At 37.6% G+C, this 112,641-nt stretch overlaps 2 protein-coding genes, 1 long non-coding RNA gene and 1 pseudogene across 5 annotated transcripts; 1 reads left to right on the forward strand and 3 right to left on the reverse strand.

Moving 5' to 3' along the window:
* Nucleotides 1-21,797: 21,797 nt before the first annotated feature.
* On the reverse strand, nucleotides 21,798-26,055 carry LOC135318716 (uncharacterized). The gene is made up of 3 exons (XR_010377028.1): nucleotides 25,863-26,055; nucleotides 24,936-25,188; nucleotides 21,798-22,856 (listed from the first exon to the last, which is right to left on the reverse strand). It is a non-coding gene; the product is annotated as an uncharacterized LOC135318716 (long non-coding RNA).
* Nucleotides 26,056-26,122: 67 nt separating this feature from the next.
* NTAQ1 (N-terminal glutamine amidase 1) lies at nucleotides 26,123-41,227 on the reverse strand. The gene is made up of 6 exons (XM_010988762.3): nucleotides 40,901-41,227; nucleotides 38,228-38,327; nucleotides 37,259-37,309; nucleotides 34,030-34,178; nucleotides 33,281-33,405; nucleotides 26,123-26,975 (listed from the first exon to the last, which is right to left on the reverse strand). Exons 1-6 carry the CDS (start codon nucleotides 40,990-40,992, stop codon nucleotides 26,866-26,868), a joined length of 627 nt encoding a protein of 208 aa, XP_010987064.1. The 5' UTR covers nucleotides 40,993-41,227; the 3' UTR covers nucleotides 26,123-26,865.
* Nucleotides 41,228-49,914: 8,687 nt separating this feature from the next.
* ATAD2 (ATPase family AAA domain containing 2) lies at nucleotides 49,915-108,258 on the forward strand. Of its 3 annotated transcripts, none has more exons than XM_031439581.2 (28): nucleotides 49,915-50,118; nucleotides 58,859-59,007; nucleotides 63,837-63,886; nucleotides 65,237-65,402; nucleotides 65,704-65,806; nucleotides 66,056-66,143; nucleotides 66,917-67,105; nucleotides 67,723-67,840; nucleotides 74,335-74,442; nucleotides 77,680-77,788; nucleotides 78,092-78,207; nucleotides 82,053-82,227; nucleotides 83,104-83,192; nucleotides 86,784-86,943; nucleotides 87,966-88,056; nucleotides 88,758-89,072; nucleotides 89,432-89,564; nucleotides 89,926-90,112; nucleotides 90,788-90,973; nucleotides 97,007-97,142; nucleotides 98,152-98,348; nucleotides 98,893-99,052; nucleotides 101,022-101,144; nucleotides 101,273-101,416; nucleotides 103,086-103,478; nucleotides 105,014-105,147; nucleotides 106,032-106,160; nucleotides 106,914-108,258. In XM_031439581.2, exons 1-28 carry the CDS (start codon nucleotides 49,951-49,953, stop codon nucleotides 106,956-106,958), a joined length of 4,161 nt encoding a protein of 1,386 aa, XP_031295441.1. In that variant the 5' UTR covers nucleotides 49,915-49,950; the 3' UTR covers nucleotides 106,959-108,258. The 3 variants fall into 3 exon arrangements, with proteins under 3 accessions (XP_031295441.1, XP_064332937.1, XP_064332936.1); XM_064476867.1 differs by lacking the exon at nucleotides 49,915-50,118 and adding an exon at nucleotides 50,474-50,547; XM_064476866.1 differs by lacking the exon at nucleotides 49,915-50,118 and adding an exon at nucleotides 50,679-50,786.
* LOC116148873 (histone H3.3C-like) lies at nucleotides 73,154-74,310 on the reverse strand (annotated as a pseudogene).
* Nucleotides 108,259-112,641: the final 4,383 nt, after the last annotated feature.

Genomic DNA, 112,641 nt, shown 5'->3' on the forward strand with positions numbered 1-112,641 from the left:
GGCACCTATTACAATTTATAATGATTTTATTTGCTTGAATTTTTTTAATGTATTCTCTACTAGATTGTAAATCCATGAGCACAAGGATTATGTCTTACATAATACTGTATACCTACTGCCTCTGAGTCCAACCAAGCAGACCCTTAATGTAATATTTGTTGTGTGTGCTACATGGCCATTTCATAGACTCTAAGGAGAAATGGTTAATAAAGCCAAAATTGCAGACTTAGTTGCTATCTAGGCCAGTTTCCTTTACTTGTTTGCAAACTCTCTAAAGGGACCAGCTGTTGCCATCACTGTATCTCCAGCCCCATTTAATGCTGCAGGGAATGAACACATTAAATACAAATCCTCACCAGTACCATTCAATTCAATTCGGTAGCTACCTAGGAGCTGTGTATCTCACAAGGAGTGGGGTGGGGTGAGTATCATCCTCTACTTAGTAACAGAGAACAGCATTATTTCACTTATGAACATGTAAATAATAGCAGGAGTTAACTGCGATGCTTATTACTGTTGCCAGGGATTAGGTTCTTGTCTTGTCGCAGAAAGAACTCAGAGATGAGATGTAGAGGTTAAGAAAGTAAAGCGGGGATTTATTAAGGGATAGATAGTGCACTCTCACGGGGAGAGTGGGGAGGCTCAGGTGAGCGGCTGCCGTGAGCATCTTTGACAAGCTGATTACATAGAGTGTAAAAATTAATGGACAAAATATTCATTGGGGAGGGAAGGGTTTGGGGTCGTATTTCCTGATTTTCATCCCAACTCCACCTTCCCAAAGGGAGGAGGAATGCTTGTCCTTGTTTAGTCTGGATGGGAAGTTGTCATAGTGTCAGAGCATGATGGGTACTTCTAATCTGCAAGGCTAATTTTACTGAAATGAGGGCATAATGGGCAAAAGGTTACATTTGGACACTGGAGATTCCTGCCTTTTCCCACCTTTCTTTGTCAGCCTCCAGGGCACTTGTCACCCCAAAATGTGTGCTTTCTTATCAGCCCAGAGGTTCCTGCTTTTCTTAGTCTGCCCAGGGACCCCAGGAGTTTACATGATGTATGGTTTCCTGCATTTGGCCCGTTTGCCTCCTTTTTTGCCAATTCCTGCATTTGGCTCGTTTCCCCCTTTCTCTGCTCATATCTAGCTATCTGCCTGCTCTAAAACTATGGGCCAGAAGCCATGATAAATTTGGTATATACATCATCTTACCTAATCTTCACAACAGCCCTACAACAGTACAGCATATCAAGTAAGAACATAGGGTCTAGAATCACATTGATTTGGAGTCAAATGCCGGTTCTGCTACCCTTGCAAAGTTCCTTAACATCTCTGTGCTTCCATTTCTTCATGGGTAAAATGAGGGTAACACAACTTAGGAGGGTGGTTGAGCGGATTAAATGAGATCATGTATGTGATGTGCTTAGCTCAGTGCCAGGCACACAGAAAGTATTCCATAAATGCCAGCTGTTTCTTCTTTACTTGTTCTTCTGGGCAGGGTGTGTCACTGTATGTCCTACAGCATCAAACGATGTTTCCAGCACAGAGGGAGAATGAGTTAGTCAGGCTGAGTTCCTGTCCTCTAGAAGTACACCGTCAGAGCCAGCTGCGAGCACATGCTCAGAATTCAGAAGAAGAAAGCAAACATGTTCCTCCAAATGGCTGCGTTCGTTTTATGGGCTGAGCTCAGTAAACTCATGTTCTCATTTCCTTTTCCACCAAAATAGCTATCTCTGCTCCCTGAAGAGGCCCTGGATTATTATAGTTCCTTAAATGCCCTAAAATTCTCAGGAGAGAAGGAATGTTTTTTTTTCTTTTTTTTTAAAGCAGGCACAGCTTGGAGCTAGAAGACAAAAGGTTAAATTCTCCTAAGCTACAACAATGTAACTCATTTCCTGTTTTTCTCAACTGTCTAGACACAGATCTCATAAGCATTAGCCATGAATCCCACCATCAGGTTAAAAATAGAAGGTTTAAATATGAAATGCCCTGGTGGAGGAAAGATTGCAGGTTTCTACCTTCTTCCACAAAATGACTACTTTGAAACTGGATATTTTGTCTTTGTTGCTAGCTTTTCCGTAAGTTCTGCTGAGCTGTACTTCATTGGCCGGAGTACAGACACCTTTTTTCTAAAGAATATATTTGCCCCTCGATGAAGTAAATGTAATTTTACACCTAGGTTTTAAAAGCCATTTGAAGGCATGCCTTACAGCAGCCCCTCTTAATAAGGAATGTGATCATAACCTACTTTTAAAATTTCAGACCAATGTAAATGTTGGTCTGAAAATTTTAAATTTTGTTCAGACCAACATTTAGACCCAAATAAATTTATACAATATAAATTGCATATGAATTTGACATGTTTACTTTTTCTTCTTCTTTTACATCTTCTGCTCCCATAAAATTGTCTGAAAAATATTTTGTTTATAATGTATAATTTTTCAGGGAAATACTTATTTTTTTAAGCTGCTTTAATAATCCCTGGACAGTATTACACAAGTGTGAAGGATCTACCATGACAAGTTTCCCGAATTTTTTGGACCATAGAGCCCTTTTATCATGATAAGCCTATTACAACCTCCCAAACAGTATTCCATGGAAAACCAGTTTAGGAAACATGAATTGGATATTCTGATTTCAGAATTATATGAGGTCACGTCTCTTCTCTAAAACCTCAGCTATCTGAATCATAACATAAAATCGAACATAAACAAGTACTTTGACTCTGCAATATTGTAATGGACCTGTTCTCTTTATCTGGGGGAGACAAATAGAAGCCTGCCTTGCACATACATTTCCTTTAAAATGAATGTATTCACTATGGCTTTTAATATTTATACAGACTCATATTAAAATAAACATAGATGAGTGTATTAGTACACATACACATACTTTTTAGTTCTTTCCATGGAGAGGACACCCCAGTAGCAATGAGCACACCTACCACCAAGATCATGGTTTCTAAATACATTCTCCAATAAATGGAATTAGCGCTTTTTAGGGGAAAAAAAGTTTGATTCCAGGCTTCGGGGCAAGGAAAATGCAAGATACTCCTAAAAAAAGAAGGAAGTACCATAAGGTAAGAAGGCACTAAAAAATGATGAAGCATGTTGAGAGGATACAGAAGCCAACCTGATTAAGCTCCCAGTGGCCAAAGCTGGAACAACTTGAACAACAAAATAAATAATGACAGCATTAGATTATAACCCACAAAATAAAATAAATATGTATAAGCTCATTATAATATAAATAAATGGGAGAGAAGGAACAACTCTTCTTTATAGAATTCTAATTAATAAATGTAGGCATGAAGGAAATAGAAAGTCCTCAATAAGCAAACATCACATTAATCATTGTTGCTGGCAAGAATCATCCACAGATGCTAAAAACAGTATGCAAAAGTACAAGAAACTGAATATTTTCATAGTCTCAAAGTATCTCCCCAAGATATTTGTTAGCTACAAAAGGAAAAACAGTAATTACGATGGAGAAACCTGAAAGACACCATTTTAACCAAGAAGTCAAGGTTAGCAACACCAGTTACAAAGTATGTTGACATTGTGTACCTCCTGATATGGTATATGGAGAAAGATACAACACTGCTTCTCAGGTATCCTTGTCGAAATTGCATTACCTCAATTTCATCAAAGAAAACACAGACAAACCCAAATTCAAAGGACATTCCACAAAGTAACTGATGAGTTCTCTTCAAAAGTGTCAGGATCATAAAACAAAATTATAAAACTAAGTTAGAGAAGACTAAGTTAGTCTCCTTCTCATAACAAGTTCACTAGATTGCACTAGGATATTGGAAAGTTAATACGAAAACAAACAATTTCACATTAAGATCTGTAGTTTATTTAATAGTATTGTGCCAGTGTTCACTTCCTGTTTTTGATCATCATACTGTGGTTAAGATGTTAACGTTAGGGGAAGCTAGTAAAACATATATGGGAATTCTCTGTAGTATTTTTGTAACTTTAAGTCTAAAATTATTTCAAAATTTTTTAAAAGCTAAAGAGTGTTAATTGACCAAGCATTTATAATTCGGTGCCTGTGTACACCAATGACATTAATAATATTAATAGTAATAATAACATGATAAATTTTGTAAAAAGACATTCACTTCCTGACCACCTTTAATGTTACCAGGAGCTGTAGTAGGAGTTTATGTGTACTTTCCTTTGTGTGTGTGTGTGTGTGTGTGTGTGTGTGTGTGTATTTTCTTTCCTTTCATCTTCACAACCTAAGATCATGAGGTTAAGTAACATGACCAAGGTAATACTGCCGGTAAGGAGTAAGAGCTATGACATCTACTTTTGCTGTAACTTAGCAGTGAGGATGAAAGTAAATTACTTACTGCTTGAAAGAGGCTAAACAGTCAACTAAAATTATGGGCAATGCTGTGTATCTGTGCTGACAGTACTTCTGTTTCTTGTTCACATGTCTAAGACTTGAAGACATGTCACTAATGCAGAAATTCAAGAATATAAATTAATTAATACCCTAGATGAGTAATGTCCCCTTTACACTGAAAATTTATCTATAAAAATTCCTCAGGATCGCATGCATGCCTTGGAAGATTTTACCAAGCATTTTCGCACACATTGATTTATTGAGTACTCACAACCACCAAATAAGATAGGCTGCATTTTCGCCATTTTACAGACAAAAAGAAAACTAAATCTGAAAGAGACTGAGAGATTTTTCCCTACGTATCTTCCCATCCCTCCACCCAACAGCTAACAATCCCAGTCATTTTTGTCCATTGAAATTAAGATCAACTAACCTCCAAGGTGTCCTTGAAGGAGAATAGAAGTAATGAAAGCACAGGGGTGGTAGCTGGCAAGGGGGCAGACAAATGGAAAGAAGGAAGATGTTCTGGCTAATTAATGGTTAAGAATATGCTTCTATACTCAGCTCGACCACTTTCTAGCTGTGATCCAGGCAAACTACTCTTTCTGCCTCTTTCTTCTTAACTGAAAAAAGAGATTTTAGTAAGTGGAGCAGGTTGACTAATCTTCCCCCCCAAATTCATGTCCACCCACAACTTCAGAGTGTCACCTCTGTTGGAAAGAGGGTCTTTGCAGATGTAAACAAGTTATGATAAGGTCACATACTATATAAGGACGGGCCCTAAATCCGATGACTGGTGTCCTTAGAAGAAGAAAAGACATAGGGAGAAACAGAGAGGCCATGTGAAAATGGAGACAGAAATTGTAGACACCCAACTGTAAGCCAAGGAACACCAAGGCTCTCCACCAGAAGCTGGAGGAGGTAGGGAAGGATTCTCCCCTTTAGCCTTCAGAGGGAGTGTGGCCTGCTGATGCCTTAATGTCAGACTTCTAGACTCTGGAGCTATGAGAGAATAAATTTCTGTTGTTTTAAGCCACCTAGTTTGTGATCCTTTGTTTTGGCAGCCCTGGGAAACTAACGGCATAAGCAATGCAGGAGGCAATATATGGAAAGTGACCAGCAGAGGGCAATTAATCATCTTTTCGTCATCTCACTGCCCTGCCAGGGGAGGGCAGGGTTGATTACACAGTTTCTTAGCTTTGGATATTTTTTAGCACTAGTTGGCACATTCCCTGCCTCTCCCGCCACCCCCTTGCCTGCCCACAAATTCTCTGAGTCACTGTCCAGTTACCAGGAATTCTAAAATTCTAGAAAACAGCCTGTGCTATCCATTCAGGGATGGGAGTGGGATAAGACCCCAATCAAACAATAACACAGTAAATACAGATTTGACATGATCCTTCTATTCCATCAGCTAACAAAACTGTTCTCTAGGCATGATGGTTATGGAATTGTGGTCCCAAAAAAGATATGCTGGGTCCTAACCTCCAGTACCTTAGTACCTATTTATTAGGAAATAGAGTCACTGAAGATGCAAATAGTTAATTTAAGATGAGGTCAAAAAGACACATGTACCCCAGTGTTCACAGCAGCACTATTTACAATAGCCAAGACATGGAAACAATTTAAATGTCCATCAACAGATGACTGGATAAAGAAGATACACACACACACACACACACACACACACACACACACACACACACACACACACACACACACAATGGAATATTACTCAGCCATAAAAAAGAATGAAATAATGCCACTTGCAGCAACATGAATGGACTTAGAGATTATCATATTGAGTAAAGTAAGTCAGACAAAAGGCAAATATCATATGATATCAATTATATGTGGAATCTTAAAAAAAAAAGATACAAATTCTATTTACAAGTCAAAAACAGACTCACAGACATAGAAAAAAAACTATGGTTACCAAAGGGGAAAGGGCAGGGAGGAATAAATTAGGGGTTGGGAATTAACAGACACGTATTACTATATATAAAATAAGCAACCAGGACCTACTGTACAGCACAGGGAACTGTATTCAGTTTCTTGTAATAACATAAGACGGAAAAGAGTCTGAAAAGAAAAAATACATTATGTATGTTTATGAATAACTGAATCACTTTACACCTGAAACTAATATTGTAAGTCAACTACACTTCAATAATAAATTTAAAAAAACAAAGATGAGGTCATACTGCAGTAGGATGGGCCCTTAACCCAATGTGACTAGTGTCCTGATAAGAAGAGGAAGCAGAAGTACACAGGGAGAGGACAACAATGTGACTCTAGAGACAGTCATCTGTAAAACAGGAAGAGAGTCCTCAATAAGGCCCCAGAACTGTGAGAAATAAGTATCTGTACTTTCTTTTTAACATTTATTTTTTAGTTTTTTTACTTATTATTGTATTATTTAATTATCTTATTTGTGTGGGAGATGATTAGCTTTATTTATTTTTAGAGGAGATACTGGGAATTGAACCCAGGCCCTCATGCATGCTAAGCATGCGCTCCACCACTTGAGCTATACCCTTCCCGTAGTATCTGTTCTTTAAGCCACCCCGTCTGTGGTATTTTTTACAGAAGCTCAAGCCAAGACACTGCCCTACCTGGGTAAATAGTCCCTTCATGAAAAACTCTTCAAAATCCCACCTTAGATTTTCCTTCCAAGACCCTGACTAACAGAATGGCCAGGCTGTAAAACCAAACATATAAAACTGGTCAAGGCTGGACTCTGTCAGGGTGATTCACACCTGCAGCTGCCCCTTCTGGACGCTGGAATTTTAAAATTACTATATGAGCTGCAAGGGTGCATTCGGGTCCACCCAACCCAGAAAACTAACTTTAATAATAACTGGAGAATTGCTTTTTAACTCTGGGCTCTAGGAAGACCACAGAATAATGCATTCTAAGTGACTGGACCCAATACTCTACAAAATACATGCCCAATTCTCCTCCACACTGTCAAGGTCATGAAAAGCAAAGAAAGACTGAGAAACTCTCATAGACCAGAGGAGACTTAAGAGACCTGGCGACTAAATGCAAAGTGGTGGTATCCTAAACTGAATTATAGAACAGAAAAGGGACATTACTGGAAAAAACTAGTGAAATCCAAATAAAGTCTGAAGTTCAGTTAATGGTAACATACCAGTGTTGGTTTCTCGGTTGTGACAAAAATATCAAGATAATGTGCTAATATCAGAGGAAATTGGAACTGGGTAAAGGACATATGGGAACTCCACAACTTTTCTGTAAGTCCAAGGTATTTCAAAGTAAAATGTTTATTTAAAAAAAAAGTGATTGGACCTGCATTATGGAGTGAGAACGATATACAGGTTAAGGCACTGTTAACTTAAGCATAAATAATTTGTTTACAACAGCGACTATTACAAACTGAGTTCCTTAGATAAATTTGATACTCCTCTCTAATGATACTGAAAACCCTTCATCATACAGAGCTGAGAGAAGCTGTACCCAGAGAACAGTCAATGCAAAAGAGACTCCAATTCACACATGTGTACCCACTCCTTTTGGAAGAAATAAAACACCTGGCCAAATAACTGCAAAACACAGCTTTATGTTAACTGGTACAAAATTGCCATTGTTCATCCCCAATGAGGGCGCTATTGAATGTCTGTCTGTTAGCCTGTGGCTTGCAAAATCAGTATCTCTTTTACCCTATTTTCTGTGTTTCTTGAATGGAGGACTTAAGTAATTGAAACAACAGAACTTTTGGTTTCAACCAGAGTGGGACATGTCTGGGGAGATCCTGAGAAATAGCCCTATGCAGAGCAGCTTTAGATGGAATACAGACTCCTTCAGACATCTGGCCCTCATCCCTTTCATTCTCCAAGCTACAAGAGTCCATCACACCAGGTACTAACCCTTAGCAAAGAGCAGTGGGCATGAAGGGGATCTGGGGTCATGGTAAGAATAAGCTCACATGGTTCCCTGAGAGCATGGACAGTATCTGACAGTCTCATGCTTCTCCAAATTCCTAGCAGAGGGTGGGCAAGCACACACATTTTTATTGATGCTGCTAACAGAGAATGAGACGCCACACAGAAGCACACAGCAGGGACTTGTCTCTTACACACACCTGTATTCCCTTGGCCTGGTTCGTGCCATATAGGAGGCACTCAATAATCACTTATTTGGTAAATTAATTAGTTTGTCAATGAACTGTTGCCCCTTGGCATTGACATCTTAAGAAAACATGTTACTAGGCCCCCATCCAATGGTCTCAAAGTTTTATTCACATTTTTGTATTTTTTATTTAGAGCTCTCCACCTCATTCAAAAAGTCATTACGCATGTGCTGTAATTGTGCTGTACACATTGGACATTGTGCTGTACACCAGAAATTGAGACATTGTAACTGACTGTACTTTAACTTAAAAAAAAAAGTCATTATATGCTCCCAAATCTGCTTTACAAAATAATTCTGTGCCCTTGTTACTACTTTTCCATCAATTTAAAAATAATAACGTGATGATTTTGACAAGGTTGCTAACATTAAAGGAGAAAGAATAGTCTCTTCAACAAATGGTGTTGAGAAAACTAGATATCCGCAGGGGAAAAAAAGAACTTAGACCTTTATCTTACACCATGCACAAAAATTAACTCAAAATGGATTAAAGACCTAAATATAAGATCTAAAACTATAAAACTCCTAGAAGAAAACAGGGGGAAAGCTTTACAACGTTGGACCTGGTAATGATTTCTTGGAAATGACACCAAAAGCACAGGCAATAAAAGCAAAAGTATTTGTCTACTATATCAAACTTTAAAAATTTTGTGCATGAAAAGATACAATCAACAGAGTGAAAAGGCAACCTATGGAATGAGAGAAAATGTTTGCAAATCATGTATCTGATAAGGAGTTAATATCCAGAATATATAAAGAACTCATACAACTCAACAACAAAAAAATCAAATAACCTGATTTTAAAATGAACAAAGGACTTAAATAGACGTTTCTCCAAAGATGATATACAAGCAGCTGATACATGTACAAAAAGATACTTAACATCACTAATCTTCAGGGAAATCCAAGTCAAAACCACGCTGAGATGTCATCTCACATTCATTAGAATAAAAAAAAAAACCAGAAAATAACAAGTGTTGGTGAGAACGTGGAGAAACTGGAACACTTGTGTGCTGTTGGTGGGATTGTAAAATTGTGCAACCACCATAGAAAACAGTATGGAGGGTTCTCAAAAAATTAAAAATAGAACTACCGTGTCATCCAACAACCCTTTTTTAGTAATTAACTTACTAAATCAGACACTTAGCAATATTCTATATTCAAGATATTAATGTCAAGTTTAAAGAGACTAATAAAACACCTAATGCAAAAACTTGTCCTGTTATAAAAGCACTTTAAAAATTATTCCAAGCATGAAATAGCATTTAAACTCCATTATATTAACAATCTTATGATGACTTTCCAGTACTGTACAAATGTTCATACAACATGTGGTGGGAGTGTAAATTGGTACAAACCTTTAAAAAAGCAAGTTGGCAATATGTTTTGAGAATCATAAAAATATCCATGCCCTTTGACCTATTAACCCCATTTCTAGGACTTGGCTCCAAGGAAATTACACTACAAAAGAAAAAAAAAGGTTTATGTATAGAAGATGTTTATTTCCAAGTTATTTATCCTGGTGGATATAATCAAAACACACTGTTTTTCTCCCACCATCCCTTTAAATGAATTCTTTCTTGGTAGGGAGTGGGAGGAGCAGGGAAGGGAACAGGACGGGGAGGGAAAGGAGCTTGTCCCTCAGGGCCCTGCCTGCTCTGGTCACTTCCAAGTAATGGCAGTCTCATGGTCACATCGATTCACAAACATGGTCTTAATAGAGTAATCCACTGCATTAGTTCATTATATTAATCAACAATTCAGTTTTCATTCCACAGCTTTCCTCCCCTTCTCAGCTAGAGCCAGCAGTTCAGTGAGAGGTGGGGGGAAAAAAATCTCTCTTTCACTACCCTCTCCCATTTCCTCCCCGACTCACTAGCTGCTGTTTTGGGTTCTGTGTCAAAATGGACAGAAGGCGTAGAGGTAAATGGGTATGTCTGGAAATACTTTAATTGGCTTGTGACTGGCACTGTCGTAAGCTGACTTTGTGCTCACTGGGCTTTGAAGCTATTAAAAACTGCCTCTTGCTTATGTACTTTTCATGGGATCTCTAGACGTCCCCATCTCTGGGGACCTCTCCAGTTTTAATTCTCATCAGGGCAAGGAAGAAGCATTCCATCCCAGCTTCCCCCTCGGCCCCTGGTTCCCTTGGCAATCTTCTTTATTCAGACTTCATCATTTGATTTCCTCTCACCCTCCTAGGAAGTCCTCTGTGCAGGCCTTAAGTGACTCCCACCAGGAATGGATAAACTGTGTGTAGGTATATGATTGAATACTACTAAGATATTTTTTAAAAATGAACTACTGATACACAGAACAACATGGCTGGAACTCAAGGATATTATTTCTGCTGAGTAAAAAAAAAAAAAACCAATCTCAAAAGCTTACATCCCGCATGATTCCACTATATAGCACCCGAAATGATGAAATTATAGAAATGGAGACTAGATCACTGCTTGCCAGGGAAGGGGTTTGCTAGCCAGTCTGACTACAAAGGTACATGCAGCGTGAGGCAGTTTCTTGTAGTAATGGAGCAACTAAGTATCCTGATAGTGGCCCAGGCCACAAATCCACAAATCTACACATGCGATAAAATTTCATAGTAACACACACACAAGTACATGTAAAAACTGATGAAAATCAAGAGAAGTCTATAGTTCCACCCATAGCATTTTACCAACATCAATGTCAATTCCCTAGTTTTGAAAATACACTATGATTATATGAGATATTACCGTTGGGAAAAGCTGGGTAAAGAGCACGTGGAACTCTGTTTTATTTTTGCAACTACTTGTGAGTCTTAAACGATTTCCAAAAAAAAGAAAGTTTTTTTTAAAAATAGCTCTAGCCTAGTTCTCCCTCTCCCAAGTGACTCACATTTGAGCCCCAGGAAACATTCTCTCATCTTTTGCCCCAACAAACCCTGGGAGGGGAGAATCAAACCCCACCCTGTGTCCCGCTGCCACAGGCTGCTCTAGTCAGTTCTCTCTGCCCCCGACTGTAGAAAATATATTTCAAGCTCAATATGTGGCCCTGCGGAAGCCCCCATCATACACTTTCAGAGAAGAAGGTAGCGTCCCGGCCTTTCCCCTGAGGAGGGAGGGAGGAGTCCCAGCATGCAATGCTCTCTCCAGTAGCATCTCTTCACACTCCTCTACTCTCCACAATGCCCACTTGGGTGTTCAGTTGGGCTGTGGAGGTCCAAGACTTAGACAACAGGTTCATGAGAATTCCCCTGGTGTAGCAGATGCCATGGTCTCTGCCCAGATCTCCCCACAGAACTGAGGCCCTCATTGCTACCCTGAGTCTCTCTGAAAATTGCTCTAAGCTAGCTACCTCACCCAAGGTCATATTTTCTTCTTAGGGGCAATCTGCATCCAATGACTGGTCCATGTAGAGGTAAAAAGCCCTAGTCTCCTTGCCCCAGTAGGGGATAACTCTGCACGACCATCTCAGCTCCAGGGCTAGTGAAGGGTCAGCTGAAGTCTTTATAGCCGCTGCATCGAAGTTCAACTACTCCCTCTGCCCAGTCCTACTGCTTTTATTCCTCCTCGGGTGTTGATAGCCAAACTCTCTCCAATAAACCTCTCGTACAAAAATCTTCACCAGAATCTTTGCCAAGGAAGCTGATCTGTGACACTGGGTGAATTCCATATATGACTGTCCCGTCTCACTCTCACTTTGGAATCTTGTATCTATTGAATTGGCGCCTGAGCCAAAATTGAGAAAGGAAAAAGTCCCACGTAACACCATGTTATTCTTATAACAGGAATAACCGAAGAGAAATTTATTAATAAATCACAGCAAAACAGCTTCATGAAATAGTATGAAGCCAATAAAAATTATGAACATTTTGCACCAAAATATTTCAGAAAATGACCATTATCTAACATTAGGAGAATACAAAATTGATTTGGATCAAAAAAAAAAGAGAGAGAGAAAAGAAAGAAAAAGAAAGGACTTCTTGGGAATATTTGGAGAAATCTGAATATAGACAATGTATTAGGTAATATGGTGTCATCAATATTAATTTCTTGGGCACAATAATACTAATATTGTGATTAAGCAGAAAAATGTCTTTGTTCTTAGGAAATCCTATTGAGAGAGAGAAACATTTTCCTGCAAAGAGCAAGCACTCACTCCCTGTAGTAATCTTATTCCCATTTCTGTGCTAAATGCTCCCCCTTGTGTACCAAGAGAGCAGAACGCACTTATCAAAATGCATTTTAAAACTCCCCTGCACAGTGGGAAAGCAAAAGTCCAAGACTTCTAGAGAAGGCGATCAAAGTGTGGCACATTGTTACGCACCCTCTCCCAACTCCCAACAAACCGTGTAGTTCCCGTCCCCCAGTTCACTCTCTATGATGTCAAAAGCTGAGTTTCAGTTCTGGTGGAGGGAGAGGATGGTTGGCTAAGGGATGGGAAGGAAGTTACCTACAGCCTTGCCTACAAAGGTCATGGGCTCCAGAGTCAAACAGCCCAGGGTCTAAACCCCACTTGTGCTACTTACTAGCTCAGTGACCTCTTTGAACATCAGCTTCCTCATCTGTGAGGTGGGGATGACAATAGTATCTATCAAATGGTAACTGGGAGGACGCAGATGATGCAGACCAAGACATAGCCTAGGGCTTGGCCCATGGTCTAATTAAAGTTCAGTAAGTATTAACCAATTATTATGATCTGTTAACCTCTCCTTGAAGAGGCTTCTAAGAGTTCCTTAGAAGTCCTACTGCCTTGCAGAGCATAGTTTGAAACATACTGCCCTGGAGTATCTGATTTGCAAAGAATTTAATCTTAGTTAAGAATCCAACCAATGTTTTTTCTACAAAGCTAAGATAACTAATCTCATATTAAAAACTAAAAACAAATAAGAAAAAACAAACTTCCCTTACACACACTGAAAAAGACTATTTCATTATGTTTATCTTTCCTCGTAAGTGATTTCGCAGTAGATGGACTTTTGAGTTCTCCACCAATTCTTCGGCTCACCATTGTGCCTCCCCTGGGTCTTCTGCTTTTGACACTCTAATCACGGTCTCCTTCAAAGCAGGTCACTCTCAGGCCCCAAGTCAAGATGCCTGAGAATCTCTCATCCATGCTCCAATATCATACCCCCAACTGCCTGCCCCTCCCCGTTCCACCTGCATCCTCCTGCTCTCTTTCTTCCTTTCAACACATCCTCACTGAGCATCCATCTCTGAAAGACAGTTCTTGTTGGTCTTGGGTACCAAATTACCAAGACCATAATTCCTGCCTTTTGAGTTTATATTAGAGTCTAATAGGCCAGACTCTGGTAGGAAAGCCAGGCATGTAAAAAGACCCAGGGAGTAGTTAGAGTAGATACAAAACATGGTCAAGGAGAGAATAACATGAGGAGAACACTGGATTTCGGAGACTTGGATTAACATCCTGGATTCACTACAGCTTGGATCTGTGAGCTCGAACAAGTGGAATAACCTCTCTGACAGTGTCTGCTGTCAGCTGCCTTATGTTGGGTTCCCCCAAAGCAGACCTGGAGATAGGGGCTGGGGTACAAATGTTTATCTGAGAAGGGCTCCTAGAAAGCACGAGCAAGGAGAAGGGGAGTGAGTTAGGAGAGGCAAGGAAGCAGGTTACTGAGAAGGTGGTAAGCAGGTATGCCGTTGCAGGCATCTGGGGCTTGACCCTGCTGGGGATTCCTGGGAGATGGGGCAGCACCTCACTCAGAGTTGCACCCTTCGAGGAGAAAGAAAGCAGAAGCATTTATCCACCAGTTCCTGCACATTCGTGGCTGAAGGCTGCTGCAGGGCATGTTAACTTCTCCACTGGCCTGCCTGGGCCAGGGCCAAGTGTGTTAGGTCCAAGGAAAGCCCTTTGTGGGTGCACAAGGGCTCCACTTAGGTGAGGAAGAGTAAGGAGAGCCGAGCACTACTGGGGAGGGAGGGACTGACAACATCTGCTACACCTTCTAGAAGACCTGTTTTGGTGGACAAATGAGAGGCTCTGGAAGCCCTGAGCAGAGGACATGGCAGAAGCATTAAAGGTTCCTAAGTGGAAACATAGGATGAAGCGGTGCCTTCACCCACCCCCGGACGACAGAGCACCTTCAACACGTTCTCATCTCCTTGCTTCCTTTTCGACCTTCAGCTGGGATGGGCCCTACAAAATCCTCAAAACCAGATCTCCCAGACCCTTCCTCCCATTTCCATAGCATCCTCCCTAGTCGTGACCCCCACCTGTTCGCCTGCAGAGGCCTCTTCCCTCTGGTCTCTCCTCCACCAGCCCCAACCTGCCAATCACAGCCCAAGGACACACAACAAAATGCTAGTCTTCCCACATCCTTCCCCTCTTTAAGGCTTGCCATAGTAACTCCTTTTTTCCTACAAGATTAAACCCTCAATCTCAATCTCATCTTGTGATTCAAGGCCACCCCCGTACTCCTCTAGGTTGTTACTTCGATAATCCACTCTGCTCCTCAGTCCTGAGACCAGCATGAGAAGCAATGCCTTAATGTTGCCTGTGGACTTATCCCAGTGTGACTGGATCTTCATTTTATGAAGTAGGAATTCTGGAGTCAGATCCAGGTTTAGATCATGTTCATCTGCGTGTCAACTGTGATCCTTGGGGAACACTGCCAACATCTGTTTCCTCACATGAAAAACAGGGACAATCATCATCCTGCCTTCAGAGGGTTGTTGTAAGGATTAATCTTATTCACAATCAGTAGCTTTGACCAGTGCCTGGTACAAAATGAGTGCCTGATAAATGTTAGCTATCAGTACCAGCTCCCACAAGATGTTATTTTAAGATTCTTAAAAGAAATCAAGAGATGTCTACTAGAAGGTTTTCTCTCTCTGCATGAGCTCATGAGCATCCTGAGCCTTTCTGCACCCTGACTGCAGCTCAAAGCCATATAAGGCACCCAAACACACCTCCGAGCAACGCACAAACAGCTCGTCAGCTGTTTAAAGGTCTCACCGTTACTCACAGCAGCCAAATCAAAGGTTAGAACTGCTGAGTGAAAGGTTAAGAGCAGTATAACCGAAAAACAACTGGGGGCGTTTTCCCTCGTTCCTCAGTCTCTCGTCACGTGAACAATACCTACAAGTTCGCTATGTGTACGTCACTCATCCTGGCTTTCTCTGCTTTTGGTCAGTGCAGCTTTCACTGCAGAGGGCGTCTGAGACTGCAGCTGTTAAAAGCTATGTTTGCTTAAACTTATGGTTACCCAAGGGGAAAGGGGGGTGGTGGACAGATACACACTACTACATATAAAACAGATAAGCAACAAGGGTTTACTGTACAAGAACAGGGGATGATACTCAATATCTTATAATAACCTATAATGGACAATTAACTGAAAAAATTATATATATATATATACATATATATAAAACTGAATCACTTTGCTGAGTACCTGAAACTAACACAATATTGTGAATCAACTATACTTCAACTAAAAAAAAAGCTATGTTTAAAAAAAAAGTCATGCAGGTAAATATATAAGTGAGGGAAGGTGTGGTTTATTTCATTTTTTTAATGTTTAATTTTATCTTTAATAAGTAATAGATCCACAGGGGTCACAACTCTTAAAAACATGAAAGGATATACAATGAAAGTCTCCCTGCCTCTTCTGACCCCAGCCACTCAGTTCTCTCTGGAGGCCACTAATATTATCAGTTTCTTCTAGATATTGAATATTCTTCTAGAGAGTCTGTACAAATACAAGCAAATAAATAATTTTTTCTCTTTTAACACACACTTTTTCACTAGCTTTTTAAGCTTTATTTTGCTAAATATTTAATACCTGCAAAAGAATATAACATAAGCCTAAGATAAAAGAATAAAAATACCACCACTCAGTGTAAGAAACATTACCTTCCTCATTTTCATAGCTACATAATATTTTCTTCTACATCTATATTATAATTAATTTCATCAGCCCCCAGTGGATGAGTCTGTAGGTGGTTTCCAATGTTTTGTTGTTACACTGAATAACCTTGTTTCTCCAACATCTTACATATGGGCAGTGTATCTGTAAGATACATTCCTGGATGGGGAATTACTAAGCCAAAGGTATGTTCATAGGTCATTTTCACAGATAAATATCTGGAATGCCTTCCACAGAGTCTAAAACAAACTGAATTTTTTATTTTTCAAAGTTTCCAAGATGCCTACAAGTTTAATAGGTGGCAGCGTCATTTCAGTGACAGAGCAAAGAGGATGGCAAAGTGAAAGGATCACTTAAAAAGGACATTTTCTAAAAAAAGACAGACTAAGTATCTTTTTTGTTTTACCCTCATATAAAACAACTCCTGGCTTCTCCTTCAATACTTGGTAAAGAGTTCAAGTACATACTTTACTCTGGTTTAATTCCTGTGAGGATTGATATCATTTAGAACTGACCAAAATAATTATTTCCTGTAATGAGGTAATTATATAATCAAGTTGAACAACACTTCTCTGTAATTTTGTTTCCTTAAAAATGCCTCCTGCCTTAGGTATTTAAGATGTGCATGTTGGGTTCCAAGTTTTGAAATAAAAATCTCCGCAATAGTTAAGTTCTCTCGACACTCAACAGCAACAGGAACAAGCAGGGTGACTATTAACTAAAGTGTTTACCTGGAAACATAACCACTATCAGATTACGGGAAACTATGAAATGGAACGTCACTGCCTCTGGAACTTGGCATTGGAGGTTCACGTAAGTACACTGAGTTAAAGTGACTTACTCAAAGCCAACATTACTTCCGATCACAAATCTGCTTGCAGCAAAAGAAGTACATCAATGAACTGGTGCCCCCAGGATCCTCTGGTTTTACCATGCTCCCCATAACTCAGAAGGAGCTGCTCTACTGGGTAGTAGAATTCAGATGGTCTATTGACTGCTGAGGCACAGAACCAGCTGGGAAACGCCACCTGGCGACACAGTGAGCCAGGACAGTGCTGCCAGAATTCACAGGTCCAGGCACCAAGGGATGGAAGCAAAGCACCTCTGGCTGCTACACCCAATGACCGCCTCTCCAAACACCTGCTTCCCTTCTCTGTGACTCTGAATCAAATTCTTTTCCGCTTCAAGTAGCAAGAGTGACTTCTGTTATCTGCAGCTGAAGGCTGACTGGTACGCTTCCTAATCTGTGTCTCTGAGGGAGGAGTCTGAGCACGTTGCTGCTGTTGTTCTTTTTAACAAACTCTCCAATAAATCTTAAGCTCAAAAAGTTTGAAATTAGCTGATAAACTTTCTTTGCAGTAACTACAAGATAGGTTAATCTGGGTGGAGAGCTGTGAAAGACACCTCGTCCAGGCCATGGGGAAGCCCCTCTTCCCTTCCCACCCCTCCCCCGACTCCCCCCCACCCCCAGCAACTCCTGCCCACAACAGAAAACACTTCTCGAGTGACTAGAATTTGCTTACGAGATGCGGGGGTGAACTGGCAACTGGGTAAAGTGGACAGCAGCCTGGCCCTAGAGTGGGATTATCTGAATTCAAATCCTGTCTCTGCCACTCACTAGCTACATGGCTTTGGGTAAACTACTTTATTCCCCATTTGTAACACAGGGTGAATAACAGAATCTACCTTACATTGTTGTTTAGAGGATTAAATGGGTTAATACACATACAGGGTTTAGAAGGGCTATCTAGCACATATGAGGCACAGAGTTAGCTATTCAAAACACTTTTACCTTTCAGAGTATGAAAAAGTCCCCCCCCCACACACACACACAATCTCATGTGAGCCTCAAGATAACTTTCTTAAGTGAAGCAACAAAGGCCCAGAGAGGTTAAGTGACTTCCCCAAGGTCACACAGCAAGTGACTAACAAAAGCACAGCTGTAATGGAAACTAAGGACTCAAACCTGATTCTTCCTGTATTGAGTGCAGGGACTAGGTCTCCTCTGCACCTGGCCCCAAGGAGGTCACACACAGCTCTGCACCCTGTGGGCCTTCAGTGGTAAGTGACTTATCCAAATCCCATGGTTCTAGAAATGGGGTGTGCCAGAACAGTGTGACTGTATTAACATGCTGCCCCTCAATTTCTTTCCAATGTTCTTCCCAGAAATTGCTCTAAAACTCCAGGTCCCCATGGCAACCTCAGGAAAGACTGCCTATTGACTGCAAGTGAAATTCTGCTACGACTGCTCCCTTGATAACAAACAGATGGTATTAAAAGCCTGGCCCAAAGAGACACCTGCTGTAGCTCATGGCCAAAGCCACATTCTCCTTAAACTGAGAGGGTGAAAGAGATGGTTAATTCTCTGATGCCAGCCAATGTGGTCAGCTTGGAGGAAAGAAGGAAAATGTAATGTGATCGCCACCCACATCACAATCAGACACACAGGACAAGGTGCTTTCAATATATGTTTACGACAGGAAATTAGAGTGAGGTGCCCACCAAGAGTGTGAGTGTGACACCAGTTAAATTAACTGGTGATAATCTGCTGTCTATGGAAGTCACTTGTAACGTGCCTTCTAGACCCAACGGTGAAATAACAAGGCCGGGAGTGGAGGCTTGAGAGGTTGCAAAAGAAAAAGGACAGTACAATCTAAACAAGAATCATATACCTTTCTAAACAGTACTGTCTGCAAAGGGACAGAATAAACTAAAAAAGGAACAGAATCCAGTGAACAGGAAGAATCCAAAGAGCCAGAATTGAGCAGCATTTTTCCAGCATTATCCAGACATCCAGTGGAGAGGGGGACCTGATCTTCCAGACCCCTACGGTGACAGGACTTGTTCCTTCATTAAATATTTGAGGAATATTTGCTGAGTGCCTCCACTGTCAGACACTGTACTGGGCAAGGCAGAGAGAGTTCACAGTCTAGGGAAGGGTGATAGAAAACAGACTTCTAGACGAGTAACTGCACATGATGATAACTTCAGTTAGTGACAACTGCTATGAAGGGAAAAGAGTGGTGAAGTAGCCTGACGCTGACTGGGGCAGTCAGCTTCCGAGGAGCAATCAGGGAAGGATTTGGTGACCTGTCAGGGTGCTGACAGCCAAGAGAAGATGGACAAAATGTGGGGGAGAGGGTCAAATCGGGGCAACTGGAATGTGGGGTCTGTCTGTGCAGGGACAGAAACTTCACAGGGGAGGAAGGACAGAGCACGGATGGTGGAGCTGGCATCACAGAGGCAGCCGACCCAGACCATACAGGGCCTCGTGGGCCAAAGTGAGAACGAGGCATTTTATCTTAAGTGCACATTGAAGCCAGTGTGTAGTGGTGCTGGTGGTGGTTGTGGTTCTAAAGCAGGAAAGTGAGATGATCTGGTTTCTGTCTTTAAAAGATTACTCTGGCTGCTCTGTGGAGAAGACACTGAAAGGTGGGAAGCGGACAAGAAAATAAGCAGAGAGTCTATTAGGGGTGGTTCCTAAGGCTTCTCCGTGACCTGGATGCAATAGACAGCCCTCTATCCATAGGTTCTGCATCTGTGGATTTCAATCTGGAGTTTTCCATCCACGATTGGTTGAGTCTGCTGATGTGGAACCCTCAGATACTGAGGGCTGATTACATTTTGCCATTTTATGTAAGGGAACTTGAGCATCCATGGAGTCTGGTGTCCACAAGGGGTCCTGGAACCAATCCCCCACGGGTACTGGGGGATGACTATCCCTCTGGGGTATACAGCTTTCTTCCCTCCATGTGGATGCTGAGGAAGGCTGTATGAACCAAGGGATGGATCTAGTCAAGAACAAGGCAGTGTTTGCTATGCGTGAGGCCAGGGGGCCTGGAGGACAGATCTTTGATGTCCCTAGAGGGCTCTTTGGAAGTCTAGAAATGGTCAACCTGCTCATCATAAAGGAAGAGCTGGATGACGGCCAAGCTCAGAGCAGTCTCCCTTGACCCACATCCCCCCTCCACCAAGCTGTCTCACTTCTCTGCTCCCTGAACCACACCACTCTGCCTCTTCCTCCTTTTCTATCCTGAACCCATTTCAAACAGGCTTTCATCCCCCTCCACTGAAATTGCCCTGAAGACCTCTGAAGACATCGCCAAAGCCAATGGTCATCTCAGTCCTCAGCTTACTCAACTGAGGAGTGACACCTGACGTGTCGGATCCCTCCCTCCCTCTTGAATCACTTCCATCCCTGAGCTTTCCTTGTTTTTCCCTCCACCCTCGCTGAGCAACCCCCTGCCCCACTTCTGGGGCCTCTTCACCTCCTGACGTCTAAACCTAAAAGCTCCCAGGGCTCGGTCTCCAATCTCTTCCCTATCTACATTCTCTCAATGATCTCACTGAGTCCTGTGCCTTTAGATACCACCTATTAACGGACATCTCCCCACCTTCTATTCCCAGCATGAACATCTCCCCTGACTCCCAGTCTCCTTTATCCAATTCCTACTTGACATCGCCTCTTAGACATCTAACTGGCATCTGAAACTTAACATATCCAAAATAAAACTCCTGATCTTTCTTCCCAAAGCTGCTCCACCTGCAATCCTTCTCAACTCAGTAAATAGCAACCATTCTTCCACACGTAGCATGTGTCCATTGTCTGCCTTCTCCACCAGGATGTGAGCTCTGTAAGTGCAGGGGCTTGTTTTCTTCATTGCTACACCACCAGGGCAGGAACAGTGCTTGGCACACAGTACAAGCTATGTGTTGAATGGATGAAACACTTCCTAAAGGAAACCTCCCAACCTCCTTTCACCAGCTAATTCCCCCATCATGTGTTCTCACAGAGCTGTCACCTCTCCTTGATAACTCTCCCAGTAACAAGTGCACAGTCACTTGTGTGATTCTGTCATGGATGTTAGTCTCCACCATCAGCCTGTGAGCTATGAGGGCAGAAACTATTCTGGTGTAGGTTACCAGCATCTAACCTGGAAGCTGGCATCGAGAAGGCCCTCAACAGGCAAAAACAATAATAACATCAATAAATCTTGTTACAGGAATAAACAGGTAATACAAGCTATGGGTCCTCTCTCCAGAAAAAGGGACTTATGTACACATTCAGTGGGTGTTAACGACCTCAGGTTAGGAACTCTTTCTTAGTCTGTTCAGATGGCTATGATAAAACACCAGAGACTGGGTGGCTTATAAGCAACAGAAATGCATTGCTCACATGTCTGGAGGCGGCAAGTCCAATAAAGGTGCCGGCATGGTCAGATGAGGCTGCAGGTCAAAGGCTTCTCATTGTATCCTCACAGAGGTGGCCAGGGAGCTTTACAGGATCTCTTTTATAAAACCACCAATCCCATTTATGAGAGCTCCACCCTCATAATCCAATCATCTCCCAAAGCCCCCACTCCAACACCATCAACTTTGGAGGTTAGGATTATACCATGTGAATCTTGGGGATGGGTGAGGGGTGGGTGGATATAAATATTCAGACTTTAGCACCCTTGCTCTATGACCACGGGCTAAATTTCCTCCAGGGTTCACCAGGGAGAAATACGCTGTTCCTTCCTTCTGTGCTCCTCAGCCACACACAGGGAAGGAGATACCCTGATAAGATGTACCTGTTAGTTGGGGTACTTCTGAATACTCTTCTCAGAAACGGCATAGTACAGTAACATCTAAGGAGGGTTGGGAGGGAGCACATTGGAACGAAAAGCAAAAGAAGAGGCCAAGAGAGAAGCCCTCCCACAGAGCATTCCTGTCATTTCTCTACCAAGAGAAAAAAAACGGCGATCACAGTTGTTTGTCTCACAGCCGAGTTCAACCTAACCTCTTGGCTGCGGCTGTTTTATGTGCACAATCACACACCATCTCACTGACTTCATAACTGACAGCGCTAATGGAAACACACTTAGAGAACCTCATAAATTTAGATTCATTCATTCAGCAAACGTTTACTGGGCATCTACCGTGTGTTGTCCATGGAGAGAGAATGCAGTGCCTCTGGCCCACTCCGAGCATCAGAAGCTGGCCTGTGATAGTTAGAGCACTCGGCCAGGACACCTCACGGCAGTCATTACTAGAGAGCTTCATCCACTCAGTGTTCTAGGATGGCGACAAAGGATCTTGTTTGGAGAAACTGTCACTAGCCTCCAGAGTGAGTCTAAGACTTGACTACACACTGTCCACCCACTGCCGCCACCATGCAGAAGAGGCAGCGGTGCTCACAGGAGTGTCCAGCTCCTGCTCCTGGAAGAGCCGGGGGTAACCGCTGTGCAGGGGAACTCAGAGAGTAATTCTGGGTCAGGCTGGACTTTCCGGCCCTGGGGATCCTCAAGTATTTCCACATTTTCTGGTTCTTTATCTTCTGTACGGGAAAGAACAATCACTTCTTCCCTGGAGGCCCTTCTATGTGATAACAGAGAAGTTCTTCATTTTTGCTTACGTATTTGAAGTGTAATCTTTAAGTGCCAAGTCTTTAGTAAAGATTTTTATACAACAGGCTCCTCGAAGGCTGGCCCTCTGCTTTACATGCTAATGAGAGTAATTAATGAGATAATAAAAGACACATCAATAAAGGACAGAAGTTCTGCCCCTTGAACCTGAGCACTCTGTGTATTCTTGTCTTAGGACAGTTCTGTCTTACTCATCGGGGCCTAACTCTGCAAATGTTAGGCACCTCCATTCCAAGAGGACAGGGCTTTCAAGAGAGTGAGAGAGAACGAATACATGTATGTATATGCATGACCAGGACATGGTGCTGTACACCAGAAATTGACACATTGTAACTGTCTGTACTTCAATTAAAAAAAAAGAGAGAGCGCCACCGTGAGCCCTCTAATTGCCAGGCCCCGTTGCCCCCTGGTCTGGTCCACTAGCCAGATGTCTCCTTCACTCAAGTGTTTTCTCTCAGGAACCTGTTTCCCTCCTCTAGCTCAGGCTGCTCTGAAGACCCAGGTCCATGAGACAGGCCTGCACACGTCTGAACCGTAAATGGGGACAGGGTTCATTGGTTTTCTTTCCCACAAGGCTCCTGAACCTCATGCAGAACAAGAGTTTTATGGATGGACATCTGTCTTCAGCATTCCTGAACATCCTGGGACGGGTGACAATTCCACAAACACTGTAGGACACTTAAGGGGCTGCCTGCGCAAACACACAGAGGCTCCAGTTCCACGTGGAACAGCACAAAGTCTTATTTCCAACTCAGTGGAAATACGCTATGACAAGTGCTTGAAAGGGCACTGCTTTACTCAGGGAGGGGTAAACTGCAGAATCAAGACTCACCAATAACTCTGTGACTTAAAAAAACACACACGCATGTCTCTAACAGAACAGTTCCACAACACACTTTTCAGGCAGGCCTGCAGGCCTGGAAATGACACACACCCTTCCCCTTATATGCCGATGATGAGAACCTGGTCACGTGGCCACACCTGGCTCCAAAGGGCACTGGGAAATGCAGTCCCGGCCAGAGCAGCCACAGGCCGGCTTCAACTCTATGATTCTAGAACCAGCAACGACAGACTATAGACCAAGGGTGAAATCCTCGAGCCTCCAGATTTTATAAACAAAGTTTTTCTGGAGCACAGCCACCCACCTGTTCATTTACATACTGTCTATGGTTGCTTTCCTGCTACAAGGGCCGAGTTAAGACGTTTCAGCAGAGACCTTCTGGGCTGCAAAGCCTAAAATATTTACTATTTGGCCCTTTAGAGAGAACATTTGTAACCCCTTCTCTAGAAGGATGGATTCAGTCTACATTTTCAAAATTTACCCCAGAAATTATTATAAAGACACATGGCCAAAAATATTCCTTGAATCAACTTTTTTTTTTTTTTTTGTCATACTCAGACTAAAACAACTTTGGGAGTACAAAATTATGGACCATGCATACCATAGAATACAATGTAATCTTTAAAAAGAATGAGGAAGTTTGACTCGTACTGACTGGAAAATATCCAAATACGCTAACTTTAAAAAGCAAAATGCAGAACAATAATTTCAGAATGTTACCACTTGTGGGAAGAAAAAAATAGAATTTAATACATAATATCTATATGCTTGCATGGACATAAAAAAATTGTTTCTGGGTAGGAAAATCAGAAAATTGAAGGACAGAGTGGGGGTAAGATTACTTTTCACCATATACCCTTTTATAGCTTTTGAATTTGTACAAAGTGAAGGTAGCATCTATTATTTATTTAATTAAAAATTAAATGAGAAAAACCACATATACAAAAAGGTTTGTCTTTACTTCCACTGTTAACAAACCTTTCTTTTCAAAGACACAATAGTTCATCAAAGCCACAGTAATACCTTCAATAAGGTCCAGTGAGTTCTCCCGACCTGAGGAGCCATCTTATGTCACTGTACCTGCTTCCCCATCAGATTCTCAAAAATATGCTCCTTCTCTTATTTTCAGTACAAATTCTATTTTAGTCCCCTGCTTTTCTTGAAAGTTCCTCTTTCCAGGCAGCATTTATCAGTATTTACTCAGTTCTCTCACACATGTGAGAAGCAAATCTGACCTCAAAGATAAATTAAGCACAGAGACAAAAGTAACAGTTCCTGACAAACAATTTCGAAGAAAAATCTTGCAAAGGAACCTACCTTTCAGTTAAAAGTGACAGCATTCCAACTCACACAAGCTGAGGAGATAAAGAAATCCACTGGGTTGTAGCACTGGGAAGTTGGAAAGGCGGGGCTGGCTTGAAGCACAGAAAGATCCAGGCACCCAGAGACGCCCTTGGGGCTCTGGCTCTGCTCTCAGCCACACTAGGCTGCACTCTGCAGTCAGGCCCTTCTGTGTCAGTCAAGGAGCTCACCGGCAGCCCCGAACTCCCAGGCCCCTAGCTCAGCAGTCCTGATGGAGAGAAAATTTTTCTCCCTGAATGTCATATGGAAATTCTAGAGAACACTAGGACAGGTCATTCTTAGACTTGTCCAGGGGTGGGATCCAAGCCTGGCACAGCTTAGGCTACATGCCTCTACCTCTGGGCCACCAGGACTATATGAAATATGCAAAGAAGAGTTCCCCAAAGGGCACTGTAGGAGTCGTAGGCAGAGAAAAACAAACGTCCTCTATTGCTTCTAACAGTCATGACAACAGCCACTGGGTATTTTAACAGGCTTAAAACTATGAACCTTGCTCACCACGCTGGTTAGAAGTAGGGTGTTTTCAATTTCAAGGCAACGTGACTGGTAAGTTCCAAGTTAGACACACACATTGTCTGACTGGTCTGCACTACACGTAATTTTGAATACCAGATTGGAAACAAGATTGCAAAAAATAACCAAAAAACAAAAAAACCTCCAAAGATGCAATTTGTAAATCAGATCACAATCCTTTGGTCCCTCTGAAATTTTTTACTCAGGACAAAGTATTTCCATGGTACAACCTGCCAAAATTTATCTCCTTCATTGTAGTCACAAACTTTTTGAATGACCACCTGAAACTCAACCAAGTTATCTAAGTACAGGGTCTATACTTGACTCTAAATTATAAAATAACTTGGGTTGCATTTGTATTCCTCTTACCAAAGCTGATTCACTTTCTCCAAGAATCTTCCAGGTCAGCTGAACCAAATGGACACGTGGCATTTCCTGAGATTGACTGATCCTTGAGGAAATCACTGCAGTCGCCCCTTCAGAGCACAAGGCAGAGGATTTGAATGGAAGTTTCTTAACAAGCAGAAAGCTCATCTAAGATCAAAAGCTTGGACAGCCCTGTTACAAGAAATTTGCTCATTTTTACAACAGAGCCTCGAAGACACGAATGAGAACTCATGCAATACTCATTTAATGCCAAACATCTTTTATTTGGAATCATATGATGAAAGCCAAATTTCCGAAACACCTTCAAGAAGGAAGATTGATCAGTGTATTTTAAAGCAATGGTTTCTATCTACAATTGAGACATTCTTGGGTATCCCAGAACATCAAGAGGGACACATAATCTTCAAAACAAAATTACTTTTACGTCAACTTTACTTAAAAACATATATAAATAGGCCAAATAACACTTAAGCCTGAGAGGACTGCAATCTTTTCTAAGAACATAATGGTCCCAAAAGACTAATACTTATTGCTGATTCAGCTCACAATGTCAGCCCTCTTTAAGCAGAAGCACAAATACTGGCAAACATTTTATGGGCACCTTTTATGGGCATTAAAGATTCACAGAGTAATGGGCCAAAGCCCTGTCCTCAAGGAGCTTACAGTATAGCTGGACATCCAAAACAGACACAAAGTCCACATGTCTATCATAACACAAGCAATTACTGGCATAAGTCTTCACGTGTTTTAACAAATGAGCTGTAGGAATATCTGAGCAAACATACACTACATCAAATTTCAACCTGACATATCCAAAAAAAAAACTGTCTCTATTTATTTCTTTGTTCACTTGTTTCAACTCAATTGAATTTAAAAAAAGAACATAATTCTAAGCCAAATGTACCATAACATTTGCTGTCCCAGATGAAGAGGTGGACTGTTCATGTCTTAGAACTCTCCCTGTGTCTCCATCCAGACGTAAGGTTCAGTAGTTCTGACTGCCAAACCGATGTACAAATTCAGACAGCGAGTAGACAGCTCCCCAGCCTACCTCAGGATCCATACTGATAAAATCATTCAGGTTCATTTTGGAATCTAAAAAAAATACACGAAAGAAATGTCCACTGAGAAGCACAATTCTGGTTTAACAGCAGTAAAACAGCCCAGAAGACCAAAAGTAGGGAAAAGTATTCAAATGTTTTATAAGGGGTCAGTACCACTCCTGTGGGATCCTTATCTCGAACGCACAACCTCAACCTAATCATGACAAAACACCACACAAAACCAAACTGAGGGACACTCTACAAAGTCACAGACTAGTGACCTTTGAAAGTGTTAAAGTTGTAAAAGAAAAAAAAAAAAGTAAGTGTCACAGGTTGAAGGAGAATAAAGAAACATGAACTAAATGTAGTATCCTGGGTTAGATTCTGGACCAGAAAAAAAGAAATTAGTAAGAAAAGTTACAAAATTTAAATAAGGTCTGTAAGTTAACAGTACTGTGCCAGTATTATTGTATCCGTTGCGTTATTTTCTTGGTTTGGATAATTATACTACAATTTTCTCAGATTCCCCAGAGATCTGAGTAAAAGGTATACAGGAACTCTGTACCAATTCTCTAGCAGTTTAAAGTTAAAGGTAAATGAAAAAAATGCATAAATAAGCAATCTACTTTTCTGGATTTAACTGCCAATTTACAGGAAATTCAGAGGAAGCAAAAGAGATACAATCAGCAAAATCTAGACCATTTCTCCCAGACTCAAGTTTCTTCAACAAATAAATGACAATGAAAAAAAAAAAAGTTGGACTAGGATCTCTATATATTAAAAAAGACTCTAAAGAGACATACCAGCCAAGCATAATGTGGGGATTTTATTTGGAACTTGATTCAAATAAACAACATTTTAAAAAATCATGACTTTATGAGATAACTAAATCTGAACACTGACTAGAGAGATAGATGATGATTTTAAAGAATTATTGTTAATTTTTTTAGATGGAATAATGGTATTGTGGTCACATTTTTTAAAAGTAAATCCTATACTTCATAGAGACTCATACTGAAATATTTAGAGTTGAAAGGACATAACGTCTGGGATTTTTTTCAACATAAGAAGACGGAAAGTGGACGAGATATAAATGAATGAGTTAGCTGTGAGCTAGTAACAGTTGAAAGTCTGACATACTATTCCATTTAGTTCTGTATATGATTTAAAGTATCCACACTACAAGTTTTTTTCCAGTGTGTGCAGATTTCTGCTTCTGTCCATCAAAGAACTGTTACAGAAACTGCGCTTCTACCATAACTCTCAGAAAAACACACAAAATATATTTAGCAACTGTTTTTGGACACCAGACAATGAGCAGCCCAGGACTGGCTCCTGAGAAGGCAGAAACAAGCAAGGGAGCTGTAGAACTAGTTTCCAGGCCACAGCACAGAGAGAGGAACACAGAGAGCATCAGAGTTTCCCTGAGGTGGGAAGACAGAGACCTGCATTCGGAGCGCCCAGGCAGCCAGATCTGGAGAGTAGAGTGTGGGAGAGGAAGGAACTCTGCAGAGAGTTCCAGAGATCTGCTGAGGGGACTCACTCCTCAACTTTCAAGTCTTTGGCTGAGGAATGAGCTCAGGAGGCTAGGAAAGAAGCACCAGAGAACAGTCAGTCCAACCATTCCCAGAATATCCACCGTCCCCCACCAGCCAGGGTGGAGAGAACTCGTAACATACAGACATCTGCTGGAATCTTCAGAAGGGTCACACCAGAGTAGTGGGGCTAAATTGGCACTGGGTGAAAGGCTGCTCCAAACCTGCACTAAAAAAGCCTACGAGCAAGCCTTAAAAAAACCCAGCTGACCCTCAGTGATGTAACTGCATGCCGGCATCAAATCCAACACTGAGGTTAAAAAAGTACCTCAAAGATCTAGCAATTGACAATGTGAAATTCACAGTCCGACACCCCACCAAATAATATGAATCACACAAAGAAACAGGAAAATATAACCCAAGATCAGGAGAAAAAAATCAATCAACACAAATAGACTGAAATGACAGAGATAATGGAATTTGCAGATAAGGACCAACTATTATAAATATGTTCCCTATATTCAAAAGGCAGAGAAAAACATAAGCATGAAGAGAGAAATGGGAGATACTAAATCAGGCCCAAATGGGATTTCTAAAGATGACAAAATAAAATATGTGAAATGAAAAGAAATGCAATGTTGGGGATTAACAAACAAAGTCGCTAACGCAGAAGAAAAGATCAATGAATTTACAGACAAAAGATTTGAAAATGAAGCACATACGGGAAAAGTCTGGAAACAGTGAACTGGACATCACTGACCTGAGAGAATAATAACCAGCCATCTAACATACATGTAGCTGAAGGACAAGAATTAAAAAGGTGGGGAAGGGAGGTCAGAAAAAATATTTGAAGAAATAATGGCCAAATGTTTCCAAATTTGATGAAAACTATAAATCCACCAATCTAAGAATCTTAATAAACCTCAAGTGGAGGAATAAGCCTAAAGAAAACTACATTACAGTCCATCATAATCAATTTGCTGAAAACAAGTAATAAAGAGAAAAACCTTAAAAAGCAGCCAGAGGGGAGAAAAAAAGGTGCACTACATTCAGAGACAAATACAAGAGCAATGGCATGCTCCTTGATCAGAAACTAAGCAAGCAGAAAATCAAACAGAGACATCTTCAAAAAACTGAAAGAAAAAAATGTAAAACTAGCATACATTGCCCAACAAATGTATCTTTCAAAAATGAAAGTGAGCACTTAAGACACAGAAAACTAAAAATAGAGTCGCTCCTATCTTTAAAATAAATAAGCTAATCAGCAAAACCAAGACTTTTGCTGAAGTCATCAAGAGAGCTACGGATGCAGGATGACTGAGTACCCGAAAAAAAGGAAGGACAGGCACCTCCCAGGAGAGACGGGGTGGAAGTTCTTGCTCACGTAGAGTGGATGCCAGACTCCATCTAAGTCAGCTGAAATTTTTAATAAATTGCTAAAGGAAACCTCAACTTCTGAAATACAATGGTATTCATTTTCTAGGACTTCTAATGTAATTAAAAACAATTACTGTCTGCAGGCATTCATTACTTGTCAATGTACAAAAAGAAAATAAAATTTTTTTTCATTTTAAAGATCAATGTATAGCAAATCAGCATTTGTCTATAATCTCTCCAACAGGTACTATAACATTTCTATTTACATAGCTGGTCTTCCATCTCGGCTCAAATTAGCCAGTGTCACCATAACACATCTGAGAGCAAGAAGATGAGATGTATATGCAGACAAGAGGCAGCAAAGGGCTCAGAAAGAGGAGGAAACATTTGGTGTGCTCTATAATTCAGCCCAAGACTTGGGAAAGGTCCTTAAAAACTGAGCCATTGGTGGCTGGGGCTGGAACTGAGCCTGCAGGGCAAGGCTGTTAAGACTGTGAATCTCCTAATTACCAGAGAAAAGAAAATCAAAACTACAATGAGGTATCATCTCACACCAGTCAGAATGGATATCATTAAAAAGTCCACAAACAATAAATGCTGGAGAGGGTACAGAGGAAAGGGAACCCTCCTACGCTGTTGGTGGGAATGTAGTTTGGTGCAGCCACTATGGAAAACAGTATGGAGATTCCTAAAAAAACTAAAAATAGACTAACCATATGATCCAGCAATCCCACCCCTGGGCATATATCTAGAAGGAACTCTAATTTGAAAAGATACATGCACCCCAAGGTTCATAGCAGCACTATTTACAATAGCCAAGACATGGAAGCAACCTAAATGTCCATCGACTGATGACTGGATAAAGAAATTGTGGTATATTTACACAATGGAATACTACTCAGCCATAAAAAATAATAAAATAATGCCACTTGGCGCAACAGGAATGGACTTAGAGATCATCATACTAAGTGAAGTAAGCCAGAAAGAGAAAGAAAAATACCATATGATACCACTTTTATGTGGAATCTAAAAAAAAAGACACAGATGAACTTACAAAACAGAAACATACTCACAGACATTAGAAAACAAACACAGTTACCAGGTGGAAAGAGGGTAGGAAGGGATAAACTGGGAGTTCGAGATTTGCAGATACTAACTACTATGTACAAAATAGATGAACAACAAGTTTATACTGTAAAGCACAGGGAACAATATTCAAAATCTTGTAGTAACCTATAATGAAAAAGAATACTAAAAGGAATAAATGTATGTACATGTATGCCTGAAACATTACGCTGTACACCAGAAATTCACACATTGTAAACACACTATACTTCAAGTTAAAAATTAATTAATTAATTAATTAATTTTTTTAAAGACGACTCTCAGTTTCCTTTTTAATGCGGTAGTGGGGAGGGAGTTCCTTTATTTAAAATACTGTAAATGCTGACTCGAAAATAGTGGGCCTGCAGTCACATGGCCACCGAAATTATTCAAGGTAAAAGCTTAATCATAATGTGTAACATATCAAATGTATTAAATTTTAAGTTCTATGAGTCAATTCAATAACTAAATGCAGGAGACTGAGTATAGCTGCTATGAAAGTATCTAAAACATGAGTTAATTTAAAGCTTGACATTTTCTTGAACCATTATTTTGCTTTTTCAACTTTTTTTTTTAATAAAACACTACTAATTAGCTAAAAGTAATTCCCCCTCATCCTAACTTCAAATGCATTCCTTTGATAAATACAGGGCTTGAATTTACCATAGGAGAGAACATGTGGTTAAATTACTACATGAAAAACCAGTATGTTTACCCCACAGCTCAGTGCAAATTCCTTTGAGTTTCAAGCTCCAATTCAGGAGGGCCCTGATAAGCCAGCTACACAGGAGGCAAAAAAAGACACCACTGTCCCTGCTCCCCAGGCACAGGGTGCTAAGGGACCCTGCCACCTTCCAGCATGCGCCTGCAGCAGAGGGCTTAACTGCGTGTACTTCAGTCCACGTGTCTACCAAGTGAGGAAAACAAAGCTTGCCTCGTTGTGGTGAAGGTTACATTAAAATGAGATATGAACAGAAAAACTACAAGGTCCTACCGTATAGCACACAGAACTATACTTAGTACCTTGTAACAGTCTATAATGAAAAGGAATATGAAAAGGAATATGTGTATATATATATATATAACTGAATTACTATGCTGTACACCAGAAAATAACACATTGTAAACCGACCATACGTCAATAAAAAATAAATTAAAAGTTTAAAAATAGAAAAATAAAATGAGATGTGAAGGTGTCTGGCACAAAGCCTGGCACAAAACGGCACCTACTGTGTAGCTGTCATCAAAACCCAAAGGAGTGATTCAGGGAGGGCCAGGGCTGACAAGGTGGTGTTCACTGAATGCCTACCACGTGTCAAGCTCTGTGTTAGTGCCCATGTGTGAAAAAAAAAAAAAGAGAGAAACAAGCTGCAGCAGCACTGTCCATACCACACACCATGCAGCAGGGTGTATGGACTGAAAACAAGACCCATGAAGCCTCTCCTGACCTGAGCTACCCAATTCTAATGCTGAGGCTCAGAACCAGGTTGGTGGATCAAAAGCAACTCCAAGATAAATCTTGAAAATCGTGAGACGTTTTCATAGAGTCTCAAAAATCAGGGTTTGAATCTTCTTTCAGTGTTCACTCCCTTCAAATACACCAAACACGTTTGACTTTCTTCCCTGCTGAACTCCGAACACTACTGTCCTATTTTTCTGGCATCCTGCACGGCTTTCAGAGCACTGTGATTCAGACAGTGTCACCCACGTGAGGAGATGATTTCACCAGTAAACAGCAACGTTGTGAATTACTTCCCATCATAAATAATGTTTCCAACTCAGGTGAATGCCAAGCAATAGTAATAGGGTGAAGAACCCTTAATCTACTTAAATCTCAAGAAATTATTAATTGGACTGACTCCTGAAAGTACATAAATGAGATGAGTGGGACAATAAAATCTGTTAGCTCTTAAGGCAGATTTTATTACAGAGCCAGTGAAATGACATTTCACCCACTGCATGGATGCACCAGGGAATGCCTCTACCATAACATGAAAGCCTACCATGGCAAGGTGCTGGCAGTTCCACTGTTAAATGACACAAACATGCTGATCTGCCGCAGTCCAGTGCGCCAGCAGCAGGTACAGCCAATACTCCAGCAAGTGTCGTGATTTGACTCCCTGACACCTTTCCTCTCCTGTAAGTTCCTGTGCCCTCCAGTCCTGCTCTCTGTGCCTCAATTTCTGAATCTGATCAATACACAGAACTAAACTCCCTCTTAACCTCCTTACCACCCTGGGAGTCTTACCCAAAGAAGAACGTGCTTCTTGTCCTTGGTTAAGGGAAAATGCACATCTAAAGAGTGATGGGAAACTCCTCTGGGAGGGCGTCCTTGGCTTACCTCCAGTCTCAATGCAGGGATATGACGGAGGAGGTTCTCTCCAGTTCCCACTGGAATCTTTCATGTGAGATCGGTCTGAAGCAAAGTTCTTCAAATAGGAGTCTGCACGGATCACTCTAAACTTCCTGCACATAAATCCACATTCATTTATGTCACAGTTGAAATTTTAACTCAATTCTCACAGACTCATGTTCTACGACACGCACAAAACTATGCAGGCATTTTTGTACTATGAGTGATACACAAATATATATGCAGCTACATGCAGTCTTACTACCTATTAGAGACACCATGAGAAATGATCAGCTGAAATCCCAAACTGTAAAGGCATGGAAATATATCCAGCTGCCTTTACTTATTCAATTGTATATTAGGGGCAAAGGGCATAGTTTTTAGGTAATGCCATCACAGCCCTCTCAATTTTGGCATCATAAGGCACCCAGCTCCCCCTCTCCACCCCACCCAAAACCAAAAGTATGAAAGGAATCCCCAAAATGACTTTTAGAAAATGTTTTTGGATCTCATCACACAGATCTATAAAAGACTGCCAACCTTTTATACAGTGGACAGCCTTTAAAACTTTAAAACATCTCGAATCTTCTGAGCAGCACATCACTCTCAAATACCAAGTCAATGGTGAAGCCAAGACAAGGGATCTTCGCAAAAACAAATGTACAAACAAAATAGCTCTGTACAGCTGTCAAGGTCTAACTTCAGAAAGTAGGTAAATCCATCTTGAATTTCCTCACCTTCTGAACTGTGGATGGATGTCCTCGTCAGACTTAAAGGCATCCTCCACGTAAGTATCAAAGGGGCAGGGAAATGGCAGGACAGTGTCGAGATCATAGATGAAGCTCTGTCCTCCACTTGAAACATGAAGCAAGACAACATGGTAATCCTAGAAGTAAAAGTTGCTGAAGTTAACCAGGTTACTTTATGATGGTATGTTCCAAGGTTATAGTAATAATACAGATACATCAACAAAAATGGATACAAGACTATTACAGCAATCCTCATAACAGCAAAACAAAGCAAACACAAAACCCTGAAAACAGCCCAAATGTCCAGTGACAGGGAACAGTTATCTTAAATAAGTACTGGAAATGTTCCTGTACATTGAACATATACCCTTGGAAATAACAAGTTCATATGGTATAGCACAGGACACTATATTCAATATCCTGTAGTAACTTATGGTGAAAAAGGATATGAAAACGAATATATGTATGTTCATGTATGACTGAAGCATTGTGCTGTACACCAGAAACTGACACAACATTGTAAACTGACTATGCTTCAATAAAAAAAATACATATATAAATGTATACCCTCTGACTCAGCAATTTTACCCCTAGGAATCCATTCTGTAGAAAAACGGCTATCTGCATGTAAATGTATATATACAAAGAAAAATCTCTGCAGCACTGTTTATAACAGTGAAAACTCAAAAACAACTGAAAGTCCACAAAGAGGAGAATGATGAACAAACCACAATACAGCCATAGATGGGGTACTACACAGCTGCAAAAAAAAAATCAAGTAAATGTCTGTGGAAATTGGATTAAGTCCATGTAATACAGTTGGACGGAAAAAACAAACTGCAGAATATGCATTATATATTATTTTTGAAGCCATTTGTGTATAAAGACAGACGTGTGCATTCAGAAGGACACATGCATGCTCATGAGCAGAGAGGGAGACGTCAGCAAGGATCTCTTCCACACCATTAACAAAGGGGATGGCCTGAGGTGAGCCTGGAGAGAAGGACTTCACTGTTTCTCAGTCAGCCGAGCCCTAATCTGCAGCCATTAAGGGAAGATACAGAGAGCTTCTCCCGCACAGCTGGGTCCCTGTGTGCAGGTGAATTCTCACGCTCACTCCCAGGTGCCAGGCACTGCGCAAGCCAGCCAAGGGCTGGAAGGGATGTCAGGGAGGTTATCAAGGGCGGTCTGGTGTTCATCATTCCTCCGGAGAAAAACGCTCTCACAAAGAACAGCATTGCAAGATAAAAAGTTCATCACATTAGCAATACCATCTTACGTTTCTAGTACTTCAGAGCTTACAAAGCAGTTCCTCATTGTTTCATTTGCCCCTGTGAGGCGGGGAAGGTGATTAATTGAGACTAGAGATATGGTACCAACAGAGCCTAAAGTGCTTCCTTTGGCTCAAATTCTGTCTTAGTAAAGCAGAAATGGCATCAGGAATGAATGCTTACTCGCTGTAGTCCCCTTAGTGCACCCGCCCCTTCAGATAAATGAACTAAGAGCTGCTCCCCTGCACCGGAGCAAGATTTCCTTCCCCCAGGGTTGTTCACGTTATTCCGCTCCACCTGCACAACCTCCTCCGCCGCTCTGCCGTCTCCCTCACTCAAGCTCCAGCTCAAATGCTTCTTCCCCAGTGAGCCCTTTTTTTTTTCTCCCACTCCGGCCAAAAGAAGCCTCTGCCTTACCCAAGATCTGTTTCTCTCCTGACATCTTCTACCTTGTGTTATAGTTTTTTTAAAGTACATACTCCCTATTGTTTGTGAGAAACTGTGCTGCTGAAATACAAATACCAAGATGAGAAAGACAAGTCCTTACCCTCCAGGGGTTCCTGGAGAAGGGAGCGGGGAAGGCAAGTCCACTGTTGCAGAAGTGAGATGATGAGGTAAGATGGGTGCGGGGGGGGGGGGGGGGGGGAGGAATGCAGGGAAGGGCGCCTGAAGTCAGATCACCGGGTTCAACCTCAGCCCCTCCACTAACTAGCCTGTTTCCTCTTCTATAAAATAGAGATAACTGTCGTGTTTACCTCATGGTATGACTGAGCGAATTAATGAGATTATGCATGTAAATACTCGGCCTTTTTCAAAGCCAACCAGCAAGGGGGTGGGGGAAAAGGGGCCCAAGTGCCAAGTAGAGTTTCACTGAGGAAGGGCTGCCATCACGGCATCCTGCCTGAAGGGGCGGGCTCTCCAGAAACAAGACACCTTGTGGAAAGGCATAAACAAGGAATATCTTCTGGTTAGCTCAGGTCCAGATGCCTACGCACCATGTGATTGATGCGCTCTAGGGGAAGCAGTCCTCAACCCGGAATCACCCTCATGGCAGAGATGGGGAGCCAAAGACTCCCCTCCAATGGGAGGACGGGAGCCTAACCCAGGTCTGCCTGACTCCGAGCCTGCACTCCTGACCCAGCACTGCAAGATGCTGGCTTTCATGTTAGAGCAGCGGATCCCCTGCTGGCGAAGGAAGCAAGAGCATCTGCTCCGTGAGACCAGGGATTATAGTCTACTGCGCACTCAATAAATACACGTTAAATAAATGAATGAAGCCAATTCAAATGATATCTTATCTTAAATAAGTATCAGAAACTTGAGGTTTACTACATTATCACGAATAGAGTTTTTCTTTTACCTTATCTTCATGTTTATTAGCATAAGCAATTCCATTCTTCAAGGGGTCAGGTTAGGGTGACGTACAGATGTGAGCTGGAAAGGACCCAGTCCTGCCACTAACCAGCTAGATGACCCTGAGACTCACTTTGCCTTTCTGGGCTTATTTCTTTGCCTGAAAAATGAACACGTTGCAGCAGATCCATGTTTTTCACATGCCAGTCATGTTCACTCCGGAGTTTGCCAAGAACACTAATTCCTGAACCGAATCTAATTTCTGATCAACTAGATAAGAAACCTATACTTTTAACACAATCTCTGGATAATTCTGCTGTGCAGCTGGACTAGACACTGCTAAAGTCCCTTCCGGTGCTAAACAGACAAGAGTCTAGATCAGAAATATATCAGCCACATCAGCCATTTTAAATTATTCCTACAATAACTTCAAAATTAAAAGAAAACGTGCCCGTAAGTACTTCTACCTTAGGCCAAATAACATCTATTCTCAAAAGATCAAATTATTAGTAATTATCATAATCGTTCTCTTCTGCCCAATCTCTTTGGTAAAACAGAGATGCATTAGGAGCTGTCCGTGCTGACCATCTTACCCAGATCACAGGTCCATCTCCAGGTCTTGCCTGTTGTTTCCAGATAGGTATCTACAAAATACAATAAATTTCATAAGCCACAACTTCAGTTACACCACTACTAAATTCTTCAACGCAATGAAATGACAAGAAAAAATAAAATATTTCTAAGCAACCAACAGTCAAGGTGAAAGAATGAATGGATAAGAAGAAATCCAAATCCTTCCAAGTGTCCTTAACAATGAAGGAGCAATAATTAATTATACGATGTTCTCTGGAGAGTAGCAAGAGGCCTGAACTAGGAATCAGGAGGTTCCAGTCTTGCTTTCCCATTTAATTATTCATGGGTTCTCCCTGAGTCTCTATTTCCTCATCTATAAAATGGAGACAGCTCTCTGAATTTTGTCTACTTCACAGGGTTTCCACTGGGATCAAACAAGATGATGCCTCCAAAGGTCCTTTACAAAATACAAAGAAGGACTTACTTTTAATACTTCATATAAGTTTCCTGTAGTTCCATTAAAACTCCAGAAACAAATCTTTACTTCAAACCTGAGACTATGTGCCTCTAATCTAAGCAATTTAAAAAGCTCTAATCTAATACCTAATAATAAAGAAAGGGGATTTAATTTTCATAAACATACCATCACATATTTCCTTACCTACAAGTAAGGGACTAAACTACTAACTCAACCATGTCCTGGTAAGAAAAAAAATCTCATCCAAAAACAAACTTTAGTGGGAGGGTACAGCTCAGTGGTAGAGTGCATGCTTAGCATGCATGAGGTCCTGGGTTCAATCTCTAGTACCTTTTTTAAAAAAATAAAAAGTTAAAATTAAAAAGTAAAAATTTTTAAAAAGCTTTAAAATGTTGCTGCATTTTACAAAGCACACTTTAGAACAGTGCTAAACCCAAAACTCACTCTCTATTTAGCTTCTAATGTCATCCTAAATTTCTTGTTTTCTTTCTGCAATCACTCACCAACTTACCATCTTCCTCTCATTAGATATGAAAACAGCATAACACTCTTCTAAAGGATACTGGTCATGGTTTTTGATGTATTCACAGAGCTTCCAAATATTTTCTTCACTGAAATAAAATAATTGTTTAATCAATATAATTAAGCAAGAACAAACACTGTGTCTTTCAAATTTGAACAAAAGATTGACAATGACAGAAAAAGGTTGGAAGAGACCTTAAACACCATCTCATCCAACAACTAACAGCAGAATGTCCTCTAAAACATCCCCAGCAAGCTGTTACCAACCTATACTGTGAGTTTGGACCCCTCTGTAGACATACAGCTCATTACCTCCCTCAAGAGTGCTGGCACGTGGAGGCATTTTATAACTGATCAAATGAATCAATATTCTACAAGTTTTGTATAGCACAGGGAAATATATACAAGATCTTGTGGTAGCTCACAGCGAAAAAAATGTGACAATGAATATATGTATGTTCATGTATAACTGAAAAAATGTGCTCTACACTGGAATTTGACACAACATTGTAAAATGACTATAACTCAATAAAAAAAAGTTATAAAAAAAAACTAAAATGCAAAAGAAAAATTGTATAAGCTTTGAGTCCAGGGACTTGATACAGCTGGAATTCCAACTCAGCCATTTACAAAGTAAGACGTTTTAGACTCTTGACTTCTCTGTGTATCTGCTTTTGTCCTCTGTAAAATAGGCATATTCTTAGCACAAACACTGAATAAATCTTAGTTAACATTGGTTTCCTGCCTCCCTTAGGAACCAGGCAGGATGGGTGTCTGGGGTAGGAGGGCTCCTGCCTGGAAAGGATTGTGACAGTGACATGATATGTCCAGGAATTCTTTTGGACAGAGCCCCTTATGAGTGGGATTCCCTGAGCCCCTCTGGTATGAAGGGGGTCCTGACTTTTAGAAAGCTCTTTCTCACGTGGAACTGAAATCTATCTTCCTTATAGCCCCACCCCTCTCTTCCATAGAGAGACCTTAGCTATTTGAAGCAGTGGTCAGAACTGCCCAAGTTAAAGCAATGCCCAGTGCATCAAACCAAGCCACGCTGGTAGCCACAGTCACACTCCAGCACAGGCAAGCAATCACCCCTGTAGTATTCACAGCTCACCTCTGGGTTCCTGTCTGTTTTCTAACCAGCCACACAGCACCTTTGCTCAAAATAAGCTACACCAACACTCTGATCCCACAAGTAACTCTATTTGTCAAAACGTAATTTCCAGCCATTTACAACATGCTACCTGAAAATGAGACAAGGCACAAACGTCACCAAGGGCTACCACCGTTTTGTGGAAAGACACTTTCAATTCTGTCTCGCTTTGGTCTCAACGCTGCGCACAACTAGGTTTAAAGTACCAAAGTTGAGCATCTGTATTCTTCTCCTGTGATTCTGTTTTTCCCTAAAATATCTAAGAAACCTTATGGAAGAAAATGGTAGAGGTAACAACAGGAGATTGCTACTAATTCCACAGGATGTGTAGCATGGAGGAACAAAATTATACTGCTTCAATATGACATGTAACAGGTAGTAGCTAAAATTTTTCTACTCTAGATGTTCTAAGACCAAGTTTTGAGAAGACATTTTGTCTGTCCAGCCTGTAGACGTTTTGGAGAGTTGACCATAAACAAGAGCCTAAGATGTATAAAGCACTGTGCTAAGTACTTGGAGGACATCATGATAAATCACAGCTCACAGATCGTGAGAGGAGCCATACAGATCCATAAATAAGTGAGCATCATAGAAAGCCATAAAAGATGCACAGAGAAAGCACAGCCGAGGGAGTCATTAATTTTGAGGGATACAGGAAGATGGAGGAGGTATAGGTCAGTGGGTGCTCCTTATCTGTTCCCCTTCCCCCATCCCAAGGGTGGGCATAGAATTAATGTTAAAAGTTTGTGAATCCCTATGTACCACAAGAACTACTGGTAGGCTGAATACACATGTGGTTTGGACATACTTTGCCTATTATTTTTCCAATACTGTGAATGTTACACAGAGGAAAAAGCTATGTGGCCTCAGGCAAATTGCACCCTGTGTTTCAATGTGCTCACCTTTAAAATGGGGATAACAACAGTACCGCCCTCCTAGTGTAATTGTGGGGCTCAAATGAATTCGTTTACATAAACGTCTCAGAAAAATGCTTGGCATATAACAAGTGATATGTGTAAATGTTAACTGCTATTACAGTGACTACAAGGTGGTTAAGATCCTGGTTTTTGGTACAACAGGGCCTGAATTAGACTCCAGGCTACTATTAGCTGGATGACCTTGGGAATGTTACTGCAAAATCTCTGTTCCTCCCTTCTCCGCCAAAATTAAAATGACCTTCATATCAGTGTGAAACCACACAGGATGCAACAGAATAATTTCCAAAGGGTCTCTGCGCTCCAACTCCCTTTTCTGGCCCTCCAGCACTGAGATCTGCTGAGATATGTCCAGGCGAAAAGCGTCACGCATAAGTAATGCACCACTGACCCTACCACTCCTGACGAATTCTTCCTTCAACCCGTAGCCAAATGCCCACCTCAAGAAATGAGGGCTGCCGTTCCCGCTCCCTCCTCCCCCCACAGCGGAAAACCCGCCAGTCGAGGCCCAGAGCTCTCCCCGGGAGGGGCCGGGAAGAGGCGGGGAGATGCCGGGGGCTGCCCCGCGCCCCCTCACCAGTAGCAGCTGTTGTAGACACAGGCGTCCCGCGGGGGGCTGGCCGGCTGGTAGTGGGCGGTTGCGGCGGCGGCAGGGACATCCCCTTCCATGGCGGGCCTGGTCACGGGCCTGATGCCGAGAGACTGGACCTGCCCAGCGGGCGGGCGGGCTCCGGGGGAGGGGCCGGCACACCACGAGAGGCTCGGGTTCTAGAGTCGCAGCCCTAGGTGGCCGCAGGCGTTCCCAGGTGATGGGCCCTGGGACGCGGTAGGCGGAGCCTGAGCAAGCGAGCGGCGCGGCAACCCTGAGAGCGGAACTTGAGGCGCCCGTGGCCGAAGCTGGGAGGGTGGAGCCAGGGGTTCAGCGGGCTGGCGCGGACGGCTCTGGGTTGGTCGTGCACGTTATGGTGGGCGGAGCCTGGGCGAGGCGAGCGGCGCGACGTCCCTGCGTGCAAAGCGTGGGGCGGGGTGGGCGGAGCTCGAGGCTCGCTGTGCGGGTGCCGAGAAGGTGGAGCCAGGGCTACATGGGCGGAGCCAGCTTTGTAAGAGCGGCGTGTTCACAGTGGGCGGAGCCCGGGGAGAGGAGGACTGCGTGGTTCCTGCTGGGCGGAGCCTGGGCAGGTGGGTGGGACCAGGCGGGCGGTGCAGGATGCTCGCGTTCCTAGTTGCGGGGCGGAGCCGGGCGTGCTGGAGGCTTCGCTAACAGCGGGGTTCCCGTCAGCTTGGGAAGGAAAGAGGTCAGCGGAGGGCCGCTCCGGAGAGGAGTTGGGGAAGGGTTGGAGTTGGTAAACAGTGCTTCGTGAGTCTCTCAAAGGAGTCTGAGACCCTGTAACCAATTGTGGCAAATGAGACTCGGAGGACTCCACGTGTGCAAGTAAAATAAGAAGGCCTTGTGTGTGAAAAACAAGGGTTTAGCACTTTGAGCCTGGAGGGCAGGGGAGGGGCGGAGGGCGGATGTGCCCAGAGAAGATGGTGGATGGTGGGGTGATTTTTTTCACTTTTTAGTCATGCCTTTAATACTATTATCATGTTAAGTAACTCAGCCTGTCTCTACCTCTGTCACGAGCAGCTCCGTGACATAGATCTTGTCTTGAGAGGTAGGACAAATTAATAATAGTCAAACTCTGGCTCAAATCTTCTCTCAGCTACTTACTATCCTGTACGACCTTGGACAAGTCACCAACTTTTTTGTGTGTCAATTTCTTTGTAAAATGAGAATAATGAAAGTAGAGCATGTACGTAATGGTGCTGTAGCAAGCACCAAATAAACTAATCTCTGCAGAATACTTAGCATAGTGCCTGGCGCCATAGAAGTACCCTATGTAGTAAACAACTACAGAATTTTGCAGTTATGATTATTATCCTTGTATACCTCTGTAAACAGTATAAGCACTGTGACTGGCATAAATCTTTGTTGAATTAATCGCTTTGTTTTATTAGAACACAGGTGAGTTTACTATCACACACACACACACAAAACCCGAAATGTAGTGGCTTAAATAAGATACAAAAACATTTTTTATTTAACAGCCTGAAGGTTGACATTCCAGAGCTGATAACACTGTCTCCACAGTGTCTGTTACCCAGGCTCCTAAGATTTTGCTGGAGGGCCATATCTAGAGTGTTGCTCTGGCCCACATAGTTGAAGAATGCTCACCACCATATCTACTGTGATTGCATTCTGGCCAGCAAAATCAGGGAAAAGGAGTAGTAGTGGAAGTAGTGGAAGGTTTAAGAATAAAACCCACAAGTTGTACACATCACTTCTGCTCACATTCCACTGACAAAGATAATCACAAGGTCGCACCCAGGAGTAAGGGAGATTAGGAAATGTAGGGTTTATTCTGGGCAGCCCAGCTAACCTTCGAGTGTCTCAAGCAGGAGAGAATGAATATTAAGAGAGCCAGCAGTCTCTGCCATAATGTGCTTTCTTTATGCTTCTAAACTTTGTCTTATAAGCAGAAATTATTTTTAAATAGATCATATTTTAAAAATACATAGGATTGCACGGTAAAGATTAAAAAAGGATATGGTTTCAGAGGAGTAGGAAGTACATAGAATCAGATTCTGGCATACAAACGCCAGTGATCTGGATGTGGAAGAAATAAGACATGCACTCAGAGAAGCCAATACCCAATGAAATCAGGATGTTAAAGGGCAGGGGGTTTGGAGGAGGAACACATAACAAAGGAAAATATAAAAAAGGGCCACAGACGTGAAAGGGGAGATTCAGGAAGTCTACGGCACATGATACACTAAGGTTTAATAACAAAAGGGGCTTTTGTTTTGGGGGGGAGGGGGTATTTTAATGCGCAATATTAAGAGCTAGAAGAAAAAGCATGAGATAATCCCTTGAGACCACATGATATGATGGGATCAGACAACTGAAAGAAAACAGAAATACCTAATGTCTATTCTCTATCAAAGAAAATGATCTTCAAGCTGTAAAGAATAAAGAAAATAGCAGTAAGAGGAAATTAAAGCCAAGATAGGTGCAGTGGGAAAAAGCACCCAGTTGCCTTAAATGGGTTAAAAATCTTTAGATTACAGATGAATTATATTCCAGCATACTGAAAGAGCTTTACATTGTGACCCCAGGGGAGGGTATAGCTCAGCGGTAGAGCACGTGCTTAGCATGACGAGGTTCTGGGTTCAGTCCCCAATGTCTCCATTAAAAACAACATTGTGACCCCAAAGCCTTTCTTATGGATCTTTTAGAAAATATGTTGAGGGAGATGACATAAGACTAAATATGAATAGTTGCTGTTTTTGGTTTCATAAAAAGAAAAAAAAAAGATACATATATATTCCAGACACTATACCCTGGTGAACTTGATGTCTATTCCTAGTATGACTTGTGACCATGAAAAAAAGGTGATTATTTGGAGGCCCTTCCTGGTTTGCCAAGCCTACTTCATGCCAAGTGGACCTCATTTCATATTATTGGAAGAATTAATTGATTGTTAAAATACGGTTATAGCACAAACAATATAATTTGCTTCTAACAAAGCATGTGGTAGTCATGACTTGCTAAGTTAAAAGTCAAGGCAGAAAGGCTGTTTATGAGCCTGTCGAACAGGAAGGACACTGAAAAGGCTATCACCGTCAAAGGATGAGCTACAGAAACCAGGGTCTCAAGGGACCAGAAGCAGAATTCACTTCCCCAGGCTTTCTTGCTCACTATCTCTGCCTGCTTCTCAGTGCTTGGCTTCATTCTGAGGTGACTTCACTTCTTGCTGTGAGAGGATGGCCACTGGCAGCCCCATATTCATATTTTCTAGGCTTGGCAACCCTAGTGGAAAGAAAACTTCTTTTTCCTCATAGCACTCACACAGAGTGACTTGTACCTTTATTTTTTACATTTCTGTACTGCTTGAATTTTTCACATGTGTTATTTTCTAAGAACAAATCTTTTCATAAAAAATTTCTAAAAAAATCAAATTAATCAACATTAATATAAAAAGCTACATGGACAGACTATTGCTCACTTAACTTTTCCCTTACTGTTGTACATTTAGTTTGTTTTTAGATCCTACTATTATAAATAAAGCTGCAATCAATATCTTTGTCCATATATCTTCATCCATACCTCTGATTATTTATGTTTGGAGGGAGTCCTAGAAGTGGAATTCCCTGGCCAAAGGTTTTAAATATTTTCCAGGTCTCTTGATACACGTTGCAATATTGCTTTTAAGAAATGGGCTGATACCTCAATATCACATTGAGTATCATTATTAAAAAACAAAAATATGCAAAAAAAAAAAAAAAACCTGGCATTCCTGTTGTTACTTTATTTTGCATTTATCTGATTACTACTTTTCTATGTTGAAGGGTTAATTTCAACATAAAGCAGTAAATGCTAAGGCAGCAATGTGCTATGTATGAGCTCTGGAGGGGAGCACCTCATCACTGAGGATGGGGAGTTGGGCTGGGGTGCAGTATAGTATTATTATTACTAATCTTTCTTAGAATGACGTGGGAGGGAGGCAGTAGTCCCAGGGCCCTCTGCATGGGCCAGCCCATGCCTGTGGAATTAGACTCAAGGCTGTGGACCAAACCTTACATGGGAAAATGAGAAGCTGAAGTATATTCAGGGGTGGCCAACAAAGAGGGAAAGGCTGAAAACCACATCATAAAATTATGACATGTATTCCTGGCTCACTTCCTATGCCCACATCATACCCTCTCTCCCAGCCCTCAATCATCCGAATCTGATAAGGGAGTCTGTCTCACAGTGTCCACTCTAGGAAACCACTTGTAAAATTCCTCTTTCTGACCTGAAGCCTCTACGCCAGGCAGAGTCCTTGACTGCAAACTACAGAAACCATCTCTGGCTAACTTAAACAGGAAGTCAAATTTACAGAAAGAATGGGGAGGAGAGAGGGTGGGGTGGGGACTTGGAGGGGAGGAAGCCCAGCCAGGTCATGCTGATATAATGCTCCAAGAATCCCAGAATCAGCAGGTTAGGAGGCCACCATGAAATGTCCCTGCCTCTGGACCCACTGCTGCTGCCACCATGAATAATCTCTAACTCTGCATCTTTGGGTCACTTCTTCAAGATATAATGCATTTTAGGTGGGAGCAGCCTGCTGACTGAGGTGAGGTCATGTGCCTGAGCCCTAGTTGCCAGGTTAACAGGGAAATGAAGTATCTGTCCCCATAGGATTTCCACTGAAGGTGGTGGGCCCTGCCTAACCCAAACCCACTCAAAGAGGAAATCTCTGATAGAGGTGTCTGTTTAAATTCAGAGTAGCTAAAAAATGGTAAATGTCAACAATGAACCCCCACCCCCAACCTCCATGTGATTAATGGTTTTCTCCTCTTTTGGACAAAGTCAATGAGATTAACTACCAAATTTAAGTAAGGTCAGATTTACAACATTCTTGAAAGACATCCCTGTCCTAAGTGATGTTCACTTTCTAATTTTGTTACCAAAGAACAGAAAGGGGCCCACCTATGACCTCATCTCAAATGAGGTAATGGAAGTATGATTAGCTCTTACCTCAGCCCTCTTTTTTGTCACACTTGACCCTCTTTAAGAAGTCAGGGAGTGTGGGAAAGAACCTCCATTTCTACTGCCCCTCTTTTCCTAAATCAAGTCATTCCTATCAACAATAGCTAAGACTTCAGCAAAAGAAAGAAGTATGACTTGCCAAAGACCCATTCCAGACCAACTCTAAGTTTCCTAACCCTGCTGTAACAAATTACTACAAAATAGCTGGCTTTAAACCTAGAACTGTATTTTCTCATGGTTCGGGAGGCCAGAAATGTGAAACCAAGGTGTCAGCAGGGTTGTTTCCTTCTGGAGGCTCTGAGGGGGCATTTTCCGTACTTCTCTCCCAGCTTCTGGTGTTGCTGACAATCCTTGGTGTTCCTTGGCTTGTCAGTGCCTCACTCCAATCTCTGCCTCTATCCTCACATCTCATTCTTTTCTGTGTGTCTCTGTGTGTTGAATCTTCCTCTCCTTTCTCTTATGACACCAGTCATTGGATTTAGGGGCCACCATAAATCCAGGATGATCTCATTTCAAGATCCTTAATTACATCTGCAAAGATGCTTTTTCCAAATAAGATCACATTTACAGGTGCCAGAATTTAGGACTTCGATGTATCCTTTTGGGTCACATAAATCAACCCACTACATCAAATAAAGGCTAAAGCAAGTGTGGTAATTCTTAATATTGTTGGACAGAGAATAAAGGAACAGAGAAAACTGTTTGGCTCTGCCTCTTGATGTTCTAAAATTTCTATTTCTTTGCTTATTAAAAAAAATCTAAAAACTAAAATGATAGCTATAACTTCTGTAGAGGTCAATTTGGTAATATCTAACAAAAATCACAAATGCATATGACTTTGGGGTGGCAGTTCTCTTTATAAATGTTTATTGAGGTATAAAATGCATAAAGAAAAGTGAAAATATCATAAGAGTAGATTATGTTAGTTTAAATATTCTTTCCACTTCCATTTATATTGGGTAAACAATCATCCTAAAGCTTTTCTTTTTCTCTATTATTAAATAATACATATTTATTTATTGAAAAAAAAACAGAAAAGTTGAGAAAAGTATAACAAAACTACACAACAACATAATATTACCATCCACAAATTAACCATTAACATTTTGTTGTAGTTTCTTTGGGACTTTTTCCAATGCATGTATATACTTTTTTTAAAAAACAAAGATGGAACTGTTTGATACTTCCTTGTACTTTCTCAACAAGTTACAATGCATTGTGCACAACTTTTCATATAATTAAATTAACACAGAATTGCATCATAATTTTTAATGACTGTGTAACCCAGTATTGTCATCACTGGTGTCCATCTGATATCTGTAATAGTGTTGGTAACTGCTTAACTGTATAATGGTTTAAAGGGTTTTTCTCATGCTCTTGCTGGCCAGGGTTGGGCTGGAGAGGAGGGACGCTTGGATGATCTGCCCAAATTCTTCGTGGTGCTGTGTGCAGGGATTATGCTCAGTGCCCTGCTGTTGTCCCCAGTGCCCTTCTCTTGACCCCTTGTGGTTTCCTTGTATCCTGTTGTTTGAGCTGCAGTCTTCAGCCTGCAGCAGGAGATCCCAGGTCTAAGTCTGCTTAAAAGGTTAAAAGCATTTATCAACCTGACCTTAAACTGCACAGGTTTTTCTCTTTTCCTCAGAGCCTCTTCCTATGCATCCTTTGTTCTAGGTACAAGAATATTAGAAGAGACCCAAAGCTGGAAGTGAACTTCATACACAGCAAAGGGAAGGGACTGCACATCTACAAAAACAAGAACAACTTTGCAACAATTTGTTACCCTGAATGTAGTCTCTATGGAAACTAGCCCTGCCCCTTGAACTCTTAAACTTTTACTATAAACCTCCCTGCCTTCTCTCCCCAGCAGGCTCACGGTCTCAAAGGTATTAACCCACTGTGACCCCCTTTGCTCGGCAAAGAAATAAGGTTGCCTTTTCTACTTCATCCAAAACTCTTTCTTTGAGTCTCAATTTGGTAAGCAGGGTACAGAGGCCATGTTTTGGCAGCAGTTGTATAGCATTCTTCTTAAGGTCCCACTGAGGGACATTCAAGTTGTTTTCAGCTTTTTGACATCATAAGTAATGCTGTGGTAAATATCATGGTGCATACATTTTTCAGAACTTCTAAAAGGCCAAATTTTAAGTGTTGAATAAACAATAACTTCTGTATCTTAAATGTGCATGGAAAGGGATTCCTGATATTCCATCCAAACTTGCTTTAGCCAGAGCCTTCTCCATCTAAAGCACAACTTCATCTTGCCATTAGCTCAAGAAAAAACCAAACAAACAAACAAAAAAAAATTGGAGTTATCCTTGACTCCTCTCTTTCTCTCATGACTTAATCCAATTAATTAGCAAATTCAGGTGGCTCTTTCTTCCATATATTCCCAGAATTTAACAATTTCTCCTTACCTCTACTGCTCTCATGCTGGTCTACGTCACCGTCATCTCTTGCCTGGATAATTGTGGTGGCCTCCTAACTAGGATTGCCAGTTAGCAAATAAAAATGTAGGACACCCAGTTAAAACTGAATCTCAGACTAACAACAAATATTTTCAGCATAAATATGTCCCCAATACTGCATTCTCCATGCAGCAGTCAGAGGGATTCTTTCAAAAAGTCAGAATAAGTCATTCCTCTGTTCAATATCCTGTGATGTCTTTTCATCCCACTTATAATAAAAAGGAAAAAACAAAAACAAAAAAAAACCTTAAAGCTGAGGCCTTGGAGGGTCTGCTCCAGGCAGCTTTGTTCCTCTTTGATGTCACTGGCCTGGTGTCCTCCCCTTCCCTCTGCCTGCATGTCTCTTCTCCCAGATATACCTAACCTCCTTTAGGTCTTTGCTTATACTTCGGGAGACATTCCCTAATGATTCTGTTTAAAGTTGCAGGTTTCCCTTCACCTTCCCTACTTTACATATCTCTGTAACACTAAACTACCTTTTAACAAACGTATTTATTTAATTATTTTTCTCCTTTTACAGAACTTAAGTTCATGAGGGCATTTTTGCTTTTTGTTCACAGTGCTTAGAATACTATCTGACACTTAATAGATGCTCAGTAAACATTTAACAAATGTCGAATTAAGGAAATGTAGTTATACAAATCAACAAGTAGCTTTCGTTTTTCTTTTACTAGGATTCCTCTCACATTCTGATCATTCAGCATGTTGTTATCTATTTCAAAGGAGTCAAGTAACTGCTTTAATTTTGGAGAAGCCATTTTCTGTATTTCTGTAATAGTAGCAAATATTTATATGTGCAGACACGGTTTTAGGTATAATAATATCTTAGAACCTTAGGTATTATAATTAATTTACAGGTTAGGAAATTAAGGCCCAGAAAGGTGAATCATTTGCTCAAGATCACATATGTGGGATCGACAGCACTTGGTACGTAACTGCGTCCTTAACTGCAATACTCTGCCAGCTAGCTTTTAGTTCCCTTTCCGTTAACTTGTTCTGGTTAAACTATCAGTAAAAAGTTTTTGAGAATCAAAGTCAACATCTGTCAAAAGCCAAGTGCTTACCCGCCTGCAGTCAAGGACTGGGCATTTTGCATTTGAATCCAGCGTGGCGGGAAGCGGAGGGCAGGTGTCGGAAGGGGCGGGGAGGAGCCCCAGGCCCCACCAGCCAATCAGAGCGGGCGGGAGCCTCCCTTCCCCCGCCGGCGTCCACGCGCCAAAATTCCAAAAGGGATCTCGCGCCACTACTCACCGTCTCCCTCCGCCGAGCTCAGCGAGCCGGAACTATCTAAGTAAAAGGAGTCAGTAGTCTCCCGTCGCTTTCCGCTCGGGCCCTCGACACTGTCCGTGCGGGCTCTCCTCAAATTCGGCCCTAAGACCTTCGCTGTACAGATGGAAGGAAAGTTTCGAGCCCGCTGTCGTAGGGTGGTGGCGTGGGCGGGACTGGCGGCGGAGGGATTCCAGACGCGCGCTCTGCGGCCGTCGGCGCGGAGCTTGTGGCGCCAGAATTCGGAGCGCGGAAGAGCCTGAGCGGCTGTTGCCCGGCCTCGGGTGCGTCTCCCGCCGCGGCCGCCGGGGCGAGGAGGCAGAGAAGATGGTGGTCCTTCGCAGCAGCCTGGAGCTGCACAGCCACCCCGCCGCCTCGGCCACGGACTCCCTGGACCTGTCCAACGAGTTCCTCAGCCTGGAGCAGATCGGCCGGAGGCGGCTCCGCTCGGCCGGCGCCGCTGAGCAGTCCGCCGTCACCGCGGCCGCCGCAGGCGTGAGTACCGGCCTGGGGCGGACCCCTCGGGCCGGGCCTGGGGGACTGTCCGCGGCCCGCTGCCCGAGTGGGGCCTCGGGGGATGGGCGGGCGGTCCGGGTGACAGTTGGCGCGGAGGAGGGGGCGGGTTGGCCGGAGTGTGGTGGAGGACAAGTAAAATGGAAGGCTTCTCGAGATCGGAGCCCGAAGGGGGGTGTGGGTCGGGTGCGAGATGGGGCTGACTGGAGGAGGGCTGAGCAGTGCGTTACTGCCTACTTTTACGCGAGAGGAAACCGAAGCCCTACGCAGACGAAGTGCAGTTGGAGGCCGAACCTTGGCTTGGGGGCTGCCCCATCCCCCATCTCACACCCTTCCCTAACCAGTCGCCCAGGCTCCCGCCCTAGGTTCGCAGCGATCGAGAGCCAGAGGCATTTACTGACCGCTTACTGTGTGCGTAATAAGTGTTTTAGGGGCCGCGGGGGATAGAAAGATTGTAACAGGTTCCCTGACCTTCATTTACGATCCAGAGAGGTTCGGTAATCAGCGCAGTGACTACTACCAGGTTGCGTAATGTGAAGGGATGGAGAGCAACGTTTCACGTACATCCTCTTCACTTGGGCATCATAACGGCTCCATGGGAATGGAGAGTTATGATATTTATCTTACAGATGAAAAGCGGACTCAAGAAGGTAATCAGTAAGTGGTGGATCTAAAATTAAATTGAAACTTGGATTCTCTGCCTCCACCACCTTTCCCTTCCTTTTACGTCATGCTTCAGTTATGAAGAAGGTCTGTAGGTTTCCAAGCTGGTGGAGCAGTATAGTCTTCTTAAAAGAAGTGCTTCTCCTTCTGGGTCTGAAGTACCGTTAGGATGTTTGGCGGACTTAACGCCGAGGGAGAGTCCCTCCACCTCCCCACCCCAGCTGCTAAAAGAGAGGTGGAGGAGACAGCGTTAACAAAAGGCTGGAGAAATTGAGGAAGCAACGCTAGTGAAAGTTAAGGCAGCAGGAAGGAGCCTAGTTCTGTTGTAGGCGTGGGGGTGGGAAAATAAGACCAGAGAGAGGTTTAGGAACTGGAAGGTCACAGTGAGAGGCCAAGGAGAGGTATGTGTGGTGGGAGAGAGTGACAAAATGTAGATAGGGGAGTGGTCACTATATGAAATGAGTTGTCAGTGCTAAGGGGAATGAGAGAGCCTAGTCTCTGAAATTGTGATTCAGAATTGTAAAACAAATAATTTCCTGCCTTTCAGGATCTGTTTCTCAATCATAGGCAGAAGTTGTTAGAACTCTGGGGAGGCTGGACACTTCTCCAGTGAACTCAGTCCCTTGAATTATTAACCTATGTTCAGAAAAGCTAATTATTTCAGTAAATATTGTTTATTATCTTCAGAATAATGTTAGATCCTGTGACTGTAATGTTGTATTGAATACTGGTTAAGTACCATAAAGAACTGTTAGCTTTGAACCTTAGGGTTCCAATAATGTGCAGTTTTCTATACTTGTTGAAAGGGGTGATAACCCACCATGTGGGTAGTGAGGACTAAATGTCATTATGCATGTAAGGAGATTACCTGATCACTTGGTTTATGATTAGGACTCAGTCATTGTCAGCTATTAAGACCACAGTCAATTTTAATGGCCACTCCATTTTTTCCGTTCCTCAGGTTAAAAATGTTACAGTCACTCATGACTCCTCTCATTTCATATTAGCAAATTCTGTTGGCTTTGCTTTCAAAGCCATTATCTCTTGCCTGGATTATGAAAATAGATTCTTGACTGGCCTCCCTATTTCCCACCCTCTAATGCCCTCCTCCCCCAGAAATCAGTTCTCAGTATAGCTTAAAGAGTGATCTTTTAAAGTCGAAACAGTTGGTGACTCCTCTGCTCAAAAATCCCTAAGAGTAAAATTTAAAATTTGAGGAGCAGTCCTACATTTCCTTGCCCCCTTCCCTCATGACGACATCCTCTTCCATTCTCCCTTTTGCAAAACCCAGTCTACTTTAGCCACTCTGGCCTAGCTGCTCCTTGAATCCCAAGACGTTTGCACTTACTCTACCTTCTGTTGGGAACACTCTCCCTAAATATCTGCATGAGCCATTCCTTTACCTTTTACCTTTTTTTAAATTAAAAAAAAAAAAAAAACTCAGAACTCATAGTGCTTAATGTGTTCCAAGAATTTTACAAATACTAACTCAACCCTGATAACCTTATAAGATAGGTATGATTATCTTTGCAGGTGAGAGGACTGAGCCACAGAGACTTAAAGCTTGCTCAAATTCACCTTTATAATAATTGATAGAGCTGTGAGTCCTACCTGGGAGAACCTAGGAATCAGTCTCTTTCAAGTCTTTCCTAAAGTTCTACCTTTTTGATGATGCCTACCCTAACCACCCTATTTAAAATTACAGACCACTCATTGACAGGCCCCTTTACTCTGTTTTTTGTTCCCCAGCACTTACCTCCTTCTCAATATTCTGTAATTTCCTACTTTTTAAATGTTTTTTTTTTATCTCTCCCCAAATCAGATTGTAACTCTATAGAGATTTGGATTTTGACCTTTTGTTTAGCTGTGAATTCTTGGCACCTCGAAGAGAACCTAGAGTATAGTAAGTGCGTAATGAATATTTTGTTAATTGTCTTGCCACATCAGTGGTATGTGGTGGTTGAGCAGGTGGCACTTAGCTCATTGTTGTATGGTGAAAAGGCTATTTTCCAGGCTGGGATGTCCAGTGGGAATTACACCTTTTTGAGACATGGTACTCCTCTCTTCTATGTCTCCTCCGTAGAGGATTTTGACATGTGGCATTAAATGTTGATCCCTAGAGTTGAGTAACATGGCTTCCCTGCATTTGAGAGTACTTGTTTTGCAGTAATAATAAATAGTCTATTTTTGTTGGTTTGTATTAGGCTGGCCTTTGATTTTAGGCTTAGAATTTGCAACTTTTAGAACAAGGATCTGATAAGCTGGTGTTTAGAAGGGATTATAGTCAACAAATCAGGAGTTTGGAAGACCAGTTAAAAGATGTTAATACTAATAGCGACCATTTGTATAACACTTGTTAGGTGCCAGGCAAGGTACCTAATATTCACACATGCACTTTCTCCATAAAGTAACTATTACTATTATCATCCTTATTACAGATATGGAAACTAAAGTCTCTACCTTAAGTAACTTGAACAGTATTACACAGCTCCAAGTGACATGCCAAGAATCAATCCTAGGCAGTCTATCTTTAAGAGTTTGAGTTCTTACTGAGAACACTATTATCGCAATAGACCAAAGCAGAAAAAACTAGAGCGTAAGTTAAGGTGGTACTAAGAGGGACCGAGAAAAAGTCCAAAAGTACTGCAAGGGGTCTGAGAGTTGTTCAGATACAGGGAGGGAAGGCAGTGTTTCCTGCTAAAGAGGTAAGCTGTATACCATTGGGAATATGATGCCAGAGTTTGGTGAGAAGTTAGGACTATTTTTCTTTGGGAGTCACCTATATAGACTTGATAGTTGAATTCTTGAAGGTGAATGAAAACAGGAAAACACAAAAATATTTAAGATCTGGAGAATTGGCTTTATTTTAAGGGGGAGAAGAGGATGAATTAGGTTTAAAAAGAGTATCATGTAAACAAAAGATCAAAGCAAAGAAAGGAGTGACCAACTTCATCGCAGTCAGTGAGGCAGAATTGGCGATTGGACTTAACTATTAGGAGATAGTTTTAGATCCACTGAAAGAGCTATAGAGTTAGAAACCAAATTACTGGAACTTGTGGTAGTTAATTGACCACACCAGTGCTTAAAGCTGAAGCTAAGGAGAGATATCACAGCCATTCTGTGTATAACATGTATACCATTGTGCATTAGAGTATACTGCTGTTCAAGCTTTCAAGAAGCCCTAAGTCTGGATGAATATATTTTACGTCAATATTATAACTATGGTTTTAAAAATCCTATTTAACCTCATTTGTTGAATTGATACTTGAATTGACTCAACCAGCTGACTCCCATTTATATTTTTTTGTTATGAATTTAAAGCTTGCCTGCTCTTTTGTGGAAAATTAACAGCGTTTCTATTATGCAGTTGTGTCTGCTTTGGGGAAGACCTTTTGTTACTGTTGCATGCTCCCTATACTAACTTACTGATTCTGCAAGATTATAACAGACTTTAAATTTAATGAAATGAATTTTTTCCTTTTTTAAAACCCTCACTTTTAAAGAACTATCAGTGCTCTCAATATTGAAGTATATTTTAGCCAAAGGATAAATGAGGACACTATATCTCTAGGTTTAGTTTTCAGATTAAGTATGTTTTCTTTGTTTTTCACCTGCTAGGAAAATGTTTTCTAGTAATACATGTTGCAAAAATATGAAAAATTGATAGTAGTGAAAGTCTCCGTTTCAGTCATCCAGTGTTAATTACTGTTAATTGTTGGTGTTTAACTTACCTCTTGAGAATTATTTTGATTAGCTATGTTAAGATGGGACTTTTTTAATAGCTGCTGGTTCCTGCAGGAAATCAGATGTACACAAGATAGTTCATCTAGAGGTATTTATAATACATACAAAAAATGGCAGATAACCTAAATGTAATGTATTAAGCAGTTTGTTAAATAGATTCATGTAATGGCTGGAATACTGCTCATTTATTTTAAAAGATATTTGGAATAATATTTCATGACATGGGGAAATGGTTGTATTACTGGTAAAAAATTACAGAGCATAAATAGCATTATCCCAGTTTTAAAATTGTGTAAATATGTTTGCATAAGAATGGTTTATGCACCAAAATGTTAATAGTGGTTATCTGTGGGTAGCTGGAATTAAGGGTGACAGTTTCATCTCTGCATTTCTTCATTATGTGATTATAATGTACACATATTGATTTAATTTTTGTTGCTTTTATATGAAACATTTTTGGAAGTTATTGATACTTTTAAATTCCCAAGTGTGTACTTCTATATAGGTGATTCCCCAAAAACCTGTTTTTTGTTTTTTTCTCCATGCTTTAAGAAGAGCCTTTTTAAAAACTTTTTTTTAATTAATTTTTTTTAATTGATGTATAGTCAGTTTACAATATTGTGTTAATTTCTGGTGTACAGCATAGTGATTCAGTTATACATATGTATATTCCTTTTCATATTTTTCATTATAGGCCATTCCATGGTATTGAATACAGTTCCCTATACTGTACAGTAGGACCTTATTTTTATAAGGAGAGCTTTTCTTGATGCCTAGTGCTTATTTAGGGAGAATGAACTAAGCCACTCACTATGCAAATCAAAGATATACTTATACCACTTATAAGATTAAATCTTCCAAGTTTCTCAGAGAATCTTTTTTTCCCCAGTATTTAGCACCCCCCTCTTTTCTTTTTTCCTATGGAAACAAACCTTTTTTAATTATTCCCTGGAATGTGGTGACATTTGCTTTTTTTTTAATTGTAATAAAATATAGATAACAAAGTTTATCATTTTAACCATTTTAAGTGTACAGTTTTATAACGTTAAGTACATTCACACTCTTCTATAGCTATCACCACCCTCCATCTCCAGAAATTTTCATCTTCCTAAACTGAAACTCTGTACCTATTAAACACTAACTCCCCATTTTCCCTCCATTCAACCCCTGGCAACCATCATTCTACTTCCTATATCTCTTTGAATTTGACTATTCTTGAAGCCTCATAAGAAGAAACAATTTTTGTTCTCATGTGACAGACTTACTTCACTTAGCATAATATATTCAGGGTTCATCCATGTTACTTCAATGTGTTAAAATTTCCTTTATTTTTAAGACTGGATAGTATTCTGTTGTATGTACTATGTATATGTGTGTGTGTGTGTGTGTATATGTGTGCATTTTATACATTCATTTGTTGATGAACAGTAAGATCGCTTCCACCTTTTGGCTGTTGTGAATAATGCTCCTGTGAATATGGGCATTCAGATATCTGTTAAGTCCCTGCTTTCACTTCTTTTGAGTATATCCCCAAAAGTAGCATTGCTGGATCCTACAGTAATTCTGTCTTTATTTTTTGAGGAATTGCCATATCATTTTCCACAGTGGCTGTACCATTTTACACACAAGGGTTCCAGTTTCTCCACATCCTTGCCATCACTTATTCTCTCTCTCTCTCTTTTTTTTTTTTTTTTTTTTGATAGTGGCCATCCTAATGAGTGTGAAGTGGTATCTCATTGTAGGTTTGGTTTGTATTTCCTTATGACTAGTTATGTTAAACTTCTTTTCACATATGTATTGGCCATTTGTGTGTATTCGTTGGAGAAATTTCTACTCAAAATTCTTTGCCCATTTAAAAATTTTTGTTGTTGTTGTTGTTAGAACATAGGAGTTCTTTGTATATCATAGATAGCAATTTTTGGTCACAAATATGGTTTGCAAACATGTTCTCCTATTCCCGGGTTTCTATTTCACTCTGTTGATAACGTCCTTTTGCGTAAAAGTTTAAATTTTGATGAAGTCCAGCTTACCTATTTTTCCTTTTGATATCTGTGCTTTTGGTGTCATATCTAAGAAATCATTGCCAAATCCAATGTCATGAAAGTTTTCCCCTGTTTTCTTCTGAGTTTCTAAAAATTTTTTTAGCTCTGTAATCTTTTACATTTTTAAGCTGCCATCTAAGCTCCCTCTGCCCCCATCGGTTTAAATAGTTACAAAGAAAATCATTTCTGTCATCTTTTAATGTTGACTTTTTTTTAAGTATTACATCAGACTTTAAATATCCACTGGAGTCTAGAAACCATACTTATTTGATACATGTCTTGAAACAAACAAAAAAATACATGAACAAGCTCTTTTAGCAGTCAGAAATTTTACCTTATTTCTATTTTTCCCTCTTTTAATTTGTATTTCCAGTTCACTTAACATAGCATTTTATCTTGATATGTTTTTATGCTGAAAAGTCATTTAATTATCCTTTCATACTTGTAAAACAAAATTTGAAATTTTTCCGCTTTTCTGTGATGACAACGCTCCAAGAAATCAAAATTTTCCATATTGAATTACAATTATTAATATTCAATTGAGCAAAACAAAAAAAACCTACTTTGATTTAAAATGATTAAACATAGGAAGTAATACTTTGTTAGAATTTCCTGTGGTTGAAGACCCCCATCCACACCAGTTAGTTTATGTATCTGTGGATGAATCTTACTTATTGCTGAAGACAGTGTTTTGGCATCCATTTCATTGTTTTAATAAATGTAAGCACTGAGAAACATTGTTCACATAAATAAGTAGATAGTAATGAAAGGAGTTTTGTTGCAGTGCACTCAGTTTTTCTGGCTTATATTTGGAAAATCACTTGACAAACATTTTTAATGGTCTCTTAGCTTGATTAGGTCTCCTTTCAATTTTGTTGAAAGCAAAGAATTGGAAACCACCTAACAAAGGAAAGGATTTGTTGCCTAGCTTAGCCATTCAATTTCTTAACACCTACACTAATGTTTTTCTTTGTTTGGCTTTACGAAGGTTTCTCATGACTTGAAGCAGTCCACAATAGTAAGATTCAGAATGAGTGAGAGGCTCTACTTTCTTTTCTAAAATGGGAGGTAAATGAAAGAGGATGCCTTGTATTAAGGTGCTTTCTCAGACAGATCAGTTTTAAGAAAAAGTACATATGGAAGTTGAGAAACTGAAAATAGATCCCCTTACAGTTTTCCTTGGAAAGTCTTAAGTTACACTACACCCATCTAAGATGTAGATATTCATTTTAAAAAGAATACACCTACCTAAATGTGTAGTACACTGATAAAAGTGGGAACAAATCATACATATCACTTAATATCTTATGAAGTACCTGTCTAATTCTTACACGGATCCTCGTTGTATAAATATCCTTACTTGTGGATTAATCAAATATTGTGCATGAAACAAAATTAAACAACACAATGTCCTAATAAAACTAAATGAATGACCAGATAAAGCCAGCCTAAGGGGCATAGGGGCGCACTAATATTTCATTTAAAAAAAAACAAAACAAGAACACTGCTTGCTTTTCTGAAACTGTCCATTTTTAGAGTAGTAAGGCATAGGATTATAGACTTTTCAGGCACTTGTGCTTTCTTTTTTAATGTAAAAGTATGCTCTATATGATTTCAGAGAGGCATATATGAAATTTTGAATACTTTATGACAGAACTTCTGTAGCTCATAAAAGCAACCCACTAACTTAGAGAGCCTCTAGTCTATTGAGCAAAAATAAAGTTAAATGGAGCTCTATGGTTTTTACAACAGATCAACATACCTAAACAGTTCTTAAATTCAGTTGTTGCATTATCTTGGAGAAACTGTTTGAGATAGTAGTAACTCATTTTTGTCATCCAAGCCAAAAATTACAGTTCTGATTGTTCACTCATTTTAAGGTTGCTGCCAGTGGTTGCATGACAGACAACGGTGTATCTGTGTATCTGTCTAATTTCTGTAGCTGTAAAATAAAAGAGTACTTAACTGTTATGAACTACTACAACTTTTTATCAGTGATCCAAAATTTCACTCTCCAGACTACTTTTACGAAATTGAACTATAAACCATCAATAAATCTTATACTAGCCACTTCCTAGACTTTGCTGATAATTGTTTATCATAAAATGATCATTCTAGATATTAACTATTATAGTTTCCTGAGGAGATTCAAAATGGTGTTGCACCAAAAGCAGTTGTTACAAACTTGTAATAACAGAGAAATCTTAGGAGGAGTTTAACTTGGGGATTTGACTGAAGAAAAATTTAATGGCTTTCTTAATTTTTTTTTAAAGGATGGGTCTTCAGTAAAGGAAGTTGAAACCTACCACCGGACACGTGCTTTAAGATCTTTGAGAAAAAATGCACAGAATTCTTCAGATTCTAGTTTCGACAAGAATATGGAAATAACAGAGAAACATGCTAATGGCAGGCATTTTACAAGGTAATACAGGATGGTTGAATGCTTATTCAGAATCATTTAAAGTAGTAATTTAGGATTTACATTTAATTTTTAAGTATATTCTTAACCAGTTATAAAGAGTACAGGTTGTAAAATGTAATTTATTTGAAATGAAATTGTAACAAATGAGTATTAATTTAATTAAAAATGTAATATGTATATAATCAGGTTTGTTTTTATTTTCTTGTTCAAAGATGATTCTGTGATATGTGTGAGGGCAGCTAACAAGATTGGTTGATACAGGATCAGTTCTAAGTACTTGAGTAATATAGAGACTTTGTGACTGTAACTTGCTTATGATATGTGGTATTGCTTCATAGTCTGTAAAAAGCCTTTCTAACTACTACTATTCAAAGTAGTTATATATCTAATTGCTTGCTATCATCAGTTCTAAGTAATTTATGAATATCTGTGTTGGTATACTTCTAAAACTAGTCTTCACATAGGTGGAACATGATTTTTTTTTTTTTTTAACTTCTTTAATGGAACTAGATGCTTTATACATATTTAAATTTCTTTTCTCAAGAACCCAGAGATAGGTGGTATGAATCCCATTTTAATACTCAAGGAGTTAGTTTCAATGAATTAGTTGGTTATGTCGTTTGTGGGACTTGAGTTTGTTTGATCCAGGGTAAATTTAACTCCAGCTTTAATTACCTCAAAACATTCACTTTTTTCCCCATTTTGATGAGCTTAACATAAAGAGAGGGGAGTGCCAATTAGAATAAAATTTGTTTGATGAGATAATTGTTTTTACATTAATTCTTCTCATAAAGAATTTACTCATAATGGCTTAGAAAACTAGAATCCTCCTACTCAAATAAAATTTTGATTCTTATTTTGTGTAGCATATTTTCCAAATAAGTGAGGTGGTGCCCTTTTAAGTTTACTTTTTGGTCACTTTTTTAAAAAATTACTGAATTGGTCTCATTTATATTTAAACCTGCATTTTACTTCAGCCACTATTTATGGCATGCCTACTGCTGTATTTCATGGAATCCAAGGTAGCAACAATTGAAACACACAACATTATTTTATGAGACAGTGAAAAAGAAAAATAAACACTAAGTCAATTGTAAGATATCCCAATTTGAAAGATGTTAAAATAGGGGAGAATGTACAATTTTTAGAGTTGATGAAATATGATTTAAGCTACCCCATTATTTCTGAAAATTGAACTCTTCTTGTGTGGGGTGTGTGGGGTCCATGAGTTCTCTGAGAATGAAAAAATGTGTTTCATGATCTGAAGGAAAATAAACATTCTGAATGATCTAAAGTGCTACTTTATAAAAAACTAGTCATAAAATTTCAGTTATGTTTACAGTTGGCACCAAGTAGTAGTACTTTAGTTATCTCAGGTTCATTAGATAAGATCTAGTCTAACCTTAACACATAACGATGCATCTGCTTCTAAGAGAAAGCTTGGTGGTGTGATGTCATGGCATGCTGTTCAAATGAAGGTTTGGAGCACTTCATATAAAAAGAAGTGGATGAATTGTCATCATGATACATAACAAAAATGATATATATCATGCCAAATTCAAGGGAAACTGATAGCAATCTGAACCACATTCACACAGCAAATGGCTATTTTGTTTCAGCAAAACCTGCAATGTATTCTGTTAATACTTTTGTTGGTGGTTGGTTTTATGGTTTTATTTGTATAAAACTTAAATGAATTTATATCTAGTGTGGCTTGTACATAGTCATAAAAAAATTAATGTTGAAAGTCCTCAAAGTCTGTCTTTAGAAGGCTCTGTATGTTATTCATGTTTGTAAAACATTGACTAGACTTTATGCTCAAAAGATAGTAAAGAGCTGTATTAAAGTAAGTGCTTTTTAAATCCTGATTTAAGGATGAGTGACTTGGTAAATTAGATTCCTTCTAAAATATATTGATTTCCTGTCTTTTTATTAATTATTTAAAAATCATGACTTACTGAAATCTAATTCACATACCATAAAATTCACGATTTTAAAGTGTGTAATTCAGTGGTTTTAGAATATTCACAATATTGTGCAATCATCCCTGCTATCTAATTTCAGAACATTTTCATCACCCCAACAAGAAACCCCACGCCTGTTATTCCCCCACCCCTGGCCCCTTGGGAACCATGATCTACTTTCTATCTCTGTGGATTTGCCTATTCTGGACATTTCATATAGGTGGAATCATACACTATATGGCCTTTTGTGTCTGGCTTCTTTTACTTGGTATAATGTTTTGAAGGTTTATCTATAGTGTAGTATTTATCAACACTTCATTCTTTTTATTGCCAAATAAGATTCCATTATGTGAATATATCACATTTTGTTTATTGACTCATTTGAATTGTTTACGCTTTTGGGTTGATATGAATAATGCTGTGAACAGTGGTGTACAGATTTTTGTGTGGACATAAGCTTTAGATTCTTCTGGGTAGAAATGAATTTCTGGGCTAAATGATAACTCTGTTTTAATGTTGAGGAACTGCCAAACTTGTCCAAAGCCACTATACCATTTTACATTCCCACCAGCAGTGTATGAGGGTTCCAGTTTCTCTATATAGCTTCACCAACACTTGTCGTAGTCTGTCTTCAGTTTTAGCCATTTTAGTGGGAATGAAGTATCTCATTGTGGTTCTTATTTGCATTTCTTTGATAGCTAATAATGTTAAGTATCTTTTTATGTACTTATTGGTCAGCCATTTGTATTTCTTCTATGGAGAAGAATTCCTATCTTTAAAAAAAACTCCCTGTATCCCCATTATCACAAAGACTATAATTTTATAAAGTGACAGCATCAGGACCTGTTTGTATAAGACTTACATAAAGTGGCCTGTCATATTTTTAAATTCTGCTTTATGTAGTTTTTCTTATCAGGCTGACCTTTTTTGCTTTTGCCAGTTTGCCTGACTATAGTCATCTCTTTGCTTACTTCCTTTCTGTGTTTTTTCACTCTACCACCTCCCCCTTGTTTTCAATCTGTTTGGAGCTCAAAGACCAGGGGACCAAGACTGGTAGAATAATATAGAAAGATTTGAGTAACTATGCCTTGAGGGCAGGATATGTATTTCTTTGGCCCTAGAATTCTTAAGTAGGGTCTAGTAATCATGGTTTTCAGGGGGCACATGAAACTTCTGAAATAAAGTTTAAACTTGTATGTGTATGTGCAGTTTTCTAGGGAGAAAAGATTTGCAGGAGTTGACAAAAGTCCAGACACCTGTTTTTGTAAATAGTTTCATTGGAACATAGCCGTGCCCATTCATTCTGTCTATGGCTGTTTTCCCGCTTCAATGTTAGAGTTGTAGGAGTAGTTATGACAGACTGTATGGCTAACAAGCCTAAATTTTTTATTATCTAGCTGTTTAAGAAAAGGTTTAACAAACCCTGCAAAGGGAAAAGTGCTTCCCCTGCAGGCAAAAAAAAAGGAGGGGGAACACTGCTTTAATCTTTGTGTTTTTAGCATCTAATAGGGGGCCTAGTTAATAAAAGTATAGACCTGCATGGTATGGGAGGAGGGGCTCCTCTGTGAGAAATGTCTGTGAGCCTGGGAACAAACTAGGCCTTGACCTGTAGATAGATTACTGAAAGGTTTTTTATTTTCTTCTTGGTTCTTACCTGTGTTCCAAAAGAGGTAGGGAACTAATGATGACTTACATTGTTATGAGGATGAGTTGACTTCTGGATAAGATGATTTTGTTTTATTTTAGGGTGTCACATTTGAAATTCCATGGGTACAGCCAGCCCACTTGCAAATATCTTGATACATAGGTTGATTAATAGATAGAGCCTATCCAAGTATGGAAAATTGAGTTCCTAAAAATAAGTTAATGAGACATATTGCTTTGCTTGCTCAGTGGATTTTGGGGAAAGGATGAGAGAAGGTTAGTTTTTTTAAGTGTTGGAAGATGTTCTTTCCAATTCAACAGATTCTGTATGTCAGTTTGTAGGTGGGATATCTGATTCACAAATGTGACTGTTGCTACATGTGAATAATAATACATGTCATGTAAAGACTGTAGCCAGCAAACGTTCCTAGAAGGAAATTAACATATCACTAAATTCTTTGAGATGTTCATAGTTCTGTGTATAGTTATAAACTCCTCAAGGATATGGGGCCACTATACCCCTGTGGTATAAAACACATTGTCTCGTTTTTACTCAGTGCTTACTAGTTCAATTGTACCTAAATACTTGGGTTAAGGATTTCATTTCTTATTTTAAGTAAGATACTTTGATTTGATTAATTCTGTTTAGCTAAGAGTTAATGCATATGGTTAGCCCTCTGTATCTGTGGGTTTTGTATCCACAGATTCAACCAACCATGGATCAAAAATACCCCACCAAAAAAAATTCCAGAAAGTTCCAAAAAGCAAAACTTGAATTTACCACTAGCTGACAACTATTTATATAGCATTTACATTGCATTAGGTATTAAAAGTAACCTAGAGAGAATTTATAAGTATACCAAGGATGGGCATAGGTTATATGCAAATAAGACACCCTTTTATATGAGACTTGAGCACCTTCAGATTTTGGTATTCATGGAGTGGGGGTTCCAGGGATTCTGGAACCAGTCTCCTACTGATACTGAGGGATGACCATATATCGTTAAATTTCACAGCAGAGTTCTCAGCCTTTGTTTAGCCATCATTTATATAAGCATAGATATTCTCAAGCTAATTTTTTTCCTTTTAGGTTTTTTGGTATCTATAGGTATTTACCCTCCAAGCTGATTTAGCTTTTGTCCTAGTTTGTAGTGCTATGAGATATAGGATTTAAAATTATGTCAACTATTTTGAATTATTTAATGTATTTTTTTCATATAGGCAGTTGGCCAGACAGCAGGCTGATAAAAAAAAAGACGAGTGCAAAGAAGGTAAGTAATGTTAAGGCATTTAAACATGTAATTAATTTTTTTTTACAGGTATATTGAGGTACATGTAATAAACTCTCCATATTTAAAGTGTATAGTTTGTTTGGTTTTGACATAAGTGTGTGCCGTGAAACCACAATAAGATAATGAAGATAACTGTCACCTCTCAGATTTCCTCAGGCCCCTTTATAATCCCTCCTGGCTCCCCTGGCTCCTCTCCATACTCTCCATGCCCCAAGATTCCTGAGCAGCCATCAGCAATCTACTTTTTGTCACTATAGATTAGTTTGTATTTTCTAGAATTTTGTATCAGTGGAATTACATAGTTTGCATTCTTTTTTGTCTGAGTTCTTTTACTCTACATAATTACTTTGAGTATTATCCACGTTGTTGGTTTTTATTGCTGAGTAGTAGTCCATTATATGGATATAGGACAATTCGTCTTTTTCTTCCCTCAGTCTTATTGTGATATAATTAACATGTAATATTGTGTTAATTTAAGGGGTACAACAAATGTTGATTTGATACTTATATATATGTATATATTGCAGAATGATTACTACCATAGCTTTAGCTAACACCTGCATCCTGTCACATAATTACCATTTCTTTTTTGTGCTGAGAACATTTAAGAAATCGCTTTCTTAGCAACTTTCAAGTATACAATACAGTATTATCAACTATAATTGTTACGCTGCATATTAGAGCTTTATGACTTGCTTATCATATGGCTGGAAATTTGTACTTTTTGACCAACAATCTGCCCTTTTCTCTCACCCCACCACCCAGTCTTTTGTAACCATCATTCTAGTCTCTTTCTATGAGTTCAATTTTGCTAGATTCCACATATAGGTAATATCGTTCAGTATTTGTCTTTCTCTGACTTGTATTTCACTTAGCATAATGCCCTCAATTTCCAGTCATCATATTGGAAATGGTAGGATGTCCTTTCTTATGGCTGAATAATATTCTATTGTGTGTATATTCCACGTTGTCTTTACCCATCATCTATTGACAGATCCTTAGGTTGTTTCCCACAATTTGTTTATTCATCTTTTGATGGACTTTTGGGTTGTTTCCATTTTGAGGCTGTCACCAACTACTTTGAACATTTGTGCGCAAGTCTTTGTATTATATATATCTTTCCTTTTCTCTTGAGAATGATATGGCTGGATTGTATGGTAGGTATATGTTGTAACTTTTTTTCCTCCCTAATATTTTTAAGGATTAAGTTTAAGATACTATAATTTTGTTATATGAAAGTGTAGCTGTTCAGTTGTTCATTTTAGAATACATTTATAAGTTCTGTTATTTCAAATCTTTCCATTTGCTTTTATATATACATCTATGAAGACAAAGTGATTCCAGTTACTCGGTCATTGAGGACTAGAAACATTGTTCAAAATACAGAACACTTGCATGAAGAGAATGGTGATGTTGAAGTTCGCCGAAGTTGTAGGATTAGAAGTCGTTATGGTAGTGTGAACCAGTCTGTGCTATTTGACAAACTTATAACAAAGTAAGTAAAAATTATTTAGATCAAGATGACTGACCTGGCAAAATTTTGTTGGGGACTAGATTTTGACTAGCATAAATATCTAACGCATTCAGCTTATGTAAATTGTAAAGGAGAGTTATCATTATGAGTATTTAAATTCTTGAAAAGAATATTTTAAAATATTTTTATAAAAGTGAAAGTACTTTTTGTAGCGATATTTAAAATCCCAGCACTCGAAGAATGCAGTGGAAGAAAAATTAAGTTTTTTAAAATGTACTACTCTTTTACAATTTTAGCTTATATTCATATCAATTTTTTTAAGCACTGCTGAAGCTGTACTTCAAAAAATGGATGATATGAAGAAAATGCGTAGACAACGAATGAGAGAACTTGAAGACTTGGGAGTGTTTAATCAAACAAAAGAAGTAAATATATTCTTCCATTAAGGAGATAATTTAATAATCTCCAGTTTACCCTTTTTTCTATAGTACCTATCCATTTTTTGGTTAAATTATTTATCATTTTCTTCAGCATTTGTTTGATCAGTCACTAGTTATTGCTGGAGTTGTAAGAGTTTATAGCTGAAACTATATTTTAAGCAAGATTGGAAGATTCGACTGGATTTTTTAAAAAAATATACTAAATGTTAATGGATTTTACTTAAACATTTTTAGGGGAATCTTAACATGTACACAAGAGGAAAACAAAAAGGTATTCAAAGAACTGATGAAGAGACAACTGACAATCAAGAAGGCAGTGTGGGTTAGTCTTTTCTTTTGTTCTGTGTTCTGGGTTTGAATTTCAGTACTTTTTATTTAGTAGATTGTAGCCTTTTTATTTAGAAGCTGTGACATAGTAATTGGATAAATCAAAGGGTTGGTTATAGTTTAAGAGAAAAATGGGGCAGGTGAGATAAAAGGATAATATGTTTTGTTGGGAAAGTATTTGAAATCAACAGTTCTAAAGCAAATGAAACTGGTTTGCTTGTTTAATACACCTACAGACAACATATCTCTATTTTAGTTAAAAGGTGATTAAAGTTAAGTTTTATTATTCTGTTTAGGAATTACTGCTGTGATTTATTATATTATCATAAGTAGATTATTTGAGTTATGCTGTATGTAACTCAGTGACAGCCAGAGGGCTGGATGGAATGTCAAACTTAAGTTTAAAAGGCAAAAACTAAGTGAGGAGATACTTGGATTTCTCAACATATTACATTAATGTGGAAGCTTAAGTATATAGTCCACTATATTCATGAAGTTAGCAGAAATACCATAAACTTTAGTTTGGTACTTACTGACAGTAGCCTTTTAAAAACTTTCTTTTTTCTTTCTTCTTGTCATTTTTAATTATACAGTTTTTTACTTCATTTTTAAACATCTTCATTTAATATTGCAAAAGAATTACAGATTCTTTCTGTGAACAATCTAGAAGTAAATACATTTTAAAAGGAGGATCTCTTTCTATCCCCCATGTTAAAAATTATTAACATTTTGGGGAGTATCCTGAAAGTAAATCTTTCTTAATGGTAGAATCATCTGAAGAGGGTGAAGACCAAGAAGATGAAGATGATGGTGAAGATGAAGATGATGATGATGATGAAGATGATGACGATGAAGATGATGACGATGAAGATGAAGAGGACGGAGAAGAAGATAATCAGAAACGATATTATCTTAGACAGAGAAAAGCTACTGTTTACTACCAGGCTCCATTGGAAAGTAAGTGCTATATATTTTTTTCCCAGGGGAAGATGTAATTATATTACCTTTATCTTTATTGCCCTTCCTCTGTTATCCTTATTTTTCATGTTTTCATTGTGCAGAGTACTCATGGCTATTGTCTTTCTTAACTTATCTAAAGTGTGCAGGAAGTTATTTCTTCTAAAGAAAGTTAAATGTTAACCTTGACCAAAGCAAATAATTGGACTGTTTTTGAAATTTCATGTCTGTCTTTAGATTTCACACAGCTTTGTACTTTATTTTGTAAAATTTGTATAAATAGGACTGCTTTTGATTGCTTGAGTAAAGTCATACCTTAATACTTATGATCATGTATATGCAAGGCTGATAATCAGCTGTTATGCATCAATACAATCATAATGGTTGTTTATGGCCAGTGTATGTTTTGGTTGGTTGGTGTCTGTGCTATACATATATATTTAACAGCAACCCTGCAGACATAAATGATTTAAAACATGAACAGTAAAATATTCTGTAGTGGATATGTACTAGTATTTTCATGGAAGACAGCACCTTTGTAAGTATTTAGATGAAGAGCAGAATTATCTCTATACATATTTATATGTCATATACATGTAATTTTTTTTTTCTTTAAGAACCTCGTCATCAGAGAAAGCCCAACATATTTTATAGTGGTCCAGCTTCTCCAGCAAGACCAAGATATCGGTTATCTTCTGCGGGACCAAGAAGTCCTTACTGTAAACGAATGAACAGGTTTGGTCCTGAAAGAGTGATTGATTTGTGACAACTTAATTGTGGCTATGTTAGGGTAGGATTCTAGAGTTTTAGGATTGGGTGTACAAGGATAGAATTCTAGAATTGCATATATTTGGGAGAGTTAGTGCTATGCCTTTAATCCCCACTACCACTGACAAGCTTTTGTTTTCGCTAATAGGAATTATTAGTAACTACCACGGTAAGGTAGTTTATTCCATTGTTCCACACTTTATTAATAGAGAGCTACCTTTGTTTCATTGTTGACTGTATTCCTGTCTTGGTGTTAAGCATTTTACGTACACTGTTTCATTTAATCTTCACATTAAGTTAGAGTATAGATTAATCTTGTCCTCACATACTCTCACAAACATATTTTCTTACCAAGACAAACATTCTGAGTTATGTGACTTCTAGACTTCTCATGATTCTGACCATCCTTTTTTAGATTTATTTTTCAAATTTGTTTCTCTTTTATAGTAGGAAACATTAATTTTCTTTGTTCAAATTATTTGTGGGTTTCTTTTCCTTCTGTAATTTGACACTTACTGCTTTTCGGTCATAGTTAAGTCCAAAGAGGTAATTCTTGTTTCTTCATTCTGGCTTCATTCTCTTGAGTAATAAAAGATTTTGGATGCATTAGAACTTTCTGGGTAGTAGTGGCATTATAGTAGTTCATGAATGAGGAAGCTTGTAGGGTGAAGACTAAAAAGGCAGAAAAAAAGACATCGGTTTGGGAAATGGTACTTTTTTCCTAATATTATTAATCTGCTCAGAAGTAAGACTGAAGTCCTATGAGATTTCAACTAGTCAGACAGTTCTTAGAAGCCTCCTTTTAGAAACAGATTGATATGTTTTAGCTGTGGAAGGTAACAGTTCTGTAGGTGCTGACAAATTCCTCTTTTCTTCCTAGAATATGAAATACTACCTGTGTCCCTTGGTCTCTCAATTTCATTTTCAGAGTATCAAAGTCAAGATATGTACATTGTAGATTTCTTGTTTCATCGTCCATTTTCACATGAGAGCCCAGAAGGATAGCGATCACAAAGGCAACCTGTCAGGGCTGGCCAGGATACACTGCATGTGGAAAGAGGCCATACTGTCTGTGCTTTTCACTGACCCCTTAGGATGTTGTTAGAGACCCCTATTTTGTTAGTGAAATTTAACGATCTTCAGAAAAGGAGAGTGAGGTGTCGTGCTCCCCGGAGTCCCCGTCAAACATAAGTCTAGGGCAGCTGTCTTGGTTGCCTAACTCACAAGACAGGCCTCTCTGATCTAGCAGAAGTGGGAGACTGACAGTTGCTTTGAAATTTAATTCCTTCTCTCATATATAATGTGTTTATATTTCTGGAAGTAACATGCTTGTTGATTTACTGCCTCTGTAGTCACCACCAACAAGGTATCCTGCAGCAGGTAGGATTTCTTTTTTGCCACTTTGATGCTTGAGTTCCCATATTTAGTTCACAGGATCGACCCTTTCTCTATGAATAGTGTCTCACGATACTGCATAGCTCCTAGGGTACAGGATTTTTTTCCCCTCCAATTGTTTGACAAATGTTTGAGTACGACCATGTGCCAAGCACTATAAATATAAAAATGACTAGGACATGGTGCAGGGAGGGGTGGGGGGATAAATTAGGAGTATGGGATTAACAGTTACATACTATTATATATAAAATAGATAAGCAACAGGGATTTGCTGTATAGCATGGGGAGCTATAATATTTTGTAATAATCTGTAATGGAAAATAATCTGAAAAAAAATGAATCAGTTTGCTGTATACCTGAAACTAACACAATACTGTAAATCAACTGTACTTCAATAAAAAAATAAATAAATAATGACTAAGCCAGAATTCCTGCCCTTGGATCTCATAGACAGCAGAGGATTCTGATACACTTAACATATGAACCAAGAGATTTAAGCTGTATGCTGAGTCACATTATTTGACTTAATAACCTTGGTATTGGTTTTGATAACTCCCTTTAAACTTTTCTTTTGATAAACAATTTTATTGTGTTATAATTCACATACCCTATAGTTCACCCATTTAAAGTGTACAGTTGGTGGCTTTTTATTATATTCACTGAGTTGTACAGCTATCACCTCAGTCAATTTTAGAACACTTTTCTTGCCTCCAAAAGAAACCCTGTACTCTTTAGTTATCACTCTCCAATCCCTCCAGCCTTAAGCTACTACTGATCTGCTTTATGTCTCTATGGATTTTGTTGGATATTTCATATAAGTGGAATTTTTTGTGCCTGGCTTCTTTCACTGGGTATAACATTTTCAAGGTTCATCCACATTGTAGGATGTATCAGTACTTCATTCCTTTTTATTGCCAAATAAGATTCCATTGTATAAATACACTGTATTTGTTTATCCCTCTTTTGTTTATCCCTTTATCAGTTGATGGCATTTGGGTTGCTTCTACTTTTTTGCTGTTGTGCATGCTATTTTGAACATTTGTATACAGCTTTCTGTGTGGTCAGATGTTTTCATTTCTCTTAGGTATAGACCTAGAAGTGAAATTGCTGAATCAGTTACTAACTATATTTCATGTTTTGGGGAGATGCCAGAATGTTTTCCAAAATGGCTGCTCCATTTTACATTCCCACAAACAATGTACTAGAATCCCATTTCTTTACATTTTTACTAACACTTGTTATTACCTGACCTTTTGAATGTAGCCTTTAAAACTTTTTTTTTCTTAAGTTTTCTTGCCAAGTTGATGTGAACATCTCATTCCTTCTAAAAACTTTAATGGTAGTCATTTAGCATGGCCTTTTTAACTTTTCTTGAAGAAACCAGCTTCTGTGTATAGTTCATATTCTACTTAGGCATGGAAACAAAGCGTACATCCAAAGAATTGTCTGAACATTGTTCTCAGTGAATTTTCAGCCACAGTGCAGGATCTTCCAAGGGTCTTTTGGCATACATACATAGCAGAGCTTCAGGAATGCTGCCTTTAAGCAGGATTTTCTTTCTTCCTTATTATTTTTTTTAATTGAGGTACTGAGGATTGAACCCCAGGACCTTGTGCATGCTAAGAATGTGTTCTACCACTGAGCTTTACCCCTTTCTTCCTTACGATTGCTAACCTCTAGTCATCTAAGCTTTTTTTTTTAGCTTCAGTCTGCAGTTTCTGGCATCAGCCTAGCCCCCTTTGAGCAAGCAGGTAACATAAATGGCACAGTTGCTTCACTAATATCCCAAGTACATCTTACGAGTTTTCAATTAACTAGAACTGGCAACTCTAGACACTCTGGTTAGGTCCACAGTGCTGGTCCAGTGCTTTTCCGTGCTACATTTTTTTAAAAGCTCTCGGTGAAATGAAAGAAAAGATCAGTGAGTGTGGGTATATGTGTCTAGAATCTTTTTTAAAGTGAAACACTGGCTTTTCTACAGAGTAACTGTGAAGAACTAGGACTGCCTAGGTTGTGAGCTCAGCTCAGCTACTTACTAGTGACCTTTTTGCAAGTTACTTAACCTCTCTATGCTTCAGTTTTTTGATCTGTGTAATGGAGACAATAGCACGTATCTCAAAGTACTGTGAGAATTAGATGAGTTAATACATGTTAAATATTTAAAATAGTACCTGGCACATTTTAAGTGCTATGTGTTTGATACAGTAACTATATTTTAATGTTTAAAAATAATCCCTACTTGCAGATTAAACTTGGGAAACTTTATGTCAGTCAGCAAGGTTTTATTGTTTACTTATAACTTTATTGGTTTATAAAATAAACAACTGGAAATCATCTGTATGGTAGTGTACTGAATGTGGATTTTTTTTGTTTTTTGTTTTGAAATAGACAAGAGGTTTTAATTCTGACACTATCATTGACTAATTCTGAAACTTTGAGCAAGTTATTTAAATAGTGAGCCACAGTGGCCCTGACTGTGAAATGAACCTACTAGTATGTACTTATCCAAAGTTTTAATTAAATTAAATTAAATAATATGTCTGCCACCTGGTACAAGAAACATTTATTGTTAGTCCTTTTTATTGTTGAGTTGGTCTTAATTATGTGAGTATATACTGAAGTCACATACAGTTATGTATAATAAGTAACTATAGTCTCTTTGTAATATTAATGATAATACTAAATAAGTTTTTCATATAAAATTAGAGACTTGTACTAGATTTTAGTTTCAGGCTGATCACAAAAACGGTCTTGGGTGTGTCTGAGTGGGTGGATGGTGGATTATTTTCTCACTTATGTCTGTCTTTCCACAATCCCTTATCCAAAACCCTTGGGTCCATTTATGTTTCAGATTTCAGATTTTGGAGTGAGGGGTACTTATGAAGGTAACATACAACATATGCAATGTGCAACATTAACATTTGTAGGCGTGTTTGAGCCAGCACTGCATAGTCAAATGTATTAATTTTCTAGCAAAACATATGAGTAGTCAGAGTTAAGTGTGACAAATAAAGATTATGAATTACCTTTATGACATTTCAAATCATGTTTTACTGCTAAGTGAATAATGGAAACATTTGTTTTCAGAATTTTTTAGGTATAAGATTCTAGACCTAAATTATGCAGATAATAGATTGTGGATATATTATATTTTTGGAAATATCTACTTAACCATGATTATACTCTGACTTAGGAAATGCTCTAGACCCTGAGCCAATAGAATGATTAAAGGTTTTCCCAGCCAGATTCTTTGTTTTTATCCTATGTGTCTTTTGCAATTCTGCAAAGGTGGAAGTGATTTAAAATTTTTGTGAATATCTGCAGCACTCAGCATCTTTTTTAATACTGTCAATAAGCCTAAGATTTTTTTTTTTAGTTTAATGTATTTTAGTAGCAAACTTACAGGAGCAGCACAGAAGACAGACAACATTAAAAACATGTACCTGCATGTAGGACAACTCAGTTAGAAAAGTATAGTGAATGGATGGAATCTACTGTATGATAAAAATGCTACAAACACCATTTAGTTGCCATTAATAAGAAATTTACTGGTTTTCAAAAAATCCAAATGCTGTCATTGTCCAGAAAAATTTAACAGGTTTATTTGTTATTAAGTTGAACTGCTGAAACCTGTTCACTGAAACATTTTGACTTGCATTAATGCTTTATGTCCCCGCATTTATATTAAAAATTCACGCGCAAATTAAAATGGAAAAACTGCCAATACCCGATTTCTGTCCCCTATTTTGCCACTTGTAATCATATATTTAGGTACCTTCTGGCACCATGGGAAAAAAATATCTAACGTTCAGAACTACCAATAACAGGAAGAAGAGTTTTTGTTTTTGTTTTTAAGAATGAAATGTTTCCTATCATAGGGGATTCTTAAGCACGTTCTCCGCGTATGCAGCGTGCTAGCTGAATGTCTTTTTGCAAAATTGTTACACGTTTGGAATGGATAGCACACAGGTTGGTGTCTTCAAAAAGTCCAACCAGACAGGCCTCACTTGCTTCCTGCAAAGCACCGATAGCTCCACTCTGGAAGCGCAGATCTGTTTTGAAGTCCTGAGTAATTTCCCGCACCAGACGCTGGTAGGGAAGTTTGCGAATCAGAAGTTCAGTGGACTAATGACGTTTAATTTCACGGAGTACCACGGTACCAGGCCTGTAATGATGAAGTTTCTTCACCCCTCCAGTAGAGGGCGCACTCTTTGCATGTAGCTTTTGTAGCCAGTTGCTTCCTAGGTGCTTTATCACCAGTCGATTTGTGGGCAGTCGGCTTTGTATGAGCAATGGTATAGAGACCTCCTTACTTACACCCTCTTTTCCTTAGGCTGGAACTCGACAAGCTAGAGGCGGCCCTGACGTTGGAGAGGGGCGGTAGCGCAGCAGTGGCTGCGAACACAATTTGATTTTTTTTATCTTTTTATTTTTTGTGTGAGAGAAAAATTGAGACTTTATATGGATTAGGAAACTTACCCACACTTACACAACTGTCAAATAATGGTTGTGAATTTAGAGTTGAGGATATAATATAGATAAAAGGTCATCTTATTTCTCACTATTTCTTAGCATTTTTTTTTAACCCTTCTTGGTTCCCTTTGGTTTACATAAAAATTGTCCTCCTTTTAAGGCTTTTTGACATTTCAGAATAGGTGATTCCCTTCTAAATGTGAAATTATATGTAGTATAATATTGAAAATGCTTTCTAAAATTACAGTCCCAAAGATTCTAATATCTAATACCCTTTTCATCCCACCTTTCTCTTTGAGTATAACTGATTTATATTAAGAGACTTTATACTAAGTCACTCTGCCTGGTTTTGTCTTAATGAACATTTGATGGTGAGCTCAACCACAGCCGCCTATCTTTTTTTCCTTTCCTCTTAGTTATCCAAGTCTTTTATTCCCTTCAAAAGATTGAACCAACAAAGCTTACTTTATTGATTCAGCAAATATATTAATTTTATAATAAACCTTTTTGGATCATGAGGTATTTCTGATGTTTATATCTTACGCCTTTTTTCTCCTGCCTTCCTCCATCATGATTTCAGTTTTCCTCTTTAGGCGAAGGCATGCAATCCACAGTAGTGACTCAACATCATCTTCCTCTTCTGAAGATGAACAACACTTTGAGAGGCGTAGAAAAAGGAGCCGTAATAGAGCTATCAACAGGCAAGTGCATATTGATTACTTTTAAACTGTCAACTCTTTTTTTAAGTGGAAAGAAGGATGAATAATTTGGGAATAGATAAAGCTTGACTAAATTAAAAAATTACTCAACAGGTTAATATATAAACCAGAATACCATCTTGTGTGAAATATTTACAGTTCAGACTAATAACAAGTTATCATATATATGTTCTTGTAAAACCAAAATTGCTGCCTGGTAAACACTAACTTAAGGAAATGACTATTTTTATTTCAAATTAATTTTTTTCTGTTTATAATAATACACTCTTATTGTAGAGCTCTTAAGGAAAATTGAAAGTTAACTCATTTCATAACTCCTTATAGTATAAATTCACGTATACTGAATCTGCTGTTTTGATTTTCATGATAATTATGTAAAGCAGACAGGGCAAGGGTTAGTCCCATTTTACAGATGTGGGTGGGTAGATGAATAATGAAGTGCTTGGTATAAATCTATGAAGTTAGAACACTCCCTCACACACTCCCTCATACCATACACAAAAAATAAACTCAAAATGGCTTAAAAACTTAAATATAAGACATGACACCATAAAACTCCTAGAAGAGAACATAGGCAAAACATTCTCTGGCATAAATCGTAGCATGTTTTCTTAAGTCAGTCTCCCAAGACAAAAGAAATAAAAGGAAAAATAAACAAACGGGACCTAATCAAACTTACAAGCTTTTGCACAACAAAGGAAACCATAAAACTGAAAAGACAGCCTACAGAATGGGAGAAAATACTGGCAAATGATGTAACTGACAGAGGCTTAATTTCCAAAATAGACAAACAGCTTATACAACTCAATGTCAGAAAGCAAACAACTGAATCAAAAAATAGGTAGAAGATTTGAATAGACATTTCTCCAAAGAAGACATACAGATGACCAGCAGGCACATAAAAAGATGCTCAACATTGCTAATTATTAGAGAAATGCAAATCAAAACTAGAATTAGTTACCATCTCACACCAGTCAGAATGGCCAACATCAAAAAGCCTACAAATAATAAATGCTAAAGAGGGTGTGGAAAAAAGGGTACCCTCCTACACTGTTGGTGGGGATGTAAATTGGTGCAGCCACTTTGGAGAACAGTATGGAGGCTCCTTAGAAAGCTAAAAATAGAGCTACCATATGATCCAGCAATCCCACTTCTGGGCACGTATCTGGAAAAGACAAAATCTCTAATTTGGAAAGATACATGTACCCCAGTGTTCATAGCAGTACTATTTACAACAGCTAAGACATCGAAGCAAACCTAAGTATCCATCGACAGATGAATGGATTAAGAACATGTGATATATGTATATACACAGTGGACCATTAGCCATAAAAAAGGATGAAATAATGCCATTTGCAGCAGCACGAGTGGACCTAGAGATTATCATATTAAGTGAAAGACATATCATACTTAGTGAAAGACAAATATCACATGATATCACTTACATATGGAATCTGAAAAAATGATTTAAGTGAACTTATTTACAAAGCAGAAACATATTCACAAGACATAGAAAACAAACAAGGTTAATAAAGGGGAAAGCAAGGGGAGAGATAAATTAGGAGTCAGAGATTAATAGATACACACTACTATATATAAAACAAACAAAAACCTTCTGTAGGGCACTGGGAACTACATCTCAATATCTTGTAATAATCTATAATGGAAACAAATCTGAAAAAATATATGTGTATAAATGTATAACTGAATCACTTTGCTTTATACCTAAAACTAGCACAACATTGTAAATCAGCCATACTTCAATTTTTTAAAAAAATACAGTGCTTGGATTGTAATAATATATTCTTAGGGTAGAAAACAATGCTTGATGAAGCCATTGGAAACTAATAATTGAAGGGACATGCAAACCAATCATTCTTTGTATCCTAAGCTCTAGGCTTTTACCATGTTAGCTCTGCCCCATTCATTATGGTGGCCATTAGTCTCCTGTGGCTGTTGACACTTGAAATGTAGCTAGTATGAGTTGAGATTCACTGTCAGTTTTTGTAAAAAATACACCCTTGGATTTCAAAAACTTAGTACAAAAAAGATAATGTAAAATACCTCAATTTTTAAAACACTGATTTTGCATATTGAAATAGTATTTGGATAAATTGGGATATGTAAAATATATTAAAATTAATTTTTCTTTGTTTAGTGTGGCTAATAGAAAAATTTAAATTACATTTTGGCTTGCATTTCATTTCTATTGGACAGCAATGAGTTAGATCATTCAAAAGCTGTGTACTTAGATGACTTGGATTTTTCTTTGCCTTCATTTCATATAAATGTTCATCTAATTCTGTAGATTGTATATTATGCAGTTATTTTTCTATTAAGACTTAGTGAAGAAATACCTTTTTAAAAGCTACAATTAAAAACTTTTCTGTCTTGGATTTCGCAGTATAAATTCCTTGTGGAGTTTGAGACTAGTGAATATTGTCACTTGGGGTGAGAATGGTGCGCTTTTACTTGTGTTCAGTTGCAGCAGGCATCCTTTGCTTAGACATTCTGGAACAAGTATCTTAACCTTTAACATAGGCATTTTCATTCTTCTGTCTATAAAACAAGCAGGTTTTTGAAAGTAATTAAGAAAGTAGTGAATCATTCTTGCATGAGAGGATTGACATGGATCCAAATGCTGGTGGACTATGGATATTTTGCCAAGAGGTAGATTAGCAGAGTTGTTGCAGGTCTAAAGACATGCTGTGCTTGGGGTTGATTCCTAGATCTGCTACTTATTAGTTGTGTGACCTTGGGCATTTGAGTTAACCTTTCTGTGCCTCAATTTTCTTTTAAAATAGGGGAAATAATATCTACTTCATAAGAATATTGTGAGGATTTAATGAATTTATACATGCAAAGCACCTAAACTAAAACAGTGTTCAGCAAATGGTAAACACTCTAAGTTAGACGTGATCATTATAATATATATTGATACTGTCTGAATTCTCAACTATTTGAGTTACTTTATGGTGCTGTGGTATCTTGAAAACTGGTATTTTCATTTGATTGTATATCTTTAACAGTAAAGCTTCAAATATAAATATTCCTAATATTTAAATTCTCAACTTCTAAAGAAAATGAGGAATTTAAAATACATAATCTCATGATTGCTCCAATTGGAATTTTTTTATTCTAAAATACTTATATTCTAACATGGAATTTGGGGAAGGAAAGTGAGTTGATGAGTGTTTTTTTTTTAACCTTCTAAAATAGGTGCCTCCCACTGAATTTTCGGAAAGATGAATTAAAAGGAATTTATAAAGATCGAATAAAAATTGGAGCAAGCCTTGCTGATGTTGATCCAATGCAACTAGATTCTTCAGTGGGTACCGTCTTGGGATGTATTCTTGAACTGTAATATTGTTTTTTGTTTTAGTGAAAAATTTTAAAAGAAACCAATTTTTTAAAATCAATCTTTATCGACTTTTAAAAAAAATTATTTATTTATTTATTTTGTGTGTGTAGGGGGTGGGAGGTAATTCTTTCTTTTTTTTAATCTTCGAACTACAATTAAGATACTGTTACTCAGTTGACTGTGTGTGGCTTGGGTATATTTTGGGAATGGAGTGAGATTTTAATTTTGACTCCAAATCTAAAAATGTCAATGTTTCCCTTCCATTACCAGGTACGATTTGATAGTGTTGGTGGCTTGTCTAATCATATTGCAGCTCTAAAAGAGATGGTGGTGTTTCCATTACTTTATCCAGAAGTCTTTGAAAAATTCAAAATTCAGCCTCCTAGGTAATTTAACTATACATTTAATTTTAGCCAAAATCTGTGCTGTGCTGTGTCTAGAAAGATCATGATTCTCTGTTGAAATTTTTCAGTTCTACAGTAATTTGTTATACTTGTTATACTTGCAAGGTCCTGGATGCTTTGAATATTTTTACTTTCTTAATGTTTAATATTTTTAAAAAGGTTTCAAAATAGATTCTCCATGAAAAAAAATCATTCTCCATGGCTCTTCCTACATTTAGTAAAATTCCTCCCATACATACACCTTACTTTTTTTCTTTCCTTTTTGTAATTTAGTTTTAAGTTTGTGTCAAAGTAATATATGTTCATAATTTCAAATGTCAAATAATACTGTAAGTTTTACATAAAAAAATAGTAGTGGTCTGTTCTCTATCCTCCTCCATTTCAATTCTCATTTCCCAGAGTCAATTACTTTCAACTCCTATAGCTGCTATTTACCTGTACATGTCTCAATAATAAGTTTATACTATAATTTTTAATTTTTCTATTTTAGACATAATCTGTAGACTTAACTATGAACAGTGACTCTTTGGCTTTTTCCTCCATGTACATACATTTTTCCCCTCTTCCTCAATACTTCTAGTAGTTTATTATAAATATATAAAAATTTTGGATCAATTTTCAATGTTTGCTTTATGACTATATAAATGTTTCTTACAGTTGAGCCATGTATAATATATTATGCCTACATTTCCTCTTTTATATCCCTCCTCTCCCCACCAACTTTAATATTTGCTTGGGTTTTTTGTTTGTTTGTTTTGCTTTTTGTTTGTTTTATAATTAGTTTTATATGTACTTATCACTTCATCCACAAAGTTTTTACTAGAGCTGTAAAATTCTTGGCAGTACAGTTAAACATATCAAATAATCTACTGGCTCCTCCTTACTTCTCTAGCCACATCTTCCTGGAGCCTCCTTTCTCTTGCTTCCATCTGGACTGGTTGCTTTAGTCTTGTAGCACAGCTAAGTCTTGGGATTTCCCACTACCTTCATCATGGGATTTCCTTTGTGTTTCTCTCAGTGCTGGGTTCCCAGCTACCTAGATTCAACTAGGACATTTTTGGTTTATAGCTGTGTTTTAATAGAGTATATTGTAGGAATATCCTGAGAAAAAGGCCGCATGGGAGATTATTTTATTTATTTTGTTTTTGAGAATGTCATGTAACCAAACGCTATTGTGTCTTTTTCCCCTTCCTCCTTCATTGCACTATACCTTCCTGACCTGGAAACATGGCTCTGATTTCTAGGAAGGTTTTTTAATATTACTTCTTTTGTAGTATTTTCACTCTTCTTTTTGTCCCTCAATGCATGTCAGTTTAATATTGGACCTTCCGGATTAATCTGCCTTTCTTACCTTTTTTCTCTGATTTTGTTTGGTCTTCTTAATATGAGAGGGTTTTCTTAAGTCTCTAGTAATCTTTAGCTCTCTGTTAATATTTAAAAGTGAAGCATATTTTTTAAAGCTCACTAGTAGGGACTAACTTCTAGGCCTCACCTTAGGGTGATTGATGGGGCTGATTCTTTTACCAGAAGTTCTCAAAGTCTATATTTAAGAGTGTTTTTTCCCCAGAGATGAGTCCTCCAGTCTTCTGTATGAGCCTGGCTGCTAGCGTTTCAGCAGTGGACCTGAGCAAGGATTAGGAGTTTCCACCATTTAGTATGGAGTTTTAAACTTAATTCCTGCACCAGCTCATCTTGTCCTCTACCAGGAAGTAAACCAGCCAAGCAGGCTGCCTGCACAGGGCAGGGAGAGGGGATCAGGATGGTCTCATTGTTCTTTAATAATGTTTTACTCTGTCCTGTCTTCACCCACACCCTTCACTTCTGCCTTGAGATGAATTGCCTCTAAATTGTGAGAGAGGTTTTGCAAATTAGCTTACTTATTAGGTGCTTCTTTAGTTGAGGCTTTTAGCTTTCTCAGGTCTCTGGTGTCATCTGCATTCTAACTTGGAAAATTTTGTTGGGATATCTCAAGTATTGTCATCTTTTTGTTGTTTGCTTTATTTGCTTTGTGCACTTTAGCAGAATTAATGAGGAATGCACAGATAAAACCATGTGTTCAGTCTGTCTCATTTAACTGGAAGCCTACTCTTGAACTTTTTATATCACCGTACTTCTTTATCCTCTTCCTTTTTCTTCTAGTTTTTATACCTTATTTATCAACCCATTTTTAAACCCTAGTTCCTAATTCCCTTTTCCTTATACAGTTTTTTTTCCCTAAATCACCCTCTTTGGAAACACTGATTTAAGTAAACTTTATAAAATTAGTAGGCTTTTTCCCCTTTTCCATTATAAAAGTTACATATCATGAATCAATTATAAACATCAGTGAATTCAAAAAAATTTTTTTAATCAAAAAGACATTAACTCTCCAGTACCTCCTTTAAAAAAAAAAATAAACCTAAGTATCCTCCCCCTAAAAGATAGTAACTAAATCACTTTGCTGTACAGCTGAAACTAACATTGTAAGCCAGCTACACTTCAATAAAAAACAAAAATTTTTAAAACGTTAAAAAGACTGCTGAAAAAGATATTAATATTAAATAATAGCATTTACTGGTTACATGAAATGTTGAAAGTATCTCGTTAAAGTAATTTAGTGAATTTTAAAAGAAACAACAAACCTCCCAATTTTTCTCTTTTTTCTTTCTTACATTTCTCCTTTTGCACATTTTCCCTCAAAAAAAATTAAATGATTGTGTTAAATTGTTATTTTCCTATGGTATGTTCTCTTTCCATTTTAATGGCTGGATAATATTCCATTTCATAGATATCTCACATTTTACTTAATTGACTGCTACTGCTGGCTATTTTGTTGTCTCCTGCTTTAATTATCACAGATGTCAGTGTCATGAATATCACATCACTTCCTCTTTATGGGAGTCCTTAATTCCTCCTCTAAGATATAGTCTCATGAATAAGATTATTGGCTCAGTAAATATATTTTAAAAATCTGTTCCTGTCTTGGCTTTTGTACATTGAAATCACTATGGTTTATTTCATTTATTTGTCTGATTGTTTTCTTAACAGTTACTTCATTTTTTCTTGCTGCTTGATTATGTCTTATTATTCTTCTTTTATGGTTTAATTTTGGCTTTGAACAGATTTTATTCACCACTTGTGTTTTTGGGTTTTTTTTGGCTGTTCATATTTTGTCATTTCTGTTTTTCTGGTATCTTAAATGTTTCTTTTCAAGAGCAGTTATTTGATGATTATTTCTGCTAAGATTATGAGTATAACCTATTTTCTCAGAATTCTATCCTGAGACAGTGAATAACTGCAAATATATGGAAAAGCTGTACATTATTCCATGACAGTGTAGTGATTTCACCAAAAATTATTTTAAATTTTTACATTGTCCTTATCCCTGTCACCCAACTACCATTTTGAGTTCTCTCTTCTTTTCATCTTACATTCTCTCCTGTTCATTCCTAGCATATTTTCTTGCAAGACTTTTGGTATTGTGTTACTGACGCTAGGACCAAAGATTATAGATAAAATTAGCTATTCTTTTCCCTGATACGTTATAAGAATAAACTGTCAAAGTTTTTTTAATCATGACTTTTATGCAAGATAAGGGAATATGATGAGCATGATGAATGAATAAAAGAAAATGTGTTTCAAATAAAGGGTTTTATTTAGTTTTAATATTAATTTTGTCATATCAGTGTTAATTCCCAGCGTTTAAGTGGTGCTTTGTGGATTGAAATGATATTTCAGTTGTTTTACTTACTTTCACTAATTGAGTGCGTTCATGATATTGGTTTCTACTTTTGTTTAAATAGTCTACTTTTTAAAGTAGTACTAAAATAATACTTATTCTTTTACAGAGGTTGTTTGTTTTATGGTCCACCTGGAACTGGAAAAACTCTAGTTGCTAGAGCACTTGCCAATGAGTGCAGTCAAGGGGATAAAAGAGTAGCATTTTTCATGAGGAAAGGTGCTGATTGTCTGAGTAAATGGGTAGGAGAATCTGAACGACAGCTGCGATTGCTATTTGATCAGGTACGATATGAAAATTTACCTATATAGAGTAGAATTAGTGTAGATGTAAGAGTGTGAGAATTAGATAAAAATTGCATTTAATCACCTTTCACAGGCATAAACTCAGAAGAATTAGACCAAATATATAATCTTTCTAGATTATTTCCCTTCATATGCCATGATAATACCCACTTATGATGAACAGTTTTATAGTAAGAGAAAGAAATAATTGAATCTAAGTTCTTCGGCATCTTAGGTCTCATGTCAAGAGAGAGAGAGTGGTAGCCTAATATTTAAAGAAACAGAATAGTGAGTTATGTTTCAGTATGTGAGCTGAAGATGAGCTCTGCCCTGGAGCGGCATTCAGTTTCATATCCCAGATTGTATTGACAGCACATTGTGAGATAATACATTCTGATCTACTGAGGCATATTGCTGCAAATGCTTTTATGTCTCTGTAGAACTCAGTGAGTTTTTTTTATTTTAACTTTACTGAAATAGATTTTTTTTTTAAACTACGGCATCTTGTTAAATGTTTTCCCATCCTGACATAGACGAAGGCTATGTCACTGTCTTCTATTCTTTGTCTTGTTTTGACAGTTGGTCTTATATATTTCTTATTTCCCAATAATTACAGCTATATGAAATCTAAGGTATATAATCAGTGGAGTGTGTATTTTGAATATTTCTGGTTGAAGATGCAAATAAATTTAAACTGTATGCTGTTACAATTTAGTCTGAATCCTTAGAACGTAGTTCCTAAATTTACATTTAGATTTAAAAAGTATAAATTTCTATAAGCAAGTTGGAATGAAAATGGATTAAAATGGTTTATATTCAGTCTGCATAGTTGAAGTTTTTCATAGTAACATTCAGTCACTGGACTTGCTTTTCTAGGCCTATCAGATGCGCCCATCAATTATTTTTTTTGATGAAATCGATGGTCTGGCTCCAGTACGCTCAAGCAGGCAAGATCAAATTCACAGGTAAAACTTACTTAATGGAACTTCTGCTTTTCTTCCTATATTCTGAGCCATATTGATACTGCATGAGAGATAGAATGTTAAGTGGTGAAAAAACTTTACAAACCTGTTGTTTGGTAATAGAAACCAGTGTATAGTACAAAAGGAAAAAGTGAACATGTTCTGGATGGCAGAGTGTTCTCAAGCACAGTATTGGTTACAGATTTAACTTGTGATATAAACTTAAATACCCACTGGTCAGCGAGGTAAGGCAAATAAGTGAGACACGCCAGTGATAAGAGTAGGGCTGGGAAGTGTGGCTAAGTGTCTAATCATAAGAGCATAGCCCTTTTTTTTTTTTTTAAGCTGTAGCCTGTTATTGAAGCGCAAAAGCTGACTCATACTTGGAAAATAAAATTTCTGTTTCTTTTATATTCAAATTTTTGTGTTAAAAATGTTTTAAACGTTGCCAACTAATTCAAATGCTTTTAAGATGCTGCCTAGGCCAAACAAAACGTGTCTTAGGGTTTGACTACTAGTTTAAGTTTCTAATACTAGCCCAGTTTCCTCATTTTCAGAATGGAAAAGTTGCATCTCCTCTGTGATAACTGTTTACCCAAAGGAGCACTTTTTATTAGTGCCACTACCTCGGCTTGAATCTAAATTACTTTTAACCCTAGTTCATCTTCAGTTTTCAGAGCTTCTTTTCAGATGGTCTCATGAATTATCTGTAATTACTTACTTAATTTGGGATACCTGAAAGCAAATGTTTGCATGTATTCATTATGCCAGTATTGTTTTTTATTGCAGGTAACATGAAAGAGGAACAAGATATAGTATGAGTGATAGATAGGCTTTGATTTTTCTAACACCTATTTACTATATTTTGATACCCTTTTTGACTTGATGCTATCAAATTTCATTTGTTGCCCTGAGGACATTCAAATGTTAACTACTGTTATGGTTAAAATAGTTGTGTCTGCACTTACCCTACCAGTAATCATACATACTTTTTATATAGTACATATTTTATCATCAGCCATACTATATTCATTGTGTTATTAGAAAAATATTTAACAATACTACTATCACTTGGCAATCAAGTTATTGAATACTTACTGTATTTTGGAACAGTTCTAAAAAGGATTGGTGAAATTTTAGTAACAAAAATTATAGGATAATTTTAGCAAGCACATGCTATATATATATTTATGAGAAACATAGTGTACAAGTCTTGTTTTTTAGAAGTTAGCACATTGAACATGATTAAGCTGTATTTATTTTTATTGAAGTGTAGTTGATATACAATGTTAGTTTCAGGTGTACATAAGCTGTATTCTTTATCTTATTGTTAGTAATAATAATGTAGGATAATGTAAATAAGTGATTATGTTAATGCATTAGAAAATAAAATTTTTAACTGAAGAGAAAGAGGATACAAATATAAAATAAGTTAAAACTGTCAAATCTTTACTCTGAATTGGAAATAACAGTATGAACTCATGATGAATTTTATTTTAAAATAAAAAGTAATCCCTGTCTTTGGGCACTAAAGAGGCCTAGGACCCATCACAGTCCAGTGGTAATTCATACAGCACTCAGAATGTGATCTCTAAAGACTAGGATTCTTCAGGAGAGATGCTGGATATCAGAATTTAGGCAGAAAATAGCAAGACAACCCTGGAATATCTTGTAATTCCTAGAAGTGAATGACTGATGGCCTCATATCAGAATGACAGCCAATTTTGAAGGGGTTTACATTGGCTGAAGATGGGACAATCTGAACATCAAAAGTAATAATGACCCAACAGATTAAAGTGCATCAAATATGGAAAAATCATCAGTTTTTAATTGTCTCTTTAAATAACTTAATCAGTCACTTCAGAGGTTGCAGAGACAGTGACTCATTACTCTGAAAATTGATAGAGAATGAATCAAGCATTTTTTTTCCTTTCCTGTACCCATGATTCAGAGTAATTTAATAATATTGATGAAATAGCATTGTTCTCTATAGAAAAGTCACAGTAAATACAAAGGAGATTATTGAATTATAAAAATAACCCTCTTGCAACCCCTTATAAAATAGTGTATTGAGACCTTTGATTTTTAATTGGGAGTGATTTTGCCCCCCAGGGGACACATGTCTCGGTCTGTTTTTGATTGTCACCACTGGAAGGGGATGCTCTACTGGCATCTCGTGGGTGACGACCCTGGACGCTGTTAAATATTCTGTAACGCACAGAACAGCTCTCCACAACAAAGAATTATCTGGCTCAATATGTCAGTTGTGCCAAGACTGAGAAACCCTGATCTAAGCGATAATTGTTAGTGGCTGCTAAAAACAGTAAGAAAGGTGGAAAAGTTGATGGTAAGGTTTATAATCTGTGGATTAAGCTGATAGCATCTCAGCTAAACCCAATCCACTGATCTTAAATGAAAAATTGGTATTATGTGCCTCCTGAGGTATACAATAGGAAGTACATGGTATCTTCCTGTGAAGTATGCTTTCCCAATTAGTTTAATCTGCATCTATTAATAGGAAAGCTAGAGGGCAAGTTAAATGGCCCTATCAGGAAGCATTGAGCCTAATGCAGAATGTGGGAAGGAAATTCTACAAGACAAATGAACCAGTTTCTTCAACAAATAATTGGTATGGGAGGAAGGAAAAAAAAAAGTGAAGGAAGTACAATGGGAACTGTTATGGATTTGAGGGATGTTTGACCAAGTGCAGTGTGTGTATCTTGGCTTGAACAAATCAAATGTAAAACGATACTATGAGACAGGGACATCAGACATAGGGTAGTATCAAGGAATTCTTGTCGTTTATGTTGGTGTCGTAGTATTGTGGAAATTTTTAAAGTCCTTATCTCAAATACATACATGAAGTACTTAACATGAAATATTTATGGATTGAATGATATATCTGAGATTTTTTGTTTGGTTGATTGGGGAGGGGTTAATTCACTTAAAGCTATTAAGTGAATATGTACCTGACAGGGGAGATACTATGATCACGAAGGTGGTATTCCTAGGGTGAGGCTTATCCATTGCACTCCAAATGTGCTGACCCCTGCACTTTCCCCTGAAAAAAAATTGAAAAATAAAGCTACTGAGTGAAGACATAAAAAAGGAATACTGATAATTGTTGAAATGGGGTGATGAAGATGTGGAGATTGTTTTACTATTCTCTCTCCAAAATAAAACATAATTAAAATTCTATATCTCTATGCTTATGTATATTCTGTTTTATTTTGGGGGTTTTTGATAATGTGTACATGGTGAAACATGTTATGATTTTTAGGTAATGTTTGTCTGCTTGATACATATTATTAGTACTTTTTTATGTTGTTTCCTTGTTTGAGAACTTATTAAAGTTCCTATGTGAAATTATACACCCATTTGTGGCTTTCTTAAGACTATGTTTTCCATTGATTTTAATGTCTACGTGCCATTTAGTATGTTATTTTAGATTTTTTTTAATCCATTGAAAGCAGTGGGATGCTTTGAGAAAATTCATTCACATGTGTAGTGCATTAAATCTTATCTTAGGAAAAAAAGAAATGATGTATTCCCCCTCCATACAATTAATCTCTTCTCTCTTATTTTTAAATTTAGTTCTATTGTTTCTACCCTGCTAGCTCTTATGGATGGATTGGACAGCAGAGGAGAAATTGTGGTCATTGGTGCTACCAACAGACTGGATTCTATTGATCCTGCTTTACGAAGGCCTGGTCGCTTTGACAGAGAATTCCTTTTTAGCCTACCTGATAAAGAGGTAAGAACTTAACATCACTCAAGTTGGTCACTTTCATCATGAACAAATCTTGGTATAGTGAAAATTTGAAGATTGAGTTTTGTATGTTCTAAAGCAATGTTGTATGATTAACATTTAAATATATGTATATATTTTTAAGGGGTCATTTAAAAAAAAGAACTCATAATTCTTTATTCTTTTATAAAAATAAAATAGTGTGTCCCTAAAAAGACTCTTAAAATTCTTTGAATTGAGCACACCCTTTGCATGTTAATCATACAACTTTATTTTGATTCAGAACATGTGACCTAAAGAACAGTCAGTCCTTAGCCAATTCATTAGCCTTGGCTTTTTCATGGATACAGCTGTTTCCTACCCAGTTTATTTTATTTTATTTTATTTTATTTTATTTTATTTTATTTTATTTATTTTATTTTATTTTATTTTATTGAGTAAAAGTAGATTTATTCAGAGACTACATACTCCATACACAGAGCGTAGGCTGTCTCAGAAGGCAACGGAGCCAGAGGCCTAACCAGTTATTTTAAAGCTGCTTAATCTTTTGAGAACAAAGTAAGAAAATATGGGTAGAAAAAATAATAAAAATTTTTTAACGTTAAAAGTAAAAAAGATGGGAGGGTATAGCTCAGTGGCAGAGCACATGATTAACATGCACAAGGTCCTGGGTTCAATCCCCAGTACTACCATTAAAAAAGGAAAAACAAAATATGGGTAGATTTGTCAGTAGTCTTAAAAACAGTTCTTAGTATGTACCAGAATAAGCAATAGTCCAGTAGTTACTTAATTTCTCTCATTCACATTTATGATGAATAGAACTTGAGCACTATAAATGCAGATCTGTTTAATATAAATTCTTTAAGCTCTTACAAATTCATCTTTTATTTTTACTGTTTCATATTTCTGCTTATATTAGGTATTGATATCTTTAAAATTTTAGATAATCAAATTATTTTAAATAGAAATTATTCTCATCTGAATAGCATTTTATTATTATAGAAAAATTAAATTTTTTTTATTTGTAGGCTCGAAAAGAAATTCTAAAGATTCACACAAAGGATTGGAATCCTAAACCACTGGACATATTTCTAGAAGAACTAGCAGAAAACTGTGTTGGTAAACATTGCCTTAAGCATTAAAGAAATTTTATATGCATTTCAAAGATGGAACAAATTGTAGTTTTGCCAAGGTTATGTTTAAAGAAATACAGGGTTATATTTCTCATCTATTACTTGTGGCATGTTTTCTTCTTACAAAGTCTTAAATATTAAATAGAGATAATTGGCATTTTGGCTGTCAGAGAATTTGAGAACAAAGTTAGACAATAATAGTAATAATAGCTATCTTTTTTTTTTTTTTTTTTTTTTTTTTTTTTGCTAACTTTATATTTTCCTAGTATCCTTTTAAGCAGTCTACATATACTATTTCAGGTAATCCACATCGTGTCCTGTGAAGTAGGTTGTGTTGTCTCCACTTTAAACATGTAGAAATGGCTGAGAGAACATAAATGACTTTGAAAGATCGTACATCTAGTAGATGACATCTGGAATTTGAACCTAGCCTGTCTGATTTCAAAACTCCTGCTCTTGACTCCTGTGCTATACCTACTGCTTGCATATTTCACTCACAAAAGTTGATTGATTTGTTAAGTATTATTACTGCCATATATACCCCAGTTCACTTGGGGAATAAGAGATATTTTAGCCTTATTACTCCTAAATATTTTTCTACTAAATTGCTAGGCTGATGTTTAATTAGCATGGTCATGCTAATAGGGTGGTAATTTACTTAAAATTTTTTTTGGTTGCCTTGGATAGGATACTGTGGTGCAGATATTAAGTCAGTATGCTCTGAGGCTGCTTTATGTGCTCTGCGTCGCCGCTACCCGCAGATCTATACCACTAGTGAGAAGCTACAGTTGGATCTCTCTTCAATTAATATCTCAGCTAAGGATTTTGAGGTAGCTATGCAAAAGATGATACCAGCCTCCCAGAGAGCTGTGACATCACCTGGGCAGGCACTGTCCACCATTGTGAAACCACTCCTGCAAAGCACCGTTCACAAGATCTTAGAAGCCCTGCAGAGAGTATTTCCACACGCAGAAATCAGAACAAATAAGGCGTTAGATTCAGGTATGAAATTTGATTGACCATTTAGTTTTCATAATCAGTAAAGCTAAATGTTTTGTACATCCCAGAAATGTGTCTTTTTATAAAAGAGCCTCTTGAGAGGAATTTGGTCATGCTTTGCCCAGATGTTTGAAGATTTACTTCGCAGATTGCCCTAGACTTAATGTACAGTAAGTTTGGAATGTATTTTTAAATTTATTTGCTATTCATATCTGCACAAATACGTATCTATACAAATATTTTTGATTCTTAAGAAGATTTCATTGAAGTTCCATTGGTTTGCTAATTGAAGCATTACATAAAAATTTGCTTTGTAATCCAGAAAAGTTACTAAATATGCACACTTTTTGTTTGTCTTATAGATATTTCTTGTCCTCTGTTAGAAAGTGACTTGGCTTACAGTGATGATGATGTTCCATCAGTATATGGAAATGGACTTTCTCAAAAATCCTTCAATAAGCTAAAAGAAAATTTTAATTTTCTTCATTTGAATAGGTATATTTCTCTTGAAAATTTATATGTACACACACACTTTTTTTCCCTGGTATGTAAATTCCCTTAAACTAAATGAAATGGTGTTTAAAAAGATAAAAGATGCCAACTAACCTCCTTTTTTAAAGTTAAAATAGAAAAATTTTTGTTGTTACATTTGTCATGATTGTAGGAACTACAACGTATAAAGTATTCTAAAAATCCATAGAGGTTGATTGTTTCTAAAAACCATGAGAACCATGATGTTATGATTGGCCAGCCATGTAGTCAAAATTTTTGACTTACGCAATTTTGTAATTGGTAATTTGGGAGGAAAATTTAAACTTTTTTCCCTAAAATATAGGTTATTACTCATTTCTTTCAGAAATGCTTGTTATCAACCTATGTCCTTTCGACCGAGGATATTGATAGTGGGAGAACCAGGATTTGGGCAAGGTTCTCATCTGGCACCAGCTGTCATCCATGCTTTGGAAAAATTTGCAGTGTACACATTAGACATTCCTGTTCTTTTTGGAGTCAGTGCTACATCTCCTGAAGAAACATGTGCCCAGGTAATTTATTTGTGCCTAGACAAATAAGCTTTAAGACAAAGCAGTCTTCCAAAGATAAAATCTGAAATTGCCTCATTGTTTTTGTGCAGTGTTTTTATGCCTTTCTGATTTCTAACTTCAGGTTTACGGAATAGAACTAGGCATAATTGCTTGCTTATTAAAGAGTATGGGTTTAAATCCCATTTCTACTACTTAATATCTATGTGTCCTTAGGAGGGTTATTAGATCTCTGCCTCATTTCACCTGTTTACATAGTGGAGATAATAATAGTACTTACCTTGTATGGCTGTTGTGAGAATTAAATGAGTGAAATATTTAAAACAGTGCTACTATGTAGAAAGTACTCGGATATTCTGCTGCTTCTGTTTTTGCTATATTGAAATTTAAATGTTTTAAATATAAAAGTGTTTTATATTTATATTTTTATATTTAATCTTGGTTACCATAACAGAAAAGTCTTCTAGATTTCTTGAGCAGTTTTCTGACTACTTGAAGCAATTACGTTTTCCTAAAAATGAGATTTTATAAAACATTTAAAAACAAGATTGTGGGATTAGGGGAAGCATTTTAAAAACTTGAAGGTTTTATGAGAAGTTAAACATTGTTCCAGATTAATAAAGCACTTTGCTAATGTGCTGACTCTAACTGAATGTAATTTTTTTCTCTCTCTACTAGATGATTCGTGAAGCTAAGAGAACAGCACCAAGTATAGTCTATGTTCCTCATATTCACTTATGGTGGGACATAGTTGGACCAACACTCAAAGCCACATTTACCACATTATTACAGAATATTCCCTCATTTGCTCCAGTTTTATTACTTGCAACTTCTGACAAACCTCATTCCGCTCTGCCAGAAGAGGTAAGTTGTTGGGGGAATCATTATACTTTAAAAAGAGATATTTATACCAAAGTAGTAAGAATTTATTGTAAAAATTCCAGGTGTTACAGAGGTGAATAAAATGATAAGGAAGTTTTCTTATTATAAGGTACTATCGTTAACTATTTGATACATGTGCTTGTTGGGCAGGATGGTGTGTGTATATGTGTATGAGTATAGTAAAGCCACATTATAAATTTTTTTCTCTAAATGGAATTATATGATGCATACTATTCTATAACTTGCTTTATATATCTTACATATTTTTAAATACATAAATCTTAAAATTCCTTTTAAGAGCAGCATGGCTTTTTGCGTTGTCCTGATGTACTATAATTATTTACCCAAATCCTTATTAATACATATTTCCAGTTGTTTTCCAGTTTTTCTGTTGAACTGCTGCAGTGAACATTCTTGGGTTTTAAGTTGTGTGAGCATCACTATCTGGATTTTTCTAACATTAACTTCAATTCCTAAAAGTGGAATAACTATCTTAGTCAAAGAGTATGCACATTTGACACTTTTGATAGTGGCTAATTTACTGTCTTTCAAATTTGTGCCAATTTAGACAACTACCAGTGACAAACAAAAGTTCATGCTGTTTTTGCGTTGAATACTCTTCTAGCTATTTGCCTGGTGTAATCCTTTATTTTTCTCAAGTGTCTGCCTAGATATCACCTCAGAGAGGTTTTCCCTGATCAGTTTCTCAGTGATAGCAATATAGCTCCTCTGCCCATCACTCTCTTCCCTTACTCTGCTTTGTTTTTTATCGCTGTCTGACATTAAATATTAATTTATTTGACTCTGTCTCTCGTAGCAGAATATAAAGTACAAGAAGTCAGGGACTTTTTTTCCACTTCTGTATCCCCAGAGTACATTAATAAGCATATTGTAGGCTTCTGTGTGTGTATGTGTGTGTTTTAATGAATGAATGAAGTTTTTCCATAGGTTTGACAGAATTGGTATATAGCTTTTAGAACATCAGTAGGAAGATAAATTCCAACACTTTATCAAAGAAACATTTATTATGTGGGTGTTCTGTGCCAGGCATGGTTCTAGATGCTAGAAATGTAGCATCAAACAATACAAATAAAAATTTGTATCCTCCTAGGGCTTACATTCTAGTTGAGGGAGAGACAAACAAAAATAAGTAGACTATATAATACTAACCTATTGCTATAGAGGAAAATTTAGCCAAGCAGGGCCAAAAGAGTGTTCTAGGGTCATAGTGTTAAATCTGCTAGGTTAGTCTCACTAAGAAGATGACATTTGAGCAAAGACCCAGAAAAGGTAAGGTAGTGACCCATTTGCGTATCTGAGGGACAAAGGTTCCTGGCAGAGGAAAGCAAGTGCTAAAGCTTTGAAGCAAAAGTGTGTTGGGAAAATATCAAATAGAGCCGAGTGAGTGTATGGCAGAGTAGAAGGAAATGAAGTCAAGGAATTTTCAAAGGACCAAATTAAGTCCCTGATGGCAGTTTTAGTAGTTGTGAATTATTCAGCTAAAAATTAAATAAACTGGGAAATGAACATTAAGTTAATTACAGATTCTCGGGGTGGGAAGAGTCCTTAATGGTTTCTAGTTTAGTTTATCATCTAGTTTTTGACTCTCCTTTATAGTCTTTCTTTTGTAGAGAACACTTTTTTCACTGTTCATTTTGTTAGCTCTGACTCTTGAAAAATCAGCTTATTTTGAGAGGCATCCATCTTTTAATCTCCATTTTTTTCCCCCAGGTGTTACAGAGAACCTGTCTAATCTGTCTTCATCTTGATAACTCTTTGTATACTTGAATATGTTTTTGTGTTCATTTCTGTCTCCCCACTCTGATCCAGGTTTCTTTACACCAAATATTTCTTCTTGTATGATATGGTGTATTCCTTAGGGTTATTAAATACAATAGAAATTTATTCTTTGCTCTTAACAATACCAGGCAGATGACTAGATTGGCAGGTCTACCCTCCCCTATGTAGTCATTCCAGAAACTTGGGCTGAGAGAGCTTTCTCATTTTTATTGCATGGCTTTTCAGTTTACGTTTATTCCACCCAGCTGAAAGGGTTGGCCTATTCTTGTGCATGATCTGAGTGTGACACATATCATTTCCTTTCACATTCCATTGGCTAAAACTCACAGCAGTACCTAACTGCAAGGGAGACTAGGAAACATGATATAGTAGTTTGCCCCCAAAAAAGAAAACATGGACTGTGATGGGAGCAGGCTCTGCTACACATCACACGTATTTTTAGTTTTCAAAATTCTAGTCACTCTCCTAAATGTCTTTGTCTTTATATTCGTTCTGAAAGGCAGTACCCAGAATAAATTAAGTACTCTAACAGTGTTCTGATTAACAGAGTAATGAAGAATTGCTATTTGGTAGCCACATTATACCATTGGTTTATTGTCCTCACTGTCAATTAAAACTTTGTTAATTATTTTGAAGTTTGAAACAAAGATAAACTTATATTCTTGGTAATAAGTAAGGCAAATGAGCTGAACTTTATATGGATATAGGGAGGTTAATAAACTGTAATCAGTTTAATCTGGGGTAGCTTTATCAAGAATGTGGGAATTCTGCCCTTAAAGATCTTTTTTTTAAGATAGCTTCTTTGTTTTCTTACGGTAATATTGCCTAAGTATGTAATCATATAATTGTAACCTGGCTAAAGTATCTCAGTATCACTCTGTAGAGTAGAGTGGAATGGGCATTGGACCAGAAATTGGTTGTTTTATAAAATGAATAATCTATATGGATGCAAATAAGCAAGTCCACCTTGAGCCTCATCTAGTCTATACAATCCTTAGAGATTCTGTGATACTGTCTATACAGCATTGGACTATAATACATGAGAAGTGCTGCATATACCGTTACTAGGTACATGAAAGTTTTTCCATGTCAAAACTGCGGTCAGAGTGCCTGTGTGCATGAGCACCAGTGGGCCCTAGCAACCAGCAGTACGGAAAAATGAGAAAGTCATCAGTGAATTAGAAACTTTGATGAATCCATGAAAGACAAAGCAGTGGGAATTAGATTAGATTGGTGTAGGTAACTGCATTTCAAAGCATGTGCATAAAAGGACTGCTTTGAAAGTTGAGAGTGGTTTCTAACTGCGTCAGTGCTAGGTGGGAATTGAAACAGACCTTGGACAACTTTGGGGTAGTTGGCTTTCTGTACTACAGGCCATGCCAGGCAGCAGTGAGCAGAGTTTGTCCTCAGCTAGAGCAGTAAAGGTGGGCCCAACGTCTAGTGTGGTAGAGTGGTGACTTTATCTGTAGGTAGTGATATGAGGAATGGGAAGACCCTTTGCCCAGAAGGCAAATTACAGGCACATTCTGTTCCCAGTGTAGGCTAGCTTCTTCCATAATCACTGAAAGTAGAAGCTAGAATAAGCAGAAAAAGCCTCGGACTATCAGAGATCTCAGAGGCAAAGATGAGTTTATAAATAAGCATTTGAGGAAGGACAGCTCCATGGATAATCATGGTTTACCAACAGACACTAGTGCATCACCAGCAGACATCAGTTGAAGACATTATAAAAGAAATAACCCCTCCCCAAATGAAAACCCCCACAGTACTGAAAAGGAGCAGACACAGATGAAAAATGAATTAGCAAGTTGGAAGATCATGAGATCAGGAATTCTATAGTACAAAAAGGCAGAGATTTGACAAGTGAGGAAAAAGTTAAAGAGCGTGGAAGAGATAGATTCACGTCTAACATCTATTTAATGGGATTTATAGGAGGTGAAAAGAAATGTAGAAGAGCAATATAGTAGAACATTTCATGGAATTAAAAACAAAAGTCTTCAGATTTAAAAGGTCCCCTGTATTCTAACTGATGGATGTAAAAAGGCCCACATCTAGATAAAAATTCGAAACAACAGAAGTACAAAGAAAAATCTAAAAATCTTCCAAGAGAAAAAACAGTACTAGAAAGGACTGAAAATCAAATTGCTTCTAGTTCTCATTCTATTACCCACTACTAATAAGGAGGCAACTGAATAGTATTTTTCAAAGTTTGAAGGAAAAGAATTTTGAACCTGTAATTTTCTCCCCAGTCTATTTAGCATTTGAGGGACAGAGCAAAATAAAGATGTTTTTGAATATACAATGCCTAAGAAATTATTACCTATAAACAACGACTGAAAGAATTATTAAAGGATTATTTCTCCTTGGATTTTTTTATTTTGCAGAAGTGGCACGTTAGAAGCAGTGAGTGAAGAAAACAGTCAAACTTGTCACAGAATTGTGCTAGAAACTTTTTTTTTTAAGAACGTGATACTAAATCTAAGTCCATCTTGGTCTGAACTCAAAATGGCAGGAAGGACAATAGTGAAGAAAAATGAGGAAGTAAAAAGCACATTCAGATTTGTATCTGATATGTAGACATTGATTAACCTTAAGTTTGGTTGAAAAAGAAGCTCAAGAGATAAGTCTATTAAAACTTGTAACAATAGAAGAATAGAAGAAATACAGCATACAACTTCCAACCACCAGAAGGGAGGAAAAGGTCAACAAAATAAATGGATTCTAAAATGTAATGGAGAAGAAAAAAGTGCTTGAGTTTCCAAGAAAATTTTGAAAAGGCAATGAGGGGGTTCTTGGCCCACCAAATATGGTAAAGCACACTACATAGTTAGTAATTAAAACTATGAATTTGGGCCAGAATGAACAAATCAATGAAGTACAGTTCATTAAGAGACTCTTGAATGCATGGTAAATCAATACATGAATTAGCTAAAGTAGAGACTTATTTAATAAAAAATGCTGGGACAAAAGGAGGAAAATGTTCATAATTTTTATAAGCTTGGAGCATGGAAGACCCTATAAAGCAGAAAATGCAAAACTATGAATGTAAGTTTCTCTCCATCAGAGGTACCCTAAACAGAGTACACAAGCATCATACAAGGAATGAACATTATTATCCTCTAATAATAATACTTGGAAAGGTGTAGAAGTTTGTTTGGGAATATCATTTTGGGATCTGTTTTGTCTTTATTCTTTTTTTGGCAGTAAACTATACATAACATAGAATTTACCATTTTAACCATTTTTAATTCAGTGGCATCAAGTACATTACATTGTGTTCACAGGTTTGTGTAGCCATCACCATTATCCATTTCCAGAACTTTTTCATCATCCCAAACAGAAACTCTGTACCCATTAGACAATTACTTCCCATCCCCTCCTTTCCCAACCGTTGGAAATCTCTAATAACCTCCGTCTCTTTGAATTTACCTATTCTAGGTATTGTCATATAGGTAGAACATAAAGTATTTGTCCTTTTGTGACTGGCTTATTTCACTTAGCGTAAAGTTTGCAGTGTTCATCTATATTGTAGCATGTGTTAGAATTTCATTCCTTTTTAAGTTGAATATTCCATTGTATGCACATAAAACGTTTTTTTATCTGTTTATCTGGTGATGAACATTTGGATTATCTCTACCTCCTTGTACTATGAATAATCCTGCTATGATTATTGGTATACAAGTAACTATTGAGTTTTTTTTTCCTTCTAGTATTTTTGCATATATACACTGGGTTATGTGATAATTCTGTGTTCAACTTTTTGAGGAGCCACCATACTGTTTTCCACAAAAGCTGCACCATTTTACATTCTTACCAGCACAAGTGGTGTGATTTCTCCACATCCTTACCAGCACTTGTAATTTTTCAGACTTTATTCTTATTATTCCTAATGAACCATTGATTCTCATATTTCACTTTGGGTTGTGAAAGTGAATTAATTGATCTCAATGAAACCCTTTAAGTAAAATATCACTATATTAGTTACCATATGAATTATAGTCTGGAGTCTTGAGTTTTAAAGATCTCATGTTTTTTAGTTCCTAATGTATTGCATACATGGTTTATACATAAATCCAGCATATGTAAAATATTTAAGAGATCATTTCTTTATTATATAATTTAGATAGTTATTAAAAATACTGTTGTCTTGAATGATACATAGTATGTGTGTGTATGCATATAAAAATATATAATGCATTTGTTTTCTTTTTTAAGGTGCAAGAATTATTTATCCATGATTATGGAGAAATTTTTAATGTCCAGTTACCTAGTAGAGAAGAACGGACACAATTTTTTGAAGATTTAATTCTAAAGCAAGCTGCTAAGCCTCCTATATCAAAAAAGAAAGCAGGTTAGTTCCTGTATCAAAGTTAATATGTAATAATTTTGAGAAAGTGGGAATAAAATATCAGTTAATGGCATTGCCATCTTCCAATACCACAAGGTCAAAACCTTATTCCTGAGGTTGACACCTCTTACTGCTTAAAAATCCCTGGGCTTCCCATTAAAATAGACTAAAGTTGTTAAAGCATGCAAGGCTTTTCAGAGTGTGGCCCTAATCTATGTGGAATTTTAGCTAGAATTCATAGCATAGCCCCAGTCTGTCTTTCCAAGCCCATTTTTAGAACTTTCCTCTCCCACATCTTCTCCTTACAAAGCACTCTATCTTTAAACCATACACAACATATCCTGTCTTTCCATAATTTTGTTCATGCTTGTTCCATGTCAGTAATGCTTCTATTCCCAACCTGTCTCTGTCTAAGGAACTGCTTGTCTTAGTGTAACTCATTTTTTCTCCCCTAACATCTGGACAAAATTAATTTACTACCTTAATGACACTCTGTACTTTTTTTATACTACTAATATGACATTAGGGTGATGTTATAATTATGTGTCTTACTTAATAGATTGCAACTTACTGGGGCAGCACTCTCATATTCACTTTTTTATCCTAAGTACTTATTAGTGCATATCTGATTAAATAAAATTAAGCCTTTGTTATATTTGAAACATACCACAATTTTTTAGTAGTTCAGAAATTAACTAATAATGAAGACTTTTTAAAATAATTAGAATATTCTTGTCCTGGAAATATGCAGTTTCAAATTTTTAATAGCCTCTTAAATGATCTTAAAATGGTGATGACTTAGAAATTAGCATTCCAAATTACACATTACCAGTTATTGCTGGAGAGGATGAAGGGGTTGGGATTACGGTAGCACTTCAGTATTTCAGATCTTCTGATTCCTGGCAGATATAAGGAGGATAACCCCTGAAAGTGTGGCTACTATGTGCATTGAATCATTTGTCACTCTTGATATGATGGGAGAGGGTAACTAAAATCTTCCATTCATGTAAAGTTCTGCAGGCTTTGGAGGTACTTCCCGTAGCACCACCGCCTGAGCCAAGACCATTGACATCAGAAGAAGTAAAACGACTAGAAGAACAAGAAGAAGATACGTTTAGAGAACTGAGGATTTTCTTAAGAAATGTTACTCACCGGCTCGCCATTGACAAGCGATTCAGAATATTTACTAAACCTGTTGACCCTGATGAGGTATTAATTAACATTTGCATCAGATGTGTTCTGAGCTATAATGCTTCAAAATTAAAGAACATTTGAATAGTTTATGTGGTTCCCTCTGTACACTCTTGTTTTTTTCTATTTAGAAACATGCCAGGTAGTGTCCTAAGCACAGGGAGGCTTCAAGAACTATGTAATGCATTTTCCCTTCCTGTAGAGCATAGACGATTAACTTTGCCCAACTCAAACCTTCTAGAGGTAATTTGAGAACGTCTTAATGCTACATAATATTATTGAGAGTCACACATTTAAGAGTGAGGTCCTAAGTTGACATTGAAGGATAGGTGGCATTTGGATGAGAAAAGAGGTATAGGATGTTACTAGAGGTACAGGAGCCCAAGAATAGGAATGAGTACAAAATAAAACCAGGGTTAAATAGTCAGTTTCAAATTAATCACTTTAATATACTGTCTCTTAAGTATTTATTCTCTCTCCCCTATATTGCCTGAAAATTTTGACTCAGATTTTTTTGTGTTCAGAGTTAATTTAGTGAATTGATTATTTGCTTGAATTTCAGGTTCCTGATTATGTCACTGTAATAAAGCAACCAATGGACCTTTCATCTGTAATCAGTAAAATTGATCTCCACAAGTATCTGACTGTGAAAGACTATTTGAGTGATATTGATCTAATTTGTAGTAATGCTTTAGAATACAATCCAGATAGAGATCCTGGAGGTGAGCATTAGTGTTTTTCGGTTTTTTTCCCTAGTGGGTGGAATGGGGGTTGCTAACACTTAGTGAAGGGTGATTTGCTACTAGATGCTATATTACCAACATTTTACATTCACAATGCCATTCAGTCCTCACAGCAATACCCTCATTTGAGAGTTGAGGAAAATGGAAGTTTAGAGAGGTTAAAAAACTTATTCAAGGTCATACTACCAGGAAATGGCAGAGGCAGAACTCGAGTGCAGGTTTCTTTCACTCCAAAACAATTGCATGATACAGCCTCTAATGAACCACAGAAGTGCATAACAACTTAGCTTGTTTACTTTGTTTATCAATACTCTTTCTCAAAGTAGAAAAATTAAAACTCTGTAATAAGTTTGAAAGGATTTTCTTAGTTAAGGCCATTATAATTTTTATTTACAAAATTAATATGGTATAATGCTTACTAATAATAATGTTTTAAAAATTAAATTCCCCATTTCCTTTCTCCAAAGGTGGACACTGTTAAGTTTGGGGATATCTTTCCAGACCTTTTCTATGCATATACACATTCTACCTCACCTACTGAGTCTATTAATAAAATTTATAAAGTAAGGGATTTTTTAAGTGACATATTTGTTCATATATATAATGATATATTCAAATATCTACATATTTGATATAAACTTGTTCATTTCCAAAACAGTATTCTCTCAGGTACTTCTTTTTCCTAGCATCCTATTCTTGTTTTATGGATGCGTTGTTTTTAACTGTCTTGGTGGATAATTTTTTTCAATAATTCTGTTTGCTGCATTAACTCTCTCCTCCAGTACATTGGCTTTCTGTTTTTAAATTTGTAGTGGTTATAAAATTAGCATTGATTAGCATTAGACCCATTGAGAGTTTCTTCAATGATTGAAAAGCTCACTGTTATTTCCCACCCCCAGTCCTTTACCCCAGCCTTCCCTAGATTTTACCCCATAGGTCAGAGTTCTGGAGGTAAGCAGTGGGGAACATGCTATCAAACTGGCAACAGCCCCCTTAACTGCAGAAAGAAGGAAGCATTTACCCTGGAGGAAGAGAGCTTTTTTTGTCTCATTGCAATCATACTGCTGCTGCTTCTCTTTCTGTCTGTTGTGATAGTCTAAAATTACTTTAGACCCGTGGTGTTCACACTTAAGCAGGCATCAGCATCTCCTAAAGGACTTGTTAAGATGCAGCTTTCTGGGCCCCATGTTGACAATTTCTGATTCTGTAGATGTAAGGTAGAGCCTGAGAATGTGCATTCTGACAGGTTCCTGGGTGGTACCAGTACTACCACACCTCAGGAACTTTGCCCTGCCTTTCTTCAGGCCATGTTAGAAGCCCCCAGCAACAGTCCTTCTGTTATTGTAGCTTTTGCTGTCAACTATAAACTGGGTGTGAATATTGTATCTTACCACCCTGTGAGAGGGACTGATCAAGCTGTTCAAGCAAATTTACTTAACATTCACTTATTACCTGCCTTCTACCTCAAGGCATATTCCAGTTTATAGTGTTTGGACTCAGTTTAGGATTTTTTTCAGTATTTCCTATGTAAGGTTGCTGTTTCACTGTCCTTGTTTTGTGTCTCTGTCAATGTAGTAACATCCTTTTTATCTCTTTGAAATTCTACTAGTTCACTAGTGACACTAATAACCTTCCTTGCTGTTGTCATTATGTTGCTGTGTAGTCTTGCTATTGATTGATTTCTTGTATTTCTTCTGGTATTTCAAAGGGATCTGGATAGGGCAGGGCAATGAAATTGGGTTTAGTCTGCCGTATTGAATGAGATGTCCAGAACATTAGATTAACAGCAAGGACAGAAATAACACAGTTCCAGTAACTTTTACTATTCATGGTGGAAGTAAAATAGAAATAGTAGTAAGGCTATAACTTTAGCCTAACATGTTGACTTAATTTTTGTTAAATTATTAAAAGGAAAAATTTTAAATTATATTCTTTATTCATTCCTTAGACCGTCTTATTAGGCATAGAGCCTGTGCTTTAAGAGATACTGCCTATGCAATAATTAAAGAAGAACTTGATGAAGACTTTGAGCAACTTTGTGAAGAAATTCAGGAATCTAGAAAGAAGAGAGGTAGGAAAATGATTTGGCATCAGAAAAAAGATGCTTTTGATGTAGTGTATTGAGTCCTTTTAATTAATTCTTCATGTAATTTTGAAATCTGGAAATTTGATTTGCTATTCCATATGTCTATTTATAAGGTTGTAGCTCTTCCAAATATGCCCCGTCTTACTACCATGTGATGCCAAAGCAAAATTCCACTCCTGCTGGTGATAAAAGATCAGATCCAGAGCAAAATGAAAAGCTGAAGACACCCAGTGCTCCTGTGGCTTGCAGCACTCCTGGTAAGTACACTTGGGTAATTTTTACTTACGAAATTGTCATGTTTATTCTCTTCTAGCCCCATTTACTTTTTCCCTTGCTTTCCTTTATATTGATGCTGTAAATTATGTTGATATTTTTAATATTAAGGCAACTTTGTATTCTTGAAATAAATCCAGGCTTATAATGAGATACAACTTGCAGTCCCAGGTCACCTTCCAGTTCACAGTCTTAATTGTGGATTGACTTGATTTGAAACTGATTTTTACTTCCTATAAATCCTAGTCTATTTCCTGTTCCTCTTTATTCTTAGGATATAACTACTGGGTGCCAACCCAAATCCTTTGGATTTCCTGAGGCTTCTCTTCCTTGGCATGCTCTTAATTCCAGTTTTTGCTCTATAAGCCCCATAAATGTAAGACTCCTCAGCTTTTTAGCCTCTCAGCTATTCATTTGTTTTCCCAGAATTTTGTGCCGTAATTCCTTAATGCTTTGTTAGGTCTCCAGTGCTTTAAACAGATTTTTAAAAATTTTGAATGTATCTGTTTTGCTAGGGTTGGAACCCTCCCTTATTGTACTGTAGGTTTATCCATCCTGGGATAATTGATTTCAGATAGGTAGGGTAAGCCCTTATTTTGTCATAATGGAAAGAAGCAATTGGAAAAGGGAGAATAAGAAAGATGAACCAGCAAGAAACCTCCATTATCAAAATGCTCTTGGTCAAATCAACTTTAAGCAAGTGTGTGTGTGTATGTGTGTGTGTATATATATATATATATATATATATACACACACACATATATATATGTATGTATGTATGTATGTATATGGAAATTGAGGACATGGAAAAAGACTCCCTGAAAACAGTTCATTCCTAGCCATATACCCAGCAGGACTGCATACGTTATGTTAACCAAATGACAGGTACAAGAATGTTCATAGAACCAGTATTCACAATAGCCCAACAGTGGGAGCAACCCAAATGCCAATCAACAGTAGAATGGAAAAATATGGATTATTATGTAACAATGCTTAAACTTCAAGTACATACAATAGTATGGATGAATCTCCCAAATATAAGGTTGCAGTGTGGTTACAGTGCGGCTAGTCTAGGCAGAATGTTTAACTCTGTATACCTTACTTTCTTCATCTGTAAAATGATGTTGATAACAGTAGCAAACCTGATCGAGCTTAAGTGAAATTTCAGTGAGTTAGTGCATATAAAGGGCTTAGAATTCCTGCTATATGGTAAGTACTCAGTAAGTGTAGGCTATTTTAGTCTTGCCCCTCCTCCAGTTCATTCCTCATACTACTGCCAAAGTGATCTTTGTAATTTATGCACCAAACAATTCATTTAAAATTACTCAATTATTTTCCCTTAAAATTATTCAAGATTTTAAAAAAGAATTCAAGTAAACTAACTATATGCTTCAATAAATATATATAGAAACATGAAACAGAATAATAATTCAAGATAAAATCCAAACTCCTTAGTATGATAGGTCATTGCCCACTTTCTACCTTCTTGTCACAGTACTCTCTACTTTTATTTCTATAGTCTAACCATACAAAACTATGGTGGTATATCAGATTCTCCTTTTAATATCTTAGGAGGTATTTTTACCCTCACTTACTTAGACTTTATAAAATTGTTAAATGTTCTCTTGTTCTTTTTCTGTAAATTCTCTGAAGCTCAGTTGAAGAGAAAAATCCGCAAAAAGTCAAAGTGGTACATAGGCACCATAACGAAACGAAGGAGGATTTCTCAGGCAAAAGATGATAGCCAGAATGTTGCAGATGACAAAATTGAGAGTGATACAGAGGAAAATCAAGATACAAGTGTAGACCACAATGAGACCGGAAATACAGGGGAGTCTTCAATGGAAGAAAATGAGAAGCAGCAAAATGCCTCTGAAAGCAAAATAGAATTGGGAAATAATAATTCAAGTGCTTGTATTGAGAATGAACTTGAAGAATCTGAGAAGACTACAGCAAGTATAGAATTGAGAAAAGATAGGATTGCTTGCAATGGAGATGCTTCTATCTCTCAGATAATAGATATTTCTGATGAAAATGAAGCAAAAGGTAAGTCTCAAGCAACTTAATAATTTTAAAAGATGTTTCACTCAAAGTTTTTAAATGATTGATTATTATCTCAGTTTATTCCTTTTTTCCTTGTCTTTCAGAGTGCAAGTGTTTAATAGGGAAATTGGCATTATTCTATTTAATAACTATTAAGCTAGTAAATCACTGATGTTAGAAGCACGCTATGGCATCAGACAGACCTGGATTTGAGCCTCTAGTCCACTACTTAGTAGCCTGCTACCTTGGGCAAGGTTCTTAACCCATCAGCCTCAGTTTTCTCATTTGCAAAATTGGGGTGGATGGTTGCTGGGTAATAGGGTATTCTGAGAATTGAATAAAGTAATCCATCTAAAGCATGTAGTAAAGTGCTTGGCTATACAATTTTTAAAAGCTGGCAGGATAACCCTCTCATTTTTAAGCAAGATAAGCAGTTTCCTGTGATTCTTGCTGAGTGATGTAGAACAACTGTTACTCACCCCCATCATTCTTCTATCCCTGTGGTAGGTTAAGTCTACGATGATTTATATTTGTGCAAAAGATCCTGCTCCCAAAGTTTTTCGTTTAGAATTGTCTTCTATCTGGATCTTCTTGGACCTTTTGCAGTAGCTTTGTTTGGTTTTTGGAAAAGCCATACAATATTTAATCTTACAAAGTGAAAAGAAGGGTAACAGGGTTAAAAATTTATTTTGATCAAAAATAAGTATTGACTAAGTTAATGAAACTAGCTTTCTCTAGTGGCTTATAGGCTGTAGGTAAGTCTTTTTCATGGACTTCTTTGAAATGAGTTCTAGTGTGTTTGAGTAATCGTAGCAGAATTGGCTTAGGATATAGCCTTTCCAGTGTGGATATTTTAAATGTTAATTTTCTGGCTATATAATTTAGTATGTTTTGTTTAGATTCTGAGTTGTTATTTTTCCTTTATTGTTAATTTTTTTTAAAAGGACACTATTTTGTGGAACAGGTACCTGTTTACATGTCAGGAAATTTGGGTTCTTTTCTGGCTCTTAAAACAATTAGGTATGTTGACCTTAGAAAAGTCACCTTTCTTGGCCTCACTTTTCTCGCCTATAAGTGAGTAGATAGTTCTAGATAAGGAATAGTCAAACTTTTTCTGTAAAGGGCCAGATGCTCATAACTCTTCAGCCTTGTTGGAAAGCCACATAGGCACGTGTATGTAAAATGGGTGTGGTTTTATTTATAGCAGTAGACCAGATTTGGCCTATGGGTGCTAGTTTGCAACTCCTAGATTACTAAGGCCCCTTCCAGCTCTTAAATTCTATGAGTTTTATGCGTAAGTAGAAGACAGTCTTACCTGTTGAGAATTCCCTGAAATACTCTGAGAAAATACTTATCAAATGTTCTTAATTTTTGAGTGTGTAAATGGCAGCATCTTAATCTTATAGCAGACTCAGTAAACCTGATTAGGGTTTGTGTCTTAGTAAATATGTCCTCCTGTTTAATCTGCCTTAATATTTATTTTAGGCGTTATAAAATGTCTGTGAACCAAATAATAGTTACTTACTTTCTCATTTTAGAAATGTATGTTCTGCGAATGACTCGAGCTAGACGTTCCCAAGTAGAGCAACAGCAGCTCATCAGTGTTGAAAAGGCTTTGGCAATTCTTTCTCAGCCTACGCCCTCACTTGTTGTGGACCATGAGCGATTAAAAGTATGTAAATTGAAATCATAATGCTTTCATTGTGCAGTTTACTAACATAACCCACCAAAAGAGGGATTGTAGTAGTACATAGTATCTATTTGGCTTGCAATAAATAATAATCTTTTATGAAAGGATAAACTTGGTATAGAATAACTTTTCATAAGGGCAGTGATTGGAGATGGCTGGTGTGTTGATATTGCAGGTTTTACAGAGTTGTCTATTCACTGATCCCATACATTGTTTTAGTGACCATAACCTTACAACCATTTTAGCTGGTTTTTATTTTTATTTATTTATTTTTTTAGCTGGTTTTTACTTAACCACATGGCATGTTTTTGTTAACTATGAGGTATAGAATATTATGGTAGAACAAGACTTGAATCACAGAAATTCAGAGAGTCCATTTCAGTCGTGAGAAAAAACACTGAGCAGATAGAAAATCCTTTTAGTAAGAAAAGAACCCTGAAATGGTGAGGTAGTTCATCATTTATGTACTCTCTTTTTGTTTCACATAACAGAATTAATTATAATATGCTTATAGTACCATAAAATACCCTGCAAAAAGTTGCCTTTTTTCCTGCTAATGTAGTTTGAAATTATTTTTTAATTTGTCTGTAGAGATTTATGGCTAGAATTGAAATTGGCAACTTCCTCAGCTATAGGTTTTAGGATGGGAGTTATCCAGGCGAGAGGCCAGGATCATAGAATGTTGATAAAGTTAACTTACAGCTAAATGTCAGAGCCACTGTCAGAGGCTGCAGTGTCTCATCATATGGCTTGGTCTGCCTTCTCTCTGGCTTATATGCTAAAAATGTCCCCAGATCTTCAAAATTAAAGTATTCTTATCTTAGGGAATTTCTCTCACATGTGTAAACATTCATGTTTTCTTTTAGAATCTTTTGAAGACTGTTGTTAAAAAAAGTCAAGAATACAATATTTTTCAGCTGGAAAATTTGTATGCTGTCATCAGCCAGTGTATTTATCAGCATCGCAGGGACTATGACAAAACAACACTTATTCAGGTAAACTAATCTATATAAGAAATTAATTGATTATAAAAACTTCTAAAGGCTTTTTTTAAATACATCAATTATGGATTATTTTTAGGTACAACTGAGTTCTGTACTTTTTTAAATCTAACAAATTAGTTTCTGTTTCTTAAATAAACAGTGGAACGCTGTAGTATCTGTAAACTGTAGAAAATCTATTTTGTGTGTGTATTAATGAAGATACGTAGCCCCTTTTTAAGATAGACTTAAGATAGACTTATTTGACTTTACTTAATCTTGCTTAATAGTGGGCCTTAGAGTACTAAGGTTTAAAAATAGATATTGGCTGATGTTTATATAGTATAATATATATATTACTGGTATCTACTGTATACCGACTAGTATATAAAATATATAGTATTTAGTATACCTACTAAAGTGTGCCATGACACCTACACAGTATCATATATATATACTAGTATTTACAAAATAATAAAGTATTAATATATATAAATACACCAGTGCCTTGATTATAACTATTTGAATTTAATGTAAGATGAACACATCTCAGACTCATTTCAAAGGGATTTAAATAATGAAGTCCCATCAGTGAATATTGTCTTGTGAGTGTCATGAATACTGAACAAAATTTCTGTTTTCACTATCAGATGGGTGAAATAAGGTTGATTACTGCAAAAAAGAAAAAACAAATCACCAATGGGGTAGTGTTTCTTTAATTTTTTCCATATAGAAACTTATTATTTTTCTCTTCTATCTTTTATCTAGAAAATGGAGCAAGAGGTAGAAAACTTCACTTGTTCCAGATCATGATAATCATGGTATCAAATATTCTTTATATTCAGTTCCTATTTAATTCACCTTTGTCATGTTTGCATAACTGATAAAAGATGAAATCCTGCATCTTTAAGGAAAAGATTAAAATAGTAAATAAAAATATTTAAACTTTCTGGTATTTATGTACATGTGTAAGATAAATTACAGAGATAACTGATAAATATTTGAAGTTTGATTAAACAAGGCACTGTGGTAATAGTATTGCTGTGGGTATCAGTAGTTGATGTGTGGCCAACTCTTAATAAAGTTATTTTGATAACCAATGTTTATGGCACTTAAGAGTACATTGACATTGACGTTTTAAGCACTTTTAATTTTATCCTTCCTAGAAATAGTTTATCAGACTAGAGACTTACTTGACCATCGTGTCTTTGCCATCGTTTTGTTATCTTTGTTTTCTTTAGTGCCCATTTCCCACCTGCCTTTAGCTTCCTCTTGCCTGTTCACTTAAAAGCCAGTGTTCAAGTCATAATTTGCAGGGGGTTCCTTGAATAACTTCTCACTTCTGGCTGCACCACAATTCTGTACTTGAATGTCAAAATTAATGCTTTTTAGATAAACATTTTTATTATTCTAATTTGGGTTAATAAAAATGTAAAATATTTTTGATTTATGATTATACTTAACAACCAAAATATTAGTAACTACTTGTTAAACATTTGTAATAGCACAGAGTTTTTATATTTGAAAACTGTTTATATCCTTCTAAATGTGTGTTTAGGTTGTATTCTATAGATGCCTTTTATATACAATTATATAAATATAAATATTATAAATTTTGTATTGATACCAAAAATACATTTCTTAAAGCAATAAAACCATTCACCACCATGCATATTCTTTCTCCCTCCCTTCCTCGCCTTTTTTTCTTCTTTTTTTAAGGAGATATTCTAGTATGAATTTGTGAAATAGCTTCTGTTGGAAACTTCTTTTGAGGGGAATAGAGGGTAGTGATTTCATATGAGATATTCTGATTCTAATACCATTTCTGAGTTGAACTGTCTTTTATTGTCGATTATCTGCATATTGTATTTAAAGCCTTCTAAAACCCCATAATTCAGATACCTTAATTAGTAGATACTGTCTTATGTAATGCATCACGCAGTGCCAGTAACTGAAAACGTTTAAGTATGTGTATATTCCTGCGTTCCCATGCACACACACACATACTCGTTTTTATTGAAGTTTATTATAACTTATTCTAGTGGCATCTCTTATAACTAGGATTTCATTTTGTATGTATGCCTTCTGTAATAAATTTTAAAGGTGAAAATTGCTTCTCAATTTTGTTTCTATGTCTTCATTTTTTTTAAATGTCCTAAAAATAATGCTATGCAAAACAAGTATAAAAATCTGCTTTATTACTGTGCATAATTTAAAATGCTATTGACCCTGGAATGTTTATATTCATTAGCTACAAAGATTAATATGCTTCTTTTTCTTTCATTCCCTACTGTCTACAGACATGGGAAATAATTTATCTACATTCCTATGTAGACTTCTAAAACCATGCTGAAATTTGTAAGCCTAGAATGTTTCTTTCTCATTTTTTGCTTAAAAGTACAATCAGGCTAAAGTATTAGGCAAGAAAAAGAAACAGGCATCCAAATTGGAAAGGAAAAAGTAAAACTCTATTCACAGATGATCTTATATGTAGAAAATCCTAAAGAATCCACAAAATATTTGATAGAACTAGTAAATTCCACAAAGCTGTAAGATAAGTCAACATAAAAATCAGTCATATTTCTGTATAATAGCAATGAAAGATCCAAAAAAGGAAACTAAGAAAGCAATTCCATTTACAATAGCATCTAAGACAATAAAACACCTAGGAATGTTTAACCAAGGAGGTGGAAACTTGTACACTGATAACTTCAAAATCTTGCTGAAAAAATTAAATAAGACCTAAATAAACAGAAAGAGATCCTGTGTTCATGTGTTGGAAGATCTTGTCTTCATGTATTAGGAAACAATGTTAAAATGTCAGTATTCCCCAAAGCAGTCAGTAGATTCAGTGCAATACCTATTAAAATCCTAAAGGCCTTTTTTACAGAAATGGGAGCGTTAATCCTAAATTCATAATGGAACTGCAAAGGACCCTGAATAGCCAAAACAATCTTGAAAAAGAAGAGAAAGTTGGAAGACTCACACTTTTTTACTCCAAAATGTACAGAAAGTTACATTAGTAAAACAGTGTGGTACTGGCATAGGGATAGACATATAAAGATCAGTGCAACAGAGTTGAGAGTTCAGAAATAAATCCACATTATCTGTGGTCAGTTGACTCTTAACAACAGTGGCTGAGACCATTCAGTGGGGAGAGAATAGTCTCTTCAACAGATGGTGCTTGGAAAGTGACATCCATATGCTAAGGAATGAGGTTGAACTTCTACCTCATACTATATACAAAAATAACAAAATGGAGCAAAGACCTAAATTTAAGAGCTGAAACTATGAAACTTTAGAAGGAAACAAGGGCAAATCTTGATGGCCTTGAATTTGGTGATGATTTCTTAAATATGGCATCAAAAAAAAAAAAACCTCCACTAGCAACTAAAGGGAAATTAGATAAATGGTACATCATCAAAATTAAAAACATTTATGCCTCTACAGATAGTATCTGTTCTATAATTTTGTAATTATGTAACTTAATATAATATCTTAAAACTTAACAAGAAAAAAACAGTCCAGTAATGGATATTTCTATTAACAGTTTTGAGGAGTACTGATCAAGTATTTGGGAAGATAACGGAATTTGTTTTTTCTCATGATTGGGGCTATGGGTTTGGGGGAGGAAGATCACAGAAGCAAAGTGATCATATCAAGATTACATGCGATCAGTGTGTTATGACTGTTGATTGACCTTGATCACCTGGCAGAAGTGGTGTTTCTCAAGTTTCTCCACTGTAAAATTACTGTTTTGAGTACTGTGTTCCAGAAGAAGATCACTGTGTACAGCCCATTCTTAAGGAATGAGGAGTTATGCTCCCCCTTTGCCTTTAAAAAAAAAAAAATGATTCTATCAGGGATCCTTTTAAGTATGCACTGTAGAATCAACTGAAGTTATTTTAGACTCACTTAAGGACTTGGTTAGGACTTGAGTATAAGGTAACTACTTCTTGATGGGAGGTATTGTGGGGGTAAAAACTCACTTTATATTAGGATAGAGGAAAAGATTGCTAGTTTGCCTCCTACTACCCATTCTCTCATTCCTTGTAGCAAAGCCCTGAGCTGGAAAATGATGTTTTCTGGCTTCCATTGCAGCAGTATGTGGCCATGTGACTAAGTTCTAGCCAATGAGATACAAAATGAACCTGCTTCCTTTTACCTGCTGCCTGGGGGGAAAATATGTCAATATTTTTATATATATATATTTTTTTTTATACAAAGAGAGCCAAAAGTGCTCTCACCCCATACCTTCCAAAGACCTTTCCTAGAAATTGTGCCCATGTTCCTTTCTATCTCATTGGCTAGAACTTAGTCACATGGCTGCATTTTGCTGCAATGGAATAGAGAAAGAGAGAGGGAGGGAGGAAATAACTGGAACTCCAGAAGCTATCTTGGACTATAAGGTGACCTTAAAGATGGAAAGATTCAGGGACAGTAGTATTTTTAATGCTTAGGGTCTTATTCAGGACTTGTTGCTTATAGGAAGTAAAAGCTGAAAAAGTAAAAAGAGCCACTGAGTCCTTGAGCACACAAGTGGCATGGCCAAATGGACTTGAAAGCTTTCCTTGCATGGCCTAGAAAAGTGTCAGACTAGAGACAGAAGAGTCAAAAGAAAAACTTCAGAAGCATTTTTGTAAAGGAAAACTTAGTAAGACCTTGCCTAGTAATACAGTGCCTTCTAAAGATAATTCCATAGTTGTCGAAATAAGCCCCTGAGGATTGGTGGAGATATTTAGAGTAATAGAGAAAAAATTGCCAGTTTCAGGGATGAGTTGAATACAGTTGGAAACATTCTGATTTTCAAATAATACTGGGAGGCAGAAGTCTTTATAATCCATAGTTTGACTATAACTTGTGGTAGGCTAAAAAACAGCCACCCAAAAGGTATCTTCATCCTAATCCCTGGGGCCTGTGATTGTTTCCTTCTGTGGCAAAATAGAAAAAGAAAAGTTTCTTTAGATGTAATTAAATTCAGGGTATGCAATGCAGAGATTATTCTGGATTGTGTGGACCCTAAATACAGTTACGTATCCTGATGAAAGGGAGATAGAGTGAGGTTTTAGAAGAAGAGGCAATGTGACCATCAAGTCAGAGATTCAAGTCTTGTGGCCACAAGCAAGGCAATGCTGGCAGCCAGTCCACCAGGAGCTAGATGAAGCAAGGAACCAAGTTCCCCCTCGTTCCTCCAGAGGAGTGCAGCCCTGCCAACACCTTGATTCTGGCCTCTAAAGCTGGAGGAGTTGTGGCTGTCTATAAGTCAATGATGATGAGAAAGAGCAGCCATTTTAAGTCCCTCCCATTGAGGTGAGTCTTCCTCAGGAGGTGAGATGGTCATATGAGAGCAGGATGAGGAAGGAAATGAAAGAGGTTCTGAATCGATTTTATAGGAAGGGGAATTTCTCACCTTGGAGTAGGAGTGCTAAAAGTTTCAAAGCAAAAGGAAGGAGAATGGTTTTTGCTTTTTTTAAACAAATTTTGTTCAGGGTGGAAAGCATGATTGGAATTTCTTCAAACTACACTTAACGAAGGAGACCAACAACTGCCATTTCTCTGAATCAGATGTGCGCTTCTTAGTCTTTTTCATGCTCTGCCACACCAGTACGTATCTAACTCCTACTATCCTTCATTTCTCAGCATAAGTCACAAAATCAAACGTTTTTTTAGGTCAGGAACTATGTGTGTTTCATTTTATGATTATAGATCCAGCACTTATTAATAGGTCTGTATTTGACACTAAATAAATATTGCTTGACTGAATGAGCAGTGGATAAGGAGAGCAGATTAAGGAGCAGAACAGGAAGATATAAAGTTGTTAGAAAACAGGCCCGTGGGGCTGCGGTTCTGAAGGGAAGCCTGCCCTTCAGGAAAGGAGAGTGAGATGGAGCTAATAGCATCTAATTAAAAGTTACAAAGTCATGTCAATTATATTTTTAGAAGTTGCTTCTGTTTGTTTTATTCAATTCCAAGGCTACAAAAGAACAAATTTTCACTTCAGCTTGCTAATAGTTAATTGTTCAAATATTGGACATGTTTGTGAGATTGAAACCCATCTAATTAATGATTGTGTATTCTTAGCCTTGCATATTCAGTAACGTGACTAGAAAGACTGGAAGGTTTGTGGATTTTTTCATTTGGTTTTCTTAGTAGTTCTGGGAACAAACACAAAATACCAAGAAATACATATTTATACATAAATGTATATTTACATATTTAAATTATACAAAATAGGGTATAAAATACATAGTTTATATGTAATTATATAAAACAAGTTGTATATATAAAATAAATTATATTTATACGTAAATAGTGATGAGAGAGCAGCCATCAGACAGTGTTTGGTTAATAACATGGGTTTTATTGGTTAAGATTCTTTTGGTTGCAAGCAATAGAAATTTGCTCTGGCTCATTTTAACCTTTAAGGCATCTTTAGGAAGGATGTAGTTACCTCACAGATGGTCAGAACAACCAAAAGTCAATGGAGAGAACCAGG

Source organism: Camelus dromedarius, chromosome 20 (assembly GCF_036321535.1).
Source record: "Camelus dromedarius isolate mCamDro1 chromosome 20, mCamDro1.pat, whole genome shotgun sequence".
Classification (NCBI taxonomy): Eukaryota; Metazoa; Chordata; class Mammalia; order Artiodactyla; family Camelidae; genus Camelus; species Camelus dromedarius.

Excerpts from the sequence above, each read along its gene's own strand:
- NTAQ1 (XM_010988762.3), bottom strand. The coding sequence starts at position 40,992 with ATGGAAGGGGATGTCCCTGCCGCCGCCGCAACCGCCCACTACCAGCCG. Across the intron at positions 34,179-37,258 it reads GAGATGGACCTGTGATCTGG|GATTACCATGTTGTCTTGCT; the intron begins GTAAGATGGTCA and ends TTTTACTTCTAG. Across the intron at positions 26,976-33,280 it reads TCCCTGCATTGAGACTGGAG|ATTCCAAAATGAACCTGAAT; the intron begins GTAAGCCAAGGA and ends TATTTTTTTTAG.
- ATAD2 (XM_031439581.2), top strand. The coding sequence starts at position 49,951 with ATGGTGGTCCTTCGCAGCAGCCTGGAGCTGCACAGCCACCCCGCCGCC. Across the intron at positions 63,887-65,236 it reads AAAAGACGAGTGCAAAGAAG|ACAAAGTGATTCCAGTTACT; the intron begins GTAAGTAATGTT and ends ACATCTATGAAG. Across the intron at positions 65,807-66,055 it reads TGTTTAATCAAACAAAAGAA|GGGAATCTTAACATGTACAC; the intron begins GTAAATATATTC and ends AAACATTTTTAG.